The following is a 144,179-nucleotide window of genomic DNA, read 5'->3' on the forward strand; positions in this document are numbered from 1 at the left end:
GGACACTGTGTGCTACCCTCAAGGTCAGCAAGAAGTATTCATGGGGCCATGAAGGGAGTGTTCATTAGGGCAAACCATCACAGAGATATTCTTTCCCCCTTGGCTCCCTCTTCACTATTTGCAGAGTAGCCCACATCCTGCTTTGTCTAGATTATCTTGGAGCATAGATTCAATTGGTAAATGTAGGTTCCCCGAAGTCCTAGGGAGCACTTAGAAGTCTTCTTGTTGGATGGCAGAGAAGGAAGTAGCAAATTATATTATTAATTTCAAACTGCTTTTGCAATTGGAGTCCTGCCAGATCTTTCAGGGGGCAATCAATCAGACACACCTATTCTGTTCTCACAGAGTAGTGACCTGCCTATGAGTTAATTTACTTCCTTTTAATAGATTTATTGCAGCAATCGCAAGAGGCTACCTGAGAGCACGCCTCCTCATACCTTGGAGCATATAAATTTCAAAGTATCTTTATTGAGAATGATAGGGACCCAGCAAAATGGGCATCTTCATGTTCCTGGGGGCACTGCTATTTTGTTTCCAACTTCTATGTGCAGGTACCATTATTAATTATGATTTTGTATATTTTTTTCCAAAGTCTTATTTGAATGAGTTTTAATGTTTTAGACCCTGGTTCTAGGCGCTTCATTTCAGGAGGAATTTTGCTACAGCTGAAGGTAGCCAGTAAATGTATTTCATACACACCAGACTTTGACTAAGTGATGGTTTTTTTTTTTTTCAGAATTGGGTGAAAAACAGTTATTTTTTTTCCTTCTTGGAGAAATATAAGCAGTTGGAATCAGAGCAGGCTAATTGCAATGTCACTGGATTCATTAAATCATTGTCAAAAGATTATTTGGTCTTAAAAACAACATGATCATTATAAATTTACAGGACATGTAGGTTGAGGGATATAATGTTTCATCTTAGGCTTTTTGCATTTGTGGTTCAAATGGAAAGGATCCAGAATACTTGATTCAATGTAATCTCCATGATACAAGATGGGCAGGACAGATTCCTTTGCTGATTCAATGTTTCATAAAGACTTGTAACTTGAATTCTGCCTGCAGATATGTCTGTCTTAAAATGCTTCCTAATTAGAGTACACACATAGTTAAGTGGTTTCACAGTCCAGAAGGAAACTGAGAACCCACTCTTGTGTCTGCTGCACACTTTGCCAGATGGCCTAGAGCTAGCTTCTCACCCAAATCTGAGTGTCCATGAAATGGATAGCTACATTCTTGCAAAGCCAGAGGCAAGCCCGTGTAGTACTGTGTTCTGTGATTCTTTCCAAGATAATTTTCATAGGGCTGCTGAGTGAGCAAGTGCTTAGTCATGTTCTCATTAAATGTGCATATTTTTAAAAATTTTGTTTTTTGTAAGAGTCAAGTGTTTCCTAACTCTGTATGTTTATGAAAGTAAATTATCATTCTTAGTTATCTTCATCTAAAGAGAAAAGTTTGAACAAGACCATGGGGTTTATGTTTCACCTGGCAAATTAATTGTATTAAGATGCTAGAAGCAAACAAGCTTCCCCACCTCCCACTTAAGACCAAGTAATGATGAGTATGTAACTCATGTGCACAGATAGTGGGGTAGTTAAAAAGGCAGGTGTCCTGACTGAGGGCTTCTGAGAGCTTGGGGAGAGCATGGTTTTCATTTTTATCATCTCCTCATGTTTCTATCCTGCCACATGCAAATCTTCAGCAAAAGATCATTCTCTAATGATACCCATCACTCTAAGGATATCCAGCAAAGAGAATCTACTGCATGATTTTTTTTATCACAATTTTAGAGGCAAAATGACATTTTTGATAGATTACTGGCCTGGGCATTAAGATGTAGATTTGCATATTGTTTCAGCCACTTAATAACTTCAGGATCATTAAGAAGTCGTTCGATAGCTAACATAAGCAAATTAGAAAGGACTTTAAAAATATCTCTTAAAAAAAAAGTTGAGGGCAGCTGGATAGAGTACTAGCCCTGAAGTCAGGAGGACCTGAGTTCAAATTTGGCCTCAGACACTTAACACTTCCTAGCTGTGTGACCCTGGGCAAATCACTTAATCCCAATTGCCTCAGGAAAAAAAAAATCTTGTCCAACTCTCTTCATTTTCAAGATAAGGAACCAGAGACCTAAATAGTAGGTGACAGAGAAGAGAATCAAATCCAGACATTTTGACTCCGAATTAAATACTCTTCCAATGTGACACACTTTTCTGTGATTTGTTGGAAGATTATATTAGAGCTATAGATAATAGAGATGAACTAATCCAGCATCTCATTTATCTGTTCATATAGATTGTAAAATTATTGAAAATTCCATGCTGTAGCATGTTGTTTTGAATTGAATTTTATAGTAGAGGAAACTGAGGCCCAGAAAAGAGACTTGTTTAAGATTATAGTGATTTAATGGCAGAACTAGGACTAGAATACATATCTTCTGATTCTCCAGTCAGTGTCTTTTCTGCTGTCCCTTGATGATCTTAAAAATCCTTCCCCCCCTCACAATTTGGAGATTTCTGGGATGATCTACAGCCTTCCTTCATTATTTGTGCAACTCTCACTATCTTCTGAACTTCTGACTTTAGAAAAAAGCTGTATTTTTTTTTTAGTTCCTAATTTTAGAGCAGAATGTTTAACTTCAAAGGTTGTAAGTGACCCAAAGGTTACAACTCAGACTTCAAATAGGAAATACCATGTTCAAGTTCTGCTTCCAGCACTAACTAGTCAGAATGAGCTCAGACTCTTTGAACCTCAGTTTTTTCATTTGCAAAATGGGAATAAGAATAGTGTCTCTTTGATAGGGCTGTTGTGAGAATCAAATAAGAAAATATGCATATAGTACTTTGCAGACATTTTTGTTATCTTTTTTTCAATCATATCCAACTCTTTGTGATCCCATTTGAGAATTTCTTGGCAAATATACTGGAATGGTGTGCTATTTCCTTCTCCATCTCTTTTTACAGATAAGGAAACTGAGGTAAGTAGGATTAAGTGCTTTGCCCAAAGTAACAGTAAATGTCTGAAGCTGGATTTGAACTCATGAAAATGAGTCTTTCTGGTTCTAAATCCTTTGCTTTATCCACTGAACTTAGTTGCCCCTTGAAAGTGTTTTATAGCTATGAATCATTATTAATGATTATTCCAGTGAGAGACTCTTTAATTTGCCATTCTTGGATCTTCTTTTAGCCATTGTGGCTCTTCCTTTGACATTTCCTTAGGGTTTTCAAGATTTAGAAAGTAATTGTTCATTATCTCATTGGATCTTCACAACAATCCCATTTATTAAATAGTACGAGGTAGATTTTTAAAAAACACTTACTTTTCAGATAAGGATACTGAGTCTCAAGAGAGAGACTTGTCTGAAGTCACAAAGCTAATAAGTGAAAAGGCATGAATTCATACTCTGGTCTTCCCTTTCCAAAGTCAGTAAACTTTTCATGACTCCAGGTCCAGATAAAGTGTCAGGGAGGGCTCTAAACCCCACCAAGTTCTTGTATATTCTTTTGAGCCCTTACCTCTCAAAATTGTTTTCCAGTTACTTGGTGCTAAATCTTGTCTATCTGAGTCACTTCACTGGAGTACCCATAATCAGTCTTATTCTTCACTGACTCTCCCATTCTCTTTACTTTTTCCAATTTTTGATACCTTACAAAAAAGTTTTTAATTCCCTCTTGCCTTTGGAACTTACTTCTACTAGACTGTAGCTAGTAAAGCTGATCAACAAAAGGACTAAGGTACATTAATTGGATGGGTTAATACATTATTCTTTGAAGTTTTTACAGCTTTTTAAAATTTGGGGCCTGCTAGAAATAATACCTGAGCTCAAAGCTCTAATTCTAATGGTGGAAACTTCAGGCATTGCAGCCAGAAAAGATTTTGGGGAAAAAAGAAGAACTCTTCATTCCTTAAGTCAAATCCTAACACAGGTGGTTGCTGTATTTATATGAATTAGCCCTTAGTAGAAGAGGAAGGTGGAAATCCTCTCTGAGATGGAGAGAGAAGGGGGGGGGCGGCGGGGAAGAGGAGATAAAAGTGTCTTATGAGCAAGGAAAAGTTTTTAGGACAGGTCTCTTCCTTCCCAACCATTCACCTTCCCAACATCTGACACTTGAAAGGCTTTAGTGATACTCGTCTGGGAGCTGAGGAGAGGGTGTTCAACAGACAGAAGACAATAGCAGCTTCAAATTGCACATATTTAACCTATATTGGATTGCTTATCATCAATTTGTTTGTTGGCTGTATGTTGGAATCCTTACTAACTGCTAACTAATTAGAGTTGATCTAATCTTACAAGAAGATGTTTTGGCCAGAACCTGAAACTAGGTACTAAGTAGAACTAATCAATACAAGGCTTGTGTTCACACCTTTACTCATTGGAGTTCAATGAGTTCACACCTCCCTTGAAGCTCTTTGGGAGCATAAATAGAGCTTCAATGGGCCAGTCGAGGAGTTCTAGAGAGAGTGAAGAAGCTACAAGTCGAGATTTCACCGGAATGACATGAAGATTGGAGCTGGCTGGAGGCTGAAGAAAGCAGAGGCAGAGGCTGAAGGACCAGACCTTTGGATTTAAAGACATTTGGAGAGAGCTCTTGGAACCAAGCAGAGAGATAGGCCTCTAAGCTAACCGGGCTATATTGGGATAATAAAAGATCTGAACTTTTATCACCTGGCTGCGTTTTGAGAAGAAAAAGCTCACCACATTTTGGCCTGTATACTCTTTCCCCAGAGTTCTATGGAGGATAATTGCATATGATTCTGATTGTATTTGAAATTTAGAATGGGTTTTCTTGAATAGAGATTTCTCTGTAATTTCTCCTAAAGTCAAAGCTAAGATTTGGTCTTGGAGGGTTATGGCTGATTTTTAGGAAAGAGGGCACAGAGCCAGGAAGTAGTTAAATTGGGATTCAAATTTATGACTTAGGAAATCCAGTACCACAACCTTTCTACTGTACTATATTTCTTTCTGTAGATATTTAATCTGTAGTATCTTAAAAACTACTGTTTTTTTCAAATGTATCATTTTTACTAATGTTTTTCCAGCTTTTCTGAAGAAATTGTAAGTATGCTGGTTTAGGTGAAAGGCTACATGGCATAGTGGTTATTTGAGAATCATAAAGATCTATATATTTAATCCAGCATCAGATCTACAAGCTCCCTTTCCATTCTGAAACTAATTCTATGATTATCTGATTAATAGGCTTGAAATAAATGCAATTTTTCTTAACAGATAAATAATCAAAAAAGAGGCATAGTTTTTAAAAGAAAATTATAAATTAAAAGATGATCTAAAATAATATTAAGGGAAGTACACATTAATATTTGTATGAGTTTTTATCATTTACTTTGGAATTGGCAAAGATGACAAAATGATAACAGCCCATGAAAGACTGTGAGAAGACTGATGTGTTTGATGTAATATTGATGGAGGTGTGAAATAGTTCAACTCTTTAGGAATTCATCTTGGAAAATTACAAAAAAGGGAATAGATTGTCTATGTACCTTTTGACCCAGTGACCCCACATCATAGATTACAAGGAAACAAAGGACTACAAATGAAGGTTCAGTAGATTCCAAAATGTTCATAGTAAACCTCATTGTGGTGAAAAAGAGCTAGGAAAAAAGTAAGCACCCATTGATAGTCAGATGACTGAAAAACTATGTTATATGAAGATGATGGAATACTATTGTACAATAAAAAATTATGACTTTGGGGATTATATATTTAGAGTCAGATTTGAACTAGTCTTCCTTATCCCAGTCCAAAGTTTTTGCCATTAAACAATCAATAAACATGTATTAACTAGTTGCTATTTGCTAGGCACTGTGCACTAGGGAAACAAAATTACCGCCTCATTGTCTCTAACTGAAGTCCAACATTCAATGACTTATTAGTAGTTGCACAGTTAGTAAGTATCTGCAGCAAGATCTGAACCCATCTTCCTGACTTCAAATCCAGTTCTCTTCATTACTCAAATCAAAAGGGTAGTTGAGAAAAAAAACACAAAGGTAGCCAGGAACAAATAATGAAAAATATCTTTTTCCTTGTGGTAGAGGGGAAGAACTTATAATAGAGAACATTATAGCCAATGTCCCAGCCTTAAATACTGTCTGTTATACAATAACTTGATTGATTGTTCAATTCAGTTTTTGTATTAGATATTTTTGCTTAGATTTTTCTTTGTCAGACTGAAGGGTTAAATTTGGGGGGGGGTGATAAACTTTAATAGACAAAAGGTATTGATGAAAAGGAATAAAATAAAGAGAAGAATACTATTAAAAAAAACTAAAGGGGATTGAGTAGAAATGAACTTGATCCTTTTTATTTCCTCTGTTCTTTTTTCATTTTATACCATGATGTTCTTATAATAGATCCACATTTTTTACCCTCCATCCTTTTGTGTTCTTACAGAGTAGTTGTGCTGGGATGATGGAGGTGGGCTTTGAGAATAACATTTTAAATGATGAATTCTGGAGAACCCTGAGGATGTGGTTTTTTAGCTATCTTGTCACAAGAAGACCAGGAGGGTGTCTAGGAAGAATTTTAGGTATCTTCCTCTCCCAGAGCTCTAACTATAGATTTTACAAGTTTTTTTTTTTCCATTTCAGGAACTATGTCAGAAACTATTGACAGTCTTACAAATGGTAAGTCTTTTTTTAAATGTGTTTTCATTTACAACTGGTAATTGCAAAAGTGGATTTCTGCTTCATTAGACTTTGTAGATGTCTTTTTTTTTTTTTTTTTTTTTTTTTACAAAAGATAAAGCAGAGGGAATTATCCTCTCCAAAAAAAGGAATTCTTATCTCTCCTTCCCCAAACTTGAATGTCAATTTTTTATTTCTTAACTTGAATGTCAATTTTTTCTTTCTTAACTTAAATAGTCTGAGTGGAAGCCTATAACTTTAATCAGCATGGGATGGTTAGTGGATAGAACACTGGACTTGGACTCATGAAGATGTGTATTATCATCCAGACTCTGAAGGGTGCTGTGTAACCCTGGAAAATGTACCTAACCTCAACGAACCCTAACTACCTCATCTGCAAAATTGGGGGGTAAGGGCTGTACTCAGTGATTTCTAAGACCTCTTCTAGCTCTAAAATCTATGATCCTTGCTCCAAGGAAATCTGGGATTGGTGGATCACTTGAGCTCAGGAGTTCTGAACTGCAATGGGCCAGCACCAACTGAGTGTCTGCAACTAAATCTGACACTAGTAAAGGGAAAAGGGCTACTAGGGTGCTAAAGGAGAAATAATCACTGGTGGTATTGGACCTCTGAATGGTCACTGAATTTCTATCTTAAGCAGGGCAAGATCTAGTCTTCAAAATGAACAAAAAAGCAATTACTACAGCAAAAACTCCCATCCAATACCATCAAGGTTTCCATGCATATACACAGAATTGATTGCATGTGAAATTGAATTGGGGATCAGAAGAAACATTACATAGAATTTGTTTTTTTTTTTCCAAAGACCATATAATAAATTCAACTTATAATTTTCAAAATTGCATGATCTAAAATACTATTTCTATAATTAGGCATTTCAGGACATTTAGAACAGAACTTAACTGATCAACATTCACTAAGCTAATAACTTTTAGGAAAATCTTTAATTTTAGGTTCATAGGGGTTTATTGACTAATTAGAAGCTTGGAAAGAGAACTAATTTAACTTATTCTTTAATCTTGCTTCCAATAGAGTCTACAGTGTCTTCTAAGTTTTTCCAACCTCCATTCAACAAGTAATTCTGTTTGTGCTCTTCTCAGGAGATCCTTATACAATATAGTCCATTATTCTGACAGTATTTGAAATTTAGAATGGATCACTTTGTAGAGATATTCATCCTCTCAGATTCCTCAGTGGCTGAACCCATCTATTTTCAGAGGCACATTTGTTGGTGTGGCAAAGAGATAGCAAGCTTAGCCATGTTGTGGAGAGGATATTTAAATTTGATGAAAAGTCCCTAGAGAAGAATTAATTTATTCTTTCTCTCAGCCTCTTTCTCTGTTTTCTCTCTCTAACTTTGTCTCTTTTTCTGTCCCTGTCCTTCTCATTTTCCTTCTAGAAATTACTTTCCTAGGTACACTATTCACCTTCTGAAATGCACATCTATAGGTCTTTTTCCTAGCCAAATCAACATATCTAATGTTCCACTTGCTCAGAGGTAGACTTTCTTAGCAGCCTCAAGTTTTATCAGCTTTCACCTAAAGTGGTTTCTTTCTGTGGCCCAGAATTAGTCTGAATTTTTTCCATATAAAATTGATTCTCACAATTTTTTCCTAATTGATAAGGTATTAAGAAAAATAATTTTGAGGTATCATATTGGATTATTAGTTTTAGTTAGGAAGAAGACTCTATCTTCCTCCAAAATCTATTTAGTTTTAAAGATGAAAATCAACCTTTATCAACCTTTGACCCACTTTACCTATCCTTTCCATCAAAAGACTCAATCTTGAGTCTTCTGTAAAAAGGTCTGAACTTGAGATTTAAGAACACAGCTTTGAGTTTAGAATCACTGGGCAAGTCATCTCTATCTGTCCCATTTTTTTATCTTTAAAAATGAGGATACTAGTATCATTTCTTCTCAACTGAGGGTTGCCCACAAGGAAAATGCTTTATAATCTATAAGGACTCCTAAGAAAGTAAACTATTCTTATTCAATTAGACATGATTGTGGGAAGAACTCCTGAGTGGAGCATTAAAGTTAAAGATTGGCTGGTGCACACCATCACAAGAATTTCAGAGAATAATGCAGAAATAGGGATCTCATATGCACTAGTTCTAACTTATGAAGAGTCCTCTCTCTTAGGTCTAAAAAAAAATTAAATTCAATGAAACTAGTTGAAGCTGAATTGTTTTCCTTCCTAGTCAATGGAGGGAATGGGTGTCAAGATTGGATAGAGATTCTTTACCAAGGATACTAGAGTACTGTTTGTTATGATAGCTGGGATATAAGAGATGCTAGTGTTGTCTGCAGGCAGCTTAATTGTGGTTATGCAGTATCAGCCCCAGGAGGGACTGGAAACATTCTCCTTTATGTTAATTGTTCTGGGACAGAGTCCCATCTGTCCAATTGTTCCCATCCTGGGTTCTATGTTCATGAATGTGGCCACAGGGAAGATGCTGGCATTATTTGTTCTCACTCAGGTAGTATTGTTTTGTTGTTCGGTTATTTCAGTCATGTCCAACTGGACATGTTCATGACCGTATCTGGGGTTTTCTTGGCTGAGATACTGGAATAGTTTACCATTTCCTTCTCCAGCTCATTTTACAGATGAGGGAACTAAGGCAAACAGGGTGAAGTGACTTGTCAAGATCACACAACTAGTAAGTGTCTGAGGCCAGATTTGAATTTAGGAAGATGAGTCCTGAGTTCAGACCTGTATACCACCTAGCTGTCTCACTGAGCTGGTATCTCTCTCTAAATAATTTCTTCTCTTTTCATGGGTAGCATTTCTGAAGGAGATGATTCAGTGAAATTCTTAGGCTAGAATGAGCTTTATTTCACTTACAGCAGCCTTTATATATATATATATATATATATATATATATATATATATATATATATATATATATATATATATTTTTAAGCTGTTAAGTGTGATTTATTTTATTGGTTTCATGGTTTCCCCACTGAATATAATAGGGTTTTCCCCCCCTGGTTCTGCCTTCAGAAATGGTATTCATGAGCTTACAAATGATGAACTCAGAATATGATAAGAGCTTGAAGTCAGGCTTCAATTTAGGCTCAATAATTACTCCTCTTCCTGACAATGACAAGATGGATTTTCTATCATTTTGTTAATGGTAATACTCATTCACTTACTTTTAAAATGGTTTTAACTTTGGTACTTTTGATTTTTTAAATGACAGCTGTAAAACTAAAAAAAAAAAGTATGAAATAAGGACTAAATGGGATTTTATTGGTGGTGAGAATTTGCAGATATATCTCTGCTCTATCAAGGCAAATTAATTTATATATAATCCTGGGGAGTTGCCTCAGGCATGGATAGACTATAACTTGATCAAGGTCACACAGCTAATATGTGTCAGATGTGGGATCTAAACTCAGAAAACCAGGAGGGTACCTCATTCTCCATTGTTCTAAACTTAATTTTGATTTTTAGAAAATCAGGCATAGACAAGTGATTGTTTCTGTCAATATGAGGACAATTTAAGATCTATTTATTAAGATTTGAAATGTCATGTTATTTATGTTCCTATGACTGTATATTTAATGACCCTTTTACTATAGCCATTGTTAGCAAACTTTTATTGTCTCTCTTGTGTATTAACTCCACTTAGAGTAAGTTCGGTCCCTTAGAAAAGGGTTCACTAAGTATCTTTATTTGTTGAATAAACAAGGAGGGTACTGATTATTTTGCTCTGTGAACATTGGCTGAGCATGTTCTTGAAGAACAAAAAGACACTACTGTGTTATAGTCAAGGTAGTGTCTTCAACTGTGCTGATCAGACCAGGCATATGTTTCTAATAATATTTTAATGAAAACTCAGGCACTAAAAAAAAAATTCTCCTAAATTACTAATATCTATGCATATGTTTTGAAAATAAAAAGCTTTAAATTTTTTAAAAAAAGATTGCTACTAATATTTCAGTAGGCAGATCTTTCCTAATATAGGAAAGTCTCTAACATTTGTTTCTAGTTCTGAACACTACAAACTGAGAGACTGACCTTTGGATGAAAAACTAATAACACCTTCTAAATTCCACTTTTCACAAAGACCTTGAGGAATAGACTATGAAGAAATTAGGACAGTCATATAAGAGACTTCACAAGCACTTCATCTTTGTAGGCATGGCAGTCATTTCAGAATCCTATTTCCAACAATTTTTGTACTCATGTGGAAAATGGGATGAGAGCCCTGCTTATCAAAGCTACGTGTATAGGTGGATTCTAATATCAGCAATGGGATAAGGGAAAAGCTATTGGGATCTATTGATTCTTGTAAATAAAAAGATGTTACTTACAAAACTCAAGATTCCTCATGTTTTGTGAGACTGAAATACTCACAAATATCTATTGTTTCAATGCTCAAGAATCTGTCAGAGAAGGAAATTTGGACTATCTTGTAAAAATGACCCTTGCCAAGGAGGAAGTGTGAACCAAGAAATCTATGCAACTTTTCAACCTTCTAAATCTCATTTTCCCTACAAAGAATTGATTTCTTTTGGGTGAAACTATACTCAGGAATCATTCTAGAAGTGGTCAAATTAATGACCACTTTTTATTTCTCTTGGAAGAGAAATAGGATGGTTTAAATCATCTCTCTGTTAGAAAAGTTTTTCTAAACATTATCTGGAGGAGGAAAATTGTTCCCTTTTGTCTTATTTTTTTCCTCTTTCTCTCCTTCCTTCATTTATTCTTTTCTCTCTATTTCTTCCTTTTCTTTTTTCCTCTCCTTATTTCTTCCTTTTGCTTTACCTTTTTTATTCTTTATTTCCTCTTTTTTTTTTTTTCATTTCTTCTCATATTTCAAATAACTTTATTTTGTAGGCTTAGCTGATAGGTTTTTTAAAAAATGTTTGGGAATGTCCATACTTTAGGTGGGGAGACTAAAAAAGTATGACAACGAAGAAAGTGTCAGGGGGTATCTGATGGAGATGAACTTACTACAATTAAGGTGTCATGTGGGCAAAAGAAATTTTACAAGTGTTGACAATCAAATTTGTATCAAACTTTTCAAATATATTATATAAAATAAATCAGGAAATTTTAAGCTTGGCTTATTGCTAGTCTATTAATCCTCTCACCAGAAAAAAGTATATGGCATCAATGGATGTGACAAAAAAGTTGAATACTTGATGAGGATGGTATAGCACTTATTTCCTCAAACTCTAATATATTTTTCATTATGTAATCTGATGTTATTCTGCCTTAATTTCAAGTTTATTTGCATCTTGTACAATTCTCTCATCTTGAAAACAAACAGATCTAAAGAATATGACAACATGATGCTTTAATAAAAGACTACAGAAAGAAGTGCTTCTGATGCCAGTATTTCTGGGAGTTAGTAAGGAAATTAGCAGGCACTTTGAGAGAATACCCTTTAATCTGGAAATGAGATTAATTTGGAATTTTTGTCTTCTAGGAACAATAGACTTTCCAAATACTGAGTCACTTTTACACACAATAATATATGGAATAAGTAATGCTTCCTACCTTACCTTTCCCTTTTTGTGAATTTCTAATGAGTTTGGACAGAGAAAGGGTTGATACAGATATGTGAACATCTTTAAATTTTAATACAGATCAGATCATTTCAATTTATCCCATACTCATTTAATAAATGCATAATACCAAGGCATGAACTAGTTACCACTGATACACAAAAAATCAATACATTTCAACTGCCAAAAATTTCAGCTTTCTATAAAGAAGCATGATGTATACACACAAAATAATATAAAGTAAATGAAGGAATAGAGAATTAAGGGTAAGGGGTTGAAGGAAGATGTCAAACTATAGGTGGACTTCAGGTCAACATTGATAGAAGTCAGGCATTCTGAAAGACAGAGCAATGACAAGGGAGGATACTTTGGGTAGAAGATATAGCACTTAAGAATGCATGTGGGTATTTCAGATATAGTTCCGATATATAGTGAAATTCAAAGATCAGCTACTTGTATAAATTTATACTTTATAAATTATGTAAAGTCATCTCATATTAGAAATCTACAATGCAAAGATGGCTACTTCTGAATGTAAAATTTCTATAGTCCATGGCATTATATCCATTGTTTCATCATCAAACAAAATTGGAACTCTGGGGCTGACCATCTACTTTGAGGTGATCTATACTTGTTGACTCAAAAGTGAAAGTATTGACTCCTTTGGGGGATAGTAAGTAAGCAGAAAGAACGGATGACATTTTTTGGTGGTCAAATTTATGCTTTTAGAGGTGTGATTCAGTAATCCCCTCTTAATGTCCAGTTAACTCAATAAGCAATTTTGAGTTAAAATCATGCTCTTTAATTCAGATGCCCTGATTTGAGAGGTTGAGCTGTCAATAACTACTAAACAAATAATGCCCAAAAATCTTAGGGCAATTTTAAATCTTAATAGGTTAATACTAATACTTTAGGAACAACTTCATTTATTTTTGTGCTTTCATAAAATATACTATCATCAAGTAGCTGGCATCATAGATAGATTAATGGACTTGGAGTTAGGAAGACTGAACTGGAAATCCTTCTTCGAACATTTAAAGCTATGTATGATGCACATCAAATAAATTAAGTTTCTTGGGCTCCATTTTCTCATTTCAAAAATGGGGATAACATCACCAACATTAAAGGGTTAATATGAGGATCAAATGTGAAATTGTATGCAAAAGACCTTGAAAACTTTAATTCATTTCTTTTATATGTATATATATATATATATATATATATATAAAATGTGTGGGTACCAGGTTCCCATTATTCTATATATAATATTTCCAGTGTTACTTTTAAAATGAATCATACTGAAAAAAGATTCATGGTCTATATTTCTCAGAATATTTTGGTAGATATGGAAACTCCCAACATAAGGCTTCTTAAGTTGACCCAGTTGGATTTGGACTATTTTGTAAAAAAGGAACTTGGTATTTGTTTCTGAAAAATTATTCCTGTTCTGACATATTGAATAATGGGACACATTTTTCCCCCTCTAGGGAGAGAGATCATTCAAAAAATGAATGCCTTGATGCACTATTTGCAGGTGTGAAAATCCTCATAAAAATGTAGGAGATTCACATGGACCTCAAAATATTTAAATACAATGTGATTTACATGGTCTAATATACCCTATGTGTCATCAGTAACAGTTGAGATTTTGGGGTCCAGAAAGTGAGCATTAGGATACCTACAAATTACTGTTTGTTCCAGTGTCTCAATGTCAGCCATTATTCTTTGTTCTAGAATCTGACATACACATGACTAAATATGAACCATCTTACAAAGATGGCCCTAGAGAAGGAGACAGAATATGGAATAAGTAATTCCCATTCAATTTTTTTGCTTTCCAAATCCTCATTATTCCTAAAGGAAGCAAATACCATCTGAGTTGAAACCATACAGAGAAATCATTCTGGCTCAATACTAATTATCATCTTTCAGATGTTAAGTATATTTCCATAGAATCTTTTCCCATAATTTTATGAAGGCTAAGGAGATATACATATATGTATACATACATGTACATGTATAGATAGACATAGATATATATGTATGTACATATATCTTTTGGCTATTTTGCTAAATTGATATGGAGAGACTAAAACACAGGACCATGAAGAAATGATTCTTTTAATGTCTTTTGATGGAGATGATACTGCACCAAAGAGGGCAGAGTAGCACTTAAAAGAGTTGAAAATCAAAATCACAATCAGTTTCTCAAATAACTGATATGAAATAAATAAGGAAGTTTTAATGTTAGCTTATCAATAACTTATGGATCATTAGCCTTTGGACCATAAAGAACATATGGAATCCTTAGATCTCTCTTTTTTTAAAAAATATTTTATTTTATTTTATTTAATAATAACTTTATATTGACAGAATCCATGCCAGGGTAATTTTTTTACAACATTATCCCTTGCACTCATTTCTGTTCCGATTTTTCCCCTCCCTTCCTCCACCCCCTCCCCTAGATGGCAAGCAGTCCTATATATGTTAGATATGTTACAGTATATCCTAGATACAATATATGTTTGCAGAACTGAACAGTTCTCTTGTTGCACAGGGAGAATTGGTGGAATCCTTAGATCTCACAAAGAGAGGGAATACTTGCCAAGGTTGGGAGAGCTCTTACCTCCTAAGTCTCTGGTCCTCTTTTCATTATGCTATTCTGGCCTTAAGATATGACCTCAACCCAAACCCCTTTGATGTTTTTGGGAAGTACCTGAAGATTCTAAGATTTTGCTCCTGAGGAAGATGTAGAAAAAAGCAGGACCATGAATAAAAGATAGTATTCTTGTGATGGCAATGATGTTGGCTTTGAAGTGCTTTCTAGACAGGGTTATACTTAGAAGTGTTGAAAATCACAATCACACTCAACTTTTGAAATAACAGACAAAAATAAATCAGGAAGTCTCAAGCTTAGGTTTATCAATAGTCTGTTCATTCTCTAACTGGGAGAATACATGGCATCCCTAGATCTCACAAGGAGGTGGAATATTTGCTATGTGTGGGATAGGTCTTAACTTTTAAGTCTCTGGTCCACTTGTAATAGAGCTATTCTGACCTTAAGACGAGATTAGAATCGAACGCACAATTATCTGTGAACAAAGAATCCCCTCTTTAGTCTTGGCTTATTGCCTTTTAAAGTTAAATAATTTACCATCAGTGCTTTAGCTGACTTTTATGCCATTTTCATCTGCATTAAAGACATTCAATAAAAAAGAAGACATCATTAAAATAATTTCCAACCTAAGTAATCCAAGTTCCTTTGGAAATTTTGGAAAGTGCCTCAGCATACAAATCACTGAGGAAGACTACTAAAGTTGTTGCTTCTTTCTTTGCATCAGATTATAGTCTAGCCTTGTCCCTGGTGAATGGAAGAGATAGATGAAAAATTGAGTTGAAGTTTGTACTGAGGGTCCTGGGGTACAGTTTGTGGAGACAGCTGGGATTTGAATGATCCCATGGAGCAGCTGGGCTGCAGATTTGCTATCTCCTCCAGGAGATTCCTGATTTGGCCAGGGCATAGGCAAAATTGTCCTGGATGTGAGGTGTTCTGCATCTGAAATCCTACTTGTGGAATTGTCCCCATAGGGGCTGGCTCTCCCATAACACAGGGAGGATGCCAGTTTCACCTGCAGATATTGTCTCTCTCTGGGAAGTGCCTGCTTTTGCTTTTTTTGGATAATGTCAGAGAAACAATTTCTTCCTGGCTGAGATTCTTCTTATCCTGACCTTATTGAGAGTTTGCTTGTGCCTGGAAATGTCCACAAGTTTCTCAGAGTTGGATAGTACTAAGAATCAGAGACTACTGAATTTAGAGGGGGAATTTGATCTATTTTTTCAAGAGGAACACACTATTGTTCACTCCCTACATGATAATGGCATTTCAAATGTTCTTGAGGGAAACAGCATGTTGGGAAAGAGTCATAGTTTTTGAGTCAGAGAATCAGGTTAAAACTTTGACTCAATTTCTTTATTATTTCTATGAATTTTGTTGTTATTGTTAGTTGTTTTTCAGTCATGTTCCAACTTTTTCAGGACCCCAATGGGGGATTTTTTGGCAGAGAAACCGTAGTAGTCTGCAATTTCCTTCTCCAGATCATTTCATAATTGAGGAAACTAAGGCAAATAGAAATTAAGTGATTTGCCAAGAATTACACAGTTTATGTCTGAGGAGAGAGCTTAACTCCCATCTTCCCATTTCAAGACATAGCATTCTGTTCACTGCACCAATATCTGCTCCCCATGATCTTTGCAATCTACTTAGTTACACTCAGCCTCAGTTTTCTCATAGGTGAAGGGAAGATGCCTGATTATATATCTTTTAATATGACTTCAAGTTCAAAATTTATTATCCTATCATGTCACTCTTGTCTCTTTGTAAATCCTAGGGAATTTCAGAGGTATCAAAGATGGCAACTTTTCCACCAAATGTTATGATTGTTATCTTTTTTATATTTGCAATGGTTTCTATCTGCTGTCCACAATCCTTATTTCTTAAGTTTACAACATCAGGCTTTTTTCTCCCCTTCATTTTTCTTTCTTTCTCTTTTGCCATTATTTTTTCATCCTTTTCCCTTTTCTACCTCTAATTTTCCTTTTACTTCCATTCCTCTTCCCCAAAGCACATTACTGAAGCTTGCATGATTTCAGCTTTTTGAAGGAATATCTTTAATTCCCAATTATTTGGAACTTATCCAGTCCTCTCATTTTGAAAATAGACACAAAGAATATGACAATATGATGAGCGGTACTTAGTAAGGAAATGAGCAAACCCTTTTGAGGGGATCTCATTCAATGAAGAAATGAAATTGACTTCAAACTTTTTTTTTTTTTTAGAAACAACAGACTTTCTAACTACTGAGTCATCTTTTAGCACAATAAGATATGGAACAAATAATGCTTGCTATCCAAAAATTCCCTTTTTGTGAATCTATAATGAGTTTTAGGAAGAAAAAAGTTGATATAAATATGTGAACATTTTTAACATTATTACATTTTATTTCCCATACATTTATTAAGTGAATAAAATAAAATATTCAAGATATGTGGTAGTCACTGGAGCTGTGAATATAAAAATGGATCCATTCCTGTTGTCCCAAATTTGCAGTTTATTAGGAGGTTTCATGATGTATATATGTACATGAGTATAATAAAAGGTAAAGTATTCTCTTAATAGTAAAGAGGATGTATGATATTGAGGGAAGACTTTAAGATGGTGGTGATACCTAAGATAATCCCTGATTAAAGTCAGGCTGACATAGATGAAGATGGAATACATTCTGAACAGAAAGGATACCTGTTATGATTCTTACAAGGTGCTAAGTCGCTGGAATTGATAGAGACAATAATTATCTAATTTAGCATGGTACTTAACAGTTATCTAGTTCACTAATTAACTTAGTACTTATTCGAGTTCATGCCTTTCACACCTTTAAGAGAGCATATATAAACTAGAAGCCTCAACCAGGATACATTTTGGGACATTCACAAGTCAGGATTCAGTCAGGAGATTCACAAGTCAGAAACCCACAAGCCCACTCTCAGAGGCGGAGACAGATTCATTCCATTTTCCACCTTTCTGCTGGGCTGGAGGCTTTGGATTCAGAGGGAGCTAGAAGCAGAAGCTGGAAGAGACAAAGGACTAGTGGCAAGAGCTCTCAGAACCAAGGAGAGAGATAGGCCTCTAAGAAAGCTAATTGGTCTATTCTGAAGGATTTGGACTTTAACCCTGGCTGCATTTGAGGTGATTATTACTCTGAACTGAAAGGAAGCCTGCTTCCAGAAGCCCCCCAAGAAATCTGCTCCCAGAGAACATTATATTTTAGAGAAGAGCATTACAGATATCTCCTGAGAATGCATGTGAAGATATCAGATGTCAAGTTCAAAGATCAGCTAGTTATATATACTTCATAATTTCTTAGGTAAAATTATTTTATATTAAGATAATTTTAATAGCAAATCTACAAGCATAGAGATCATTACTTCTAAATGTAAAAATTCTAAAGCCTCCGGTCTCACATCTATTGTTTCATTATCAAACAAAATAGGACTTCTGTGGCTGATCATCTTCTCTGAGGAGATCTATATTTGTTGACTTAAAAGTGAGAGTATTGATGTCTTTTTTTGTGTATGTGATCCAAGTCAAGTCGTTTAATTTTCTGGGTCTCAGTTTTTCCATTTTTAAAATAGGGATAATAAGAATATCAACCCCAAAGGGTTGCTATGAGAATCAAATGTGATATTATATGTGAAATACTTTTAAAAATTTAAATCATTTTATTACTAAGTATAAGCCTATATATCTAAATCATTTAAATAAGATATTTACAATATGATTTTCAAAATTTGCTCTTACTGAAAAATATTGATGGCCCATATTTCTGAGAATATTTTGTTAAATAAGAGACTCCCAAAACAAGGTCTCTTAAGGTTGACCCACCTGGATCTGAATTTTTTTTAAAAAAAAGAAAACTGGCATTTCTTTCTGACAAAATTACTCTCACTTTAACATTTTGAAAAAAATGACCTTGATCACCTGTTGACTCAAAAGTGAAAGTGTAGACCTCTTTCATGCTGGGCATTTTGGGGGCATAGAGAAGCTAAAATAATGATTAGAGTTGGGATCAGTAATCCGTAAACACAACAGAATAGGGAGAAGGATGTTTCAGAAGCAACACATTTTTTTTTAATTTCCTGTGAGAAAATTTAGATATCCACATCAGAATGTAGGAGATTCACATGGACTTCAAAATGTTAAATATGATAGTATTTACATGGTCCAATATTCCTCATAAATCACCAACAAAAGATTAAGTTTTGGGGTTCAGAAAATTACCATTGTCAGAAAGTGACAAATTTTGGCTTGTTCTAATACCTCAGTGTCAGCCCCTGTTCTCTGTCTTAGAATCTGACATACACATGAGCATGAATTGTAAAATTCCTGCCCAAGTCAACTGCCCAAGTCAACTGAGTATGAACAAATAATTTCGGTTCAATTTTCCTACTTTGCAAATCCTCATTTTTCCTGGAAGCAGTAAATAACATCTGGTTTGAAATCATACAGAGGAATTATTCTGGATATCAAAAGCTCAATACTAACTTTTGTGGGAGAAACAGGTTCACCTTTCAGATGGGAAATACATTTTCACAGAAACTTTTCCCAAAATTTTATGGAGAACAAAATTTCTTATCAATATTATTTCTCTTGATTTTCTTCTCCATTTCTTTCTTTCATGCCTTCATACATCCTTTTCTTTTTCCTTATTTTGTTCTTTCCATTTCTCTTTCCTTTCTACTTTCCTTCTTTTTCTTTAATCTTTTCTTTTTTCTTTCATCTTCCTCTCACTATTCTAATAATATACACATATACACAAATACTTACACAATAATATATACTCATACAAATGCACAAACAAATATTTACATGTATTCATATACCCATATCTTTTAGTTATTTCCCTAAATGGATGTGAAAATAATGAAAAAGCAAACTTATGGAGAAATGACTCTTTTAGTATCTCTTTGAAGGAATTTATGGTGACTCTAAAGTGCTATATAGGCAGAGTAGCCTTTAGAAGAGTTTGTAAATCAAAATCACAGTCGGGTTCTCAAATATCAAAGATGAAATAAGTGAAGAAGTTTTAAATTTGGCTTATCATAGCCTGTGGACCTTCCAGCCATGGAGAATATATAACATCCCAAATCCTATAAAGAGATGGAATACTTGCTAAGGGTGAGATCATTCTTACCTCCTGAGTCCCTGGTGCCCTTTTCAGTGTACTATTCTGGCCTGAAGACATGACTAAAGCCGATTTCCCACCTCAGCCATTCCAGCTCCTTTGGAGATTTTGCAAAGTCCCTGAGCATCCAAAGACTTTGAACCTGAAGAAGACCACTGAAATGACAATACTTTTGGTTCTTTCTTTGCTTTGCTTTCTTTGCTTTTAGATTCTGGTCTGTCCTTGAGGCTAGTGAATGGAGAAACAGATGTCAGGGCAGAGTTGAAGTGCTCTACCAAGGATCCTAGGGCACCGTTTGTGATGACAACTGGGATTTGAGTGCTGCCAATGTTGTGTGCAGGCAGCTGGGCTGTGGCTATGCTGTGTCAGCTCCAGGAAATGCCCGATTTGGTCAGGGCACTGAAAGAATTGTCTTGGCTCATGTGTGGTGTTCTGGGTCTGAGCCCTACCTGTGGAACTGTTCCCATAAGGGCTGGCTCTCCCACAACTGTCAGCACAGTCAGGATGCCAGTGTCATCTGCTCAGGTATTAGAAAGCAGCTGCTCCTTCTTTCCTGGAGTGAATCTTGTCAGGGGAAGTTTAAACTTCCTCAACTCCTGGGTGAGATTCTTCTTGTCCTTAGCATGTTCAGTTTCTTCTTGCTCAGAAATGTCCACAAGTTTCATACAGTTAGGAAGTATTGGGAATCAGGGACTGCTGTACTTAAGTATTGAACTCAGTTTGTTTTTCCAAAAGCAACTCATTCTTCTTTTCACTAGTGATGCTAATAACTGAAGCAGTGTTTGTTGAGGAAAAGGAGAACCCTAGAGAACAAGGAATAATTTTAGAACCCAAGAATTGCTTTAAAATTTTGACTATCTCTCACTGACTTTTGCTACTTACTAGTCATTCTAGGTATCAGTCTCCTTTTAGATAAAGGGAAGAAGCCAGAAGTGGATAACTTTGAATATGTCTTCTAGCTTTACATTTCTTATTCTCTCATCTTGTTATTCATTCCACTCTGTATTTTCCAGAAAATTTAAAAGAAATCATAGATGACAGGTTTTTCTCTAAATATTATGAATTGAATTTTTCAAATGAGGGAATATTCTTTTAAATTAGGAATAGGTGAAATGCTGTGGACATAACAAAAATCTTTATCTGGTGGAGAAAATGTATATGTGTTCTGTAGGTAGCAGAGACTAGTCTTTCAGAAAACATCTTTTCAATTTAAGTTGAAGCAGTCAGTTATGGTCCTTTTCCCCAATGGCACAATTATCAAGGCCAGTAATGTTCTGATCACTCAGATAAACAGAAACAAACCATGGATTGCACTTGTTCTCAATGCTAAAGTCAAGGAAGGCGAGAGCTGGAATTATAATTCCCCACTTGAGTTTATTAAAGATGAACAACCTGAGCCTGAAAAATGTTAAGGGATTTGTCAAAGATCATGCAGTATAAAAGGCCTCTTAGGTCTTGGTTCTTGACTTCTCATTGATTCTTATTGAGTTTGACTTTGTGATAACTATTTAGGATTCAGCAGTGACACTGTTGATAGTTATGTGGCTAATACTGGTCAATTTTCTTTGCCCCCAAAGCATCACACATGGTTTGTTGACTTCCCTTCAAATGAATCATCTTTCTTTTATCAGCCTCCCTTTATCCACTTGAATTCTTCAAGGAGAGAGTGCACAACCATTAGCCAGGTGTGCTATAACAAGATTCCTTTGATCATAAACTGCCCTAGAATGCTGTTTGGGGTCCTTCTAAATCTCAAATTCTATGCCTGAGTGTGTGAACTTGTTCATCATTGTGATTTGTGCTATATTCGTGGCTATTTGCAGGGAATGTTAACGTCTTATTCCTATCTGTGACTTTTGTCTCTAAAACATGTCCATATCTGATTCGATACTCTTTCTCTTGAAGCTGCCAGTATGTCAAGAAAATCCTCTATGGGTAAGTCCATAGTTCTTTCTTATTCAATATCATGAGTTTCTATATGGGAAAATCCCAAGATAGGAAATGATGCTTTTCTTTTCTATGGTGATATGTGAGAGATGAGCAGATATATGTTAAGAACCTTTATTTTAGTTGTAGCCCCCCTATACTTCTTTCATCTGACTGATCCTTCCTGGGTTCTATGATGAATACCAGTTTTTGTCCTGGTTTGTCAAAGTTCTATTTGGCTCCAATTATTTCAAATTAGCAATGTTTTTTCTTTTGATTCTTATAGTTTTACAAATACTACCAAATAAAAGTTACATATAAATACTGATTATGTCTATGCTTTATTTTAAAATTTTCAAGCAATGGTAACTTGCTTTTTCTAGGATTATATAAATCAAGAATAATCTATCTCCCTGAAGTTTTAAATCCATGCCTTTATTTCTTTTCTCTATTGTTATCTTCTATTGAAGATCTCTTTTCAATTTCCCTTCAGATCTTTTTTTATCTTCCTCCTCTCCTTCCTCTTTCAGGCTTTCATTTTTAAACATTGCATTACTTCCATTGTTTCATTTTTGAAACTATGATCTTGACATAATTGAATAATCACTATGTTTTCTACTTGCTATTCACAATTCCTTCTCTCTTATGCTTGCAATATCAGATTCTTTTTTTATTTCTTTTATTTGCTTTGCTTTGCCTTGCCTTTACTTCTTTTTGTATCCTTTTCCTTCTTTTTCCTTTCCTTCCTGCCATCCCTTACCCTATTATTTCTTCCTCATATCCCCTTTCCATTTCTTTCTGTTGATCTCCTCCTTTCCTGTTTCTAAGGATATATTACTGAACCTTGAATGATTTTCTATTTGTTAAAGCAATGCCTCCAATTGCAGTTTATTTGCATCCTGTACAGTCTTCTCATTCTAAAATGTGATGCAGAACGTGACAATATGATGTTGTTCTAAATGATTACATAACAAAATGCTTCCCATGCCAGTATTTGTGGTAGCATATGCAGTCACTTTCAGAGAATACCCTCTAATCCTGAGATGAGACTGACCTGGAACTTTTCACTTTTAGCAACAACAGCCTTTCCTACTACTGGGTCATTTTTACGCACAACAGGTAATGTTTCCTTCTTATCGCTCCCTTTTTGCAAATCTCTAGAGAGTTTAGACTGAGAAAAGTTGATACATATATGTGAACATTATTACATAGCAATTCAATGTATTCCACATATTTTTAGGAAGTGCGCCAGGTATTCAAAGTAACTGCTAGACATTGCAGATAAAAGTAAAAACTATCTTGTCTCTCCAAACATGCAGTTTGCTAGGAGGCTGTATGATGTATGAAGACAAACATAAAACGTGGTGAGTGAAGACATAGAGGATTAAAAGTGAAGGGATATAGGAAGATTTTACAATAAAGATGGTATCTGAGTAAACTGTGATGGAAGTCAAGCATTCTAAAAGAGGGAGAAAAGATGAGGAGGGAGTGCATTGCAGGCAAGAGAGATAGACCTGGACAATACCCATGGGACTATTTGATAGGATCACATTTAAGGTTATATGTCCTTGAGCTTCATAACTTCTTATGTTATCTCATATAAGATATGGTATCTAATATATTTTTTTACCTTCTTCTTCTCCTTCCTCTTTTAGCTTTTCATTATTAAACATTGCATTATTCTACTTTTTTTTCAAGCTCTGATCGTGACATAATTGAAGAACCACTCCAGTTCCTCCCTGCTCTTCACAATTTCTTCTCACTTATGTTTGCAATGTCAGCTTGTTTTTGATTTCTTTAGTTTGCTTTGCTTTGTCTTGCTTTCCATTCCCTTCTTTTTCTATCCCTTCCCTTCTCTCTCCTTTCCTTCTCCTTCCTTCCCTTGTCATGCTACCTCTTCCGTTGCTTGTCATCCCCTCCCCTCTCCCATTATTTACTCCTTCTTTCCCCATTTTGTTGCTTTTCTTTGCTTTCTCCTCCAATAAGAACATATTACAGAATCTTGCATGATTTTAGATTTATTCAAGAAATGCCTTCACTTGCGATTTATTTCCAATCTTTCTAGTCCTCTTATTTTAAAAACAAACAGACCCAAAGAATGTCATGATGTTGTCTAAATAACTACATAATGAAGTACAACCCATGCCAGTATTTTTGGTAGCTGATAAGAAAACGTGCAGTTACTTTGACTGAATACCTTCTGATCCTGAGATGAGATTGACCTGGAACTTTTCACTTCTAGAAACAACACCCTTGCCTACTACTATGTCATTTCAACGCCTCACATATAGAACAGGTAATGTTTCCCATCATGTCACTCCCTTTTTTGTGAATCCCTAGAGAGCTTAGACAGAGAAGAGTTGATACAAGTATGTGGACATCATTACATAGCAATTCAATGTATTCCACATACTTTTAGGAAGTGCACCAGATGTTCAACGTACCTGCCAGACAGGGCAGATTCATATAGAAAAATGAAAACTTTCTTGTCTCCCTAAATATGCAGTTTCTAGGAGGCTGCATTTATGGGATTGTTCTTACCCTCCTGGTGCCCTTCTCATTGAACTATTTGGGCCTGAAGACATGACTGAAGCAGATTTCCCACGTCAGCCATCTGAACAGCTTTGGGAATTTTGGAAAATCCCTGAGCTTCCAAAGACTTTGCACCTGAAGAAGAATTCACTGAAATTGCTTCTTTCTTTGCATCAGATTCTGGTCTGTCTTTGAGGCTGGTGAATGGAGGAGACAGATGTCAGGGCAGAGTGGAAGTGCTCTACCGAGGATCCTGGGGCACCGTTTGTGATGACGACTGGGATTTGAATGACGCCAATGTCGTGTGCAGGCAGCTGGGCTGTGGCTCTGCTGTGTCAGCTCCGGGAAGTGCCCGATTTGGTCAGGGCCCTGGAAGCATTGTCCTGGATAATGTACGGTGTTCTGGAAACGAATACTACCTATGGAACTGTCCCCACAATGGGTGGCTCTCCCACAACTGTCAGCACAGTGAGGATGCCAGTGTCATCTGCTCAGGTACTGCCTCTCTGGGAAGCAACGGTTCCCTCTTTTCTGGCAAGCATCTTGTCAGGGGAACAATGTCTTGCTGGCTGAGACTCTCCTTGTCCTGAGCTAGTTCAGAGTTTCTTTTTGCCCAGAAATGTCCACACTTTTCACAGAGTTGGGGAGTACAGGGCATCAGGGACTGCTGGCACTAAGGAGAGAATTCGGTTTGTTCTTCCAAGAGCAATCCACTATTCTTTGCTCTAGTGATGCTGATAACATTTGGAAGTAGTATTTGTTAAGGAAAAGGAGAATTCTGGAGAAATATGAGTAATTTTAGTGCCAGAGAACTGCAGTAAAATTTTGCCTGTCTCTCATTGACTTTTGCCACTGACTTAATCATTCAGGGTATCAGTTTCCTTATAGGTAAAGGGAAGAGGACAGAAGTGGATAACTTTGAATATGTCTTCTAGCACTAAATTTATTATTCTCTTATCTTGTCATTCACCCCTCGGTGTATTTTCCAGAAAATTTAAAGGAAATCATACATGCCAGGTTTTTCTCTAAATATTGTGAATCCAATTTCTTTTTTCTCAAATGAGGGAATATTCTTTTAAATTAGGACTAGGTGAAATCCTAGGGACATGAAAAAAATCTTTATCTGGTGGAGAAAATGTCTATGTGCTCTGTAGGTAGCAGCGACTAGTCTTTCAGAAAACATCTTTTCAATTTCAGTTGAAGCAGTCAGTTATGGTCCTCTTCCTCAAGGGCACAATTATTAAGCCCAGTAATATGCTGATCACTCAAATAAACAGAAACAAACCATGGATTGCACTTTTCCTTGATGTCAGAGTCAAGGAAGGCTAGAGCAGGAATGATAATTCCCCATGAGTTTATTAAAGATGAACAACCTGAGCCTGAGAAATGTTAAGGGATTTGTCAAAGATCATGTAGCACAAAAGTGACAAAGATCTGAGACTCAAATACAGGTGTCTCATGCTTTTTTTTTTTTTTTAATTCAGGCCCCTTAGGTCCTGATTTTTTTTTTTTTTTGATTTTTCTCATTGATTCTTAATGAGTTTGTCCCTATGTTGGGTAGGTCATGCTGGTTAGGATACAGCAGTGACACCGGGGACAGTTATGTGGCTAACACTGGTCAATTTTCTTTGGCCGCAAAGGTATCACGCATGGTTTGTTGACCTCCCTTGAAATGAACCACCTTTCCTTTACCCTCTTAGACTTCAAGGAAAGAGTGCACAACCACTAGGCAGGTGTGCTGCAGTGAGATTCCTTTGATCATGAGCTGTCCTGGGTTGCTGCTAGGAGTCCTTTCCAATCCCAAATTCTGTGCCTGAGTGTGTGAATTTGTTCATCATTATGATTTGTGTTATGTACCTGACACATTGCAAGCAAAGTTAATGTCTTATTCCTATCTGTGGCTTTTGTCCCTGAAACATGTTCATATCTGACTCTATCTTCTTTCTCTTATAGCAGCCAGTACCTCAAGAACACCCACTATCGGTAAGTCTGTGGTTCTTCCTTATTCAATCCCATATGTTTTTATTTTGGAAAACCCTGCGATAGGAAATGGTACTTTTCTCCTTTGTAGTGATATGTGGAAGGTGAACAGACACTATGTTAAGAAACTTAATTTTAGTTCTGTCCCCAATATCCTTCTTTCATTTGTTTGACCCTTCCTGCGTTCTAAAGTGAGTACCAGTTTTTGTCCTGTTTTGTCAAAGTTCCATTTGGCTCCAATTATTTCAAATTAGCAATTTTTCTTTTGATTCTTTTAGTTTTACAAATACTACCAAATAAAAGTTTCATATAAATAATAATCGTGTCTATATTTTATCTTAAAATTTTCATGCAATACTTAACTTATCTTTCCTAATGAATTATATGAATCAAGATTAAGCTATCCCCTGCAGTTTTCAATCCAAACCTGTATTTCTTTTCTCCATTGTCTTCTTCTGTTATCCCATCACCTTTTTCTAATTTCCCTTCTGATCCTTTTTACCTTCCTCTACTCCCTCCACTTTTTGCCTTTCATTTTTAAACATTGCATTATTCTACTCTTTTATTTTGCAAGCTCTCATCGTTACATAATTGAAGAATCATTTCAGTTCCTACCTGCTCTTCACAATTTCTTCTCACTTATGTTTGCAATGTCAGCTTGTTTTTGATTTCTTTAGTTTGCTTTGCTTTGCCTTGCTTTCCATTCCCTTCTTTTTCTACCCCTTTCTTTCTCTCTCCTTTCCTTTTCCTTCCTTCCCTTGTCATGCTACCCTTTCCTTTGCTTGTCTTCCCTTGCCCTCTCCCATTATTTATTCCTCCTTTCCCCTTTATGCTGCTTTTCTTGGCTTTCTGCTCTAATAAGAACATATTACTGAATCATGCATGATTTTAGATTTGTTCAAGAAATGCCTTCACTTGGGATTTATTTCCAATCTTTCTAGTCCTCTGTTTCAAAACAAACAGACCCAAAGAATGTCTTGATGTTGTCTAAATAACTGCATAATGAAATACAACCCATGCCAGTATTTGTGGTAGCTAATAAGAAAATGTGCAGTTACGTTGAGAGAATACCTTCTGATCCTGAGATGAGATTGACCTGGAACTTTTCATTTCTAGAAACAACACCCTTTCCTACTACTTCGTCATTTCTACGCCCCACATATGGAACAGGTAATGTTTCCCATCATGTCACTCCCTTTTGGTGACTCTCTAGAGAGTTTAGACAGAGAAGAGTTGATACAAGTATGTGGAAATCATTACATAGCAATTCAATGTATTCCACATACTTTTAGGAGGTGCACCAAATGTTCAACGTACCTGCCAGACAGTGCACATTTATATAGAAAAATGAAAACTTTCTTGTCTCCTTAAATATGCAGTTTACTGGGAGGCTGCATTTATGGGATCGTTCTTACCCTCCTGGTGCCCTTCTCATTGAACTATTCTGGCCTGAAGACATGACTGAAGCAGATTTCCCACCTCAGCCATCTGAACAGCTTTGGGAATTTTGGAAAATCCCTGAGCTTCCAAAGACTTTGCACCTGAAGAAGAATTCACTGCAATTGCTTCTTTCTTTGCATCAGATTCTGGTCTGTCCTTGAGGCTGGTGAATGGAGGAGACAGATGTCAGGGCAGAGTGGAAGTTCTCTACCGAGGATCCTGGGGCACAGTTTGTGATGACGACTGGGATTTGAATGACGCCAATGTCGTGTGCAGGCAGCTGGGCTGCGGCTATGCTGTGTCAGCTCCGGGAAATGCCCGATTTGGTCAGGGCCCTGGAAGCATTGTCTTGGATAACCTGCGGTGTTCTGGAAACGAATACTACCTATGGAACTGTCCCCACAATGGGTGGCTCTCCCACAACTGTCAGCACAGTGAGGATGCCAGTGTCATCTGCTCAGGTACTGCCTCACTGGGAAGCAACAGCTCCCTCTTTTCTGGCAAGCATCTTGTCAGGGGAACAATTTCTTGCTGGCTGAGACTCTCCTTGTCCTGAGCTTATTCAGAGTTTCTTCTTGCCCAGAAATGTCCACACTTTTCAGAGTTGGGGAGTACAGGGCATCAGGGAATGCTGGCACTAAGGAGAGAACTCGGTTTGTTCTTCCAAGAGCAATCCACTATTCTTTGCTCTAGTGATGCTGAGAATATTTGGAAGTAGTGTTTGTTGTTTAGGAAAAGGAGAATTCTGGATTTTGCTTGTCTCTCATTTACTTTTGCCACTGACTTAATCATTCAGGGTATCAGTTTCCTTATAGGTAAAGGGAAGAAGACAGAAGTGGATCACTTTGAATATGTCTTCTAACACTAAACTTATTATTCTCTCATCTTGTCATTCATCCCTCTCTGTATTTACCAGAAAATTTAAAAGAAATCATAGATGACAGATTTTTCTCTAAATATTGTGATCCAATTTCTTTTTTCTCAAATGAGGGAATATTCTTTTAAATTAGGACTAGGTGAAATCCTATGGACATGACAAAAACCTTTATCTGGTGGAGAAAATGTGCATGTGCTCTGTAGGTAGCAGCGACTAGTCTTTTAGAAAACATCTTTTCAATTTCAGTTGAAGCAGTCAGTTATGGTCCTCTTCCTAAGGGCACAATTATCAAGCCCAGTAATGTGCTGATCACTTAGATAAACAGAAACAAACCTTGGATGGCACTTTTTCTTGATGTCAGAGTCAAGGACGGCTAGAGCAGGAATGATAATTCCCCACTTGAGTTTATTAAAGATGAACAACCTGAGCCTGAGAAATGTTGAGGGATTTGTCAAAGATCATGTAGCACAAAAGTGACAAAGATCTGAGACTCAAATCCAGGTGTCTCATGTCTTTTTTTTATTCAGGCCCCTTCGGTCCTGGTTCTTGATTTCTCATTGATTCTTATTGAGTTTGTCCCTATGTTGGGTAGGTCATACTGGTTAGGATACAGCAGTGACACCGGGGACAGTTATGTGGCTAACACTGGTCAATTTTCTTTGGGCCCAAAGGTATCACGCATGGTTTGTTGACATCCCTTGAAATGAACCACCTTTCCTTTACCCTCTTAGAATTCTTCAAGGAAAGAGTGCACAACCACTAGGCAGGTGTGCTGCAGTGAGATTCCTTTGATCATGAGCTGTCCTGGGTTGCTGCTAGGAGTCCTTTCCAATCCCAAAATCTGTGCCTGAGTGTGTGAATTTGTTCATCATTGTGATTTGTGTTATGTACCTGACACATTGCAAGCAAAGTTAACGTCTTGTTTCTATCTGTGACTTTTGTCCCTGAAACATGTTCATATCTGACTCTATCTTCTTTCTCTTGTAGCAGCCAGTACCTCAAGAACACCCACTATTGGTAAGTCTGTGATTGTTCCTTATTCATTTCCATACGTTTCTATTTGGGAAAACCCCGAGATAGGAAATGGTGCTTTTCTCCTTTGTAGTGATATGTGAAAGGTGAGCAGACACTATGTTAAGAAATTTAATTTTAGCTCTGTCCCCAATATCCTTCTTTCATCTGTTTGACCCTTCCTGCGTTCCAAAGTGAGTACCAGTTTTTGTCCTGTTTTGTCAAAGTTCCATTTGGCTCCAAATATTTCAAATTAGCAATTTTTCTTTTGATTCTTTTAGTTTTACAAATACTACCAAATAAAAGTTTCATATAAATAATGATCATGTCTATACTTTATTTTAAATTTTCAGGCAACACCTAACTTGTCTTTTCAAATGAATTATATGAATCAAGATTAAGCTATCTCCTGCAGTTTTCAATCCAAACCTGTATTTCTTTTCTCTATTGTCATCTTCTGTTATCCCATCACCTCTTTCCAGTTTCCCTTCTGATCCTTTTTACCTTCCTCTTCTCCCTCCTCTTTTAGCCTTTCATTTTTATACATTGCATTATTCTACTCTTTTATTTTGCAAGCTCTCATCGTTACATAATTGAAGAATCATTTCAGTTCCTACCTGCTCTTCACAATTTCTTCTCACTTATGTTTGCAATGTCAGCTTGTTTTTGATTTCTCTAGTTTGCTTGGCTTTGCCTTGCTTTCCATTCCCTTCTTTTTCTACCCCTTTCTTTCTCTCTCCTTTCCTTCTCCTTCCTTCCCTTGTCATGCTACCCCTTCCTTTGCTTGTCCTCCCTTGCCCTCTCCCATTATTTATTCCTCCTTTCCTCTTTATGTTGCTTTTCTTTGCTTTCTTCTCCTTTCCTATTCCTAAGAACATATTACTGAATCTTGTAAGATTTTAGATTTGTTCAAGAAATGCCTTCACTCGCAATTTATTTCCAACCCTTCTAGTCCTCTTGTTTCAAAACAAATAGACCCAGAGAAAGTCATGATGTTGTCTAAATAACTACATAATGAAGTACAACCCATGCCAGTATTTGTGGTAGCTAATAAGAAAATGTGCAGTTACTTTCCTGAGATGAGATTGACCTGGAACTTTTCATTTCTAGAAACAACTACTTCCTTTCCTACTACTTCGTCATTTCTACGACCCACATATGGAACAGGTAATGTTTCCCATCATGTCGCTCCCTTTTTGTGAATCTCTAGAGAGCTTAGACAGAGAAGAGTTGATACAAGTATGTGAACATCATTACAAAGCAATTCAATGTATTCCACATACCTTTAGGAGGTGCACCAGATGTTCAATGTACCTGCCTGAAAGTGCAGATTCACATAGAAAAATGAAAACTTTCTGGTCCCCCTAAATATGCAGTTTACTGGGAGGCTGCATTTATATGAAGACAAACATAAAACAAGGTCATTGAAGGCACAGAGGATTAAGGCTGAAGGGATGTGGGAAGATGTCACAACAGAGATGGTACCTGAGCAAACCATCATGGAAGTCAAACATTCTAAAAGACTGAGAGAATATGAAGAGGGTGTGCATTGTAGGCAAGAGAGATAGGTTTGGACTATTCCCACAGGGTTATCTGATAGACTCTCATTCAAGGAGCAGCTGCTTATATATCCTGAATCTTCATAACTTGTGATGTGACATTTTCTCATATTAGAAAATTTCCTGTAGCCAAATCTATGTCTGCAGAAATGATTCTTTTGAATGTCACATTTGTAAACCTCAGGGTCTCAAAACTATTGTTTTATCATCAAAAACAAAAAAGAATTAAGAGTCATTAGGCTGACCATCTGTCTTGAAAGAATCCTTCTTTGTTGTATCCAGAGAATATGCATGGATTTTTGAATGCAATAGTATTTCATGGTGTCTCAATGATACCAAGAAACCTTCTATTTCAACACCTTGAAGTTTTGGAGTCCAGAAAGTGACTACTGACCTATCTATTGATTACCCTTTTTTCAGTTCCTCAATGTTAGCCCTGTTCTGTGTCTCAGACCCTGTCATTAATATGTATGCGTTTTAACTATCATAATTATGACACTGCCTCTTCAAATTGTGTGTGGCACAAGGAGTCCCCAGAAAACTCACTTTGTAGATATTCCTCATTTTTAGAAAAAGGCAGTTGCCTTCTGCTCTGATACTGAACTTATTTTTGATGTGAGTGATAAATCAAGATGTTTTTAAGTGTGAGAAAGAGGCTGATTCAAAGCAACGTTCAGATAGTAAGTATTTATTTACTGAAACTTTCCCCATCATTTTCTAGAAGTCAAGGAAGGTTTTATTCTGTTTTTTCTTCCTTATCCTCATTATTCTCTCTTTACATAGTTCATTCTTTGCTTTCCTCTCTCCTTCCTTCTTTACCTTGCTCTATCCATTCCATTCCATTCTATGCTTCTTTTGTCTTTGTTTGTTTTTTTTTTTTTTTCTGAAGCAATTGTGGTTCAGCGATTTGCCCAGAGTCACATAGGTAGAAAGTGTTCCATTCTTCTTTTTCTTTCTTCCCTTCATTCTCCCTCCTCAAATAATCCTTTTGTAGTCTCAGCAGATAGGCTTTTTTTTCAACTTTCAGTCATGTCTGTGAATTGTTTTGAGGTGACCAAAAAGATCAGCCATAAAGAAAAATCAGTTCAGGATCTGAGATGGAAATAGTGTTGTGGTCACTTAATACAATGTGGACAGATTAGATCTCAAAAATATTAGAAAGAAGAATCAAGTCTAGCTCCCCCAATATCTTATATTAGGAAAAATAAGAAGATTTAAGAGTAGGTTCTTGGTCCTTTAACCAGAAAGAATATATTGCCTTCCCAGCTCCCACAAAGAGGTGGAATACTTGCTAAGAGTGGGATCATTCTTACCCTCGTGGTGCCCTTCTCATTGAACTATTCTGGCCTGAAGACATGACTGAAGCAGATTTCCCACCTCAGCCATCTGAACAGTTTTGGGAATTTGGGGAAATCCCTGAGCTTCCAAAGACTTTGCACCTGAAGAAGAATTCACTGCAATTGCTTCTTTCTTTGCATCAGATTCTGGCCTGTCCTTGAGGCTGGTGAATGGAGGAGACAGATGTCAGGGCCGAGTGGAAGTTCTCTACCGAGGATCCTGGGGCACCGTTTGTGATGACAGCTGGGATTTGAATGACGCCAATGTCGTGTGCAGGCAGCTGGGCTGTGGCTCTGCTATGTCAGCTCCGGGAAGTGCCCGATTTGGTCAGGGCAACGGAAGCATTGTCCTGGATGATGTGCGGTGTTCTGGAAACGAATACTACCTATGGAACTGTCCCCACAATGGGTGGCTCTCCCACAACTGTCAGCATAGTGAGGATGCCAGTGTCATCTGCTCAGGTACTGCCTGTCTGGGAAGCAACTGCTCCTTCTTTTCTGGGAAGCATCTTGTCAGGGGAACAATCTCTTGCTGGCTGAGACTCTCCTTGTCCTGAGCTTGTTCAGAGTTTCTTCTTGCCCAGAAATGTCCACACTTTTCACAGAGTTGGGGAGTACAGGGCATCAGGGACTACTGGCACTAAGGAGAGAACTCGGTTTGTTCTTCCAAGAGCAATCCACTATTCTTTGCTCTAGTGATACTGATAACATTTGGAAGTAATGTTTGTTGTTGAGGAAAAGGAGAATTTTGGATTTTGCTTGTCTCTCATTGACTTTTGCCACTTACTTAATCATTTGTTTCCTTATAGGTAAAGGGAAGAGGACAGAAGTGGATAACTTTGAATATGTCTTCTAGCACTAAATTTATTATTCTCTCATCTTGTCACTCATCCCTCTCTGTATTTACCAGAACATTTAAAAGAAATCATAGATGACAGGATTTTCTCTAAATATTGTGATCCAATTTCTTTTTTCTCAAATGAGGGAATATTCTTTTAAATTAGGACTAGGTGAAATCCTGTGGACATAACAAAAACCTTTATCTGGTGGAGAAAATGTGTATGTGCTCTGTAGGTAGCAGCGACTAGTCTTTCAGAAAACATCTTTTCAATTTCAGTTGAAGCAGTCAGGTATGGACCTCTTCCCCAAAGGCACAATTATCAAGCCCAGTAATGTGCTGATCACTCAGATAAACAGAAACAAACCATGGATGGCACTTTTTCTTGATGTCAGAGTCAAGGAAGGCTAGAGTAGGAATGATAATTCCCCACTTGAGTTTATTAAAGATGAACGACCTGAGCCTGAGAAATGTTGAGGGATTTGTCAAAGATCATGTAGCACAAAAGTGACAAAGATCTGAGACTCAAATACAGGTGTCTCATGTCTTTTTTTTATTCAGGCCCCTTTGGTCCTGGTTCTTGACTTCTCATTGAGTCTTACTGAGTTTGTCTCTATGTTGGGTAGGTCATGCTGGTTAGGATACAGCAGTGACACCGGGGACAGTTATGTGGCTAACACTGGTCAATTTTCTTTGGGCCCAAAGGTATCACGCATGGTTTGTTGACCTCCCTTGAAATGAACCACCTTTCCTTTACCCTCTTGGAATTCTTCAAGGAAAGAGTGCACAACCACTAGGCAGGTGTGCTGCAGTGAGATTCCTTTGATCATGAGCTGTCCTGGGTTGCTACTAGGAGTCCTTTCCAATCCCAAAATCTGTGCCTGAGTGTGTGAATTTGTTCATCATTGTGATTTGTGTTATGTACCTGACACATTGCAAGCAAAGTTAACGTCTTGTTTCTATCTGTGACTTTTGTCCCTGAAACATGTTCATATCTGACTCTATCTTCTTTCTCTTGTAGCAGCCAGTACTTCAAGAACACTCACTATTGGTAAGTCTGTGATTGTTCCTTATTCATTTCCATACGTTTCTATTTGGGAAAACCCCGAGATAGGAAATGGTGCTTTTCTCCTTTGTAGTGATATGTGAAAGGTGAGCAGACACTATGTTAAGAAATTTAATTTTAGCTCTGTCCCCAATATCCTTCTTTCATCTGTTTGACCCTTCTTGGAGTCTAAGGTGAGTACCAGTTTTTGTCCTGTTTTGTCAAAGTTCCATTTGGCTCCAAATATTTCAAAATAGCAATTTTTCTTTTGATTCTTTTAGTTTTACAAATACTACCAAATAAAAGTTTCATATAAATAATGATCATGTCTATACTTTATTTTAAATTTTCAGGCAACACCTAACTTGTCTTTTCTAATGAATTATATGAATCAAGATTAAGCTATCTCCTGCAGTTTTCAATCCAAACCTGTATTTCTTTTCTCTATTGTCATCTTCTGTTATCCCATCACCTCTTTCCAGTTTCCCTTCTGATCCTTTTTACCTTCCTCTTCTCCCTCCTCTTTTAGCCTTTCATTTTTATACATTGCATTATTCTACTCTTTTATTTTGCAAGCTCTCATCGTTACATAATTGAAGAATCATTTCAGTTCCTACCTGCTCTTCACAATTTCTTCTCACTTATGTTTGCAATGTCAGCTTGTTTTTGATTTCTCTAGTTTGCTTGGCTTTGCCTTGCTTTCCATTCCCTTCTTTTTCTACCCCTTTCTTTCTCTCTCTTTTCCTTCTCCTTCCTTCCCTTGTCATGCTACTCCTTCCTTTGCTTGTCCTCCCTTGCCCTCTCCCATTATTTATTCCTCCTTTCCCCTTTATGTTGCTTTTCTTTGCTTTCTCCTCCTTTCCTATTCCTAAGAACATATTACTGAATCTTGTATGATTTTAGATTTGTTCAAGAAATGCCTTCACTCGCAATTTATTTCCAACCCTTCTAGTCCTCTTGTTTCAAAACAAACAGACCCAGAGAATGTCATGATGTTGTCTAAATAACTACATAATGAAGTACAACCCATGCCAGTATTTGTGGTAGCTAATAAGAAAATGTGCAGTTACTTTGACTGAATACCTTCTGATCCTGAGATGAGATTGACCTGGAACTTTTCATTTCTAGAAACAACTACTTCCTTTCCTACTACTTCGTCATTTCTACGACCCACATATGGAACAGGTAATGTTTCCCATCATGTCACTCCCTTTTTGTGAATCTCTAGAGAGCTTAGACAGAGAAGAATTGATACAAGTATGTGAACATCATTACATAGCAATTCAATGTATTCCACATACTTTTAGGAGGTGCACCAGATGTTCAACGTACCTGCTAGACAGTGCAGATTTATATAGAAAAACGAAAACTTTCTGGTCCCCCTAAATATGTAGTTTACTGGGAGGCTGTATTTATATGAAGACAAACATAAAACAAGGTCATTGAAGGCACGGAGGATTAAGGCTGAAGGGATGTGGGAAGATGTCAACAGAGATGGTACCTGAGCAAACCATCATGGAAGTCAAACATTCTAAAAGACAGAGAATATGAAGAGGGTATGTATTGCAGGCAAGAGAGATAGGTCTGGACTATTCCCACAGGGTTATCTGATAGACTCTCATTCAAGGAGCAGCTGCTTATATATCCTGAATCTTCATAACTTGTGATGTGACATTTTCTCATATTAGAAAATTTCCTGTAGCCAAATCTATGTCTGCAAAAATGATTCTTTTGAATGTCACATTTGTAAACCTCAGGATCTCAAAACTATTGTTTTATCATCAAAAACAAAAAAGAATTAAGAGCCCTGAGGCTGACTTTCTGTCTTGAAAAAATCCTTCTTTGTTGTATCCAGAGAATATGCATGGATTTTTGAATGCAATAGTATTTCATGGTGTCTCAATGATACCAAGAAACCTTCTATTTCAACACCTTGAAGTTTTGGAGTCCAGAAAGTGACTACTGACCTATCTACTGTGTTACCCTTTTTTCAGTTCCTCAATGTTAGCCCTGTTCTGTGTCTCAGACCCTGTCATTAATATGTATGCGTTTTAACTATCATAATTATGACACTGCCTCTTCAAATTGTGTGTGGCACAAGGAGTCCCCAGAAAACTCACTTTGTAGATCTTCCTCATTTTTAGAAAAAGGTAGATGCCTTCTGCTCTGACATTGAACTTATTTTTGATGTGAATGATAAATCAAGATATTTTTAAGTGTGAGAAAGAGGCTATAACTTTCAGATGGTAAGTATTTATTTACTGAAACTTTTCCCATCATTTTCTAGAAGTCAAGGAAGGTTTTATTCTGTTTTTTCTTCCTTATCCTCATTATTCTCTCTTTACATAGTTCATTCTTTGCTTTCCTCTCTCCTTCCTTCTTTACCTTGCTCTATCCATTCCATTCCATTCTATGCTTCTTTTGTCTTTGTTTTTTTTTTTTTCTGAAGCAATTGTGGTTCAGCGATTTGCCCAGAGTCACATAGGTAGAAAGTGGTCCATTCTTCTTTTTCTTTCTTCCTTTCATTCTCCCTCCTCAAATAATCCTTTTGTAGTCTCAGCAGATAGGCTTTTTTTCAACTTTCAGTCATGTCTGTGAATTGTTTTGAGGTGACCAAAAAGATCAACCATAAAGAAAAATCAGTTCAGGATCTGAGATGGAAATAGTGTTGTGGTCACTTAATGCAATGTGGACAGATTAGATCTCAAAAATATTAGAAAGAAGAATCAAGTCTAGCTCCCCAGATGTCTTATATTAGGAAAAATAAGATTTAAGAGTAGGTTAGCCATAGGCTCTTGGTCCTTTAACCAGAAAGAATATATTGCATTCCCAGCTCCCACAAAGAGGTGGAATACTTGCTAAGAGTGGGATCATTCTTACCCTCCTGGTGCCCTTCTCATTGAACTATTCTGGCCTGAAGACATGACTGAAGCAGATTTCCCACCTCAGCCATCTGAACAGTTTTGGGAATTTGGGGAAATCCCTGAGCTTCCAAAGACTTTGCACCTGAAGAAGAATTCACTGCAATTGCTTCTTTCTTTGCATCAGATTCTGGCCTGTCCTTGAGGCTGGTGAATGGAGGAGACAGATGTCAGGGCCGAGTGGAAGTTCTCTACCGAGGATCCTGGGGCACCGTTTGTGATGACAGCTGGGATTTGAATGACGCCAATGTCGTGTGCAGGCAGCTGGGCTGTGGCTCTGCTATGTCAGCTCCGGGAAGTGCCCGATTTGGTCAGGGCAACGGAAGCATTGTCCTGGATGATGTGCGGTGTTCTGGAAACGAATACTACCTATGGAACTGTCCCCACAATGGGTGGCTCTCCCACAACTGTCAGCACAGTGAGGATGCCAGTGTCATCTGCTCAGGTACTGCCTCTCTGGGAAACAACTGCTCCTTCTTTTCTGGGAAGCATCTTGTCAGGGGAACAATCTCTTGCTGGCTGAGACTCTCCTTGTCCTGAGCTTGTTCAGAGTTTCTTCTTGCCCAGAAATGTCCACACTTTTCACAGAGTTGGGGAGTACAGGGCATCAGGGACTGCTGGCACTAAGGAGAGAACTCGGTTTGTTCTTCTAAGAGCAATCCATTATTCTTTGCTCTAGTGATACTGATAACATTTGGAAGTAATGTTTGTTATTGAGGAAAAGGATAATTTTGGATTTTGCTTGTCTCTCATTGACTTTTGCCATCATTCGTTTCCTTATAGGTAAAGGGAAGAGGACAGAAGTGGATAACTTTGAATATGTCTTCTAGCACTAAATTTATTATTCTCTCATCTTGTCACTCATCCCTCTCTGTATTTACCAGAAAATTTAAAAGAAATCATAGATGACAGGTTTTTCTCTAAATATTGTGATCCAATTTCTTTTTTCTCAAATGAGGGAATATTCTTTTAAATTAGGACTAGGTGAAATCCTGTGGACATAACAAAAATCTTTATCTGGTGGAGAAAATGTGTATGTGCTCTGTAGGTAGCAGCGACTAGTCTTTCAGAAAACATCTTTTCAATTTCAGTTGAAGCAGTCAGTTATGGTCCTCTTCCCCAAGGGCACAATTATCAAGCCCAGTAATGTGCTGATCACTCAGATAAACAGAAACAAACCATGGATGGCACTTTTTCTTGATGTCAGAGTCAAGGAAGGCTAGAGCAGGAATGATAATTCCCCACTTGAGTTTATTAAAAATGAACAACCTGAGCCTGAGAAATGTTGAGGGATTTGTCAAAGATCATGTAGCACAAAAGTGACAAAGATCTGAGACTCAAATACAGGTGTCTCATGTCTTTTTTTTATTCAGGCCCCTTTGGTCCTGGTTCTTGACTTCTCATTGAGTCTTACTGAGTTTGTCTCTATGTTGGGTAGGTCATGCTGGTTAGGATACAGCAGTGACACCGGGGACAGTTATGTGGCTAACACTGGTCAATTTTCTTTGGCCCCAAAGGTATCACGCATGGTTTTTTGACCTCCTTGAAAGGAATGACCTTTCCTTTACCCTCTTGGAATTCTTCAAGGAAAGAGTGCACAACCACTAGGCAGGTGTGCTGCAGTGAGATTCCTTTGATCATGAGCTGTCCTGGGTTGCTACTAGGAGTCCTTTCCAATCCCAAAATCTGTGCCTGAGTGTGTGAATTTGTTCATCATTGTGATTTGTGTTATGTACCTGACACATTGCAAGCAAAGTTAACGTCTTGTTTCTATCTGTGACTTTTGTCCCTGAAACATGTTCATATCTGACTCTATCTTCTTTCTCTTGTAGCAGCCAGTACTTCAAGAACACTCACTATTGGTAAGTCTGTGATTGTTCCTTATTCATTTCCATACGTTTCTATTTGGGAAAACCCTGAGATAGGAAATGGTGCTTTTCTCCTTTGTAGTGATATGTGAAAGGTGAGCAGACACTATGTTAAGAAATTTAATTTTAGCTCTGTCCCCAATATCCTTCTTTCATCTGTTTGACCCTTCTTGGAGTCTAAGGTGAGTACCAGTTTTTGTCCTGTTTTGTCAAAGTTCCATTTGGCTCCAAATATTTCAAAATAGCAATTTTTCTTTTGATTCTTTTAGTTTTACAAATACTACCAAATAAAAGTTTCATATAAATAATGATCATGTCTATACTTTATTTTAAATTTTCAGGCAACACCTAACTTGTCTTTTCTAATGAATTATATGAATCAAGATTAAGCTATCTCCTGCAGTTTTCAATCCAAACCTGTGTTTCTTTTCTCTATTGTCATCTTCTGTTATCCCATCACCTCTTTCCAGTTTCCCTTCTGATCCTTTTTACCTTCCTCTTCTCCCTCCTCTTTTAGCCTTTCATTTTTATACATTGCATTATTCTACTCTTTTATTTTGCAAGCTCTCATCGTTACATAATTGAAGAATCATTTCAGTTCCTACCTGCTCTTCACAATTTCTTCTCACTTATGTTTGCAATGTCAGCTTGTTTTTGATTTCTCTAGTTTGCTTGGCTTTGCCTTGCTTTCCATTCCCTTCTTTTTCTACCCCTTTCTTTCTCTCTCTTTTCCTTCTCCTTCCTTCCCTTGTCATGCTACTCCTTCCTTTGCTTGTCCTCCCTTGCCCTCTCCCATTATTTATTCCTCCTTTCCCCTTTATGTTGCTTTTCTTTGCTTTCTCCTCCTTTCCTATTCCTAAGAACATATTACTGAATCTTGTATGATTTTAGATTTGTTCAAGAAATGCCTTCACTCGCAATTTATTTCCAACCCTTCTAGTCCTCTTGTTTCAAAACAAACAGACCCAGAGAATGTCATGATGTTGTCTAAATAACTACATAATGAAGTACAACCCATGCCAGTATTTGTGGTAGCTAATAAGAAAATGTGCAGTTACTTTGACTGAATACCTTCTGATCCTGAGATGAGATTGACCTGGAACTTTTCATTTCTAGGAACAACTACTTCCTTTCCTACTACTTCGTCATTTCTACCACCCACATATGGAACAGGTAATGTTTCCCATCATGTCACTCCCTTTTTGTGAATCTCTAGAGAGCTTAGACAGAGAAGAATTGATACAAGTATGTGAACATCATTACATAGCAATTCAATGTATTCCACATACTTTTAGGAGGTGCACCAGATGTTCAACGTACCTGCTAGACAGTGCAGATTTATATAGAAAAACGAAAACTTTCTGGTCCCCCTAAATATGTAGTTTACTGGGAGGCTGTATTTATATGAAGACAAACATAAAACAAGGTCATTGAAGGCACGGAGGATTAAAGCTGAAGGGATGTGGGAAGATGTCAACAGAGATGGTACCTGAGCAAACCATCATGGAAGTCAAACATTCTAAAAGACAGAGAATATGAAGAGGGTATGTATTGCAGGCAAGAGAGATAGGTCTGGACTATTCCCACAGGGTTATCTGATAGACTCTCATTCAAGGAGCAGCTGCTTATATATCCTGAATCTTCCTAAATTGTGATGTGACATTTTCTCATATTAGAAAATTTCCTGTAGCCAAATCTATGTCTGCAGAAATGATTCTTTTGAATGTCACATTTGTAAACCTCGGGATCTCAAAACTATTGTTTTATCATCAAAAACAAAAAATAATTAAGAGCCCTGAGGCTGACCTTCTGTCTTGAAAAAATCCTTCTTTGTTGTATCCAGAGAATATGCATGGATTTTTTAATGCAATAGTATTTCATGGTGTCCAATGATACCAAGAAACCTTCTATTTCAACACCTTGAAGTTTTGGAGTCCAGAAAGTGACTACTGACCTATCTACTGTGTTACCCTTTTTTCAGTTCCTCAATGTTAGCCCTGTTCTGTGTATCAGAACCTGTCATTAATATGTATGCGTTTTAACTATCATAATTATGACACTGCCTCTTCAAATTGTGTGTGGCACAAGGAGTCCCCAGAAAACTCACTTTGTAGATATTCCTCATTTTTAGAAAAAGGCAGTTGCTTTCTGCTCTGATACTGAACTTATTTTTGATGTGAGTGATAAATCAAGATGTTTTTAAGTATGAGAAAGAGGCTGATTCAAAGCAACTTTCAGATAGTAAGTATTTATTTACTGAAACTTTCCCCATCATTTTCTAGAAGTCAAGGAAGGTTTTATTCTGTTTTTTCTTCCTTATCCTCATTATTCTCTCTTTACATAGTTCATTCTTTGCTTTCCTCTCTCCTTCCTTCTTTACCTTGCTCTATCCATTCCATTCCATTCTATGCTTCTTTTGTCTTTGTTTGTTTGTTTTTTTCTGAAGCAATTGTGGTTCAGCGATTTGCCCAGAGTCACATAGGTAGAAAGTGGTCCATTCTTCTTTTTCTTTCTTCCTTTCATTCTCCCTCCTCAAATAATCCTTTTGTAGTCTCAGCAGATAGGCTTTTTTTCAACTTTCAGTCATGTCTGTGAATTGTTTTGAGGTGACCAAAAAGATCAGCCATAAAGAAAAATCAGTTCAGGATCTGAGATGGAAATAGTGTTGTGGTCACTTAATGCAATGTGGACAGATTAGATCTCAAAAATATTAGAAAGAAGAATCAAGTCTAGCTCCCCAGATGTCTTATATTAGGAAAAATAAGATTTAAGAGTAGGTTAGCCATAGGCTCTTGGTCCTTTAACCAGAAAGAATATATTGCCTTCCCAGCTCCCACAAAGAGGTGGAATACTTGCTAAGAGTGGGATCATTCTTACCCTCCTGGTGCCCTTCTCATTGAACTATTCTGGCCTGAAGACATGACTGAAGCAGATTTCCCACCTCAGCCATCTGAACAGTTTTGGGAATTTGGGGAAATCCCTGAGCTTCCAAAGACTTTGCACCTGAAGAAGAATTCACTGCAATTGCTTCTTTCTTTGCATCAGATTCTGGCCTGTCCTTGAGGCTGGTGAATGGAGGAGACAGATGTCAGGGCCGAGTGGAAGTTCTCTACCGAGGATCCTGGGGCACCGTTTGTGATGACAGCTGGGATTTGAATGACGCCAATGTCGTGTGCAGGCAGCTGGGCTGTGGCTCTGCTATGTCAGCTCCGGGAAGTGCCCGATTTGGTCAGGGCAACGGAAGCATTGTCCTGGATGATGTGCGGTGTTCTGGAAACGAATACTACCTATGGAACTGTCCCCACAATGGGTGGCTCTCCCACAACTGTCAGCACAGTGAGGATGCCAGTGTCATCTGCTCAGGTACTGCCTGTGTGGGAAGCAACTGCTCCTTCTTTTCTGGGAAGCATCTTGTCAGGGGAACAATCTCTTGCTGGCTGAGACTCTCCTTGTCCTGAGCTTGTTCAGAGTTTCTTCTTGCCCAGAAATGTCCACACTTTTCACAGAGTTGGGGAGTACAGGGCATCAGGGACTGCTGGCACTAAGGAGAGAACTCGGTTTGTTCTTCCAAGAGCAATCCACTATTCTTTGCTCTAGTGGATAACATTTGGAAGTAATGTTTGTTGTTGAGGAAAAGGAGAATTTTGGATTTTGCTTGTCTCTCATTGACTTTTGCCACTTACTTAATCATTTGTTTCCTTATAGGTAAAGGGAATAGGACAGAAGTGGATAACTTTGAATATGTCTTCTAGCACTAAATTTATTATTCTCTCATCTTGTCATTCATCCCTCAGTGTATTTTCCAGAAAATTTAAAAGAAATCATAGATGCCAGGTTTTTCTCTAAATATTGTGATCCAATTTCTTTTTTCTCAAATGAGGGAATATTCTTTTAAATTAGGACTAGGTGAAATCCTGTGGACATAACAAAAATCTTTATCTGGTGGAGAAAATGTGCATGTGCTCTGTAGGTAGCAGCGACTAGTCTTTCAGAAAACATCTTTTCAATTTCAGTTGAAGCAGTCAGGTATGGACCTCTTCCCCAAAGGCACAATTATCAAGCCCAGTAATGTGCTGATCACTCAGATAAACAGAAACAAACCATGGATGGCACTTTTTCTTGATGTCAGAGTCAAGGAAGGCTAGAGCAGGAATGATAATTCCCCACTTGAGTTTATTAAAGATGAACGACCTGAGCCCGAGAAATGTTGAGGGATTTGTCAAAGATCATGTAGCACAAAAGTGACAAAGATCTGAGACTCAAATACAGGTGTCTCATGTCTTTTTTTTATTCAGGCCCCTTTGGTCCTGGTTCTTGACTTCTCATTGAGTCTTACTGAGTTTGTCTCTATGTTGGGTAGGTCATGCTGGTTAGGATACAGCAGTGACACCGGGGACAGTTATGTGGCTAACACTGGTCAATTTTCTTTGGCCCCAAAGGTATCATGCATGGTTTGTTGACCTCCCTTGAAATGAACCGCCTTTCCTTTACCCTCTTGGAATTCTTCAAGGAAAGAGTGCACAACCACTAGGCAGGTGTGCTGCAGTGAGATTCCTTTGATCATGAGCTGTCCTGGGTTGCTACTAGGAGTCCTTTCCAATCCCAAAATCTGTGCCTGAGTGTGTGAATTTGTTCATCATTGTGATTTGTGTTATGTACCTGACACATTGCAAGCAAAGTTAACGTCTTGTTTCTATCTGTGACTTTTGTCCCTGAAACATGTTCATATCTGACTCTATCTTCTTTCTCTTGTAGCAGCCAGTACCTCAAGAACACCCACTATTGGTAAGTCTGTGATTGTTCCTTATTCATTTCCATACGTTTCTATTTGGGAAAACCCTGAGATAGGAAATGGTGCTTTTCTCCTTTGTAGTGATATGTGAAAGGTGAGCAGACACTATGTTAAGAAATTTAATTTTAGCTCTGTCCCCAATATCCTTCTTTCATCTGTTTGACCCTTCCTGGGGTCTAAGGTGAGTACCAGTTTTTGTCCTGTTTTGTCAAAGTTCCATTTGGCTCCAAATATTTCAAATTAGCAATTTTTCTTTTGATTCTTTTAGTTTTACAAATACTACCAAATAAAAGTTTCATATAAATAATGATCATGTCTATACTTTATTTTAAAATTTCAGGCAATACCTAACTTGTCTTTTCTAATGAATTATATGAATCAAGATTAAGCTATCTCCTGCAGTTTTCAATCCAAACCTGTATTTCTTTTCTCTATTGTCATCTTCTGTTATCCCATCACCTCTTTCCAGTTTCCCTTCTGATCCTTTTTAATTTCCTCTTCTCCCTCCTCTTTTAGCCTTTCATTTTTATACATTGCATTATTCTACTCTTTTATTTTGCAAGCTCTCATCGTTACATAATTGAAGAATCATTTCAGTTCCTACCTGCTCTTCACAATTTCTTCTCACTTATGTTTGCAATGTCAGCTTGTTTTTGATTTCTCTAGTTTGCTTGGCTTTGCCTTGCTTTCCATTCCCTTCTTTTTCTACCCCTTTCTTTCTCTCTCCTTTCCTTCTCCTTCCTTCCCTTGTCATGCTACTCCTTCCTTTGCTTGTCCTCCCTTGCCCTCTCCCATTATTTATTCCTCCTTTCCCCTTTATGTTGCTTTTCTTTGCTTTCTCCTCCTTTCCTATTCCTAAGAACATATTACTGAATCTTGTATGATTTTAGATTTGTTCAAGAAATGCCTTCACTCGCAATTTATTTCCAACCCTTCTAGTCCTCTTGTTTCAAAACAAACAGACCCAGAGAATGTCATGATGTTGTCTAAATAACTACATAATGAAGTACAACCCATGCCAGTATTTGTGGTAGCTAATAAGAAAATGTGCAGTTACTTTGACTGAATACCTTCTGATCCTGAGATGAGATTGACCTGGAACTTTTCATTTCTAGGAACAACTACTTCCTTTCCTACTACTTCGTCATTTCTACGACCCACATATGGAACAGGTAATGTTTCCCATCATGTCACTCCCTTTTTGTGAATCTCTAGAGAGCTTAGACAGAGAAGAATTGATACAAGTATGTGAACATCATTACATAGCAATTCAATGTATTCCACATACTTTTAGGAGGTGCACCAGATGTTCAACGTACCTGCTAGACAGTGCAGATTTATATAGAAAAACGAAAACTTTCTGGTCCCCCTAAATATGTAGTTTACTGGGAGGCTGTATTTATATGAAGACAAACATAAAACAAGGTCATTGAAGGCACAGAGGATTAAGGCTGAAGGGATGTGGGAAGATGTCAACAGAGATGGTACCTGAGCAAACCATCATGGAAGTCAAACATTCTAAAAGACAGAGAATATGAAGAGGGTATGTATTGCAGGCAAGAGAGATAGGTCTGGACTATTCCCACAGGGTTATCTGATAGACTCTCATTCAAGGAGCAGCTGCTTATATATCCTGAATCTTCCTAAATTGTGATGTGACATTTTCTCATATTAGAAAATTTCCTGTAGCCAAATCTATGTCTGCAGAAATGATTCTTTTGAATGTCACATTTGTAAACCTCGGGATCTCAAAACTATTGTTTTATCATCAAAAACAAAAAATAATTAAGAGCCCTGAGGCTGACCTTCTGTCTTGAAAAAATCCTTCTTTGTTGTATCCAGAGAATATGCATGGATTTTTTAATGCAATAGTATTTCATGGTGTCCAATGATACCAAGAAACCTTCTATTTCAACACCTTGAAGTTTTGGAGTCCAGAAAGTGACTACTGACCTATCTACTGTGTTACCCTTTTTTCAGTTCCTCAATGTTAGCCCTGTTCTGTGTATCAGAACCTGTCATGAATATGTATGCGTTTTAACTATCATAATTATGACACTGCCTCTTCAAATTGTGTGTGGCACAAGGAGTCCCCAGAAAACTCACTTTGTAGATATTCCTCATTTTTAGAAAAAGGCAGTTGCTTTCTGCTCTGATACTGAACTTATTTTTGATGTGAGTGATAAATCAAGATGTTTTTAAGTATGAGAAAGAGGCTGATTCAAAGCAACTTTCAGATAGTAAGTATTTATTTACTGAAACTTTCCCCATCATTTTCTAGAAGTCAAGGAAGGTTTTATTCTGTTTTTTCTTCCTTATCCTCATTATTCTCTCTTTACATAGTTCATTCTTTGCTTTCCTCTCTCCTTCCTTCTTTACCTTGCTCTATCCATTCCATTCCATTCTATGCTTCTTTTGTCTTTGTTTGTTTGTTTTTTTCTGAAGCAATTGTGGTTCAGCGATTTGCCCAGAGTCACATAGGTAGAAAGTGGTCCATTCTTCTTTTTCTTTCTTCCTTTCATTCTCCCTCCTCAAATAATCCTTTTGTAGTCTCAGCAGATAGGCTTTTTTTCAACTTTCAGTCATGTCTGTGAATTGTTTTGAGGTGACCAAAAAGATCAGCCATAAAGAAAAATCAGTTCAGGATCTGAGATGGAAATAGTGTTGTGGTCACTTAATGCAATGTGGACAGATTAGATCTCAAAAATATTAGAAAGAAGAATCAAGTCTAGCTCCCCAGATGTCTTATATTAGGAAAAATAAGATTTAAGAGTAGGTTAGCCATAGGCTCTTGGTCCTTTAACCAGAAAGAATATATTGCCTTCCCAGCTCCCACAAAGAGGTGGAATACTTGCTAAGAGTGGGATCATTCTTACCCTCCTGGTGCCCTTCTCATTGAACTATTCTGGCCTGAAGACATGACTGAAGCAGATTTCCCACCTCAGCCATCTGAACAGTTTTGGGAATTTGGGGAAATCCCTGAGCTTCCAAAGACTTTGCACCTGAAGAAGAATTCACTGCAATTGCTTCTTTCTTTGCATCAGATTCTGGCCTGTCCTTGAGGCTGGTGAATGGAGGAGACAGATGTCAGGGCCGAGTGGAAGTTCTCTACCGAGGATCCTGGGGCACCGTTTGTGATGACAGCTGGGATTTGAATGACGCCAATGTCGTGTGCAGGCAGCTGGGCTGTGGCTCTGCTATGTCAGCTCCGGGAAGTGCCCGATTTGGTCAGGGCAACGGAAGCATTGTCCTGGATGATGTGCGGTGTTCTGGAAACGAATACTACCTATGGAACTGTCCCCACAATGGGTGGCTCTCCCACAACTGTCAGCACAGTGAGGATGCCAGTGTCATCTGCTCAGGTACTGCCTGTGTGGGAAGCAACTGCTCCTTCTTTTCTGGGAAGCATCTTGTCAGGGGAACAATCTCTTGCTGGCTGAGACTCTCCTTGTCCTGAGCTTGTTCAGAGTTTCTTCTTGCCCAGAAATGTCCACACTTTTCACAGAGTTGGGGAGTACAGGGCATCAGGGACTGCTGGCACTAAGGAGAGAACTCGGTTTGTTCTTCCAAGAGCAATCCACTATTCTTTGCTCTAGTGGATAACATTTGGAAGTAATGTTTGTTGTTGAGGAAAAGGAGAATTTTGGATTTTGCTTGTCTCTCATTGACTTTTGCCACTTACTTAATCATTTGTTTCCTTATAGGTAAAGGGAATAGGACAGAAGTGGATAACTTTGAATATGTCTTCTAGCACTAAATTTATTATTCTCTCATCTTGTCATTCATCCCTCAGTGTATTTTCCAGAAAATTTAAAAGAAATCATAGATGCCAGGTTTTTCTCTAAATATTGTGATCCAATTTCTTTTTTCTCAAATGAGGGAATATTCTTTTAAATTAGGACTAGGTGAAATCCTGTGGACATAACAAAAATCTTTATCTGGTGGAGAAAATGTGTATGTGCTCTGTAGGTAGCAGCGACTAGTCTTTCAGAAAACATCTTTTCAATTTCAGTTGAAGCAGTCAGGTATGGACCTCTTCCCCAAAGGCACAATTATCAAGCCCAGTAATGTGCTGATCACTCAGATAAACAGAAACAAACCATGGATGGCACTTTTTCTTGATGTCAGAGTCAAGGAAGGCTAGAGCAGGAATGATAATTCCCCACTTGAGTTTATTAAAGATGAACAACCTGAGCCTGAGAAATGTTGAGGGATTTGTCAAAGATCATGTAGCACAAAAGTGACAAAGATCTGAGACTCAAATACAGGTGTCTCATGTCTTTTTTTTATTCAGGCCCCTTTGGTCCTGGTTCTTGACTTCTCATTGAGTCTTACTGAGTTTGTCTCTATGTTGGGTAGGTCATGCTGGTTAGGATACAGCAGTGACACCGGGGACAGTTATGTGGCTAACACTGGTCAATTTTCTTTGGCCCCAAAGGTATCATGCATGGTTTGTTGACCTCCCTTGAAATGAACCGCCTTTCCTTTACCCTCTTGGAATTCTTCAAGGAAAGAGTGCACAACCACTAGGCAGGTGTGCTGCAGTGAGATTCCTTTGATCATGAGCTGTCCTGGGTTGCTACTAGGAGTCCTTTCCAATCCCAAAATCTGTGCCTGAGTGTGTGAATTTGTTCATCATTGTGATTTGTGTTATGTACCTGACACATTGCAAGCAAAGTTAACGTCTTGTTTCTATCTGTGACTTTTGTCCCTGAAACATGTTCATATCTGACTCTATCTTCTTTCTCTTGTAGCAGCCAGTACCTCAAGAACACCCACTATTGGTAAGTCTGTGATTGTTCCTTATTCATTTCCATACGTTTCTATTTGGGAAAACCCTGAGATAGGAAATGGTGCTTTTCTCCTTTGTAGTGATATGTGAAAGGTGAGCAGACACTATGTTAAGAAATTTAATTTTAGCTCTGTCCCCAATATCCTTCTTTCATCTGTTTGACCCTTCCTGGGGTCTAAGGTGAGTACCAGTTTTTGTCCTGTTTTGTCAAAGTTCCATTTGGCTCCAAATATTTCAAATTAGCAATTTTTCTTTTGATTCTTTTAGTTTTACAAATACTACCAAATAAAAGTTTCATATAAATAATGATCATGTCTATACTTTATTTTAAAATTTCAGGCAATACCTAACTTGTCTTTTCTAATGAATTATATGAATCAAGATTAAGCTATCTCCTGCAGTTTTCAATCCAAACCTGTATTTCTTTTCTCTATTGTCATCTTCTGTTATCCCATCACCTCTTTCCAGTTTCCCTTCTGATCCTTTTTAATTTCCTCTTCTCCCTCCTCTTTTAGCCTTTCATTTTTATACATTGCATTATTCTACTCTTTTATTTTGCAAGCTCTCATCGTTACATAATTGAAGAATCATTTCAGTTCCTACCTGCTCTTCACAATTTCTTCTCACTTATGTTTGCAATGTCAGCTTGTTTTTGATTTCTCTAGTTTGCTTGGCTTTGCCTTGCTTTCCATTCCCTTCTTTTTCTACCCCTTTCTTTTTCTCTCTTTTCCTTCTCCTTCCTTCCCTTGTCATGCTACCCCTTCCTTTGCTTGTCCTCCCTTGCCCTCTCCCATTATTTATTCCTCCTTTCCCCTTTATGTTGCTTTTCTTTGCTTTCTTCTCCTTTCCTATTCCTAAGAACATATTACTGAATCTTGTATGATTTTAGATTTGTTCAAGAAATGCCTTCACTCGCAATTTATTTCCAACCCTTCTAGTCCTCTTGTTTCAAAACAAACAGACCCAGAGAATGTCATGATGTTGTCTAAATAACTACATAATGAAGTACAACCCATGCCAGTATTTGTGGTAGCTAATAAGAAAATGTGCAATTACTTTGACTGAATACCTTCTGATCCTGAGATGAGATTGACCTGGAACTTTTCATTTCTAGAAACAACTACTTCCTTTCCTACTACTTCGTCATTTCTACGACCCACATATGGAACAGGTAATGTTTCCCATCATGTCACTCCCTTTTTGTGAATCTCTAAATAGCTTAGACAGAGAAGAGTTGATACAAGTATGTGAACATCATTACATAGCAATTCAGTAGTATTCCATATACCTTTAGGAGGTGCACCAGATGTTCAACGTACCTGCTAGAAAGTGCAGATTCATATAGAAAAAATGAAAACTTTCTGTTCCCCCTAAATATGCAGTTTACTGGGAGGATATATTTATATGAATACAAATATAAAACAAGGTCATTGAAAGCACAGAGGATTAAGGCTGAAGGGATGTGGGAAGATGTCACAACAGAGATGGTACCTGAGCAAACCATCATGGAAGTCAAACATTCTAAAAGACTGAGAGAATATGAAGAGGGTGTGCATTGCAGGCAAGAGAGATAGGTCTGGACTATTCCCACAGGGTTATCTGATAGAATCTCATTCAAGGAGCAGCTGCTTATATATCCTGAATCTTCATAATTTGTGATGTGAATTTTTCTCATATTAGAAAATTTCCTGTAGCCAAATCTATGTCTGCAGAAATGATTCTTTTGACTGTCACATTTGTAAACCTCAGGATCTCAAAACTATTGTTTTATCATCAAAAACAAAAAATAATTAAGAGTCCTTAGGCTGACCATCTGTCTTGAAATAATCCTTCTTTGTTGTATCCAGAGAATATGCATGGATTTTTGAATGCAATAGTATTTCATGGTGTCCCAGTGATACGAAGAAACCCTCTATTTCAACACCTTGAAGTTTTGGAGTCCAGAAAGTGACTACTGACCTATTATTGATTACTCTTTTTTCAGTTCCTCAATGTTAGTCACTGTTCTGTGTCTCTGTGTCTCAGAACCTGTCATTAATATAATTGAGTTTTAACTACCATAATTATGACATTGCCTGTATAAATTGTGCGTGGCACAAGGAATCCTCAGAAACTCTCTTACTTTCTAGATATTCCTCATTTTTACAAAAAGGTAGTTGCCTTCTACCACACAGAACTCAGGGCTTATTCTTAATGTGAGTGCCAAATCAAGATTTTTTAGGTTTGAGAAATAGGCTGGTTCAAAGCAACTATTTATTGAAACTTTTCCCATCATTTTCTAGAAGTTAAACAGTCTTTCCTTATGCATTTTCCTCTGATTTTCTTCTATTTTTTTCTTCCTTGCCCTCATTATTTTCCTCTTTACATAGTTCATTCTTTGCTTTCCTCTCTCCTTCCTTCTTTATCTTGCTCTATCCATTCCATTCCATTCTATTCTTCTTTTTTTTCTTTCTTTTCTTTCTTTTTCTTTCTTTTTTTTTTTTTTTTTTTTTTGCTGAAGCAATTGTGGTTAAGTGACTAGCCCAGGGTCACATAGCTAGGAAATGTTCCATTCTTCTTTTTCTTTCTTCCCTTCATTCTACCTCCTCAAATAATCCTTTTGTAGTCTCAGCAGATAGGTTTTTTTCAACTTTCAGTCATGTCTGTGAATTGTTTTGAGGTGACCAAAAAGATCAGCCATAAAGAAAAATCAGTTCAGGATCTGAGATGGAAATAGTGTTGTGGTCACTTAATGCAATGTGGACAGGTTAGATCTCAAAAATATTAGAAAGAAGAATCAAGTTTAGCTCCCCAGATGTCTTATATTAGGAAAAATAAGATTTAAGAGTTGGTTAGCCATAGGCTCTTGGTCCTTTAACCAGGAAGAATATATTGCATTCCCAGCTCCCACAAAGAGGTGGAATACTTGCTAAGAGTAGGATCGTTCTTACCCTCCTGGTGCCCTTCTCATTGAACTATTCTGGCCTGAAGACATGACTGAAGCAGATTTCCCACCTCAGCCATCTGAACAGCTTTGGGAATTTTGGAAAATTCCTGAGCTTCCAAAGACTTTGCACCTGAAGAAGAATTCACTGCAATTGCTTCTTTCTTTGCATCAGATTCTGGTCTGTCCTTGAGACTGGTGAATGGAGGAAACAGATGTCAGGGCAGAGTGGAAGTGCTCTACCGAGGATCCTGGGGCACCGTTTGTGATGACGACTGGGATTTGAATGACGCCAATGTCGTGTGCAGGCAGCTGGGCTGTGGCTATGCTGTGTCAGCTCCGGGAAGTGCCCGATTTGGTCAGGGCAACGGAAGCATTGTCCTGGATGATGTGCGGTGTTTTGGAAATGAATACTACCTATGGAACTGTCCCCACAGGGGGTGGCTCTCCCACAACTGTCAGCACAGTGAGGATGCCAGTGTCATCTGCTCAGGTACTGCCTCTCTGGGAAGCAACTGCTCCTGCAAGAATTACATTTCATTTATGCACTCCTTCATCCAACATATAGTTTCTGGGAAACTACTATGTGCTAAAGTTCATGATAGTGGATAGGGGAGAATACAACATATTCCTTTCCCTCATGAAGACTGCAATATAATAGGAGAGATAAAACATACACAAATAACTGTTATGCACAGTAGACTATCAAAGTAGTGTAGGAGGTATAAAATGTTATGGAAGTTGGGATGAAGAGTTGATTATTTTCAGAAAAATCTTTTTCCTGAGGGTAGACTGCATCTGGGAAATCATAATAAAGGAGGTGATTTTTGAATTTCAAAGATTCAAATTGGATAGGTAGATGTTGGAGGAAAAAATGTGTGCCAGAAGCAAAGAGAATAATCTATGTGTGATTTCTCTAAAGCGTCCCACATAATTTCTGGTACTTTATAAACACTATGTAAATATTTTATATGATATGATATCATCAGAATTATCATTATTAATTTTTATACCAAAATAGATATAAATGAGATCTTTAGAGATTGTAAGTAATGTTACTTTCATCTATAGATCAGAGATTTTTAGATCTAGAAGGATCAGCTGATGTAGGTATTTTAATCCATTTTTCATGTAATGAACTCTTTTAGTAATTTGGTGAAGCCTGTGGACCCCTTTTCAGGTTACTGTTCTTAAATGCCTAAAATGAAATATGTAGTATTACAAAAGAAACCAACTATATTGAGAGGTAGCCATATGTATGTGTTTATCTATCTATTCCCATGCACATTTGTGTGTGTTTTTGTATTTTATAGGACAAGTCACTTTTGTTCATTTTGCAGCTTAGCCAACTTTTGTTCCCGATCCTCCTGATCTTCCTTTCCTGTATTCCTTCTAACTTTCTTTTTGAAATTACTTCCAATTAACGGATCTTTTCCACTGTACCTTGGTGGGTCTTTGCATCTATTTCATAAGACACTTAGAATTGTCTATCTGCTGGAGAGAAGATTTTGTTAGAAGAAGACAAGTTTGGTCTTAGTTCATTTCTAAATCTCATCAACAAATAAGGAATATCCAATTACTTCACAATTGCTTTCAGGTTGTTTCCTGAATGTTCTGCAGCAAAACTAACCTACTTTTAAAAATCTGTATCAACAGGTCCTTATCCAACTCCTGTCTCCACACAGAGACCGCCTTTAACAGGTAAATGGATTTTTCTTGACTTTTCAAGTGAGGAATTCTGATACTTTTGCTGGCTTTCTGCTTTATATGCTTCTCATTTTTAGGTAATATGATATAGTGCCAGAAGCAATGAGAATAATGAATGCATGATTTCTCTAAAGCATCCAGTATAATGTCTGCTACATTGCAAATAATATAGAAATGTTTTATATGACATCATCAGAATTATCATTATGCATAAAATAGACATGTATGAGATCTTTAGAGATTGTAAATATTGTTAGCTAAGTCATTTGTAGAATCAGAGATTCTTAGATCTAGAAGGATCAGCTAGTTAAGGCATTTTAATACATTTTTTGGTGCATTAAACCCCTTCGGTAATCGGTGAAGCCTTTGCAACACTTTTCAGGTAATTATTTTTAAGTGCCTAAAACATAATACATAGTATTATAAAGGAAACCAATTATATTGAGATGCAGCTATAATTTTATATACATATATACAAATAAACATATACACATACATATATGTGTATATGTGTGCTTACAGGATAGATCACTGTTATTCATTTTGCAACTTAAACAACTACTTTTTGAATATCCGTTTTTGATACTGATACTCCCCATGCCCCTTCCCTGTGCTTTTCCTTTCTTTCTTTGTTTTTTTTTTATTATTATTTCCGATAACTGATCTTTCCCATTCTACCTTGGTGAGATATTGCATCTATTTCATAGACACTTTTAGTACAGCCTATCTTCTGGGTAGGGGATTCTTTCAGAAAAGATCAAATTTGGCTCTAATTAATTTTTAAATCTCTAGTATCAACAAATAAGGGATATCTGATTACTTCATAAATTCTTTGAGGTTGTTTCCTAAGTGTTCTGCAGCAAAACTAATCCACTTTTAAAAAAATCATACTCAACAGGTCATTATACAACTACTAGCTACACAGCAAACCTACCTGTGACAGGTAAGTGGAATATCCCTGTTTTTTCAAGTGAGGAATTCAGATACTTTTGCTGGCTTCACATTTCTCCTTTGTAAGTTATATGAGATAGTGCCAGAAATATATAATCTATATATTCTATATAAAGAATGATGGATGGATGCATGGTTTAGCTAAAATATTTAATATGGTGTCTGGTACATTGGAAACACTATTTAAATGTTTCATATCATATGATATCATCACAATTATAATTATTAATATGTGCCAAAAATAGATGTGCATGAGACCTTTAGAGGTTATAAGTAATGTTAGCTAACTCATCTGACTCTGTAGAATCAGAGATTCCTAGACCTAGAAGGATAAACTAGTCCAAGCATTTTAATCTATTTTTTGTGTCATGAACCCTTTTAATAGTTTGGTGAAGCCTGTGGACTTTTTCTCAAATTACTGTTTTTAAATGCCTAAAAATAATATGTATTATTACAAAGGTATATATATCGACAAGCAGATATATATATATATATACAAACAATACACACACACACACACACACACACACACACACGCACGCGTGCGCGCGTGCATGTGTATGTGTAAGACAACTTGTCACCATTAATGGACAAGACTTTTAAGTGGAGGTGGACAATATACTAAAAGTCCCTCCAAATTAGCAAGACTGGTCCTAGGATAACAATTTCAATCAAAAAAGCAAAATAATTAAGTTTCACACTTAAATATATAATTAAGTTAGCAGGGACTGAAAACTTAGCTGAAATATCTAAGCCTCTATCTAAGTTCCTCTCAGTTAATCAAGATTCGTAGTTCAAATGCAGCCACTAGTGTAAAATGCATGGTAGCAAAAGATAAAGACAATTTTTGTTATATGATCAAATAAAATCAGGCCTCTCCCATCTTTTAAATGAAAAACACTTCCATCAAGATCATCCAAATTCTTGCAACTTTCATGGGGCCATTTCTCCTGTAAATTTTACTTGAGAATTTCACAGTTTCGATGGCATCTTAATTTGTATGGTATTTTGCTCTCTATTCTAATATTACTTAAGCCAAGTATAGCAAATGTACATGATTTCCTGTCAACTATGCCCGCCAATGAAAACAGATGATCTGTGGCTCTGATTTAAGGTGTCCTCAGAGTATTGACAAAGTGATCAACCCAAGTAGAAATTTTCTCTAATCTAAATGGATATCTCTGACTCAGTTTTTCCTCTATAGTAAGATTTACTGTTTCTTTTTGAATCAACATGAGGCAAAAATTAGGCTGACTACTATATCCTATGCATTCTTTCTGACTTCAACAGAAAGCCAGGTTTTGAATGACAAGAGAAATCTATCTTCTAACTCAGGTCACTTAAGAAACTCTCAAATACATGACTGACAACCAACTTCTGAGTTTTTATTCCCTTGTTTTTAATAATGTCTTGCTTTGAATCTTTGTAATTTGCAACACCTTTATCTCATTCTGGAACTCTGGAAGTAATATATAGCTGGTTGTTATGATCTAAAATCATAAAAGAATTTTGGATTTATTTTCCCCATTTGTTAGATGAAAAATTCTGCAGTCTGAAGTAATTGCTTGAAAATTCTTCATGTGTCATGTTGCCACTGAGCTTATAAAGAGATCTCTATACCAGACAATCATTTTAACTGGCATCAGTCAACCAATCAATACACATTTAATAAGCACCTATATTTTTTTTTGCCAGAACTTGAGGCTACAAAGGCAAAAAATGAAAAAAAAATTCGCTACTTGCAGCAAGCTTACATTCTAATGGGGACCACAGCAAACATATATAGAAAGATACATAGACAACGATAGTTAGACAGTTATTTGAGAGGAAGAACACTAGAAGTTGAGAGAATCAGGAAAGACTTAATATAGATGAGTTTCTAAAAGGTTAAGACAAAGCTGAATAATTCTCTTTGCCACATAGTCCATTCCTGGGCCCATATTTGAAAACTTTTCAGCTAACCTTACTGGCACCTTGAATTCAAGTAACAAAATGTGAGAGTATGGAGTCCATACCCCAATATGACATTGAGGAAGAAGAATATTTGTAGAATAATAATAATAAACCAATAACAATAAATTTAATTTTTTATGTATTTTAAGATTTATAAAGTACTTTCATAATAAATATCTCATTTGATAGTGTAAGAATTTGCTTCAAAGCTAATAACAATAATAATAAATAATAACTAACATTTTGTGTAGCACTTTAAAGTTTGCAAATTGTTTTACAAATATAATCCCATTTTATCCTCATTACAAACTTGAGGTATAGATGCTATTTTTATTCCCATTTTATAGATAAAGAAAATGACGTCAAGGGAGGTTCACTGATTTTTTGAGGGAGACACAACTAGCAAATATCTGAGATCATATTGACTAAACCAAGTTTTGAACCTTGATCTTTTGACACTGTGTCCAATATTCTTTCCATTGTAGTATGATTCACTTTACATTTATATACACATAACAATTTATGGTTATGAAGTACTCATATGCACATATAAACACACACACACACAAATACACACATGTGCATATACACACAAACACATATACATATATAATCACATGTACAGACCATGTGTACACAATGCACATACATGTGTATATGCATGCATATACATGCATACTCATGCATAATCTTGAAATCATAATACCCTCAGAAGTCATCTTGCCCAACCTTTCTTGAAGCATGAATTTCCTCTGCAACATCTTTGAATGGTCATCCAATCTTTGCTTGAGCCCTCCTAGGATATGGAACTCTCTGCCTTTTAAAGCTGTTCATTGTTCTTAAGATAGCTTGAATTGTCAATAAATTTCCCCATTATTTTAATTTTTTGATCCTTATAGTATCTTTGAGTCAATAAGAATGTCTTTTCTATCACATTATAGGCTTTTATTCTTGTTATGTTCTTCAGAATTGTTGAGATTCTTTCTAAATCAGTAACTCTAACACTATTCACTATTTCCCAAAGCTGGTGTGATGATAATTTCCATGGTTTTCTTTTTGGTGGGGGGGTGGGTGGGGGGGTGGATAGGTGGAATAGGTGGGAAAAGGAATTAAGAAATAATTATTTTGGATTTGGCAATCTGTATTAGTAGACAAATTAGGGGACTTTGATAAGTGCCACAAGGCTTCAAAGTCCTTGAAATTCCTGAAATGGTAATATATTGTTTGTCAAGAGTTGACTTTTGGAAATTATGTTATTGAGAAGACTACTGCTGATCACAAAGAAAGAGAGGGAGATAGAGAGGGAAAGGAAGGGAAAGAGAAAGGGAGAGGGAAGAAAAGAAGGAGGGAGGAAGAATGGAAGAAAGAGAGAGGGGGAAGGAAGGGAAGGGAAGGGAGGAAGGAAGGAAGGGAGGAAGGAAGGAAGGAAGGAAGAAAGGAAGGAAGGAAGGAAGGAAAATAAGAAAATATATTATTTTTGCTTTGATCAATTCTTCTATTTATATTTCTCTTTCCCTGCACTTTAATCAGTGGAGACAGGGAACAGAAAAAGAAAAAAAAAAAAACTACTTCCCTGCATGCCTAGGATTTTCCTTCTCAAAGCATGAATGGTTCTGAAAAGTAGACCAATTTTACTATCCCTATATCAGAGACATGTCTTCTTGCACTGTGAATATAATTACTTAAAAGTAGTGACTTTTTAATTCTAAAAGGGAATTCTGGGAAGATAAGGTGATTTGGTGGTCACTTACTTTCAACAGTTCTTTATTTCCAAAGTGATATGATATTGTGGCCAAAATAATTCCAGTGACATTAAAGAATGCATGATTTCTCAAGTTGGCCCCAAATGGCATAAAAATAAGAAGTTTTAAAGGATTTTAAAAATTCATAATCTCATTTGATCCTTGCAACATTCCCATGAGACACGCGGGGTGAGATTTTAATCCTTATTTTATAGGTCAAGAAAATGTGACCTGAATTTTCATTTTGTTCCTATAGCAAACTTCTCTTGTGGAGAATTCCTTTCCCAGTCCTCGGGGACCATTTCCAGCCCAAATTATCCTGGGAACTATCCAAACAATGCCAACTGTGTATGGAATATTCAAGTCTCAAACAACTACATTGTGACCATAGTATTTGAAGATGTACAGTAAGTAAAGAGCTTCTTTACCAAATATAAGACAATCTAATCAAAATATTTAGTATAAAAATGGACAGAATCAGATCCAGAAGCACAGATTTTGTACTCTTGGGCATCTAGAAATAATTATGGGGCATGTCAATACATAAGGGGTGAAGATTCCTTCCCATCCCACTGTCAATCAGCAGCAAACCAGTAAGTGATGGTTTTACCCAAATAGCTATAGCATCCCTGCTACATGGTAGTGAATGAGCAATTCAACCTGCTAGTGACATGGAATGCAATTTTAAGTCATTCTATTACCCCTCTATCTCCTCTCCATGTTATTTTAAGGTAAAGTTGTAATTAGCATGAGGAAGCCATCATCCTTGAATTTGGCCCAGAAGTGTGAGCTGTAACCATTCTTATATACTACAGTCAGTGTTTCTTCACTGGATCCCCTTCTTTAAGGGGCTACTTTATCCTCTCTCCCTAACCTCAAAGATAAACTTCAGGAATAGGCAACTCTGGATTGTTTCCACCTGCAGTGGGAAGGATTGCCCTCTCTACCTTCTTCTTTCCTCTCTTATCTAAGATCACAATTAACAGGGTTAAATGTCCTCAAAGTAAATCTGTCTCAAGTGTGGACTTGATTTAGTCTAGCATGATTTTATGAGTTGTAATCTCAAGACTCAGTGAGCCATATGTCCATCAAGATTAAGGAGGGAATGGTTTTTTAGCTTTAAGTCAATTTGGTTCAAGGAAATGTGGGATGTTGTGCTAATTATCATTAGATTTTTTTTAAGGCAGGTGACTGGACTTCAATAAAGACAGTTCCCTATTTTGTGTGATTTTAGGCACCCAATTATCTCAAAAATCTTCTTCAGTACCCTGAATTATATTTCAATTTCCTAAGTTAAGAATTATTCTTTTGTAGTCTCCAGAATACAAATTCTTAGTTAAGGAAGATAGGCTATTAAATCATTAGAGCCTATTAATGAAAATTATGTTATGGAGAAATTGGAGAGTAGAATGGCAAAATAAAAAGAGACATATAATTTGGGATAGGGGGATGGGAAAGGGAGGCAAGAAGATGGGGCTCTGCTAGAGTAGGACAGATCTGAGTGGGCAATGGAGATCCAGAAAGAGCTCCTAAGCAACCATAAGATAGCATGGGGATACTAAAGAAAAGGAAAGGGAAAGCAGATGTAGGGACAGCAAGAGATCAGACTCTCCTATATCTAAGTCAGGAGAAAGGTAAAACAACCTTTGCCTTCGACTCTTTAGGCTGGAAGGAGGTTGTAACTACGATTATATTCAAGTCTACGATGGGCCTTATCAGACATCCCCACTAATTTCACGTATTTGTAATGGAGAAAGAGGTACCTTTACATCAACATCAAACTTCATGTCCATTCGATTCATCAGTGATATCAGTGTCACTCGAAGAGGATTCCGGGCTCACTACTATTCTACACAAAACATTAATGGCACAAGTAAGTTGCATCTTCAGCAAACTGATTGATGAGCTGAGGGACCAACTAAGATTTTTGTGTTGCTTCCGTCACTTTCTGATTGGAAGTTAGAAATCTCTGTCAGCCTCTCAGGTCACTAAGCTCTCAACCAATGAATTTGCTTAAGTGAAATAAAGGATAGGAAAGCTGAAATTAATGCCATTAGTCGAGTTGCACACTTTTCAAGGATACTAACTATGGGTTCCATGTTTCTTTTCCTAACTTTTAAGGTATTGGATGGAAAATTTTAATGAAGGTGTTAAAACAATTTTATGGTTGAAAAAGCTTTCTTCCAGTTCTCACTCCTTGATTAAAATTCACAAAATCCAAAGTTCTCATCTTTAAAGAGATGAAAGGAAGGTTCAGAAAGGAAAAAAAAACAGCTTGAAGAGTGTTATACAGCTGGTTATATATATCTGGTTATACAGATATCTGATCACTAAATTACTAGAAAGGAAAATTCTGAAAGGAAAAAAAAACCGCTTGAAGTGTTATACAGCTAGTTAATCTGATCACTAGATCACTGAGAGTAGATCTGAGCTAACTTACTGTCAGTCCAGAATTGTTTCCAACTCAATGGGAATAAACATTCAGTATCTTGATGTTTCCATGATCTCACTAGAGTGGATGTTTCTTTTATTATTTCAAATTTCATTCTATCCATGCTATATTATTCAGTACAAATAAAAATTATCTATGTCCTTCCATAAATCTCAAAAACTCTCCCCTCTTTATCCTCACGTACTTAAGGTCTGCCCTCTGACTCTTAATATTTCACAGATATTATTAGTACAGGTTTTGGAATAGATATCAGTTATCCCTTCCTTGGGTCAACTTGGCCAAAGAATTCCTTCTCTAGAGGCCAATAAGTTGGTGATGATTCTAGATAAACTTAGGTTGGCTGGTCCTCAAAAATCCTTATTATACTCTGGCTTCACAATAGGATTCTAGTGGAAGATGAAAAAAAAACAGGAAAAAAATTACCAGGTACAATGTTATCCCCTGGAAGTAAATGATGCTTCTTTGAAAGGAGCATTCACTCTTGTAGATAGCCAAGAACCTAATTTTTAACATAGGAGTCACTGTGGTTTATGCCATCCAACATTCTGATTGCAATGATTACTAAGGGAGTGTTTATAGACAGCACGGCTATTCTCCATGATGTCAAAATTAATTTTGAGTTCTCATTCAAATATGTATGCCTTAATAACCCATTACAAACTTTGGTATGGCACTCTTTTCTTTTTTTTTAATTTTTATTTAATAATTACTTTATATTGACAGAATCCATGCCAGGGTAATTTTTTTTTACAACATTATCCTTTGCACTCGTTTCTGTTCCGATTTTTCCCCTCCCTCCCTTCACCCCCTCCCCTAGATGGCAAGCAGTTTTATATATGTTAGATATGTTGCAGTATGTCCTAGATACAATATATGTTTGCAGAACCGAACAGTTCTCTTGTTGCACAGGGAGAATTGGATTCAGAAGGTATAAATAACCCGGGAAGAAAAACAAAAATGCAGATAGTTCACATTCATTTCCCAGTGTTCTTTCTTTGGGTGTAGCTGCTTCTGTCCGTCATTTATCAATTGAAACTCAGTTAGGTTTCTTTGTCAAAGAAATCCATTTCCATCAAAATATGTCCTCATACAATATCGTTGTCGAAGTGTATAATGATCTCCTGGTTCTGCTCATTTCACTCAGCATCAGTTCATGTAAGTCTCATCAGTCCTCTCTGTATTCATCCTGCTGGTCATTTCTTACAGAACAATAATATTCCATAACATTCATAGACCACAATTTACCCAGCCATTCTCCAATTGATGGGCATCCATTCATTTTCCAGTTTCTAGCCACTACAAACAGGGCTGCTACAAACATTTTGGCACATACAGGTCCCTTTCCCTTCTTTAGTATTTCTTTGGGATATAAGCCCAATAGAAACACTGCTGGATCAAAGGGTATGCACAATTTGATAACTTTTTGGGCATAATTCCAGATTGCTCTCCAGAATGGTTGGATTCGTTCACAACTCCACCAACAATGCATTAGTGTCCCAGTTTTCCCGCATCCCCTCCAACATTCATCATTATTTTTTCCTGTCATCTTAGCCAATCTGACAGGTGTGTAGTGGTATCTCAGAGTTGTCTTAATTTGCATTTCTCTGATCAATAATGATTTGGAACACTCTTTCATATGAGTGGTAATAGTTTCAATTTCATCCTCTGAAAATTGTCTGTTCATATCCTTTGACCATTTATCAATTGGAGAATGGCTTGATTTCTCATAAATTTGAGTCAGTTCTCTATATATTTTGGAAATGAGGCCTTTATCAGAACCTTTAACTGTGAAGATGGTTTCCCAGTTTGTTGCTTCCCTTCTAATCTTGTTTGCATTAGTTTTATTTGTACAAAGGCTTTTTAATTTGATGTAATCAAAATTTTCTATTCTGTGATCAGTAATGGTCTCTAGTTCATCTTTGGTCACAAATTTCTTTCTCCTCCACAAGTCTGAGAGATAAACTATCCTATGTTCCTCTAATTTATTTATAATCTTGTTCTTTATGCCTAGGTCATGGACCCATTTTGATCTTATCTTGGTATATGGTGTTAAGTGTGGGTCCATGCCTAATTTCTGGGTATGGCACTATTTTCAATTTAAAAAAATTGATATGACAGGTTCATCACTACTGAACCAACAAGATTACATTTTAAATTCCCAAGAATAATATAATAGTAAGTTTTCAGGATACAGAGGGAACTATACTTTTCTTTGAATGGTAGATTATTTTGTTTCACTGATATTTCCTTATGAAAATAGGTTTATTAATGTCTCATGAATTTAATTGATCAGAACATGAAAAATATCTTCAGTAATATGGCTGTGGAGTTTTGTGATCATGGGATCATATATTTGAATGGCCTTCCTAATAGGAGTTATATAAATGTACACCAAGGGATGGTGCTATAGTGCAGGGTTGTGCTTATATTGCTGAACCTTATTCTTTTTCTCTCTTAGAAACTGATTTTTGTTCATTATAGTTTTGCAGCAATAAATTTTCACAATGTTGAAGGTATACCCATGTGTTTCAGGTTCTTAATACTGCATGCAATTAAATCTCCAAAACAGATATTATTGACTATCTTACTGTTTGCATCATTCCTTTGAGAGAATAACTATTACCTGTTTTTATACACCCAACTACACTAACAGGAATTTTATCTTTTGTTCTCCAACAGCTCTAGTATGCTTACAAGATCAAATGATAGCTACCATCAAGAAAACCTATCTCCAGATGCTGGGTTATAATTCATTGCATTTTCACTTGAATAATTCATTCTGTTTGCCTAGGGAAAACTCAAGTGATTTTATATTTGATATACCATATAATGGCTGTGGGACAACATCAATGGTGAGTCTTCAGTTAATCTTTTCATATACTGTTAAACAAACATTGCTTCTTATCAGAGAAAATAATTATTTTTAAAATTGTGAACTTTGATGGTTCACCATTCATACTAATTCCAAGGTAGGGTTCTTGTTGATTTGCTCAAATTAATATAGCAATTAAAGTTTGTATATATGTTATTTCATTTAATTCTCATAATGTCCTTGGGAGTCAAGTGTTATTATTATCCCCATTTTACAAATGTGAAAACTAAATTTGAGAGAAATGACTTGTCTAGAGTCACAAAACTAGCAAATGTCTGAGGCAGGTATTCCTGACTCTGAGTTCAGTGCTCTAACCACTATGCCAGTTAACATGTGAACATCTAAGCTTATAAAATGCTTCCATATACTTCTCGTTATTTAATTTGTACAACATCCCCCTGAAGTATGTTCTACAAATGGAATCATTTCCATTTACAGATGAAGAATTGGTGGCTCAAATAGATACAGTGACATGGTTATACAAAACTAGTAGATGAATTAGATCATTCTGGTTCCAAGTCCTGGGCTTTATAACCTATTTACTTTTTAGAAGGGGAAACTGAAGATCCAAGAAGTTAAGTAGCTTGCTTAAAGGATGGCAAGGGCAATGGAGCTGGGTTTCAAAGTCAGGCCTTTTGATTCCCAAAGTGGTATTCTCTGCCATGAAGTACTTAGAATGGTAGGAACATGCATCCTTGAACCACTGACTCAAATATAGGTGAGATTTATTTTGGAAAAAAAAATCAAGTTTAAAAATATAATTTGTCCTATTTATGGATACAGAGCATAAGACTTAGAATTATTTTTCTGGACAATCAATCAATCAACTTATCAACAAGTATATATTTAGAGCAGATTACGTGCCAGGTATTGTGCTAATCCTTGGGGAGACAAGGGCAAAAGTGAAAAAGCCTCAGCCCACTAGAAGCTCACTTTTAAACAGTCTATGGCTCTAGGAGACTGATATAGGAGAGATATAAGACTGATATAGGAGAGATATAAGACTGATATAGGAGAGAAGAATTGTTGACTTTTTAGGAATAAAATCCCTCACAAAGTACTTGAAAACAAGTTGTAAAATATTACCCAGGAGCAAAGATTGTCTTATTGAAAAAAAAAAAAAACAGTTAATCAATGTCTAAATGCCAGCAGCACTGCACCTCTGAACTTCAAGGGAACTAGAGAAACATTTAATAAAATCTCACTTTTAACAAAGAAAATAAGTAGACCTAAGAGGGTAAGTGATCTGTTTAAAACCACATAGAGAGTTAATGGAAGACTGGAAGCTAAAAGGCAAGACTCCTGACAACCAGTGTGGTTTTCTAAATTGCATTAAAGGCTTACCATAGCAGCAAAGTGGGGTTCCATGGAGGCTGCATTTAAGACATAAAGCAAGAAAAAACCTTGAAAGTCAATCTCTGTAATCCATTTCTGTAAAATAAGATGACTTCTTATGGATCACTACCTTGTTGTGGAGAAGAGCTACTTGAGTAGCACAATGACACTGTGAATTATATCATTCAGGATTACCCAAAATGGATAGGTCAGGGTGGAACATTCTGACAAAAGAGGACCTACTAGAGAGAAATGGCAAGCCATTCCAATATCTCTACTACGAAAATTCTATGGACAGAATTAAAATGCTAAATAAAAGATGTGACATCAGAAAATGAGCCCCTCATATCAGAAGCTGTCCAACTTGTGAGATAGTGGAAGACAGAAGAGTCTGGCTATGCTATGGTTTCTGGGGTCAGAAAGAGCCAACAACAACAAAAACAAGATGATAGAATAGAATGGCTTCTAGGGACCCTTCTAGGTTTTAAATCTATAACCCGGTGAAGATTTCAGGTATTGAGTCTCATCTGTTATCTTTATATTCTACCAGGAAGATAAAACAGATTCTTTTACCTATCTGTTCAGGTATGTTTCCCAAAGGAGCAAAGAGCAAAGAGATACACACGCACAGATAGTAATACATTTGTGTTAAATCTCTATAGATTAGTTTGGCGGAAGTGTTAAGGACAAAGTCTTGCTAATCAAGTTTGACCAGCTTGTTAGCATCAGGCAGCCTTGGTGTGATTTGGACTGAGTTTCATAAATATTTCAATATTCATTTGAATCAAACCCATTTGGGCAGCATTGCACAGATGATGTAGAAACACTACATTAGAAGAGCACTAGATGTAGAAACAAGCAGCCTCAATACAAGATACAGCTGTTTCACTAGCTAGCTTTGAGACTTTTAACAAATCATTTCTCTGCATCTTACTTTCTTCATCTGGAAAATAGAGGCAAACACGTTTTCACTCCCCATTTCATAGGACAGTTGTGAAGAGTTTGTAAATTTCTTGTAACATATATATGTGTCACAATGACTATTATTTTTGATATAATTACTATTGTGTTAACATCTTTCTGATTACATCCCTGTTTTCTCTCACAGATAAACAGTGATACTATCATCTATAGCAATGTCCTTCTATCAAATCAACCTATTCAACCAAATAGTGTCATCACAAGGCATAAAGGTCTACAATTCTATGTTAGCTGCAAAATGTTCAGAGACACCTGGGTGGAAACTATGTTTATTAGTAATGGGACTGCCCAAATCAAACAAATCCAGTATGGCAGTTTCCATGTGAATATGTCTTTTTACGAAACTTCTTCTTTCTTCAAACCTGTGAATGTTACACCATATATTATACAACTCAACCAAAAGTTGTACCTTCAAGCAGAAATTCACTCCTCTGTTTCCAGTCTGGCATTGTTTTTGGACTCCTGCATAGCATCTCCAAGTAAAAACGATTTCACTACCTTGACTTATGATTTAATCAGAAATGGGTAAGGATTTTTTTCTGTTGTTGCCTAAATTTAACTTTCCTTCATTAAACTAAAAACACTCAAGGGATATATTTTTTGGATAATTAGTACTGATAAACCATGAAGTCCTTATAATAACAAGAGAAAAAAAATAGTATTATCTTATTTTGATCAGTTGACTTTTTAAAAAAAAATTTCAAAATTCATTTGCATCTAATAGTTCATATTCTCCTCATAACAATCTCATTTAGTAGGTTTAGTACTCTTGATTCCATTTAATAAAGGAAGAAATTTAGGTTCAGAGAGATTTAATGACTGTCTAAAGTCACAGAAAGTGAACAACTAAGTTCATATCCAGAAATTATGACTCCCAAATAGGCCTTGTTGTTAAAGAAGTTTTTCAAATATATTATTCCAATTTTCTGCTTAATAAATACAATTGAAAATAATTAAATATTTCTTGGATTATCGAGATCTTGTGACCCAAGCTCATCTTTATGAACATCAAATTTGTACTTATTAATGAGATATATTAGACTGATGTATATAAGTCCAGGTTAGCCTAATAGAGGTGAATTTTATTCCTATTAAATCACTGAAGTTAGAGGTAGTATGGGGTAATAGAATGAAGAATAGCCAAAAAGTAGCAAGTGATCTTGCTAGCCATATGATCATGGCACACAAATGAACTTCTCTGGGTTTCAGTTTTTTCCTCTGTAAATGAAGGAAATGAACCACATGATTTCTAAAGCCTTTGTCAATCTAAACACATGGATAATTTATCTCTGTTTCTTCTCCTTAGCAATTCTGTTACTCATTAACCTTTTCCTTAGGAGAATGGGGTTGTAGGTATCTAATTTTCAGGTTTATCTTGCATTCATCCTCTTCAAATATATTTGGTACTATTAGTCATTTCTTGCCCTTTATCTCTAATGATATAATTCCCTGTATCTAGAAATATGCTCTTTTTCATCTTTGGCTACTGAAATCCACCCATCTTTTAAGATCTAACTCCAATCTCACTTTTTCATGAAAATTTCTTCTTTCCTCTCATCTCATAGTTTTTAATGTTCCTCTTATATGCTTACTATATTCTACTTTATATCATGTCCATGAGTTTACATTTTCTTTTGCCCTGTCTCCTCCCATTTACTTATGAGAGAAAGCAAAATGTAGTGTGAGGAATTTTGGATTTGGAGACAAGAGACCTTCCTTCAGATCACAGTTCTGATCTTTACTAGTTCTGTAATCATAGACAAGTTATCCATTATCAGTTTCCATTTCCTTGCTTGAAAATTGGAGATTACCTCATGAGGTTGTTGTGAGAAAAGCATATTATGAGTTATTATTATTATTTGACTGTAAGGTCCCAGAGAGAAAATAACATTATTCTCTTAATTCTAAGGACAGGGCCTTTTACATAGTATATACTTAATAAATGTTGAACACATGAAAACATATTCTGAATTTTAACAACTGGATTATCCATAATCTTTCAGATATGTTTATAAATGTGTAATATAATATACATATTATATGTAGTATGCTATATAATGTATATATTATATGTGCATGTGTGTTGCAACTATACATGTCTAATATCCACCTATAATGACTTGAGAAAAGGCATCATGGCATAGTAGACATAACACTGGCTTTGGAATCAGACTTTTGGAATTGGATTTTTTCATTTGTCAGTTGAACAAGTCATTTCCTAAGACTCCATTTGGATTCTCATCTATCAGTGGATAGAATTAGACAAGACCTCTAAGACTCATGTCAATGGAAGACTCCTAAGTTCTGTTTCCTAATTGATTTACTGCTTCTTAAAGTCACTGTTGACATTTTTGCTTTGCCAGAAATTTCTTTGACAAAGACAGCAGGCCATGTCTAACATGAACTTTAGACAAATCCATTCTCTTCTAAGGTCACCAAAAGATCCCCATATTTCTGAGTAGGTGATAAGAACTGGGTCACTGTGTTCTAGGGACAATAGGGCAACATTTTATTCTGGTGTTTTAACCTATTGGTGAAAGCAATCAGTTTATTTATTTATTTATTTTTGCTTTTAGGTGTAAGAAGGACAAAACCTTTGAATTATATAACTCACCCTACAACTCACCACATCAAGTTCGTTTTGGATTCAGGGCCTTTGCCTTTCTGGATAAATACCCATCTGTTTACCTGAAGTGTAAATTTCTGGTGTGTCAGGCCTTTGATTATTCTTCACGATGCTACAGAGGATGTGTAACAAGATCCAAAAGAGACACAAGTCTCTATCAGGAGAAAGTGGATGTTGTTATGGGGCCATTCAAACTGAATGCTGGTAAATTCAAAACTTGGTGAACTCAGAAGTCTCTAGGAGCTAAGTGATTAGGCTAGTTCAATGAGAAAATTGTTTAATGACTAGAAAGGCAATTCTAATATGACTAGATTTAATTCTTTTTTTTTTTTGAGCCAATTGCTTTGGGTAAAAACATTATGCATTCCCCTTGAAAAAAAATGTACTTGGTGCCACAAAACTTCTTAGAACACAAGTCAGAGTGATCCTAGGTCTAAAGTAAATGTAGAAACCTGGGGAAAGAAATGAGAATTCAGCAAACATTTATTGTCAGGACACAAAGTTGAGGTCATACATTAGGCTAACAGGTATATATGGCAATAATCAAAAGAAATTTGACATATTGTCTTAGGATATGGATCTGAATTCACATACCATGTATCAGAGATGTGCTGATAAATGTTTAACAACCAGTTCTCTAGAAGAAAAAAATTAAATTGGACACATTTTCAAGTTTCAGATGACTTCATATTAAGTTTAAATATTAGCAAAGCAATAAATCAAGTTCCAATTTGTAGCATTTGCCAATCCAAGGTCATAAAGAACACTTAAACATTAGCTCTTGTGAATCAGTTGAGCTAATTCAACCGTGCCACTGAAACATAATAATAACTTCAGGAAGATTGCCTGATGTGAATGGTATCAAGCTTGAGTTTTCCTTAGCTAAAAATGGGCCTATATGTTAACCCCCCTTTTTTATCCAAGTGCTAGTGTATTTGCTAGAATTCAACAAAAGTTGTACAGTTGAAATTCAGAAGTCTGACTTTAGGTCTTGGATTTATCAGTGCTGGCTAAATCCCTGATATCAAATAACTAGGACAAAAATATGACCATGTTTTCTCTTATCTTCTTAGATTGAGACAGATGTCAATGGCCGGACTGAGTGAATCCCAGAAGGACTCTAACTCCCTTACTCTCTCTGCTGTTGTCTTCCTTGTGGTTGTGGTGTATGTTGCTTTTATATTGAAGAGAAAGAAATATTCTTTTCTGAAGAGATCTCTTTTACATAAGATGTGAAAAACAAAGTCCATCTACTTCCCTCTGTGGCACAATTCATTGGAAGCCTTGCAGTCCAAGAAAAGTTATATTCAAGAAATTAGTATGAAAAAATATGCCCTATGGATTAAGTTGTGATTTGGTTTATATTGGCATAATTGAGCTGGAGGTTGGAATGGGGCAGGGTAGTAGTGAATTCTCCCTGTTGTTCAGTAGGCTAGATTTGCTTGAAACATTAAGCAGTTTTTTTCTAAAATTTGAAATTTGAAATTCTAAAATTTGAAAAAATCCAATTACAAGAGAAATTTCTCTAGATAGGATTCCTAACATTTGGTCTGTATTTGGAGAAAAATATTAAAAATGTAAAATTAGTGTAAACCCCTTAATGAAAATCATAGCCTTATTTTGAAAGACCATGTTCTGAATAAAATATCTTTGTTAAAGCAAATATTGGTGTTGTCAGTATTTTCTGAAAGGACATTTAAACATTGAACTATCAGTTGTTGGAAGAGATTGTTTCATGTAATTTTCTGGATTGTTTTTCTGGAGGTCTTGGAGCAACCTTCTTTTCAGTAGATTAATCACCACAAGAATAGCCAGGTGTTAAAGTCTAAAAGTCTTTTTGTCTCCTGGTACTCAGCTAGCTTTCTCGTGGCCTTCAGAGGGGACTTGGTTTCAGTGGAGAAATTCAGGAGGACAGGCCACCATTGGTATGAGATGAAGTGAGTCTGAGTCCAAGGGTTTATGCTTCAGCCCCTAGTCACCACAAAGGTGGATGATGGAATGAATCTCTCTCTACCTCCCTTGGCTGAGTTTGTCTCAGTTTATATGCTCTACACTGAGTATAAATCAATCATTATATCACTAGGAAACCATTATTTGTTGTAAGATTAAATCAATTCATTAAATCTGAATTTAAAGAACTATTAATCACCATGCTAAGCTAGATAACCATTGTATCATCAATTACACTGACTTAGTACCTTGTAGGAATTCTGGTTTCAGAGTTCTAGCCCATAACAGTTTTAAATTACCATGGTAGGATTAATGGGAAAAAAAAGATTTGTGATCTAGTGAATAAGAAGTCAGAAATCTTGGTTTAAATGCCTGGTCTACTTTGTCACACAACTTTCTTCTTTAGAAATCTTTCATATCTATAAAATGTGGGGAGCTGGGCGACACTAGTATTTGTCAAAGTCAAGTCAAATAAAATTGACATTTACTAAATGTCTCCTATGTGACCATGATAAATGCTAAGGATACAAAGAAAGCAAAATAGAAAAAAGACCAATCAGTTCCTGTTCTCCAAAATTTTCAAGGTGCTTACAATCTAATGGAAACAAGTTGCAAAGAATCTTGCACAAGCTATATATACAGAATAAATTGAAGATCATCCTAGAAGTTAGGCACAAATGTTAAAAAGGATTGAGAGATGATGGAATTGTAATTAGGACTTGAAGGAAGCCCAAGACAATTCTATCAAACATTTAAAGAACAATTAACTCCAATGCTATATAAACTATTTGAAAAAATAGGGATTGAAGGAGTCCTATCAAATTCTTTTTATGACACAGACAAGGTACATACTTAAACCAGGTAGGACAAAAACAGAGAAAGAAAGTTATAGACCAATCTCCCTAATGAACATTGATGCAAAAATCTTAAATAAAATATTAGCAAAAAGATTAAAGAAAATCATCCCCAAGATAATATACCATGACCAAGTAGGATTTACACCAAAAATGCAAGACTAGTTCAATATTAGGAAAACTATTAACATATTTGACTATATCACTAAGCAAATTAATAAAAACCATATGATCATCTCAATAGATGCAGAAAAAGCATTTGATAAAATCCAACAACCATTCCTATTAAAAACACTAGAGAGTATAGGAATAAATGGACTTTTCCGTAAAATAGTCAGTAGCATCTACTTAAAATCATCAGTAAGCATCATTTGTAATGGTGATAAACTGGAACCATTCCGAGTAAAATCAAGAGCAAAACCATTTGGTATTGGCTAAGAAATAGATTAGTTGATCAGTGGAATAGGTTAGGTTCACAGGACAAAATAGTCAATAACTATAGCAATCTAGTGTTTGACAAACCCAAAGACCCCAGCTTTTGGGATAAGAAGTCACTGTTTGACAAAAACTGCTGGGGAAATTGGAAATTTGTATGGCAGACACTAGGCATTGGTATATAGGTAAATAGGTATAACATAATAAGATCAAAATGGGTTCATGATTGAGGCATAAAGAATGAGATTATAAATAAATTAGAAGGACATAGGAAAGTTTACCTCTCAGACTTATGGAGAAAGAAGGAATTTGTGACCAAAGAATTACTAGAGATCATTATTGATCACAAAATAGAAAATTTTGATTATATCAGGTTAAAAAACTTTTGTACAAACAAAACTAATGCAGACATGATTAAAAGGGAAGCAATAAACTGGGAAAACATTTTTTCCAATTAAAAATTCTGATAAAGGCCTCATTTCCAAAATATATAGAAAACTGTCTCTAATTAATAAGAAATCAAGCCATTCTCCAATTCACAAATGGCCAAAGGATATGAACAGACCATTTTCAAATGATGAAATTTAAACTACTTCTAGTCATATGAAAAGGTATTCCAAATCATTATTGATTTGGAGAAATGAAAATTAAGACAATTCTGAGATACCACTACATACCTGTTAGATTGGCTAAGATGACAGGAAAAGATAATGATGGATGTTGGAGGGGATGTGGGAAAACTGGGACAGTGATGCATTGTTGGTGGAGTTGTAAACAGATCCAACCATTCTGGAGAGCAATTTGGAACTATGCTCAAAAAGTTATCAAACTGTCCATACCCTTGATCCAGAAGTGTTACTATGGGCTTATATCCCAAAGAGATATTAAAGAAGGGAAAGGGACCTGTATGTGCAAAAATGCTTATGGTAGCCCTGTTTGTAGTGGCTAGAAGCTGGAAAATTAATGGATGTCCATAAATTGGTGAATGGCTGAGTAAACTATGGTATATGAATGTTATGGAATATTATTGTTCTTTAAGAAATGACCAGTAGGATGAATACAGAGAGGCTTGGAGAGACTTACATGAACTGATGCTAAGTGAAATGAGCAGAACCAGGAGATCATTATACACTTCAACAACAATACTATATGAGGATCACTTCTGATGGAAGTGGCTATCTTTGGCAATGAGAGAATCCAAATCAGTTCCAACTGATCAATGATGAATAGAAACAGCTACACCCAGCATTAAGAACACTGGGAAATGAATGTGGAACACAATATAAAATTTGCACTCTTTCTGTTGTTCTTTGCATGTATTTTTGTTTTTCTTCCCAGGTTATTTTTACCTTCTTTCTAAATCCAATTTTTCTTGTGCAACAAGATAACTGTATAAATATGTGTATATATGTTGTATTTCACATATACTTTAACATGTTTAACATGTATGGGACTGCCTGCCATCTAGGGGAGGGGGTGGAGGGAAGGAAGGGAAAAGTTGGAACAGAAGTGTTTGCAAGGGTCAATGTTGAAAAATTATCCATGCATATGTTTTGTCAATAAAAAGCTAAAATAACAATAAATCAATAAATCATCTCAATTGAAAGGACAAAACAAAACAAAACAAAAACAAAAGTAACTTTTGCAAAGGAATATATACTTCAAAGGCATAGGAAGAATAAACATTCAAACATTCCTTTCTTCTTAACATTTGGAGGGCAAAACTTCTCTTTATATCATTTCAGTCCTTGGAAAGGGATGGGGAATTAGCTTCTCAGTTTAACCAAATTGCCATGTAGCATGTTTCCACTAAATTCCAAGTTCTAAAAACTCCTTGGGCTTGCATCTTGGCACTTTGGTTTCTCAAAAATTCCCTGAATCGAGGAGTAACACATATCTCTAATACTATTGGACAGTTACTGTATTGGTAATGTTTTTATTACTCCTGAACATCCTGTTCTTCACCCATTTCAAACAGTATTCAGCTTAAGCTGAATCAGTAGTCTCTGCTAGATGTTGTTTCTTCTTTCTGTTGCTTAGAAAAGACCCACTAATACTAATATGTTCAAAACAGGACTTTTAGTCTCAAATAGTCATAGTTGACCAAAAATATCTTTTACCCATTCCCATCCAATCGGCTCTTAGAATTAGTAAATGCTAAGATGATATCTACTGTGCAGCTAGGTGGCACAGTGAATAGATTGCTGGGCTTAACGTTAAGAAGACTCATCTTCCTGAGTTCAAAACTGGCCTCAGACTCTTACTAGCTACATGATACTACACAAGTCATTTAACTCTGTTTGCCTCAATTTCCTTACTTATAATATAGCTAGAGAATTGTTGGAATCTTTACAAAGTGTTAACTCATTAGAGTTGATAGAGACAATAATCATCTAATATAGCATGGTTCAGTATAATTGATCTGATCGTATGGTTTGCCTCCTGCACTTCCCCCACTGAGACCAAGGCTGGGCTGAAAGACTCTCCAGAAAGCTGCCCAGCCCCAGGCAAGGAGACAAGACTCAGAAGGAGCACTCCGGGAGATTGAGAGTCAAAAACCCTCTCTCAGAGCAAGAGAGATTCATTCCATTTTCCACCTCTGTGCTGCCTGGATACTGAAGGACAAACCTTTGGATTTGGAGACATTCGGAGGGAGCTCTTGGAACCAAGCAGAGAGATAGGCCTCTAAGAAAGCTTCCTGGGCCCAAGGAAGGAGAAAATAAACATTTGCATTTTATCAGCTGGCTGCGTTTGGAGTGATTATTACTTTTAACTGAAACTAAGGCTGCCTCCAGAAAACCTCCCTAAGAAACCTACTCCCAGAGAGAACCATTATATATTAAAGAAGAGAACATCACATTTTGGCATCCAAATGTGGGGCAAAATCCTGATTCCAGTGGAAAAGTTCCGATCCTGAATCCAGTGAAAAAGTCTCCTCAACCCAGAAATTAGGGTGAGTACAACAAAGAAATTTTGTTAAAAGAGTTAAAAGTAGACTTTCATCTAAGATGGGACAGATGTTTAGAAAACAGCCTTCTGTTTCTGTTCAAGGAAAATGTTTAGAGAGCATTGTCAAAGTTATGGAAAGCCAAGGTTTGATTATAATTTTGGAGCAGACCACTGAACTTTTAGAAACTGTTAAATACATATGTCCTTGGTTCTCTACAGAAAAAGAATTGGATTCAGACGAGTGGAAATTAATAGGAGAGAAACTGGGTGAATACTACATTTCTAATCCAAACTCAATGGAGTGGACATTAGTAGGAGAGGATTTTTGTCAATTCTGCAATAAAAATACAATTTTCAAAGACATATTTAATACATATAATTTAATACAATTGGCTTTAGGAAATTATTTAAGTGTTAGAATAAAGAAAAAGAAGAAACATAGGAGGGGGAGGTGCCAACTATATTAGGTGAAAAGAAAGAAGAATCAGATAAGAATGGAGTTAAATACAATTTGGAGTGTGATACTTCACAGCAGGAGAAATTAGATCATTCCTCATCTCATGACCCTCCTCCCTCAATTAACTCTTCATGGGTGGAGGAAGAAGGGGGAGAGAGAGAGGCAATAACACAATTAGCATCTCCTGTGAAGCAGAATATGACAAGATTAGAAGAGGCATTAATTAAGGCAAAAAATGAAGGAGAAGATATATCTGATTTTATAAATACATATCCTGTGATTGAAAAGCTTGACTCTTCAGGTCCAAAAGAGAGAAAATACACTCCTTTTAACTGGGAAAAAATTAAAGATTTGAAAAAGGGATGTACTCTTTATGGGGCTACATCCTCTTATGTTAAGCTGTTACTAGATAATTTATCTTATGAAATCTTAACCCCAAATGATTGGAAATCCATAACTAGGACATGCTTAGAACCTGGACAAAATTTGTTGTGGCTTTTGGAGTTTCATGAATTATGTAGGATTCAAGCCCAACGCAATAGGCAAACAGGAGCTATTGGACAAATCACTTTTGACCAATAGCTGGTAAAGGTCAGTATGGAGAGAATTCAGAACAGATTTATTATCCCATGCCAGTGTATGAGCAAATTTCTAAGGCTACAATAAAAGCTTGGAGTTCTCTCCCTGGACAGAAAGATGGAAGTAAAGCTTTTACAAAAATAGAGCAAGGTCCCAATGAACCTTTTGCTGATTTTGTGGGACATTTGCAAACAGCTATAATAAGAACCATTGGAGATAATGCTAACACAGAAATAATAACCAGACATCTGGCTAAGGAAAATGCCAATGAGGTTTGCAAAAGAATTATATGGGGACTAGACAAAGATGCTCCTTTAGAGGAGATCATAAGACACTGTGCCACAGTGGGCACAAATGCTTATTATACTCAAACTATGATGAACATGGAAAGACAGGGTCCCTCTTGACAAGGGACTTCTAGAAAAACCCATAGATGTTTTCAGTGTGAAACATTGGACATTTGAGAGCTCATTGTAGATATGGAGATAGAATGAGAAGACAGGGTGAGAGAATAAAACCCCAAACCCCATGTCCAAAATGTAACTGAGGCTTTCACTGGCCTCTGAATGTAGATTGACCCAAGGAAATGAGAGGTGGGGCCCAGCTTCAGGGCCCCAAGTGGGGCAAGATAGCAGCTGAGGTTACACCCCAGAGAGTCTTTAGAAATTCAGGACTCTGATGTCATCAACCAACAGAAAAGCAATCAGGATTATAGTTGGGCTGCATATACTTCCAAACATTTTGAACACTTTTGTGCACAGTATAAGATTTTATACACCACATGTATGTATGTATGTAAAGGGCATACCCTTTAATTCTCAAGGTCAAGCAATCGTAGAGAGAGAGATTAAGACACTCCTCCAAAAACAAAAGAAAGGGGGAGCCATGGGTAACCCTAGAGAACTTCTAAATTTAATTTTTTAAATTTTTGATAAAGATGCACTGGCTCCAGCCGACAGGTTTTATAACCCACCAGAAGAGCAGTGTCCAGTGCGAGCAGCTCCACTACCTTTAGATAATCTCCAGGTGATGTGGAGAGATCCAGAAACTGGTGAATGGAAGGTACCAGACAGGTTAACTGCTGGGGGAAGAGGGTTTGCTTGTATTTCTACAGATGGAGAAGGAATCAGATGGGTGCCAACGAGCCATATTCACCTTGTCCATCAGAGAGAAACAGAAAAAGAGAAAAATCTAGAAACAAAGGAGAAGGTTTAAGAAATATCTGACACAGAAAGAGCATGGCTGACAATGAGACTGTTAAAAGAACTTTTAAAATCTTCAGGAATCATTGGATTCCCTAACACAAGATGAGACTGTGGGACTTCAAAGCTTACAGGAATTATTGGATTCCTGGCACATGAACTAATGGACAATGGATTCCTTTTGGACTATTTCTAGGACTTATGGACATGTGTAAATTCTTATGTTGATTCATGTTATTTGTTACATTACTACTAGCCTGTGTTATATTGCTATGTGCTTATGTAATTATGTGTAATGCCTCCCATATTGATGGCTTTATGTATATCTTGTTTCATACCTGTTTCAAGTGAGCCCCGTTAGAAACCCACTAATCTGATTTGATTTTCTATTTCCTTTGGTTTTTTCATCACCCTTCCTGATATGTCAGGGAAGGCGTGATCACCTTCTTTTTGGGGTTCTCACCTTCTTGAGAAGTCAGGGAGGCCATGACTACCTATGTTCTAAATCAAAAGAAAAGGGAAGATGTTGGAATCCTTAAAAAGTGTTAACTCATTAGAGTTGATAGAGTTGATAATTTAGCATAGTTCAGTGTGATTGATCTGATCCTACGAGGAGATGTTATGGGCCAGAACTTGAAACAAGGTACTAAGTAGAACTGATAGAAACAATGCTTGTGTTCATACCTTTAGAGAGCTCATATAAGCAAGAAGCTCTTAGGGACAAAGAGCACTCTAGGAGGAAACCCATAATCCCACTCTCAGAGCCCACAATCCCACTCTCAGAGAAGGAGCATAAATAGAGCTTCAGTGAGCCAGTCAAGTCACTTCAGGAGAAGCCCTCTCTGGGAGGCACAACCAGATTCATTCATCTCACCATGGTTGTTGGCCTCCTGCACTTCCCCCACTGAGACCAAGGCTGAGCTGAAAGACTCTCCAGAAAGCTGCCCAGCCCCAGGCAAGGGGACAAGACTCGGAAGGAGCACTCTGGGAGATTGAGAGCCAGAAGCCCTCTCTCAGAGGCAAGAGAGATTCATTCCATTTTCCACCTCTGTGCTGGTTGGAGGCTGAAGGATAAACCTTTGGATTTGGAGACATTCGGAGGGAGCTCTTGGAACCAAGCAGAGAGATAGGCCTCTAAGAAAGCTACCTGGGCCCAAGGAAGGAGAAAATAAACATTTGCATTTTATCAGCTGGCTGCGTTTGGAGTGATTATTACTTTTAACTGAAACTAAGGCTGCCTCCAGAAAACCTCCCCAAGAAACCTGCTCCCAGAGAGAACCATTATATATTAAAGAAGAGAACATCACATTTCAAAATGTGGTGTTCTTCTTTTATATTTAGTGTCTTTGACAAGAAAAACCTCAAATAGGGTCATGAAGAATTCCTAGAAATTTCAAATCCTTTAAATTTTCTGGGCTTCAGTTTCATAGATGATAGATTTAGATCTGGAAAGAATTTTAGAGGAGAAGGATTCTGGGAAATTGGCAGATTAGGTCAGAGAATTCCAAGATCTCTAGGTTTTTCCCCATAAACAAAACAAAACTGTGTCTCAGGGCAAACATAGAGCTGTTAAAAACAAATAGGGGTTGGGGTAGAGTAGTGGTCTTCCTGGAATAATCAGAGAAGATCCAAAGAAAAAGTTTTGACCTGTGTGAAATGTAAACACCTCTAGGCTGATTTCACTGAAACAAGCAGAGAGTTCTGGGTTTAGTTGGGTTGGAAGGTAGTCTCTACCCCAGCCAAAGGAACTTTTTCTTTCTGCACAATATGGGGAGTTGGCTGTCTGGATTAAGGATGTCTGAACTGGAGAATATTGAGGGAACAATATGCTATTGTTGATGAGGAACATTAGACCCAGCTTTGTTATAGAGACCAGGTCCTGGGTAAACCCTAGGGGAGAGGGAACTAGCACACAATGGGGTGAATGTAAAAGCAGTGAGGAGGGAATGCTGCTGGCTTTGAGTACTTACAGGAGGGCAGAATCCTCCTCCAAGGAGAAAGAATCCAACTATAGAAAATAACTATGGGAATAGAAAAGTTCATCTTCAGAGGAGGATAATATAGTTTTAAAAAAGCCAAGGAATTTATAGAAGAACTTTAAAAAAGACTGTAAAAAAAAATTTGAGGGAAAATTTTTTTTAAAGAGCAATAAAAGAAAAATTAGAAGAGAATGAAAAGAAAGTCAATTGACAAGAAAAGAACATCCAGAGTCTGAAGGAAGAAAATGACTCTTTGAAAATTAGAATTAGGAGAGGGGAAGCCAACAAAGTCATGAGATCAAGAAATAACAAAATAAGATATAAAGACTGAAAAAATAGAAGAGAATGTTAAGATCTCATTTAAAAAGCAATGGATCTGGAGAACAGATCAAAAAGAGAAAACATAAGAAGAACTGGGCAATAATCAAAAGAGAATCTTGATATAATAAGAAACAATTGAAGAAAATTGTCTTGAATTGTTAGAGCAAGGCGAAGGGAAGTAGAAATAGAAAATGTTTAGTAATTGGCACCTAAAAAAGATCCTACAAGGATAACTTAAAGGAACAGCTTTGCTAAATTTCAAAACCCCCAGACTAAAGAGAAAATCTTACAAGCAATAAGGACAACAACAACAACAAAATAATTCAAATACTCTGGAGCCACACTTAAAATTACATAAGATCTATCAGTGACTCCAATAAAAGACCATAGGTCTTGGAATACTGTTTATCAAAGTGCAAAAGAAGTAGAGTTTCAACTGAAAAATATCATATCCTATAAAATTAATCATGATCCTAATTGAAAAAAATGGATATTCAATGAATTGTTAGACTTTCAGGATTTTGTTGCCCCACCCCCCCAAAAAAAACCTTGAACTTAATAGAAAACTTGATATATAAAAAATATAAGATAAATATCAAAGAATAATTTCAAGGAACTTAATAAGGACAAATTGATTATGTTTTATATGTGGAAATGTAAACTATATGTCTAAGATTGTCATTAGTAATTGGGGAGTTCAAAAGAAAGATTGAGGTAAAGCTGAGTGTGATGTAACTCTAAAAAGCAAAACCATGTAGGAAAAAGTAAAAATAGTAATTATATTATATGTTATGTTATCTATTATAAGAACTGACACAGGAATTAAATAGGGGAGGCTGTCTAATTCTGAAATCTGACTCACGTTGAGAACAAGTTAAAGAGGAAATAATGCCTTTTATATCTTGGAGGTATAAATTCTAAATTTATAAAGAAATATAAAGGAAGAAAATAAGGTGGAGAACAGAAGTATGTAGGTTAATGGGAATGGGATAAGGTTGTAGATTAATCAGAACAGGATGAAGAGGAAGTGAAAAGGTAGGGGAATAGGATAGGGAAGAGTGAGGGGAAGTTAAGTAATAGCAAAACAAGCTAGCAAATAGAAGTAAAGTAGAATCGTCAGTAGGGACAGGAACCAAGAGACATATACAAATGCAATAATAATGATTGGGAGTAGGATTTATTAGAAAAAAAGCAGGGGTAGTAATCATTGATCTCTGACAGAATTAAGGTTAAAATAGATTCAATCAAAAGAGAAAATAGGGCAACTATATTATATGTCAGCCATATTGATACTGTTTTTGACTATTCAAAACAACTAGATATTAGGTTGTAATATTGCTATGACATAGGAAATGAAGAACTAGTGGATTTGAAAAATATGGAAAGACTTGGACTCCTTCGGAGAAACAGAGGAGAGATAAAGTACATACAACCTTACATAGATGTATATTTGTGTGTGGTTACAGATATCCATGTGTATTTTTTGTATTTGTGTATGTATCTATCTACATATCTATATGTATATAGATATGTAGATAGATACATATACATATCTATATACATATAGATATGTAGATAGATACATACATATACATATATCTGTGCTTAATTGTAGACTGCTTGGAAAAGGTGGAAAGGGAGGAAAGTGGGAAAAAAGAATAAAGTAAAACATGCAAAACAGATTAAAAAAGAAAACCTATAAAGAAGCAAAGAGGGACAGTTCTGAATACAATGTATTCCATTATTATATCTCTTTCTTGACATGGAAATTTTTTACATATTTTGAATCCTCTCGTGTTCTGCTGTGCACATGACAATTTTTTTCTTTTTTTTGTTTTTTCTTATTTTGTTTTTGTATTCCTTTTTATTCCTATTTTATATTTGTTTTAAATAAATAAGTACATTAAAAAAAGAATTTTAGAGGTCACTTTGTCCAGCATTCTCAATTTACATATGAGGAAACTGAGATCTATTGAGGTTAGGGGACTTGCCCAAGTAGTAAATGGCAGAGATGGTATTTGAATGTAAGTTCCTTGACTTTGACTCCAATCCAATATTCTTTCCATAATATCTTGTGACTTTTCATTTTTAAAACAGGGGAATTAGACTATATGACCTCTAAAATTTCTTCTAGTTCTAGTTCTATGGTCCTGTGATCTTTTTAATCAGTCCTTTTCACTAAAAAAAATCATGTTTTAATATCTACTTCATATCTACAACAACTCTAAGAGGTTGGTCAAAGAAGAATTAACATCCACATAAAATAATTGTATACACATACACATTTTATGTGTATATATATATATATATACACACACACACACACACACACACACATATATATACATATGTATATATATATATACACATACACATACATATATATACAAACATGTATATATACATATACATATAAATTGATATATGTGTATATATGTATATTTCTATATGTATATATGTGTGTGTGTATGTATACATAAAACATATTTGGTATCCATCTCTAGGGTGGGGGGCAGAAAAAATAATTTTACATGGTAACTTTATTATAGATTTAAAAGCAATAGCAAGCTGTACATATTAGATTTATGGTTTCACATATAATCATTTTATTTGTTGTGCTATGTTGTAGAAGCACTTGTTTTGTTTCATTAATTAAGAATAAAATCCAGTTACAAAAAAAGAATTAACATCCTGCTTAATAGAGAACACTGATGCTCAGAGTTCGAATTACTTTTTCATGGTCACACAGGCCTCCAATATAATTACAAAAGCCACCTGGCTAGTTTTCCCTTTCCCAACAAGCCTGAGAGGTTAGTGTCTTCAATCAAGACACTGAGTGGGCACAAATGAAAACTGGAGAGAGAGACCTGAATGAGCTTCCTTGAACAGGGTGGTGACTGAGAATGGGCTGTAACAAAAATGTTTTTGTTTCCAGAGAAGAGAGGGAGGAAATAGTCAAATTTTTGGCTTCTTTAGCTCATTGTAGTTGTTACTCTTCAGCCTATTGTGAAACCACAGTGTGAAAAGTCAAACGTTACTCTGTCTCCCCTTTCATTCATTCTCTCTCCTGACTCTTAAAGTACTTGGAATCCCCAGGAGTCCAATCACCAGGACTTCCTGAAATCCAGTGGCTGCCTTCACAGAAGCTTGAACTTCCTGAAAGCACTTGCCATAAAGGAATAATAACCAAGCCTGAGACCCCATTTCTAAAAGGCTGCAAATTCCTGCTCTGAACAGCACTTAACCATACCATGCTTTCTGAGATTGGATATGCATCAATCACTCTAAGCAGAATAATTAATCTCCAAAACATAGAACACATAAAAACTATTCCATGGGCATGCTAATTACTGCTTAATTGTTACTGCTTTCCCCTATCAGCAAAACCTTTTCCTTTCTGCTTTAAAACAAAATAAACAAAAACTCACTTGATTCAACTGTTCCTCCTAGCATCATTGTCTCTCTCCTCTCTTTTGCAGGTAGAACTGGCGTATCCACTCCCTCTGAGCAACTTGGTGACACAGTGGATAAAGTAGTGGTCTTGGGGTCAAGATTCAAATCCTGATTTCAAATCAGGTCTCAGATAGTTACTAGCTAGGTGACCTTGGGCAAGTTATTTAAACCTGTTTCCTTCAATTTCTTCATCTATAAAATGAACTGGATTAGCAAATAACCACTCCAGTATCTTTGCCAAGAAAACTTCAATTGAGGTCACAAAGAGACAGGCATGACTGAAGACTACTGAATAACAACAACCACTTACTCTTCTTGTCTTCTCTTTCAGAATGCAGTATGGTTTTCAACCTCATCATTCAACTTTTTTCAAAGTCATCAATGATCCCTTAATTGCCAAATCAATTGGTCTTCTCTTGATGCTCATTTTGATCTTTCTGCAATCCCTTTAACAGCATCAATAACTCTCTTCAGCTGGATATCTCCTTTCTAGATTTTCACAGCAACACTCTCCAGGTTTTCCCACCTGTCTGACCACTCTTCCTCCAGGCTTGACTGGATCTTCATCAAGGTCACCCGGTCTTTGACATCTTGATCACACAATTTTCCTTGATCTTTTTTCTTTTGGTTTTTGTGACACTGTTCTCCTCTCTCAGGTGCTGGATGACTATGAGGAAGTAATTCAAGCAAGTTCCATGAAGATCAGTTGTTCTTAACATTTATTAAGTGGACTAGTAATTCTACCTACCTCTTAGAGTTGTTGTGAGAATCAAATGAGATAATGGATGTCCAAGTAGCTTATTGTTTTAGTGTATAATGAAATTAAAAAGATCATCTAATATATATCAAAATATCAAAAAGATCAAAATATCAATATTAATATCTTAAATAAGATATTAGCAAAAAGACTGTAGAAAATCATCCCCATGATAATACATCATGATCAAGTAGGATTTATACCAGGAATGCAGGGCTGGTTCAATATTAGGAAAACTATCAGTATAATTGGCCATATTAATAATCAAATTAACAAAAACCATATGATCATCTCAATAGATGCAGAAAAAGCATTTGATAAAATCCAACAACCATTCCTATTAAAAACTCTTGAGAGTATAGAAATAAATGGACTTTTCCTTAAAATAATCAGTAGCATCTATTTAAAACTAGCAGTAAGCATTATATGTAACGGGGACAAACTGCAACCATTCCTAATAAGATCAGGAGTAAAACAAGGTTGCCCACTATCACCGTTACTATTTAATATTGTATTAGAAATGCTAGCTTTGGCAATAAGAGTTGAGAAAGAGATTAAAGGAATAAGAATAGGCAATGAGGAAACCAAATTATCACTCTTTGCTGATGAGATGATGGTATACTTAGAAAACCCCAGAGATTCTACCAAAAAGTTATTAGAAACAATCTACACCTTCAGCAAAGTTACAGGATATAAAATAAACCCACATAAGTCATCAGCATTCTTATATATCACTAACAAAACCCAATAGTTAGAGTTACAAAAAGAAACTCCATTTAAAGTAACTACTGATTGTATAAAATATTTAGGAATCTATCTGCCAAGGGAAAATCAGAAACTTTATGAGCAAAACTACAAAACACTTTCCACACAAATTAAGTCTGATCTAACCAACTGGAAAAATATTAAATGCTCTTGGATTGGGCGAGCAAATATAATAAAGATGACAATACTACCTAAATTAATCTACTTATTTAGCGCTATACCAATCAGACTCCCAAAAAACTACTTTGATGAATTAGAAAAAATAACAACAAAGTTCATATGGAAAAACAAAAGGTCAAGAATTTCAAGGGAATTAATGAAAAAAAAAATCAAATGAAGGTGGCCTAGCTGTACCAGATCTAAAATTATATTATAAAGCAGCAGTTACTAAAACCATCTGGTATTGGCTAAGAAATAGACTAGTTGATCAATGGAATAGGTTAGGTTCAAAGGACAAAACAGCCAATAACTTTAATAATATAGTGTTTGACAAACCCAAAGACACCAGTTTCTGGGAAAAGAATGCATTATTTGACAAAAATTGCTGGGAAAATTGGAAATCAGTATGGCAAAAACTAGGCATTGACCCACACTTAACACCGTACACCAAGATAAGGTCAAAATGGGTTCATGATCTAGGCATAAAGAATGAGATGATAAATAAATTGGAAGAGCATAGGATAGTTTACCTCTCAGACCTGTGGAAGAGGGAGGAATTTATGACCAAAGAAGAACTAGAGATCATTATTGACCACAACATAGAAAATTTTGATTATATCAAATTGAAAAGTTTTTGTACAAACAAAACAAATGCAAACAAGATTAGAAGGGAAACAATAAACTGGGAAAACATTTTTACAATCAAAGGTTCTGATAAAGGCCTCATTCCCAAAATATATAGAGAATTGACTCTAATCTATAAGAAATCAAACCATTCTCCAATTGATAAATGGTCAAAGGATATAAACAGACAATTCTCAGATGAAGAAATTGAAACTATTTATAGACATATGAAAATATGCTCCAAATCATTATTAATGAGAGAAATGCAAATTAAGACAACTCTGAGATACCATTACACACCTGTCAGATTGGCTAGAATGACAGGGAAAGATAATGGGGAACGTTGGAGGGGGTGTGGGAAAACAGGGACACTGATACATTGTTGGTGGAATTGTGAACACATCCAGCCATTCTGGAGAGCAATTTGGAACTATGCTCAAAAAGTTATCAAACTGTGCATACCTTTTGATCCATCAGTGTTTCTACTGGGCTTATACCCCAAAGAGATACTAAAGAAAGGAAAGGGACCTGTATGTGCCAAAATGTTTGTGGCAGCCCTGTTTGTAGTGGCTAGAAGTTGGAAAATGAAAGGATGTCCATCAATGGGAGAATGGTTGAGTAAATTGTGGTATATGAATGTTATGGAATATTATTGTTCTGTAAGGAATGACCAGCAGGATGAATACAGAGAGGACTGGTGAGACTTACATGAACTGATGCTGAGTGAAATGAGCAGAACCAGGAGATCATTATATATCTCAACAACAATACTGTTTGAGGATGTATTCTGATGGAAGCGGATCTCTTCGATAAAGAGAGCCTTAATTGATCAAAGATGGACAGAAGCAGCTACACCCAGAGAAAGAACACTGGGAAATGAATATAAACTGCTTGCATTTTTGTTTTTCTTCCTGGGTTATTTATACCTTCTGAATTCAATTCTCCCTGTGCAACAAGAAAACTGTTCGGTTCTGCACACATATATTGTATCTAGGATATACTGCAACCCATTTAACATGTAAAGGACTCTTGCCATCTGGGGGAAGGGGTGGAGGGAGGGAGGGGAAAAATCGGAACGAAAGTGAATGCAAGGGATAATGCTGTAAAAAATTACCCTGGCATGCGTTCTATCAATAAAAAGTTATTAAAAAATTAAAAAAAAAAAGATCACGAGACCACAGAAGAGAGTAGGAGATTTTAGAAGTCATGTAGTCCTTTTTCTCTTATTCTAAAGATGAAAGACTACAAATTACAGTGGAAAGCACTGGATTTGGAGGCAACAGATCTATTGTTTAATAAATCTTTGTTGACTTATTCTTTTGAAATCTAGTCATTTAAAACTTTGTTCAATCCTAATGTACTAAAGAATTCTTAATTTGGAAGCAAGAAACCAGATACTGAAATTCCACTCCCTTTCTTACTATTGGTATATTCATTCATCTTAACTTCAGTCTCTTCATCAGTGGAATAATGGGGTTAGATTAAGGGGCTGCTAAATTTCCTTATGGATCTAAATTCTATCATGTTTGAATTTTGAGACATCTGTCCTAAGATGGCCTTCTTCTTTGAATTCCCAGACATTTTATTGTATATACTACTTACTTTTTTAGTATACTGCATTAGTTAATGTACTACTTCTAATGTTCTACAATATTATGAATATTTTGATTTTTAAAAATAATGTTATTTCAAGTTATTTTGTATACCATGCTGTTCTAGAGTATCTCAGAGATTATCTAACTCAATCCATGCCCAACCCAAAAGTTCCTCTAAAATTTTTCCAACCAGGGAATGTCTTTGCTTAAAAGACCTCCATGTAGGGGAAACCAACTAGTTTTGTCTGGTGGCTCATTCTACTCTATATTTCCATATAAAAACCAAAATGTAACTGCCTGAAACTTCACTGCTGCTCTCCATTTTGTCCTTTTTGGGAGAAGTTGAGTGAGTATATTTGTGTATCCACATGACAATTCTTAAAGGGAGCTATCATGCCCTTCTCATGTCTTCTCTTTCTTCCACTTCCTTTATCTGATCCTTGTGTGGCATGGCTTTGAGGGCTTAAAAAATTTAGTTTAAAAATTCTGCTTGTGTTCTTCTGAACACTTCAGATTGTGAATATCTTTCTTAAATTTAAGTGCAATATATCGGATATATCTTGACCAGCGTAGCATACAACAAATCTTTTACCTCTTTCTAGACACTGCCCAGAGGTAACTAAACTAGGGGGAGAAGCTGATAGAGTCAGGAAGACCTGAATTCAAAATCTGTTTCAGATATTTATTAGCTTTTTGACCTTGGACAAATCTCTTTTAATGCCTCTCTACCTATTTTTCTTTTTGTTCCCTTCTAAAATATGGATGTTAATAGTAACTAACTTATAGGATTATTGGATGAAACAAAAGAGATATCTGTACAATATTTAGTACATAGTAGGAGTTTAATATCTCTCCCTCTCTCCATTTTCTCCTCCCTCCCTCCCTCCATTTTCTTCCCCCTCCCTCCTTCCCTTTTCTCCCACCCTCTTCCCTCTTCTCCTTTCCCCCCTCTCCCTCCCTCCCTCCCTCCATTTTCTCCCTCCCCCATTCCCCCCTCCATTTTCTCCCTTCCCTCTCCCCCCTCCATTTTCTCCCTTCCTCCCTTCCTCCTTCCCTGTTAAGGACCATGCCTAAGTGAAGGGACAGATCAATTCTCCGAGAGCCTCCACAGTTGTGGATCATAACATCTGAAGGAGTTACAAAGCTGCCTTTACTGAGCTGCTTGTAGACTGGGAATGAAATAAATTGGAGGCAGAGGGAGAAGTCAGAGGACAGCAACTGCATCTCAATCTCCTTGTATCATCATCATCAACATCATCCACTCACATGAAGAGACAGGTCTGGGTTAGACCTCCAACAGCCACTGGCAGGTGGCTTCCCTTCTGCTTCCCTTCTTTCCCTTGCTTGCCTTGCTTCTCACATCCTTCTGATCCTGACCAAATCTCTTCATCTTTATGAACCTCAGTTTCCCCAACTGTAAAATGGAGAAAAATATAAGACCCATTTCATGATTTTGTCAGTGAAGTACTTTATAAATAGCAAATATCATATAAATATGAATTATTATTCTTATCCTTCTCCCCACTCTTGAATTCTATTTATTCTTTTCCAGCTTTCTTATCTGCACTGAAGTCTGAGGCCCTTTAGGATGAACTCTCTCTGAGCCCCAATCAAAAACTGACTTTGTGGCAGAGAAAAATGAAAACTAAAAAGTTTTCAAGGTATCTTACATATGCTATTTCTTCTGATCTTCACATTTATCTTTTGAAGCAAGTATTATTATACAAATGAGGAAACTGAAGGTAATTAAAAGGTGAATTGGCTTGCTCAATATCACTCAGTTAATAAGTGCCTAAAGCAGGATTTGAATTTATGACTTTCTGATTCTAACACTATTTAAAGTCAGTCCAGTAAAATAAATTTGTTGCATTGCGTTTTTCTGAAAATATATGTCTCATTCTATACCCATCAAGAAGTAGAAAGCAAAATTTACCTTCAGTTTTCTGGAGTCCTGATCCTTGTATCATCAAAGTTATCTGGAGTCACGATTGGCCATGGTATCATTGTAGTTCTCATGCCATTTAAAATTGTTCTTCTTTGCAATGTTGTGCTAATTTCATACATTGTTTTCCTTGTTCTTCTCACTTTACTATGTATCACATGAGTTTATTTAAGTATCCAAGGCTTCTCTGAAATTTTACTTTATGGTTGTTCTATCTCTTTTTTTTTTTTTTTTGAGACTGAGTCTTTTTCTCCTGCCCACACTGGAAGTGAAGTGTCCCCTGTCAGGCTAACCTCCCTGGTGAGAGGTATAGAAATTTTGACTTGCTTCATTTCTGACCTGGGTCTTCTTTAGGCATCTTGGTCCACCCCTCCCCCACCCAATCATTAGGACTTATCATATAGGTATTGGACTTAATGCATATACTTCAACTCTGGCTCTACCATTTCTCAGAACTCCTGAGTTCCAGTTATCTACCAGCCTAAACCTCTGTAGTGGCAGAAATTAAAACCATGTGCTATCACATCCAATCTTCCACCGTTTCTTATTGTATAATAATATCCCTTTACATTATTATGTCATAATTTGTTTATCCATTCTGCAAATGATTTGTACCTACTTTGTTTCCAATTCTTTGATATGAAAGAACTGCTTCTAGAAAGAATTGCATATATTTGTAGCATACACTTAGTAATAGAGTATGCACAATTTAGTATCTTTTTGTTTTTTACCATAGTTTCAGAATGTTTTCTACAATAGACCAATTCAATTGTATTATAACTTGCCTATTTTCCTACAATACCTCCAAAAATTGTCAATTTCTATTCTTGTCATCTTGACCAATAAAATGATTGAAAGATAGAAACTTATAATTATTAAATATTCTTTTTTTATTATTAGTGAATTGGAGCTTTTTCTATAAGATTGTTAATAGGTTGTATTCTTCTTTTGAGAATAATCCTTGATCATTTATCTAATAAGAAATGACTCATTTTCTCATATATTAGCATCATTTCCCTATTTCTTTCATATAAGCCCTTTATCAGAAAAATGTGATGAAAAAATTCTCTCCAAATGTTTTCCTGCATATTCAAAATGCACTAATCTCCTAATTCTTTTTTCTTTTTCTTTTCTTTTCTTTTCTTTTTTTTTTTTTTTTTGGCTGAGACAGTTGGGATTAAGTGATTTTCCCAGGGTCACATAGCTAGGAAGTATTAAGTGTCTCGAGACTAGATTTGAACTCAGGTCCTCCTCCTAACTTCAGGGCTGGTATTCTATCTACTGCATCACCTAGCTGCTCCCTGGTCTCCTAATTCTAACTGCATTAACTGTATAATCAAAATGTATATAATTAGGGGTAGCTAAGTCATTTAACCTCAATTGCTTCAGCAAAAAAAAAATATAATTAAAATTATATGTCTCCTCTCAGAATCTCTACTTGTTTTGTTAAGAACCTTTCCCTTATCCATAGCTGTGAAAAGTAGCTCCTTCCTTGATCCTCTCATTTATTTATTATATGATCTTTTGTAATTGGCTGCACATCCATCTGGGATTCATCATTGACATGTGGTGTGAGATGTTGGTTTAAACCCAATTTCAGCAATATTTTTCCAGCTTTCTCAGCAGTTCTGGTTGAAAAGTGAAGTCTTACGCAAGTAGTTGGGAGTCCTTGAATTTATTGAATATCTGCAGACATATGAAAAAGATTAAGAATAGATTCTCATCTCAAGCTTTCTCATTACTGCTTCTTATTTGGGGAGGGATAATATTGTTTTCCTTTCTCCCTCCTTCTCTCTTTCTTTCCTTCCCTTCTTTTCCCCTGCTCTTTTTTCCTTCTTTCTTCCTTCTCTTCTTTCCTTTCTTACTCCATTACTTTCTCCCTCCATTTTCCCTTCCTTCCTCTCTTTTTTTTCTTTCCTATCCTTCATTGTCTTAAAGAGGATCTCAGAGAAAACGTATTCTCTCTTTGAGGACTTAAAAGCTCAGAAACATGCTTGCTGTTTTAGTTTTGTGCAAACATCTTATGTATGTGTCTCCTCCTATGTTTGCCTACAAGGTATACTATCTATCATAAGAAGGTATTTTAGTTAAGTTCCTAATCCAAAGTAGTTCTCCAATTTAGTTAGTGCTCATTCAGATTTATATGAATTTGAATACTTGTATATCAATTAATAGTTTTCTGATGCATTAATGCATTTTTATTCTCTATCATTAATATATTTATCTTCTTGTTCTCAGAGGAAGACATGTAAAAGTATGAGCTGCCAAGATACATTATTGCCAAACCTTAAAGATCTAAGTTCATCAGGAAACATAGATGTAACAAAAGCCCATGTCCATGAGAGAACACTTCCTCATAGAGCTCTAGAAAGCCTCATGTGAAAATCCTTTACCAAGTAAAGAGCTATGCAAACAAGTATTATCAGCCTGACTTCTCACTTTTCAGAAGTTTACCTCTCTTTTTCCCTGACCACAAAAGGAGGAAAAGAGAAGGAAACGGTACATTATATCATAATGTAGGTGAAACAACTCACTAATGATAGGTTAAGGGAGATAGAAGAGATTGGTATAACTGCCTTCAAATACTTTGGCAACTAAAAGAACTCCAAGGCATCATATGAAGAATTTATACTTCCTTTTCCCCAGTGATAAAGAAAAGAGCATATTTCAGATATCTATATAGCTCTCAGCATGCATTCTCCAAAGGTAACTCCTCAGTCTGGACTGACAAGATTTCAATTTAGAATGGAGAGGTCAATGAGCTTCATCTGGATCTTCCTACTGAGTGCAGGTATGTTCTTCAAATTGTTTCTGTTCTTTTAATCTCCTGGATGAAAATTAGAAGACTAGTTTTTCCAAAAGTGTTCCAAAGAAGCAAATTTAGGGTTAATGTAGATAAGAACAGTTAAAGCTGTCCAAAAGGGGAATGGGCTTGATTTGGTAGGTAATAGAATTCACTTTAAAGGCAGTACTTAAGTAGAGGCAAGACAATCACTTGTTGGCAATATAGTAGTTTATTTTTGTTCAGGAAGGATTGGATCTACAGTCTATTCCATCTCTGAAATTCTGTGCTGCTGTGATCAGTTCCAAAAAACATGTCTTTCTATCCATAGTGCCAAAAATAAATTGAACATGGCAGGCCAACTATAGAACTCTAACAAATATTAAACATTTGGGGAGATCTTCAGATACTCTACCTCAGTGTCAAATTAAAATAGAAATGGATCCATGAAGGCCACAGATTGAGTGAGAAAACCTTAAATTAACTTAATTTAGGGTTGTGTTGTATCCATTAGTTTTTTATTTTGTTTCCCATTTGTGTCTTGGTCTGGTTTAGCTGCACTCAAGATTTTTGCTGGCCATGGGGCTTGTGGGATGTGGGTTTTACACTTCTACTCCACAAATACTTGGAAAGAGCTAAGAGAAGAGTGATAGACCTTGATTTTCAAATTGGTGAAAGATGGGAAATTTTATCTCATGTGCAACAAATATTTGGTGTCAATGGTCAGAGGGTTGTTAATTGTTTTTCCAGTCATTTAAGACTTGTTTACAATAAAAAGTCACATTTCTAAGGTATTTTAAGACTTATAAAACATTTCCCACACAGCAGCTTCTTGTGAGGTAGGTGGTACAAGTATTATTTTCATTATTTTTTATATGAAGATACTTAGGCTTAGAAAGATTAAATGCCTTGGTCAAGTTCACACAGCTAGTAAATATCAGAAACCAGGATTTGAATACAGATCCACTGACTCCAAATCCAAGCTCTTGTTACTACATACACTAAGTTGTCTTTTGAGCTTTTAGATAAACATTAAAGGCTATGTTCATATGATGCTCAAATCCCTGATTGAATATCCACCAATCATTTAGACTTGCTATAGAGCTCCTGTTCTTAGAGAAAGTTATTATGTATCTCAAGAACTCAAAAGTTATATTCTGTATTCTGTGATCCTATTTGTATCACTAGAAAAGTTGATCAGAAAGAGATAGAGAAAACCAGCAGTAGCAAGTGGTAAACAGATTGAATAGCAGCCCTGGAGTTAAGAATACCTAATTTCAAATTCAGCTTATGTGTGATCTTGAACAAGTCACTCCACCCTGACTGTCTTTTTTCTTCCTCCACCCTCTCCTTCCCCCCTCTTCCCCCCCCCCAAAAAAAAAGAAAGAGAACCAGAGTGTGCCCAAAAGACAGAGACAACATGAGAGAGAACAGGTAAAAATGCTCTTCTAATAGCAGAATCCAGCTAAATCTGTTCAAATCATCACTGGGTCATCCCCACATTACAAGTTTTAGGTGGAGGATTCTGATGCTGATTGCATTGGTCTCTCATCATTTTGTATTGAACCTTGCATTCCTCAAATATACCATAGGCTTTGTTGCTGGTGATCAGAAATCCCGTGTATTTCTACAGGCTTCCACTTGAGAACTTTCCACAAAGTCATCTTCTTTTGAGGCAAGAAAATGGCGCAGTCAAGAGAATTCCAGCTTTGAAGTCAGGAGGACCTGAGGTCAAATTCAGCCTCAGATTTTCACTAGGTGTGTGACTCTAAACATTTGCCTCAGTTTTCTCATCTGTAAAATGAGCAGGAGAAGGAAATGGCAAACCGCTCCAGTATCTCTACCAAGAAAACTCCAAATGGGGTCATGACTGAAACGACTCAATATCTTATTTGAGCCTCATGACTTACTGTGAGGTTGGCAGAATAGGTGCTATTATTCTTATTGTGTATATAAAAAGAGTAAGGAAAAGGGACCACACTACAAATGTGGCTACTGAACCATATCATCTGAGGATGCTGGCAGTCTTTGTTCTAGTTATTTATCTAATACTATAATTTCTGCTCTAGTCCTTGCCTGAAAGGTCACTGAAGCCCAACACTAATTAAAAACATGAAGTCACAATCAATGTAATCACTGAGAACTTGAAATTAGAGATTAAGGGGAATCTGAGAGTCTTGCTAGAGGCATAAATACATTTGACATTTCCTTGGACTTGCTATTTGGAACATTTTTTTTTCTTTTGGCGAAAAGGATAACCAATATATATTCAGTAAGGGAAGAACTAAAACATGACTTCTGTTTATTTTGTAGCCACTAAAGCTAAAAGGAAGTTGACTCCTGAGCTCTACCACAAAGAACTTAATATCAAATTGCCCTTCGTTATCATTCAGATTAATTCAAAGTGCTTTGTATTTTATCACTCAGTGGACTTACCTTTGTGAAGATGCATGAGATAATATACACAAAAGCAGATTGCTAAACCTAAACTATTATTATCTGTATTGACCCATGACAAGGTAAATCTGGTGGTGATATCAAAGATCAGTGGATTATTAGTAAAAGACCAACATGAAGTTTCTTAAAGGAGAAATAGATCAATTTCTACCATGCCTGTTTAATAAGGGAAAGGAGTTTGTTTTGCTCATGAAATTGAATGATGATGAATCATGATGAATGATGAAGTTTCTTGGAAAAGTATATTCAAATAAAGTATTTTTATATATCATTTTACTTGGTTCATAGAACAGACCTGTTTAATTTTTATTTTGCTCCTATTTTCTTTTCCAACGTCAATAGTAATGTATTAGAAAGGACATGTCTAAATGTCTATTTTTATAAGTAAGAAGAAAGTCAGAAAACTGTTCTAGATAGGTTCAAGGCATCAGATCCATTCTGATATGGATGTTTTATATCAAGAGTAATGAATTTTGTTTTGAGAATCACATAGAGAGAATGAGCTGAGTGCAGTGACAGGAGCTATAATCCCTGCATGTGGGGAGTCTGAGGCTACCAAATCTCATCAGTTTTGGAGGTCTGAAGCTCAGCAGGCTATTGCTAATTAGGTGTCTGCATTGGCCACCATTAATATAGTGACCACCTAGAATCTGGGGGTCATTAAAACTAAATGGTGGCAAATTGGCCTGGTTTAGAACAAAGCTTATATATTGATCAGCAGTGGGACGACTGCAAGTGGTTTTTTTACTTCAAACCTGGAGATAATAAGAGTCAGTCTAAAAGAAATACCAGGGGTTAAACCAGTGAGTATCTAGAGGAGAGCAATCAGCATAGTGAGGGACCTCAAAATCATTTTATCTGAGCATAGTTTAAAGGAGATAAAGAAAATTTCTTTTGAGGGAGTGGAGTTGATCATTGTCTCCAAATATTTAAATACTATTACACAAAAAAAGGATTAGATTTTTTTCTTCTCAGTCCTAGAAGACAGAACTCAGAGTAATGGGAAGAAATTGCCCCTTTTATTTCAATGAAAAGAAAAATTTACTGACTCTTAAAGAACTATCCAAAAGTAAAATGGGTAATTGGTTTCCCTATCACAAGCAATATTGGATAACTACTTCTTGAAAACATCATTGAGGGGACTCTTGCTTAGATGTGGGTTGATTTGATGGTCTCCAAAGTTCTTTCTAACTGGGTGTTCTGTGATCTCAATATGATAGAACAGAAAACGCCTGATCAAATTATCAGACAGCACAATACAAAGAGCATAAGTTAGGATAAATGCTAAAGTTAATAAATAACTGACTCCTGAGCAATGCTAACATATTTAAATGATTTTTGTCCTTTTTCCCTGAAAACGAAAACTAGAAAATATTTTTTCCTTCAGATGTGGTTATTTAGTTGTGGTTCAGTCTCATCTGACTCTTTGTGATCCCCTTCAGGGTTTTCTTGGCAAGGATGTTGAAGTGGTTTGCCATTTCTTTCTCCAGCTCATTTTACAGATGAGGAAACTGAGGCAAATGGTTAAGTGACCTGCCCAGAGTCATACCACTAGTAGGTGTCTGCAGTCAGATTTGACCTTGTATCTCATGAGCTGGGCCCAGTAATCTATCCACTGGCTGCCTATGTGTCCTTCCCTCCTCTCCCCCCCGCCTCCCGAAACTGGCTTCCCAAATACAAAGGTGTTATTTCTTTCCATATAGATATATAGTTTTGAAAAGACTTGAATTTCTAAAACATATAAACCAAGTCTTTTCACTTTACTAAATTTACATTTGTTTCCATCAACAGGCACTGTATGGATTGCCTCCTCAGGGAAAACAACAATTGGTGAGCATCATCTCAGCTCTCTTAGGCAAAATATTTGCATTATAGATTTCATTTTCATATCATGTACAAGTCCTTTAACAAGAGAACAGTGTATAGTTGAAATTATGTTTCCAGAGGAAATGTGTGTGTCTTTTTTGCTAGGCTGCTAAGAATTGAAAGCTAATATGAGATACTCATACTCACTGTTGACCCATTGTCAACATTCTGTCTGATGTTGAATGTAAATTTGTATTTTTCTTGGAACTCTATCAGATAGATAAACAGATAGAATGTGCATTCTATGAAATAGTTCCTCTTCTATCTCATGTTCTACTTTTTTGGAAGATGTCACCACTGGTCTCAGGTATGGATTGTCCCTCATATAGGTTAATTTTAAAAATTCTGCTGAAAAGGTACAAAGTACAGTATGTTCCCTTCAACTCTTTGGACTTTAACTGTGTCTAGAGGAAGGCCATGTCTTTAAAAGTACTGCTGAGAAAAATCTCAGAGAAAAGTGACATTCATAATAATCTCTAAGAATATGAAAAGAAAACACAAATGAGAACAAATGGGTTAAACAAAACAGGTTAATTTAATTGAGGGTTTTGGGTCAAACATAAGGAAACCTTAGCTGATGAATGACTACTAATAGAAGTAAATAAAACTTGCTGTGATTGAAGGAAGCTAGAGAATCCAGGGGCAGGGATGGGGAGGGAAGCATGAAAGACAGCTAGAGAAAAAGTTCAGAGCCAGGATATAGAATGTCACATTCAAGGAAAAGTAGAGTACAATGTCACTGAATCATGAAATTTGTGGAGGAGACTAGGATGTGAGAAGACCAGAAGAATAGGAAAGGGATAGAATATGAAGGGCTTTAAAAAGAGGAGACCCAACCATGAACACAAATGAAGGCTTCCTTCTCTTTCTGGTTATCTCTTCCAATATTCAATGGAAAAGCAATCATTAGAATAATAAGGGTCTCTGGGCAAGAATTTATATATTTTTTTTAAATTAGAACTGTCTGAATTGTACTCATTGTTTAAATATTATTCTTAGCTATAATATCTATGACCCAGAAATTAATGATAACATTTCTTCACTAAAATTTTCCTTGGATGACTTATTATGCCATGGAAATATTTTTCAGAAGGGCAGTAAGTTAGTCAAGAAATGGTTATTAAACATTTACTTTGTGTCAGTCACTGTACTAAGCACTTTGGTTAAAGAAAGAAAAAAAATGCAGTGTCCGGCTTCAAGAAACATGGTGGGGCCCTCCTCACTGTAGGTCTTCCAGTCAAGGCTGGAAGACTCCTTGTTGGATATCTTGTAGAGATGAATCTTTTTCCAGTATGTATAGACTAAATTAAATGGTCGCCAAGATGAACTAATCAACAAATTATGTGCCAGGTGCTGTGTTTTCTTTCAACTATGAAATTTGAAGTTTTTGGTAAGGCCGTTCCAAAGTATGAACACATACTTTGAAAGAACATATAAACTTGGAAGAGATCAGAGGATAACCCAGTGACATATTGAATCTTGGACATCCAAGGAGCACCATAACTAGGTACAGAGAAGTTCATCGCCAAAAAGCTTGCCATTAGGTGCTTAATTTTTCCCAAGCACAATAACTCATGCCATGTAGCCTAAGGACTGTGTGTGATTGCCCTGATGGAGAGAATGCTTATATTGGTGAAATGAAAAATCTTAGAAGAATGGAAGTAAGTTTCATTTTGCTTGGGACCAGACTTGTGTCTTTCACTGGTCCATTTGCTAAAGCAGATCTGGCCCCTCTTTTGCTACTTAACATCTTAGAAGTTGTGTGAGATGATGAGAGATTAATTTGTTCAGTCACACAAGCGAGGATGTGTCACAAATAAGAGTTAAACCCAGATTTCTTTACTTTAAGGTTGGCTCTTTATCCAGTATCCCATGCTGTTTAGTGCTTTATAGTGCCCTGGCACAAAGTAGGTGCTGAATAAATGCTAGCTGACTGACTTTCATGAAATAGAAGACTAACATAGTATACTTTGTTATACTTACTTCATGAAATAGAAAACTAACATAGTATACTTTGTTATACTTACAAAGTACAAAAATACTTTGTAAAATGTTTTTCCCATGGCAGAGGACTTTCATTTTTGTTCTCATCAGAGCCCCACAACAACCTTATGTAATAGTCAGGAAAAATATTATTAATTCCATTGCTGGATCTTGGTTTTCTCATCTGTCAAATGGAAATAATATTCTTTACTTCATTGGGTTATGGCAAGTTAATGAAGTAATGTTATGTGAAAACTCTCTAAACAACATAATGTAATATAATAATAAATAATAATAATGTCTAGAGATGTTACTTGTTTAAGGTAGCACAGTAAATTAGCAACAGGTCAAATATCTATATATAGACATTCAGGAACATATGTACTCTTGTCTTCCCTATTAGAACATATATTGTCAATGCCTAATATAGTCTGTGTAATATAGTAGCTACTTAATAAATATTTATTTATTGATAATAGATTAAGAGAAGACTTTAGGGCCACCAACTCCAATCCTATATTACAAGTGAACTGAGGCACTTTTTGTTAAGTGATTGGCCTAGGGTCAGATAATTGGCAAATGTCTGATACAAGTTTTGAATTTAGCTCTTCCTGACTCTTAAATCCAGTATTCTATCCACCAAGCCACTTTGCATTATTTCCACACCTATCAATAATTCCCAGGCATAAAAGCTTGAGATGGGATGCAAAAATCTCTAAGGATAAAATGAGGCAGTTTAAAGACAATTATGATCACAGAAAACTCATAAGAAGTCAAAGGATAAAACTAGTCAATGGAGACTGATATATCCCCTCAAGAAGCTATTTTGATTCTTTCTTTTACTCCTTAAGCTAAATCATTCAGTGAAACTTCCTTAGTGAGGCAGTGTATTATAGACCTAAGAACCACGAGACCTGGGTTGTAGCCCCAGTTCTGTAACTGACATAGTTTTTGAAAGCTGGGAACATTGTTTTCCCACCTGTCAAATATGAATAATAGTCTTTACTTCATTACGATCATAGTGGGGAGCTGATCAAATAATTTATGTGAAAATATTTGGAAACTAATAGAAATGCTAAACCTATAAAAATTTACCATATTTTTATTAATAGAAATTATTTATTATTGTTAGTGTATATGGAGAAAGACAATGTGCTGTAATGAATAGAGAGTTAGTTTTAGAATCAGGAAGATAGTATTTCTTCTGACATATTTTAAATTTATGTTAAGGTCATAAAAACTCAGTGTCCCCAAGCAACTTTCTAGGACTCTAAATTGTGGATTATATTAAGAAAATGCCTCACAGCGATGAAATCAGAAATCTTGGGCTGAAATGTCCTCTTTCTCTCTCCCCTATATATGTGATATGTGTATTTGGTCTGTATTTGTGTTTATGTGGATAAATATATGTATAGACATATACATATATGGTATGTATATATGTGTATATGTGCATTATGTGGTATGTGTATCTGTAATATGTCTGTGTGCATGTATGTGGTATGTGTGTGCATATATGGTATGTGTAAATAATTAACAATGATTAACCAATGCTATTCATTGGAAATAAAAGTGGGGAAGTTGTAGCTTCCAAGAACCTATTTTCTAATCCTAACTTTTCCACTTACTAATTTGTATGACTTTGGATCTTTTTGGAATTTTATCTAATCTCTTTAACTCCCAGTTTCAATGGGATCAATGAGGAGTTTGGATTGGCTGACTTCTTGGATATTTTCCAGCTTTAAATAATGTATTCCAGCAACATATACTGTCATGCCAGGTAGAAATGATTTGAGGATCATTCACTATATTGTGTCTTTATATTAATGTTTTTGCAGTAATTGAATAATGAGAACCAATCTACAAATTGACTTGAAAATCAAAGTCCCTTTGAATTAAACTACCTTTCATGAAAGCAGGGCTGTATCTGAATGGCGCTTCCCCCACCATACTCAGCACCTAGCATCTTCACACTTATAAAACCATATTCATTTTTGGTGTGAAACCACTTACTAGTGCCAAGGATTTGGGTGACACAGAACTTTTTTAGATTATTAGAAGATCCTTTTCTAGGTTATTAGAAGATGAGGCTTCTGGGGAGGCAGAACAGAGTCCCACTGTTTCCAAGATTGGGGCAGTTTCCAAGTTTCGTTTGCTCTAGACTTGCTTTCTGGGACAAGGCAACAGGACTCGGGTTAGAAGTTAGTTTGGGGCACTGTTATTCCTAGGTTATTGGCTACAAATGCTGGATTACCTATCACAGTATTCTGGTAGATAAGAAAATGTCTTTTTAAGGAGCATGACATTAGATAATGTGTATTTTTTTTTTTACCTTCACATTCAGTTTAAGCTGTTCCACTGAATATGTTGAAGTATTTGATGGAAACCCAACTTCCCAGTCTTTTGGGAAAGCATGCAATGGACTCTACCTCACATACTAGTCATCCTCAAACATCATGACCGTTGTGTTCTCTAGAAATGCAAGCCACTCCCCTACTTGGTTTGATGGCTATTATGTACTGAGTTGGAAGGTAAGTATAAGAGAGCTTCAGGTGATACCTGATACCTGTGCATTAAAAACACATTAATTTCTGGGTTGAATCATTCAAAAATACAGCGTAACCAATGAATGTTCTGGATTAAATTAGGCTCTTGGATGAACCTGAAAAGAAGGGGAAGAAAAGTCTACTTCTATAGAATGATCAACATTCAAAAATAAACTATTTAGCCCAATATTAATGATTTTTAAATATCCAGATGTTTGGTGTGCTATATAGCTTTGCTGGGTGTCTTTCCCCCACTAGTTTCATACTCCATGATGTTTGTATATCCTCCTCTATTTCATTAAAGAGAAATATCTGATCATGTATAAAGCCCTTTGGAATCCATGAATAATATATATATATGTATGTATACACACACACACACACACACACACACACACACACACACACACACATTTCAGATGATGTGGCTAAAAGTTACTTCTAAATCCTATATCTGTCTTTTGTTCCAGGTAACACATATTTATTAATTTAACAAAAAATTATCAATTGATAAATTAGTATAATTAGGGAACTTGGTATACATATACAAAGATGATTAATAATACAATTTGTTGATGATATAAGGAAAAACTCACCAACAATTAGGCATTGAATGTATTTCCTTGTTTAGTAATGAGTTTCCATCAGTAACAGTCCTGGAGTAGACACTGGGTAGCAACATGCTGGGGATGTATATTACCACATATTGCTATTGAAGTATGCATTAGATTATATCACCTTTAAGTGCCTTAAAATGCTGGATTCTGAAAAATTCTGAAAAAAATATGTAAATGTGTGAGTGTATGTGTGTGTGTGTGTGTGTGTGTGTGTGTGTGTGTGTTTGTGTGTGTGTGAGAGAGAGAGAGAGAGAGAGAGAGAGAGAGAGAGAGAAAGAGAGAGAGAGAGAGAGAGAGAGAGAGAGAGAGAGAGAGAGAGAGAGAGAGAGAGAGAGAGAGAGAGAGAGAGAAGGAAACACAATAACTTCTATTTATAAGGAGAAAAAAAACCCAAGAGTCACGGAAGATTACTGAAGAGGTAGCACTTATGCTGGCATTTAAATTTTGATAAGCTTTAGATGTCCATAGAGGAGAAGGGAATTTCAGACAAGATGAATGGTTGGTTGTACCAGTCAGTGTCTGGGTAGTACTGAGAGCAGAATAACTCCATGATTCTTTATAGATTCTCTCAAGGATTAAGTTTGATGACATCTATATTGGTCAAATAGTATAGGATGATTAAGGGAGAAAAAAGAAAGTTAGATTTGGAGAGGATTGTTGTGGGAGCCACCTGTTAGTGGCTGCTGGAGATCTAATTCTGACCAGCATGTGAGAGCATGATAACGATACAAAGAGATAAGAGGCAATTGCATTCTCTGACCTCTCTCCTCTTCCCTTTTGCCTCAGATTTATTTCATTCCCAATTCACAAGCAACATCTGAGTCTGTAAAGGCTGATTTGCAATTCCTTCAAGTGTGTTATAATTCACAGCTGTGGGGACTTTGGAGAACTAACCCACCCCTCAATGGCACAGTTCCCTTTAACCCTTTACAGGATTTCTGGGTTTCACACTTAGGTGTAGTCCCTAACAGAGGATGTGGATTTAAATTCCATTGGAACAGTCTCACTTATAGCTCCAAATCTCCAATTCTATATCTCTAGTAATCACATAAGAGGACTTATTATTTTCAATCACTTCTAAACTAATTGATGAGTTACTTCTAAACTAATGATGAGTTGTAGGATAGTCTTATCTAACGTTCAACCATAAAATAGGGACAATAGGTGGACAATAGATCATCTGAAAAATCTGAAGGTGTGAGTTGTTCTACCTTTCAATATGTATTCACAGAAGAAACCAAATATTTCAGGATATAAAAAAGCACTGGGTGCAGGAATAAGAGAATGATGGTGCTCCTCGAACCCTATTAGTCTTACTGAGTTCAGTTTCATGTGGCACATCTTAGGAAAGACTTTGATAAACTGAAGAACATCCAGAGGAGGACAGTCAAGATAGTCAAAGGCTTTGAGCTTATGCCATATAAAGATTGACAATCAAAATAACTGGTAATGTTTAGCTTAGAAAAGAGAAGGTCAAAGGAGGACAACAGCTTCAATTTTCAAGTACTTGAAGAATTATCACATGGAATAGGACTTAGTTTTTTTCCTGTTTGGCCCCAGAAGTTAACCTGAAAACAAAGCATGGAAGTCACAAAAAAGGAAATTTAAGCTTGATAAAAACAATTTCCTAATGATGAGAGCTACTTTAAAAATGAAGCAGATAGGGTCAAATGCTCCTGCATTTCCTTCTACCTCTGAAAATTCGGTGAAGTGAATGAGTTGAATAATTGACATTTCATATAGACATAACCATTATTCTGGGAGCAGCCATTCTCTTTGTGCCAGTAGTCTCTTGGATGACCAGATCTCACTCTTCTCTGTGTACCTGTGAGGGAAGAAAAGAGCAGAGAGATCTTCTCAAGTCTCTCTCCTCATTTTCTCTACTCTAACAAAGAACCTGTGATCCTACAAATTACCACATGTCACACCAATAACTGAAGACTTCCATTCAACTAGTAGGAAAATCCAAGACAACAAACATTGATTAAACATTGTGCATATATGTTAGATTTTGTGTTTTACTCTAGGAGGCACAAAGATGTAAGATGATACAAAACTCCTGTCTTCAGGGGACTTAATGATCTAGGGAATTTTTTCCAGGTTTAAAAATTGAATTGAACAAATTCCAAGTTTATTGTGATATAATCAACAGACTCACACAATCCATCTTAGATGTAGTCAGAGAAGATACGTTTTAAAAAGTTGCAATGCTCTCTTACCCAATTTTCCTTGGCATCTGAATCAAAATGTCTCATATCTCTGTGAATTGAGGCACTGAAGGCAGCCTACTCATATTAAATTTTTTTGTTGATGAACTGCTTATTCTGCTTACTTTCTTTATAGTTCTGCCTCCCAGGTAGAAATGGAAATTTATAATGTAAGTTCTAAAAAATATTAATTTTTGTTAGCCCATCTTTGTTAGTTCATTTATGTCATAAGATTTGTGTACTACTGGGACAGCATGTTTTAGATTTACTTTCCCATATGTTTCCTCAGTACTTTTCAAACCCACCTTAAATGGAATCAACTTCTATTATTCTAGCCTCAGCTTTTGCAAAATTAGTGAAATCCTCTATCTTTGCATCTGGTTTTCAATCTCCCACCTTAATCATAGATCTTTCCCATTTTATACTATTATCTGTTAAGAAGTTATTAACTGTAAATAAATTAAGATATTAATTTCCATTATTATTGTCCATAGGCCTCTGAAATGACAGAGGCCTTCAAGTTTCAAATTAATTAGTTTTTTAACAATGGAATTATGGCCAATGTAGTTGATACTTGTGGATCTTTACCTTTTAATGATCCTCATCTCATCCCACTCACCTTACTTATGTAATCCTTTCACTCTAGTGCAGGAGGACAGAGGGCAAAGTTAAACTCCTTGAGGGTAGAGATTTGTTTTTATTTTCATATACATAGTTTCTAGAATGTTGGGGGTGCCAAATCAAAGTTTGTAGATTTAAACTTCCCAGATCTTCATTGAACATCTTGGATTTGAAGCTGGGAGAATCCAGTCTACAAACAGGACATAGAACTAGAAAGGAGATGGCCCTGAGAGAGGGAGACTAATCATCTGAAAAGGATGGGATCAATCATGGCACTCCCCTAGGAATTAGAATAGAAAAAAATGGAAAAAGTTTGAAATTTGTGAATACATATAACTGCTTTTCAACAAGGAAAGCAAAATGAAGAGTAAGAAATGTAGCAAAAGGAAAGAAATGGGACTCAGGGAGAGAAATTATACCAATGATAGGTATTCTGAAGTCTAGATATATATGATATACCTGGATATATATGATATCTGAGTACATTAAGGGGAAGTGATCATTATCTATGTAAGTTATTCCTTACTCCAATGGTATTGCAATCTGAAGCCTTAAAATCTTTTGTAAAACTTAATAACATTTTTCATGAATAAGAATGATCTAAATTAATACTGACTTTTCCTGTTCTAATCTTCCAGCTTCTACTTCTTTTTTTTTCAGCTTCTACTTCAATCACAGTCCCAAGTAAGTAATGCATCTTTTTTCTAATTAAAATCATGTCTCAATAGAAGAATTGTTTCTGGATTTCTGATGATGTTTGTGGATGAATAAAGGGTTGCAGAAGGGGACAATAATAATGTCAATAATATCAGCTGTTTAATTTTTTTAGTTGCTATGTACTGGGTTCAGTTCCTGCCTCCTTCCCCCATTCCCAAGTTTAGCACTAGCACCTTGTGCTATTAAATTAGGGTAAATAGGAAGCAGTATGGTGTTATTCTTGGGATAACTGACTCCAGTCCTGGCACTGTGCACTATGACACCACCTAGTGGTCCCTACACTTATCTGTGTAGCAGAGTGCTCAATTTGGAATCAATAAGTCCTGACTTTAGGTCTTGCTTCTGACACATACAAGCTGTGGCAAGTTGAACTTTCTAAGTGACTTTCCTCATGTATAAAATGGGAATAGTTAGATCTACAGTACCTCCTTCATAGGAAGTACTTACCTTCCTTCCGTGAAAATTAAATGAGAAAATGAATGTAAGTTATTTTGAAAAATCTCAAAACACTTTGTAAATATTGGTTATTGATATTAACTTCTCTGGGATTAAGTCCCTCATCAATAAATCGGGAATAAGAATATTTATTTTTACAAGTTTATTTGGACAAAACTCTGTGATTTTATTTGTATAGGGAGATCCTAACACAGAAATTTTTTAACCAATGCAGTTTGGTACTGTTCTTCAACTTAAGAGTCTTAGAGTATGTGTCTAGGGGTATTGGGAGGCTAAATGATTTACCTACATTTATGACCACCACACAGGCTTTTAATTCTCAAGGACAGTTCTCTATTCACTATACCAGAATGATTCTCTACTAAATAGATATGGAAATGCTTTGGTAAGTATAAGTGATATTATACATATACACACATGTGTATGTGTCTATGTATGTAGATATATTCACACACATGTTGTGGTTGTTCGGTTTCTGACCCCATTTGAGGTTTGGTTTTTTGGGCAGAGATATTGAAGTGGTTTGCCATTTCCTTCTCCAACTCATTTTTTACAGAAAAATAACTGAGACAAGATTACCTAATTCGCCTAAGGTCACACAATTAGTAAGTTTGAGGTAATATCTGAACTCAGAAAAATGAGTTTTCTTGACTCCAGGACAGCACTCTACTGTATCACCTAGATGACCCCTCTATGTGTTTAATATGCTTAATATGTTTAATATGTATAGGTGTACTTTTTCATGATTATATGAACATAAAGTAGAATTATTACTGTATTATACAGTATTATAATATAGTACATATGTAGTATTGTATAGTATAGTATAGACATTATTATCATAGAGACTGCACATTGTGATGGAGACAAGGGATCTGAATTCAAGTCCTTAGGCTTGCCATTTACTTAGATCTTAGACCTTAGTTAATCTACTCTTCACTTTCTTTTTTACAACAAATGAGAAAGTTGAACTAGTTGGTATGAAATGTTCTTTAGCTTTATCATTCAGATTAAGTGGTGAAATTCTGGCTTTCCTTAAAGTAGACTCTGTAGATATTACTCAAGAGGTCAATGTTAGAGATAAACTATTCATCCAAAGATGTTAATAAACAATATCTTATCAATTCAGCCAAGCAACAAATGACACTCAGAATATTACTCTGGTCAAAATTGTGTAAGGAAAAAAGGAAAGGATAAGAGAGTGGTGACAATTTTAGGAGTCAAACTCCAAAGTAATGCCTAGATCAGACATTCTTACAACTACAAACTTTCATTTCCACTTAATTTTTTAAAAATTGATAACTCTTTTGTTACATATGAATAAAACAAGATCCTGGAAGATAACTTCTCTGACATCTCATATAACTTCTCTCATGTCTCATAGGTTGTGATGGAATTCAGGACTTAATTCTAAGTTGCTTAACTCTGAATTTAATCAGGTTACTAATTAGTCCTTTTCCTCCCTTTATAGCTGTTCTATCTTGTGGAGGTCTATTTGTCCAGCCCAAAGGAACATTTTCAAGCCCATCATATCTGGAAAATTATCCACACAGTGTGTAATGTGTTTGGGAAATTGAAGTACCAAAAACATACCAGATAAGCCTTACCCTGAAAACATTTGGGTAAGTTGATATTAAGAAAACTCTCAGTCCATCTTTAACCAGGGAGGATCTTAATTTGTTTTTTGAGTGTTGTGTTTTTATTTTTTTTTATCAGATTTGGAAAACTGAGTTTTGCATTTCATTTTGCTAGATTATTTATGTGGAAGCTTCAATTCCTTTATAGTGCTGCTATAGGAGGAATAAAGCTAAAATTGGCCAACTGGGAAAAATCTGATTTTAATTGCTTTCTAACATATGGAATTATAACCCTCAGCAAAACTGTGAAGCCAGAAGAATTGTTCTTAGCATCCTTAAATTCTCTTTATGTACCCTTTTCTGCTTTCACTGATTAATAGTATTAGAGAAACCTTAGTAGTCATTAAGTCTAATTTCAATTGAGAGGCAGCAAGGGACAACCTTATTCAAATGTGCCTTGTTTCTTACATATAACATATGTAACACTCTAGTAAGAGACTTATGGCACACAGGTAGGTATAACATACATATACTTACTTGATGTATGCATTAAAACACAAATAACTTTGTGAAATCCAAGGGAGAAGGTTATTACCAATTGAAGAAATTAGAGTGGATACATTCTTGGGCAAGTCTATTTCCTCTAGATTTTTTAAATGAAAAAAAAATTACATTAAATAACCTTTTAGCCCTAAATCTATGGTACCATGATTTTTATTGTTCAAAAATGATTTGTCTAACATCATACAATCAGCTAGTGGAGAGATGGAATTACAAAGCAGATTTGATGACTCCCAGCCTGCTGTTGTCTTTTGTACTAATCTCTCAGGATGTTGTAGCAAAATAATAATAATAACAGTAATAATCATGATAATTGTACCACTTGCATTTACAAGTCAGATCATCAGAAGCTCTAGTTGATATCATAGAAAACAGATGCAATTAGCTGTAGGAAGATTTGTTACATAATAGAAACTACCCTCACCTCTACCTACCCCCATACCTACCAAATCTTTTGAACTCTAAAAAAGTAAGAATTTCTATTTACATTAGCCTTGCTTATGATTTATCTGCATTTCAGAATCACAAAAGAAATGTTTAGCCCATTTATCAGTGGGTGTCTTAGACTGAGATGAAGAAGGTCTAAAGGCACAAAAGCAAATAAGAGATTGTGATTCATCCCTCCGAGAAGAGTAGAAGCCAGTTTTTAAGATGGAGTTGCTCATGTCAAAAAAGGGAAGATAAAAAGGGTCCCAGTGATCTCCTGTAATAAATATAATAGTGAATCTGCATAATGAAATGTGAATGTTCTAATGACAATGTATAGTGTTCTGACAGGGCAATGTTAGTCCCCAAGGACTAGAGGGATATCTAATGGTGTAATTTTAGGCAGGAATTATGCTTAGGTAGGGTGCTCCATTAATCTACTATCTCTAGTTTCCCCCTCTAATTATCCCAGTTGGTAGTGAATTTCCCCCTTGGATTTCAAGTAATTCTTTGGTTTTTAACCCTTGAATGCTTATATTAAATAAGTATGTACACATTATAGCTACTTGTGTTGTTATAATCATTTTAGTGATTAAAAAGAGTGTAAAGAAATGGATTTTATAAAAATATATTGATTTTAATATATTGGTTATATCTCTAAGGCAAGGGCTAATCTGATAGTTGCTGAACACTTCTGAAGAAAGTTGGTGGAACTCTCAGGGAAGGTTTCAAGCTGGAGCCCTTGTCTTTGTAAAAATTTTTATAGCTGTGGTTTTTGAACATTATGATTCTGAGGAATTTTGAAATCCTAGATAAGGTAGAGAAGAAGAAACCTAAAGTTGGGAGTTTTGAGCTCAAGGAAAATGGAATTTCCCCATTCATTTCTGCTTTACTGAATGATTTTGAGGGAATCTGAGCATGAGTTTGAGGAAAGTAATAGGGTTTTCACTCTAGCATAAAATTACAATGATCTCATTCTCTAGTACTAACCTGTGGGAGAAGAAGGCTCCATTGCTTTGCCTGTACCCTATTTTGAAGTCATTTGATTATTTCTTTTCAAAGTAAATTTTTATTAATGTTTTGTTTTCACACCACCCATATTGTCCACTATGTTTCTCCCACTCCTTCTAGAAAGTCATCCCTTCTAATAAAAAAGAAAAAAAAATCAACAAAACAAAACAAAACAAATTTTTTTTTTTAATCTTACAATATATTCGGTGTCCCATATGCATGTTACCCCACCTATGCAAAGAATCGGGAGAATTAATCTTCCTTTTTAAAACCTAGTCAATAATCCAAAATATTAGTTCTTTAAAGAATATGATACCAGAATAAGTATTTAGATTGGTTTTTAAAGGCAAATAATTTTTATGACCTTGACACCAAAGAATAAAAATCTTTTTCTTGGACAGAAGTTCTCAAAGTGTATTCTCATGGAAATACCTCAGACCTTTCAGGGGAACTATTAGGGCAAAACTACTTTCATAGTAATACCAAGATATTTCAATTATTAATATTGAAAATATGAAGAAATATAACCCATTAAACAAAAAACTTTTTAGGATCCTCAATAGTTTTTGATAGTATAACGGAATCCTCAGACCAAAAAAAGGTTAACTATTGCTCTAAGGAGCAGAAGAAAATCTTCCACTTTTCTATTATAGTGATCAGGGTTATGATGGGGGGCTCTGTAGTATAATGGAAAGTCCACTGAATTTGGCATTTTCAATTCAAGTCTTCAGTTTGAATCCTGGCTTTATCACTTATTAACAATGTGGCTTGATTTCTCTGTAACTTAGGTTGTTCATCTACAAAATGGAAATGAGAATATCTATCTTTGACTATCTTGCAGAGTTTCTATTGAGGGCTATATGACAAATTATGTGAAAGATTTTTAATGCAAAATTATATTTATAAATATCAGACATTATTATGAAGACATGACAAATTCAAAAGTATTTAGCATCTTTGAAACACTAGGTATTTTTATATTTACCTGATATATTTACCACTACCACCATCCTGCTCTTAACTTTAGCTTTAGCCTTATTGCAGCACAAAGCTCCTGAATTCATCATCCTTAACTTCCCCCAATAGTAGGGATTATAGGCATGCACCACTATACTCAATAATGCTATTCCTCTTGAACAAGTTGGTCACTAATATATGAATATTTCAAATGCCTGAATGATGATGACATAACCTATATTTTAATCTCAACTTCACAGAAATGAACACTCCCTTAGCTGTTCTTTGAGTCATGTTGACATCTTTGATGGATCCCAGAGCTCATCTGATCTCCTGGGGCGTTTCTGTGATGCTTCCAATGAGACATTTTTGTTTTCTTCCAACAAGATGAAAGTACACTTTTCTAGTGACTCATTTGTCATCAAATCTGTATTCCAGGCTTCTTTTTTTGCTCTTCCACAGCATAATAATGACACAGGCAAGGGAGAAAAAGATGTTTCTATCTCCCCACCCCTACTCTTTCCTTATCCCACCAATCTCAGTTTGCCTAAGTGCTGGGGGAGAAAAACAACAACAAACTGAAACAAAACCATCTCATTTACAATTCATATTCATATCTAGGCTAATTATCTTTGTTTAGCAAAATGTTCACTAATCAAGGCTCAGTCCAAATTCTTGACATTACATGTCTTTCCTTTTTCTTGGCTTAAGAAAAAAATTAAGTGGCCAACTTCAGAGAAGCAATACTTAGATGGAATAATGGCAAAAGAGTTCATTTTTACACAACATTTAAAATTACTGAGTTCTTTACATATATTGTCTCATTTGATCCTCAGTAATTTTGAGATAGATAGCATAAGTGTTATTCTCTTTTTAGAGATGATTTAATTGAGACTAAAGTGGTAAAATATTTTGATCAGAATTATATAACTAGCAAATGGTAGTGATATCATTGAAACTCAGATCTTCTGACACAATATTCAGAATTCTTTCCATAATGTCACACTTCCTCAGCATAACTCCTGTAGTTTAAGTCGCCATATTCATGTTACATAGTCAGCATGGCTCAATAGACAGATTGTTAGACTTAAGAGTCAGGAAGACCTGGATTCAAATCTTGATTCTGACACTTAATAGTTTTTCTCTAAATAAGTTTTCTAATCTTTGTGTACTTTGCAAATGATAGCAACTCCCTAGAATTCACTTATTGAAATATATGTGGGGTTTAGATTTGAAACAGGGTAAAGAACTCCTACATCTGGAATTATGGATGCCACTGAAATCACAGATGTGTCATGCATTTGTAATATAAATTTATTTGTGGCCCTTGTTAATTCATTCATAAACCTAGATGAGGAATTTCAGGAAAATCTCTGTAGAAGTAAGACTGATTAGGATAATATAGCTATATATATATATATGTAGCACTAACACTTTACTACTGATAGTCCTACTGTTTCCTCTATAATATACCCAGCAAAATCATAGCAATCATTTATTCCCAATTCCTCCTCCTTACAATGGATCTCAGACCTAAGTGACTATCATTGGCTTTAAGTCAAGATACAGATGAGAAATTATTTGGTGTTGTTTAGCATCTCAAACAAGACTAGAAGAGTGCAATCCAATTTTTTGTTATATTTCTTGATCCAAAGAAGCAATTCCTTGCCGCTGTAAAATCCTTTTTCAATTTGGCATCATTCAGATCTAGAAGTAAAGTTAGCATTTCTCATCAGAGACAGAATATTCAATCTTGCCTGGATAAGAAAATTTGCCCATCACTCAGGTCTAGTGCTCCTGATTCTAAGCATTGATAAGCAACTATCAAGCAACCTCTATGTTTGGTTTGATCATAACTGATGGTGGATTTGATTTTCTAATATTTTAGGTTTACTGTGATGATAACTCCACAAATCTTAGTTAACAGCTTTAGAATGTTCCCAATAGCCAGAGAGCCTTAGTTGTGGTTTTCTCTTAATTTTTTCCCACCTATTGAGAAGGCAAGCAATATGATAATCATCATACATATAAAGGCATGCTGCTGTTCCATATTAACCATGTTGCACAGAATAAAAAAAGCAAGAAAAATAAAGGAAGTGAAAAAAGTATGATCAGTCTATACTCAGACGAAATCTGTTCTCTCTGGAGCGGATAGCATTTTTCATTTCATTCTTTGGAATTGTCTAAGGTAGAGAAAGTGAATTTTGGCCTTGTGATTACAGCTGTCTAAACTTTAAGTGGATATCAAAAGAAGAATGACAGAGAGAAAAAAAGGAAGATATATCAGGGATAAAAATCACTAGGAAAAAAAAGTTAGTCAACAAGACCTCAGAGCACAGGTGGTGCTTTCATAACAGCTACTTAGTGGCCATAAGGCAAATTTGGAAACTGAACAGCTGGGTAAGAAGCTTTGTTTTGCATTTCATCTACATAGTTCTTTCTCTGGATGCAAATGGCATTTTCCATCCCAAATCCATTGGAATTATCTTGGATCTCTGTATTGCTTTAAAGGGCTAATATGTCATAGTTGATCATCACACATAGCAAGCCACAAGCATGCCCTCTACCCTATCCACCTGTGGTCCTGACTGGTATGCCATTTCACATGCACTCTCCAGGTGTGTTCCTTATTAGATCCTTAGATATTTCTTCTTGCATATATTTGGGACACACATATTTAACAGCAATAAGAGACCTTATGATCAATGAATCTAACCACCACATTTCACAAATGAGGAAACTAAAGCAAAAAGAGATGAAATAACTTGTTTATTTAACTTAGTCAAATCTCTGAATCAGGATTTGAACTCAGACTTCCATGAATCCAAGTCCAATACTTTATTTACTTCTCCATGTGTAAAACTTAGGGTTCATCTATTAGAACCCCCTCATTTGACAGATAAGAAAATGGAGACTTAGAGAGTTTACATAGCTTGTCTAAGGGCATACAAGAAGTAATTGGAAGAGCCAGGGTTCAAATTTTGTCCGTTTGACTCCAAATTCAGATCTCTTTCTATTGTGTTATTTTCTCTCACAATAATCTCATATGATCTCAATTAATCCTCACAAAAATCCTATGTCAGATGCATGTTACTGTTACATGGAGAGTACCAACTATGGAAGAAGGTATTATATAAAAAATTAAAATCATACTGAAAGCAAAAATTGAATTTTCTTTTTTTGCTTTGACTGCAGTTCTACCAAGTCATAAAATATTTGTATTGACTGGTACTCTCCAGTCAAAGCTATTTTCTCTATTCGCTACAGATAGGGGAAAGGAGAACCTCAAAATGTATAACTTTAAATAGGCATACAGAAAAACATTTATGCAAACCAGCTTTTCACATCAGGCCACTGATTTTCCATTGTTTTGATAAAGAATCAGATGAAGGCTTTTGGCTACTAACAATTCACACATAATAACCAACCTATGTCAGGACTCCATTCTCACAGGTACACAGAAGACACAAAACCCCCTTCTAGTTCAGCAGCAGCTTTATCAAACAGAATAAAATACACAGGATCATGACATTGAGGATGAAACATCATATCACTGGACATTGTTAGGTTACATTTCCTTGGGGCTTTAAAACAACTTTTTCACAAGGTTTAAAGATGTAAGCTTAGAGAACAACTTTTAGTGTACCGAGTGTGGGTACAATAAAATAATCAGCAAAGGATTGATACTAATAGTCTGTACCTACTTTTGATACCTTTCTTCCAAAAAGGTGAAACTGTTTTTCCATCCTTGCATTTAAAGCGTTCCTGCCATAGAGGCTTTGTTTAATTGTATAGACTTTAACTGTAGTGACCTTGGATGTTTCAAGGTGCAACTTAACAGTATCTTGCACATAGCAGGCAATTAATAGATGTTTATTGATTAATTGATTGAGATATCATAATGAGGGTTCTGTTTATTGGCCACTGAAAGGATCAGCCCCTTGAACAGCAGTTAGTTCTTCAGCTGCTGAAAAAAAATATTATCTATGTGTAGCTGCCATTTTTCATTTGTAGCTGAAAGACTGCAGTCTGAAAATAATGTAATGCCATTGCACTGAAAATTAATTATCATCTTGGAAAATATAAATAACTAAGGCTTAAAAGTATACAGAGATTTCTGGAAGAAAATGTTTCAATGAGTTGTAATTGTATAGCAATAAGGGTAATTTTTAATGAATGCATCATAGAAATTTTCTCATGTTGTCTTATCTTGTACATTCATAAACCTTATACAAGTGATATTGTGGCTAGTTCTGCTTTCTTCTTTAACATGAAAAATGTTATGAATGAAATGAAAAATGAAAAATGGAAGGCAAACCAATATGTATCACCTCTCAACCTAGATGTTTACTTTCCTGAATATTTTTCTTTAAAATAATTATATATTATTATTTATTTATATATATATACACAAACATATATACATACACACACACACACACACACACACACACACACAGGAAAATTGAGTGAAGAAAATCAGGTTTTTCTTGCTATTAGATTTTCAAGGCAACTTGTGGCAAAATCCAGACTTTGAAAAGCCAGAAGCTGGTCTTTAAGACTCAGGTAGACTATTCCCAGTCTTGAAGGGTAGAAGCAATAGGAAAAAAGAGGAGATAGAAGGGGAAAGAGATAAATGGAAATAAAGTAGAAGTTTTCTTTGTTACAGCCCAGTTCAAGACAACAAAAAGCTGTCATTGTTGTGATAGTCATCAGAAAGGCTGGAGTGGACTGAAATTTGAGGTTCAAAATTAAAATCTTGAATTTGCCAATGAGTTGTTATAACTTCATACTTTTAGCTCTTTTGATAAAATATACTTTTTAAATCCTTGCTCTATTTTTGTCTTTGATTTGATAAGGAAAAAGATGACACCATCATCTACTCCAATGTGATTTCCACGAGCCAATCTAGCAGAGTCATTTCCAGGCTAGAGAACTTCCACTTACATCTCTCCTGCACAATGAATAAGAATATCATGGTAGAACTCAAATACTTGGCAGCTGACTCCATTGATATCTCCAGACATCAATATAGCCACTATGGGCTGAAGGTCTCATTTTATGCATCTCCATTGTTTGAATCCAGTGATTGAATCCCCATACTATGTAGAACTCAACAAGGATGTTTTCTTTCAACTTATGCTGAGTCACTTTGACCCAAATCCGGTGCTTTCAGTAGATACTTGTGTGGCCTCTCCCTTTGCTGATGATTTTAAAACTGTGACCTATAATTTAATCCGACATAGGTAAGAGCTTTGTATAGTGTCTAATTTTTTAAAATTGTTAATTTCTTATTAATTATAATAAAGAAAAGTTGAGGATTAATCAAATGGAATTGTATTTGTTTTCTGTCTCCATACACTAAAACCATTTTGAAAAAGAAAATAAATTTAGTCAACTTGATGCTTTAAAAATTTTTCTAATTAGTAATAGCAGTAATGACAGCAATTAACATTTAGGTCATATGTCCACTTTTATGAAGTATTTTTTCGCAACAAAACTGTGACATGAGTAGAACAAATATTTTCCCCATTTTACAAAGAATGAAACTGAGGCTTTGAGAAATGAGGTAATGTGCATAAGGTCATATAGGTAGCGAGTGGTCAAATAAAGACTAGGATGTGAGTTTTCTTAATCTGTCAGAGCTTTTTATGATTACTTAATAAATTCAATTCAATTGAAACAAAAAATCAGTTATCTGAATTCAAACTTTATTAGAAAAAAAGAGAAAATGAACCAATATAACTACTTCATACAATTGATTTAATAAAAAATTTTAAAATAAAATTTATTAAGACTAACTTTCTTTTTTTAATATTTTATTTTATTTTATAATAACTTTATATTGACAGAATCCATGCCAGGGTAATTTTTTTACAACATTATCCCTTGCACTCACTTCTGTTCCGATTTTTCCCCTCCCTCCCTCCACCCCTTCCCCTAGATGGCAAGCAGTCCTATATATGTTAAATATGTTGCAGTATATCCTAGATACAATATATGCATGCAGAACCGAGCAGTTCTCTTGTTGCACAGGGAGAATTGGATTCAGAAGGTAAAAACAACTCGGAAAGAAAAACAAAAATGCAAATAGTTCACATTTGTTTCCCAGTGTTCTTTCTTTGGGTGTAGCTGCTTCTGTCCTTCATTTATCAATTGAAACTGAGTAAGACTAACTTTCATCAGAATTAATATTTATCTAGCAGCAATGGAAAATTTTTGAAGGGTTTTGATCAGTATAGTAAATGGCATAAAATAATGAGGACTTAAAACAAAAAAGTGGTGGCTCTGTAAATTAAGAGAAAGGAATGAGTGAGAAAAGTATTTAACAAAAAATGATTTGCTAGGACATAGAGATTGATTGGATCCAAAGAAATCCAAGGAAAAACATTATCTTCCTCTTCACTGATATTTTATTAAGTACCTGCTATGTTCCTTCCATATATGGTTGAGGAAGCTACAAACAAATAGAAGAGATGATCTCTGATCTTTAGGAAAATATGATCTTCATGTAAAGGAGATGATGGACATATAATAAAAATTGAGGTCAATTAGAAATAGTCATGGGAGTCCTCTACAGAGATATAATATTTGAAAGCATGAGAATAGAGGAGTTAGAAGGAGAGGCAAACAAATAACTGTGAGTTTCAAATATGGATTATTAGAAACTTGATAGCACTTTTATAGATTGGTACAAGGAGTTGGAGTGGAATGTTTCCCAACTTTTATTTGCATTCATGATCCTTCAAGTTTTCTCTTTATTTAAGATTTATGTCTCGTTACAAATGCAGATTTCCTCCTCCTAAATATCAAGTCACAGTGTGCTCCAGACTGTTTCATCTCAGATTTCCCTTTATTTTAAAACAAAAGATGTCTCATCTCCCTTTAATTTTATTTTTCAGATGTGTGACAGACCACTTATATTGCTTTCTCTTCTTCAAACCCAAATGTTGTCAAGTTTAAATTCAATGCCTTCAAGTTTCCTAAGGAACATGATGCCGTTTATCTGAAATGCCAAATGGTGATATGCAGAGTATGATGCCTCCTCTCAATGCTTACAAGGTGCACACTCAGATGTAAGCGAGAAACAACACCCTGAGTGGGACAATTTGGATGTTGCTGTGGGTCCCATTCGTCTACGGAGGACCACATCTCTGGGGGAAAAGATTGGTAACTGGAACTCATCTGTCACTGTGTAAACTCTTCATACTCACACCCTTCCTAGCTTTCTAGTCTTCTTGCACATTCATCCCTTCCATGAAATCTATGATCCAGAAGCAGTTTCCCACTTGAACCTCCATCGTCTGAATCCCTGCCCTTTCATTGGTTATCTCCATGGATAAAAGCACACTGATCTCTTGGACTTTCTGGCTTTCAACAAACTTCAATTGAAGCCTTATCTTCTACAAGAAAAATGTCACAAAGAATTTATGACATTCCCACTATTGATTTAATGTCATTATTGCTACCAAAAAGATAATTCATATATCTAAAGTGGGTTGTTTCATCGCCAAGTCATTGAAGATCTCTAGCTAAAACTGGTAAAATTGGGTTTATCATGCCTATTCCCACCACTTCAGAAAAATCCCACTCCCTCCAAAGTCTCCAGCTTCTCTTTACTTTCTACTCTCTATCTCTTTGATAAACAATTTACCATAGAATGCATACCCTTTCCTGTCCCACATTCTTTAGTTTTGGTAACATAATCAAATCAACTCTATCACATTTCCTGGGTTAGATTTTTCCAATCTAGCCTCTTATTATTGTATCATTCCTTAACAAAGTATCCCTTTTTGGCCATCACTTCCCTATAAATGTTGTCTTTCTCTATTGGAATATAAGTTCTTTGGGTGTAGGGACTGTCTTTTTTATTTTATTTGTACCCCCAAAGCTTAGTAAATTGTTTGGCATATGACTTTTTATTTATTTATTCCTTCTTACAATATTTTAACTTGTTTCTTCACATCTACTTTGAGACATAGACACAATAAGCATTATTCCAATTTTACCAATAAGAAAAGTGACATCTAGAAACTTCAGTGACTTGTCTTCAAGTAGGCAAGTCACTAGTTCTAACCCTAGAGCTCAAAATTTTGGAATTTGTTACTCAAATCCAGGTTTTCCAAATACAAATCCACTGTTCTTTCCATTTTCATACTTGGCTTTATTGATTTTTTGAAACAACAACAAAGCAGCAATGGAAGGAATAGTTTAAAGAGCTTCCCTGTCCTTTCATTGGTTGAAAAAGCTCCCCTACTCATTACCCTGAGCATATATATCTAGGCCTTGATTTAAAAAAAAAAAAAAAAAAAAAAAAAAAAAAAAAAAACAGTAGACAGAAAACAGCTAATGCCAACTAATTTTCTGATTTCCCATCATGGTATCAACTGCTTCTAAAATAAATGACATTTCTCTCTTGTTTTGCAGCCATGATCAGTGGATCCCCTCATGAAAATGGAAGAAGATACAGTTTCCTTCTTGGGACCAAAGTGTTTCTAGGAATGAAAATGTGTTGCTTCTGAAAAAGTCATTAAAAAAAGAGATGGGGTCAAAATTCAATTGAACTTGAGAACAAGGACTTCCCCTCATGAAGTTGGAATTTGTTTCTGAACAAAGTTAATTTAAAGCAGTTTCCAGAATTTGCACAATCATATAAAAAACAATTAGTTTAAAATAGGTAATGGTATCTTTATGGTATTTTTTGTGTCTTGAATGGTGACAATAAATTAATGTACTACATATAACTATTGAGTAGTCTGGTATTGACTTTGGATTGGATTTTTCACCTTTGGAAAATTGATAATCTTTCTTTTATTGTCTGTGGGCTTTTTGTTCCCCAGGTATTTCTTTATCCTGTCTTCTCTTTCACTTTACTATCATCCCTTTTTATTTCCTCTTCTAGTTGCGTTATCCCAGACTACCTTCCTTGACACAACTTCAGTCCCTTATTGGGTACATCTAATGCTGATTTCTTAATGGCTTTTCCAGCAAGAATTTAGTACAGTGGAAAGAATGTTATACCTGGACCTGAGTTTAAATCCTGCTCTGTCCTTTTTACTAATAACAGTACAGTATTAAGTCTTTTAACCTCATTTGGTTTTACTTTGATCATCAGTGATGAAATGCTAGGACTAGATGAATCCTTAAAGTCCTTTTCAAAGTCTAGATTAAAAATCTTATAATCCCATAAACTGTAAATCCCCAAAGTGACAACCATCTAAATGGTTAAGTCTCAGTGATGATCAATGAGACAAATGGTGGATGACTAATTTGCCTAAATGAATGAATACTTAATGTGTTCTGCAACCTTAGAATATTATGTTGGAAGAGAATTTAGAAATGATCTGTTTTGAAAAAAAATTTTTTTCAAAGAGACAATAAATCTGAAGTTCAAGAATGGGGTAACCCAAAGTCAGACTTTCAATATGGCTTTTTGTTTTCATTACATTTCTAAGTGACTGCCCCATGATGGTCTATTAATTCAAACAAAACAATGACAGTTTGAGAAATTTGCATTCATGAGAATGCACTTTTTTTTGGATTGGCAAAGTAGATTATGATAAAATCAAAATAATTCTTTTCTAATGGATGATAAAATACTAGGAAAGGGGTACAAGCCATTGTTAAAGCTGAGGTATGCATGCTACCAAGGAAAGAAGACCAAATTAGAAGATTCCAGAGCTTGGAATCATATCCTGGTTCTGACACTCACTGACCTGTGGGATCTTGGACAAATTACTTCATTGTCTCAATTTCTTTAGCTGATTCCAGATGTTCTTCTGCACTTCCTAACTTGCTTAATAATTACTGGTAATAATTATCAGAAAAGCTAAGTTTGGGGACAAGAATTTTTTTAAAGTAATATATGAAAACACAAAGGATTAAAAGTTCTTGGAGTAGAAATGTCTACGGTTTATTAGACTGGCCAAGTGAGGAACTTGCAGGACAGATTTACACTTTGCTAGGATCAAAGAGCTCTTGGCAGAAGCAGATGTGAATCCATGGCTTCATAAGAACTGGAAAGAGTGGGCTATAGTTTAGGTTGTATCACATAATATGTTCATAGTCTTAGACAACTTATTTCAATATTTGGACCTCACTTTATACATCTGTAAAATGAAAAGTTTGGATTAGATTATTTTAAGGTATTTTCCAGTCCTGTCATGTCTGAAATCAAGTTATTTAAAATACAACAGCTATGGAGGAGGTTGAGGTCAGTAAGTGAGAGAGGGCCAATGCAGTCAGAATTCTGTATCCTCTCTATTATCCAACCTCTCATTGATGTTCTGCCAGCCGATTGCTCTAGGTTTGAGCACCCTACAGCCATAGAATGTGAGAACTGGAAGGCATAGAATGTGAGAACTGGAAGGCAGAGATCATTTAGTGCAATGTAAGCACCATGCCTTAAATCAAAACCAATTGGATTCTCCTTGAGCAAGCTCCATTTGGTCATTGTTTGGGTCCTATTGACTCAGATGCAATGTAAATAGCAATCTTCTCTGCTTAGGCCAGAAACCCAGAGGATTTTCCCCTCCCAGAGTTATTTATTTAGATTTGGGTTTTGTTTTTCTACCAGGTGAAAGAGGAAATTCTTTGTCTGAATTGCTACCTAGCCTTAATCACTGAATGGGTGCAGCCTTACTCAAAACTGAGACCTATTGAAGACCTTAATTTAAAAAGGTCAAAATCTCCCACTGCATCCAGGCCATCTCCAGTCATCCTGATCTATGTCTGGTCACTGTGAAGCAGGGTGGGGTCTCTTTAAGAAACTGTATTTCCTAGTGATCTGTGATTCCTCCAGATTCCCAGCCCCTCCTGGCTGAGGCATAACCTCTCCCAGACAAATTTTCTTTCCTGGATGCTAGAGCCTTTGATTCACATCCTGGTCAAAAAGCATCCCTTTGAATTCCAAGAGGAGATCTGGGCTTGTCCCAGCCCCCACTGGATCTGATCTGCTCCGGTTGTCCCAGACTTCATTCTGACTTGCTTGGGCCGCCCAGCTCAGGCTTCCCACCCCCTACTAAGATAGCCAATATAATAAACTTCCATCAACTAAAGTCTTTGCAGATGGACCTTGGAACTCCTTTTACTGCCAGGACCTTCTGTCCACTGAGAACTGCATTCTCAGTGCAAAACTCCATTTTCCATAGATCTGTCACTATAAAAGTCAATCTCTTGGTAAACTGATTTCTATCTAACAATGAACTTTCGTTTTGCAACTAATATTTGGGAATGAGTGAATTCTTTCACTCCTAAAACCTGCGGCTGATTTAAAGGAGGTTCTTAATAACTCTCCTATAGCCACTTACCTCTAGATCACCAGTAATCTAGACCATTCTAAACCTCATCGTATTTATGGTTCCCTGACTGGACACTCAGAACCAATTTGGGTCTTGAGCTGTTGGTGCTGTATTCTTCCAGGAAGAATACCTGCGTTCAATGAAAAAAGGCCTTCTTTTGCCTCACTCTATCTCTAAAGGCAGTGGGCACCCAGACTGGGTCTGGGCTGTGGGCAGTATTCTCCAGGAGAGAATATTTGCTTTTTTTGGCAAAAGGGCCTCTTTTTGTCACACTCTATTTTTTGAAATAGCAGGACCAGGAAATCCAGAACTCTGGACAAGGTAAAATACTTTTTTCCTTTCCCTATTCTGTAGTGGACACCCAAGCCACCTGGGTCAGACTTGAATTGTTGTTAGAGCTCTATTCTCATGCACAATTCTTTATGAATTGCTGTGGACTGACAAAAGGCCTCCTTTTGTCTCACTCTCTGTCTCTAGAGATAAGAGAGAGGCTGCAAGGATTCGGAAAACTAAAAGCTTTTATCTGTCCACAATCTTGAAACACCTTTCCCTCTAAAATCCTTCTTTGGGCAGAGATACTTGGCTTGAGGAAACTCCCTCCCCCAGCCCCTCCATAGACAAAGGACCTTCCTTTGCATCTCAAGTTCTCACCAGAAAGCGCTGCCCTCAGGTAGGAGACATGAGAGGAAGTGTTTCTTTAACACACACACACACACACACACACACACACACACACACACACACCCCAGACCAAGGAGACACAGGGCCGTTCTGGGGACCCCACCCCTCTTGGGGGTCCCAGGCCAGCACTCTCTTTGATCTTTTGTTCTGGGGAGATGACCGGAAAAACTTAAGAGAAGCCATGCTTGAGCCCTTCTCCCACTCCACTGGAGTCTTTTTAATGATGAGGCTGTAGCCATGAGGAGAAAGGTCCCTGAATTGGGGTGAGCTTGGAGACGTCTCTACCCATGGCTGCTACTCCCTGGACTGGGAGGGGGGGATGAAGGGGTCTCCTTCAGGTCTTGCTCTTCCAGCAAGATTTGGGGGTTTAGACGAGCTCCCTCCGCCCTCAAATTCCAGCGTGGAATCGCCAGAGGAGCCCTCGCCATTCGGGATGCACCGGGTAAACCCTCCCCTACCCTTGCTGGGCACCTCTGATCTTTCCTCCCCCCTCCCCCATAGAGTGGGGAATCACAGAGGAACTTAAGGCTTTTTTCAGTCCTCTCCCATATGGCTTGGCAATCTGTCATTTAAATGTTCCTATCCTGTCCCCTTCTTGGGGACTCCAACTTATCTTCTCAAATCTCCAGAAAAGTTTTCCACCAACTGTTAAATCAGAAGTTTACCAGCAATCTGGACAAGCGGGCCACGCCCCTCCCAACCCGCCCCTGGCCCTCACAGGGGCCGCAGCTTCCAGCCCCCTCGAGAAGCGTGCTCGTCCCATACATTTTAAATGGGACTCGGTGTCCCTGGTCGTCCCGCCTTAGGGCAGGGCCTCCTGTCACAGCCTTTTAATTGAAGAAGCCTCAAAGACATGCTGTTGCATTCTCATGCTCATGTCTACAAAGACGGGATTCCGAACTGCTCATGGTGGGGTCCCCAGCTAGGGCAGACCTGCTGACTTGGGCTGGAGTCTGAGCACTTACCCGCCCTTTGGACGTCTCGGGATAGGACAGAGCAGTCTGAGACCACTAATGCAGTTCGAAGAGCTTTATTGCTTGGTTACATCATCTCATCTCTCCCTCCTCCCTCTCCTTCTACCTCCTGTACTTATACCCCTCTCATGCCCCCTGCCAACGGACCCCAGCAACAAGGATGTGTTTAACTTGTGTATCCAGGAGCCCGACTCCTGGGACGGTGGGGGCCATCTCGGTATGGGGCGTGCTCAGTGCCTGTCCTGGTGGGTCCACAGGGTGACCCCGGACCTTTAGCCAGCCAGGCTTATACCCGAGACCTCAACATCCATTCCAAAGAGTGAGCTGACCGAGATCCAACCAGCCAAAGACCACAAGGGTCAGGTTTGCCCAAGACTTGTCTTTGCACAGACTTATTGCCTATGCAAATGGAGCATTGTGTGCAAGGTACACGATCAAGGGTCTCAAGATTGATGCAGACTCTTGTTATTCTGTTCCTTGACACTCTTGTTGCTAAATTCCCTAGCACTCTTGGATTTTTTTCTCTAATCTCAGAGCACTTACTTAAACTTTCCTTAGCTCCTTGTGGGGAGATGAATAGTCTAAAAGCAGGCCATGTACTCTCCTCTCTCTTTCTCTCTCTCTATCTGTCTCTCTCTATCTGTCTCTCTCTGTCTCTGTCTTTGTCTCACCCTCTCTCTCTCTCACACAGTCTCTCCTATCCCTCTCACACAGTTTCTCTTCCCCCCCCCCCCTCTCTCTCTCTTTCTCTCTTTCTTTCTCTCTCTCCTACCCAACTTTACAGGTGGGAACTTTTTGATCCTAACTCCTAATTTTCTCAGTCCCAAGAACTTTCGCTCTTAGCACACTCTCTACTATTTTTCTAGATTGGCATTCTATTGTTATGCCACAGTTTTCTTTAACTGTCCTGACTCGGTTTCCCTGTACTAGTTTCCCTTGTCTCAGTTTCCTTAACTGTTCTGTCTCAATCCCCTAAGTTGTAAACCCCATTCTGGGCCCTTAAGACTGAGGACTATTTGCTCTAAGGTTATAAATTGTTAGCAAGATAAACAAGAGAGTAGACCTCCTGATTCTTTTCTGTCCTCAAGAATTTACAATATCCCTCTAAAATATTCCAAGATACCTCACTGATATCTTTATCTCTGTGTATTCAGACATCCTGTCTCTGGGTTTTTAGGATTTATGGCTTCCTCCATCCTGACAGAAGTTTTCCCGTGCTTCTTACCCCTTCCTTTGTTTAGAGAAAAGGTATTTAAAAAGTTGGGGTTCCTCCATTCATTGCTGGAGGCTAGAGACTGGAGGCTGGCGGCTGGTGGCTGGTGGTTGTATGCTGGATGCTGGATTCTTTGAGATAACAGTCTCCTCCAGCCCTGGGACCAACATGGATTCCTTGGTCCCAGTATATCTTTATCTCTGTCTGACTGGATAATTTGAGATGAGAGTCCTGTCCAGTCAGTTAATAAAATATTAAAAACTCTCTAATCTCTCTCCTGCCTTAACTCCTTAACTGCTTTCAATTTGGTGAATCTCTTTAAAGGAAAGAGGCCTTTCCTGTTGCCTTTTCTCTAGCTTGAAGAATTCTCTTGTGGGGATTCCTCTGATATTTCTCTCTAGACTTGTTCTTTATTCTATAGCTGGTCCCTGACAGATTCTCCCTTGCTTTGTTTTGCCACAGTTCTGCCTCAGTTTCTCTGGCATTACAGCTCAAGGAGCATTTGCTGCTCTCCTTCTTGAAAGAAGGATGAGGGGCTATAGAATCTGGACACTGTCTAGGGTCAGGCACAGAGCTATTGAATGGAGGACACTAAAGCTTTTTTTCCTAGAAGTCAAGGATTTCAGTCTTTCTAGTGACTGCTGATTTCCCATTTGGTGACCATTCACAAGGTTGTTTTTTTTTCCCAGTAAGCCACCATACCACCCTTCTATAGCTGAGGGGGAGGTGGAGAGGGGGGGAGAATAGCTCGAATTCTACTGGGGGCATACAGGTGGAGCTGTCTGGATCATCCAGATTTGTCTCCCCCAAGGACACTTGGACAAATTTCTGCAGGTTGACGAAGAGTCCTCTCAGGAGAGCTTTTGTCACATCTTTCTGTCTCTTTAAGGATGCCCAGAGAAGACGAGAGCTATAGAATTAGGAAAGCTTAGGAACCCTAAAGACTCACCTTTAGGATGTCTCAATGAATGTTAAAGATACACTGACTTTTGAGTCACCCTGTATATATGAATACATATATTCAATAATCATTTCCCCGTCCTTTCTGACATCCTTGTAGTTTCTGACACTCTTGTCCATCTTTCTTAAGAAACCATATTTCCTATTAATCTGTGATTCCTTTCAGATTCCCAGTCCCTCCTGGCTGAGGCATATCCTCCCCAGACAAATTGTCTTTCCTAGATGCTAGAACCTTTGATTCACAAATCCTGGTCAAAAAGCATCCCTTTGAATTCCAATAGGAGATCTGAGCTTGTCCCAGCCCCCACTGGATCTGAGCCAACTTAGGTTCTCCCAGCCCCTGCTGATTCTGATCTGCTCCAGTTGTTCCAGCCCCCATAATGACTTGCTTGGGCTGCCCAGCCCCCACTGGTTCTGATCTGCTCAGGCTTCCCAACTCCCACCCAAAACACCCAATATAATAAACTTCCATCAACTAAAGTCTTTGCAGATGGGCTTTGGCAGCTCCCTTTGCTGCCAGGACTTTCTGTCCACTGAGAACTGCATCCTCAGTGCAAAACTCCATTTTCCCATAGATCTGCCATTATAGAAGTCAGCCTCTGGCTAAACTGATTTCTAGCTAACAATAAACTTTAATTTTGCAATTAATATTTGGGAATGAGTGAATTCTTTCACTCCTAAAACCTGCAGTGGATCTAGACCACTCCAAACCCCATCTACTGGGCCTTGATGTCTCTGGAGGGGAAAGTAAGGTAGGTGACCTTGCACAGAATTCCCCTCATTTAAATCCACTTCCCTTGCATGTCATGGCATCCCCTCCCTGATATCAGGGTCCTGTTAAAGAACTAAGAACAAACAACAATCCTGCTTTGTAGGGAAGCATACTAATTCCTTCTTCCCTCCTCCAAGAGTAAGGGAAGTGGATTGCTTAAAACCATGCAATTCATCAGTAGCAGGGAAAGGAATAAAACTTTGATCTTTTGAATCTTAGGTCAGTATTCTATTATGACATTTGAAATTGTGTAATACAGAGAGGAAAAAGGGATGCTGAATTTGGAGTCAGAAGACCTGGGTTCAAATCTCAGTTTACCTCCCTACTTGTGACATGGCCTTGGACAAGATACTTCAACTGTCTAAGGCAAATTTTCTTCATTTTTACCAGTTATCTTCACCGACCTTCCTACTTCTAATTCCTACTATTTTAAGCTATTTTTATTAAACAAAGTGGCTTTCACCATTTGGGGAAGTAACATACCAAATGCCTGGAGCGTTGTGAAGGGAAGAGCTGCACTGATTGCTAAGGTAGAATTTAACATTTCAAAGCTGTTTGAAAGCAAAAAAAATTCTCCTGCTGAATATGTTGTGATGATCCTGAAGTTCTGAATGAAGAAACTAAGATTCGCCAGAAATGTGTGGAAGTGAGGAAAGAAACCAGCGACCAGCAGAAATAACAAACACCCTCAGCAGTGTTAAACTGGGAAATAGATTTAAGAATGAGAAGATTCTTCGAAAGGATATTGAAGAGAATTTTTCCACTGACCCTCTTTGTTCAAGAGTAATGTCTTCATGCTGGGAGTGAGATGAATTCTTGTGGATTTATAATTTTGACTTAAGAAAAGCATATCACCAGGGAAATCTGTAGGTAGCATACGTGTTCGATTTGTGTGTCCTGCTATCTTGCGTTCTGTTTTTGTTCTTAAGTCAAAAGTTTGCCTGTCATTTGGACCGCTGTCATTTGCTTTTCTTATAATGGTCCTTTTGGGTTCATCTGCCTTGAAAGTTACCTCCATTTTTATTTCTGTCTTATTTGTTTTTGGGTTTTCTTCATAATAATCTCTTTTTTGACTTAGTTTGAAATCTGGAATTACAGCTGGTAGAAATGAGTTTGTTTCCTCTTCTTTGGAATGTGTTCCCTCTTGCAATCTTCTGCCCAACTTCATCCTTTCTATGTGCTTATTGATAGTTTTCCTCTCTCTAGTTGGCACCTTAAGGTCTTCTCGTGAAATAATTATTTTAGCAGTCCAGATTTTTTCCATACTTTTCTTCCCTGTATTTAAAAGGGGGTGTTCCTTTTTGTATTCCAGTGCTTTTTGGTAATCTAGTGATTTTTGCCTGAGATTCCTAAGTGTCTTCTCTTCCTCCTTCTGTTTCTGAGCCAAAAGTCTTCTCGTGGCTATTGTATGCACACCACCTAAACGCTGTTAAAGTGAAGTATATTACTTAAGACTACCACTTTTTTTCACACAGAACAACCATAGAAACAGTGGGCAGGGAATTACATGCTAGTAATAAGGAAAAGACATTAGATAATAAAGAAATAGCTAGTTTTCTCTCCTCTTAACTTCATCACTAAATGTGTCCTATTGTTCCTCACTAGACCACAGATCTTCAAGAATACACTCCAAGAATGTTGAAGTTGATTGGATTCAGAATTTATTTTTTTAATAAATCTTTTGGTCACAAAAAAAGTGGTTGACAAATTTCGCCAGCATAGAAACAAATTCAAACCTCAGCTTTGCTACCTACTTCCTATGTGGACTTTGGTTAAGTGACACAACCTTTTCAACCCTCAGTTTTTTTACCTACAGAATAAATAATTAGATTATTAGCAAAGCTTTCTTTCATTCATAGATACTATGGTTCTATTTTGAAGTAATTATTCTACCTGTTGGATTTTTCACTACTGTTTCCTCGATTTGTCTGGAGTGAGCCTCCTTCTGGAGGAAATCCTGCTGGACTTACCATGATTTCTTTTTCCAAAGGAGAATGTTTTCCAAGAGCAATACGTGGGTCACTTCCATAGTATTTCATCCATATGCTAGAAGAATCGAAAGACAAAGTATATTAGAACTAAGAGAATGTTTTCAATACTTTTCACTCAGAGGATTTTTTCTGTTAAAGGGGACTCTTTAAGCATTAACTAGACAAATGGAAAAATAAACACATTTGATTGATGGGACTTTAGGGAAATCTGCTAATGAGCTTTATACTTACTGACTTTATAGTGTGAAAGAGAACCATTTAAATTTTCATAGTTTTTCTCTAGAATGAATGGAACAAAGGTGCTCATTATAGTTACCTTGATATTGCATCTTGATTCAAGTCATCAGTGCATAATAGTGGATCTTTTTCTTGAATGCAATCATTTGGATTATATAAATTTTGATTAGCCACTGGATTTAAAGTCTGCATGCTTGTCTTCCCCTTGGAAACCTATCCTTCTCAAAACCTCTTTTCTACAGTCCTCCTGCTCTCCAAATTTCCATTCTTCAATTATCTGTTGTCCATTCCCCAGGATAGAAACGTTGGTTCTTAAAGTTATGACTTTGGGTTTATTTATAAGGTAGACTAATGGGAACTTACATGAAGGTCATAAAGGGGAAAAGTACATTTCTTGCATCATCAATAGCTTAGATTGAGACTATTGTGAGGTCCAATGCCAGGACAACACATGATCTTCTGGGGGTGAAATTAGTATTACCAGAAGCTCTCCTCTCCTCTCCACGTCTTTTTTCTTTCTACTGGTCATTTTTTGTGAAATACTTTTTGAGCTAAATTAAAAGGCACCATTACAGATTATGGGGGAAAGGATTATTTTCTCCCAGAGATGAACAATTACTTAAAAGGCAACAGAGAAAATGCTAACCTTGGAGTCAGAAGACTAAGTGTTTGATCTCTGACTCACTTGTGTGACCCTAGACAAATGGATCAAATATTATGTACCTCAGTTTTGTAATCTAAAAATTAAGAATAATGATAGTGCCCTATTTTCTTCACAAGATTGTTATGAAGAAAGAACTTTACAAACCTGAAAGTATCATAGAAATATGCTATTAATTGGTCCCAGTAACCATAAACAACTATAGGATTTATAAGCATATTTTATCCAAAGAAGTTACCTTTCATTCCCCAAAATATAATTTTTGGCTTAAGTTAAGAATTCTGTTATTCCAAAGTCTTGATATCTCACAGAAAAGAGCACTAATTGAAGAAACTGATCAAAGCTTCCATTTATTCTTCTGGAACTACAAGTATGAGCTTCTCATTTTCTGATGAGATTAAAGTTCAGAGAACCTAAATTAATTTTTCTTGGTCTAATAGTTAATTAATATAAAAGCAGTGACTGAAAACCAAGTTTCCTGACTCTCAATTAAGAGCTCTTTCCAATGTCTCTCATGGACTCTAAAGTCTACAGATTTTTCCACTTCTTCATCTTCCATTATTCATTTTAACTCCTTTTACTCCCGATTTCTGAACACATTACTTAACTGAAACTAATTCCCCAATGTTCTCAAATACAGAGTCTTCCAAAAATTTTAAAATGTTAAAGATACACTGACTTTTGAGTCACCCTGTATATATGAATACATATATTCAATAATCATTTCCCCGTCCTTTCTGACATCCTTGTAGTTTCTGACACTCTTGTCCATCTTTCTTTATGGACATATTCTCTTTTCCATTTTTTTCCTGATTTTTTTTTTCCTTTTAATTATCCTCTTGTCTGACTACTTCTCAATCACTTTGAGAAATTCAAGTTCCTCTCCCAACATATAGACACACTACAAGGATTTTTCTTGGGCTCTCCTTTCTTCTCTTTTGATTTCTTCCATTCTTTTCTCTTTTCTTTTTTTTTTTTCTATTCCCTTCCTACATTAATGCTCTTAATTATCTTACTCCATTGTGTTCTTGACCTGGACTGTTTCTACTTAGGAAAGAGAAAAATGCCATTCCACCACACTCTCCCATTGGTCTCCTGTGCTAGCTTGTCTGCCTGGAAATAAAAGAGGAAAAAAAGTCATACTATCATTCCTTCTTCATAGGTCATCTGCAAAGGAAGTATAGAAACATTCTTCCACTGTGCTCCTTCTATAGATAATCTGCTATTCTGTCACACATTACCCATCACCAGCCCACACCCATATGAGTACTTCACCATTCCAGCTATACACTATTGCCTAATGTTCTGAGATAACTCCACCCTGAAGATAAACTAAGGATGTGCTAATAACATACCTAAATGCATTCCTCAAAGATGAACAACCTTCTCTTCCATTATTCCATCTCTATTACAGCATATTGTTCTTAACTTTCAGCATATTATTCAATCCCCATTCTATGATCCCCACTAGAATCAAATGGATTTAAAATTGAATTCTACTGAACAGTTAATTTCAGTTTTACAGTTTCTGTAAAAATTTCAGTTTTACAGAAACTGTTTGCAAAACTAACAAATGAAGGTACTCTTCCAATCCATTCTTATGGTACAAATATGATCTATTTCACTTTATATCCAGAGATTAGCAAAGATAACTCCAAGAATAAAATGAAGCAAACTATCTCTAAAGTGTTTTGGAGCTATGACAAAAATGTTATTAAACTTTACATATCTTTTAATCCAATTATACCACTACTAAATCTATATTTAGAAAAGATAAAATAAAGAGGTAAAAGACCCCTTTATACAAAAAATATTTGAGCAAGTCTTTTTTGTAGTAGCCCCAAACTGAAAACTAAAGGGAAATCTATCTATTGGGAAATAACTAAACAAATTATGTTATTTGAATGTAAAGGAATATAAGATAAGAAATGACAAAATATTGAGTTTCAGCAAAAGCCAAGAAGATCTTTATGAACTAATACAAAGTGAAATGAAGGATTAGTAGGACAATTTATGCAGTGATGATAACATTATAAAGCAACGCATCTTTGAAAGATTATAGAACTCTGATTGATGCAAAGATAAATCAGTGATCCATAGGACTAAAGATTAAATATACCACTTCATGTGTAGGGAGGCCTCCTGAATGAGACATACATTTTTAACATTATTAATATAAGGAATTATTGCTAGAGTATGAATATTAGCTATAAGAATATTTTAAAATATGTTTAATGGGAGAGGCAGTAAAGGAGGAAGATAAAGCTTGCAAAAATAAAGAAAAGAAATTTGAATCACTGACTACTTTTTACAATTTCTAAAGAAAAATTATTACATTTTGGAATATTTATTTAGGAAATGAGTTAGCAGTCTTATTGGAGAGTATTGTGACTGGCTAGATTGGTTTTAGAAATAAGGCCTTTTCTTTTTCATTACTTCTCCTGGCTTGTTTGAAAGAGAAACCATTTTTCTATTGAGAAGAAAGGCTAAAAAAAGAGAAAGAGAAAGCCATAATAAGTAAGGCCCAAAGAGGAGGCTAGAAGAATTAGGTTGTCCCATAAAAACTTAGTGGAAAGTTAAAAAAAAAAAAAAGACAGCCCTGTTAACCAGCACAGCATAATACCACAGCACCGTTTAACCACTATTTTGCAAATAAAGGTTGCATGACAACTTGTGGAGCATGTTATAGAAGAAATTCATAGTAAAAAGTGGCTTGCTCTAGATAGTCTTTGGATTTCTTTTTTTTTTTTTTTAACATAATATGATTCTGAAGACAAATTTTCTTTAATTCTTTAAGCATTTATTTTGCATCTTTATGTTTTCCTATAACTGGTTCTTTTTTTTTTTTTTTTTTTTTGGTGTCCTTGTCATCTCAGTCTCCCTTTTCTAAACTTTTTCTGGTCAACATCTTTCCTAAAATGAAACATTCAAAATTGAATGTAATAGTCCCAAGATGGCTTGGTGCAATATATTCACATGTGCATATGATTTTACAGCTCAAAGTATCCTTTGGAGATCCTCCAGTCCAAATCCTTTATTTTGTCAATAAGGAAACTGATAAGGATTTTGGCTTTTTTAAGGCTACCCAGTTAGTAAGTAGTAAAATTGGAACTTGAATATATGTTGTGTGACATCCAGGGCTCTTTCAATGGTACCATTCCTGTATCATAACTTCTAAGTCAGCCACATAATTGCACTAATCTGTATCAATCTCTAATATATATTGATCAACAATATATATTGACTTCTCAATCTACTAAGACCACTCAAATTTTTTAATATGATTTAATGTCTAAACATGGTAACATCATTGTAAAAAGAAAAAATAATTAGTGATTTGAAAACTTCATTCATCCATGCCACCTTATATAAAACCAATAAAGTATGCTTGTCTTGTAATATTGTCTTTAAAGTCTTTTATCTTTTATCTTAATTCAGTGTATTCCTTTGTTGTCTACATCCCATTAGTACTTTGTCTTATTTCAGGTGCACTCTGTTTTGTTTAAATTGTTTTTGCAGTTTTTTTCTTCTTCTTCCTTTCAACTTGTGTTCCATGAATAGTATCCTTCTTCGAACAATTTATGTTTTTACCTTTCTTTAATTCCAACTGTTTTATCCAAAAGTGGAAGGAAGTCCTCCATAGAGTCCAAATCAAAGAGGGATTCCTGATAGGTGATAAAATTGACTAGATACTTCTATTTGTGGATAATATTGTCCTATTTTATCAGGTCCCCTCAGCTTGTAAATTCTTTTTTTAGGAGATTCCTAATAGCTCTAAAGAGTTCAGCTAGGAAGAGAAAGGATGAGAAAAGACAGGGAGAGAAAAAAACCTTAATGAATTAAAATTTATTTTTCAGACCGATATGCAGTTAGATGGATAGCCCATGAAGGAAAGAAGCTCAAAGAAGGAAAGGGGTTTGAACAGGTCCATATAAGAAGTGACAATAGTTGATTCATAAGCAGAAATAGGCTCCCCTAATTCCAATGTCTTAATTTATAAGTAATAAGTAAATTGAATTTAAGGGATGCAGAATTTCCCAGTCATCAGCCTTATTATTTCTTCCAGGTCATTGAATACCATTGGCAAGACAAAAGTAATGATAACTGACAGTGGCCCAGGATGCAGGGGATAACCTTGACGTTTTCAATGTCTGACCAAACTCTTAAGTACCACACAGTGCCTACTTTAGCTGCCTTCATGGCTGTTGGAACAAATTTTTATCATTTGCCATTGTTCCAGAAGTCTTCACATGCTTGGGACAGCAACCCTTAATTTCCTAATTATATTGGGGCCAGTCAGTTATCCTCAATCTGGTTGCCCTATCTGTTGTGACATGGGGTATACATTCTACAGCTTCTTGGAACCACAGATGAGAGTTGGTTAAATGTAGACATCAAAGATAGATAAGCAACCCTGAAAAAGGCTCAGCAAGCCCTTATATCAAAGGTACTAACTTCCTTGAACTAGATAAATTCCCATGGATTAAATACCTGAGAAAAAGATAGGTCAAGTGGGATTGGAGTTGCTCAAGAATTAAATTCTGAAGACAGATAAACAGTGTTAATGAGTAGGGAAAATGGGATTTGTCTGGTGAAAGCACTGAAGAGCAAATCAACCTTCAGCATATAATGGCTGCAAAAGAATCTAACATTATGCTAGCCAAGTCTTGAATTTCAAGGAATGGAATACATACATACATATATGTGTGTGTGTGTATTTGTAATACAATAATATTTTATATGATGTATTAATATAGAATAATATGTAATATATCATATAATCATATTTTATATATGATAATATATAGGACAATTCACAATATGATGTGAGATATATTCTACATAATATATAATATGATCTATAATAGATGAGATTATTGCTCTAACAGTTACTTTATCTATAACATATAAATCACTTACAATACACTTGAAAGAAGAATACATGTCCTTGCCTCCCCAGTGCTTCCTTGCTTCAATGTGGAATGAATAAATGAAGTGACTTTAGTATCTGTGTGCTGGTAATTTTAACCATTGGCTCCCTGAAAACATTCAGAACACCTTTAAGTTTAATTTCTATTATGAACATTTCTTCATCACTTTCTTTAAGTCTAGGCAATCAACAAAACAACAAAATAAGATCTACTCTATAGCATCTGCTGATTTTTCCAATGCGGTTCAGTTCATAAAGTGCTAGACTTGGATTTAGAAAAACCTGAGTTCATATCCAGCCTCAGATACTCTCACTAACTGAACAAACTCTGAGAACGGCACTTTACCTCTCACTGGATGAGTTTCTGCATCTGTAAAATAGACATAAAAGTTCAATCTGTCTTTCAAGGTTGTTTGGAGGAATAAATGAGATAATATTTATAAAGTACTCTTCAAATTTTAAAGATCTTCCCATTCCTTATCTCAAAAGAAAGGCAAATGATGAACTCTTTTATAACTAACTCCCTCAGATTCCTTCCTCCCTCCTTTCTTCCATTTCTTCCTCCCTTTCTCCATATAGGGTATTAAATACCCTTACCTACAGATGCTCTTAAAAGCACTTCCTCACCTCTTTTGCCCCTCTGGACCTGCCCAAAGTATCTTAGGTCTGTTGGTTAGATTACTTTCTTAAGGACCAGATCTTAAACCAAAAGCAATATGATTTTCATTGGCCACCATTAGGTCCCAGGCCAAGCCCCATTTGGTCATTGTTTGGATCCTGATTAATTCAGATTGTAAATAATCATCTCTGCTTTGGTCAGAAACCCTAAGGATCTTCCCCTCTCAGGTTCATTTATTTATTTATTTAGGCTTTTTTGGACTGGGTGAAAGAGTTGGTTCTATAGCTCAATTGCTACCTAGCCTTAATTGCTGAATGAGTGCAGTCTTACTTTGACTGTTGAAGACCTTCGCTTAAAAAGCCCAAGGTCTCCCACTGCATCTAGGATCATCTCCAGTAGTCCTGATCTATGTCTGATCACTGGAACCAGATGCTCTGGAGGGGAAGTGAGGCAGGAGACCTTGGACAGCTCCTTCTCACTTAAATCCAATTTACTTGCATGTCATGACATCTCCTGATGTCAGGGTTCTCTTGGAGAATGAAGGATAAACAATTACAACTTCTGGTAGTGACAGAGAAACAATAGACATGAAAACGCCATCATTGGAAAAGTTACCATCAGAGATGCAGAACATTGGTGTAGGACTCAGTTTTAAAAAATTGTTCTAAGATTCATCATTGTGGGATCAAGTAGGACACAAGAGAAGAATAACTGTCAAAAACAAATACAAACAAACATACATATGATGTGATCTGTGGTATGGGGTTTGTCATTTAATGATGGCAGGCACCAAAATGGGGTTCAGTCTTGTGAAGAATTCATAATGGTCATTCTCTTTGGCAAAAATTAGATTTATTTAAGATAATAGGTTACAGACAAAATGAAGGGATACAATAAAAACTGGGAATGGTAAATATGAAATAGAGTGGGAGAGCATATGAAAGACAAGTTCCTCAGGGGAACTCACAATTACTACATAGAAAGGGAGTAACCCATAAGGTTGGGGAATGCCCTTGTCTGGCAGCCACCCTAAAAGCTAGTTAGCTATAAGGAGAAGTAGTGTTGAGAAGCATAGTGTAATTAGATTGGGAATACCATGTGGCATGGGGGAAGGAGAAGGGGAAAGACACCATAATTGTAACACCAATTGAAGCAAGCTAAATTACTAAAAGAATTTAGCAAAGAATCAGGAAGAAGAAGACAAATTTATAGAAAAAGTTAGAGAGATCAGAGCTTCATGTTACTTATTTGCTATTTTATGACTTATACATAGGTTTGAGGGATGGTCTATTCACTATTATCTCAGGAATTTGGTTATCACCGATCAATAGATTTTAAATATATTATTATGTTCTTAAGACCAAGTGACTTTAGAATTACTGATGGATTGTTAGAACAATAGCACAAGGTCAGGAGACCTTAGGATTACTGCTATATTTCCCTTAGAAGCTGTATCCATCACATATGTATAGCATATCTCCAAACATAATTTATGAGGTTCAAATATGTGGATATGTTGCAATATCTGAACAGATTTTATTGATATAACTATGATACAATTATGATTTTATTAATATGTTCCACTTTATTAATAGCTTCCACTTCATTCTCACAGATTTCTGGATAAAAGATATGAGAAACACTCTGACTCTCCTTCCTCCTCTTTTGTGAATGTGTTTTACTAGAGAACCACAATTTTTTTAAGGACAAAATTGATCTTGTCCTCATTTCCTTCTTTTGTTCTTTTGCCTAATAGATCACTCTCCATTTTTCTCCTCCAGGTAAGTAATCAGAACAAACTGCTTAGGGACTCTTTTCCCATTTTTCTTCATAATATTCAAGTTATGGAGTGGATTCTGACGCCATATTACCAACTGAGTTGAACAGAATGGCTTAGTTCTGAAAACCTTAATCAGAGGGAGAATAGGGATTAAGTTTATTTGAGTTATGAGAAAAAGAATAAAAAAAAAAAAAGAAAAATTTTCACTCGCAAAATTGATGATCTCATAGCATTGAAATGTTATTTTCAAAAAAGTCCCATTTCTATTTACATCTTCAGTTAACAAGTAGCTATTATCAAGTGAAAGCTTTAGAAATTGTGTGTCAATGAATGTAGAAGTAAATTTTTTCCCCAGGACATTCAAAATTAGCATACTTCTACTTGTTTTGATTATCTACTCTCTGTTTTCCTTTTCATTTATAAAAATGATCAGAAAACACAAAATAGACAATTTCAATTACACAAAATTAAAAATTCTTTTGAACAAACCAAATCAATAATCAGAATAAGAATAGAAAATGTTAAGTGGGAAAGTGTTTATATGAAATATTAGTTATAAAAGTTTGGTATCCAAAATATATAATTTACAAATAAATAAGACAAAAAAAAATCAGTCATTCCCCAATAGATTAGAACATTGTTTTCTTTTTTCATTTTAAACAAATTGCTTTCAAAAATGACTTGCAAACTATCAATGATTTCCTGAAAGCATGCTCCAAATTACTAATGGGTTTAAGAAATTAACAACAATAATAATAATCAATGAGGAAAGCTAACATTTCTATCGTGCTTACTTTGTATAAGAACTGATCTATACACTTTATACTTATTATCTCATTTGATCGTCACACCAACTCTGGGAGATAGTGGCTATTATTATCTCCATTTTACAGGTTAAGTGACTTGTTCAGAGTCATATCTTAAGTTCCTGATACCAGATTTGAATTCAAGTCTTCCTGACTCAAGATTCACATATTGCAGGCATTTATGATTTTAAAAATTATAATAAACAGTGTTGGAAAGAATGAAGGAAAATAATCAACCAGTAAACATTTATTAAACATCTACTACTTGCCAGGTACTGTGTGCTAAGTACTAGTGATACAAAAAAGAAGCAAAATATAGTTCCTATTCTCAAGGAATTTACAGTCTAATGGAGGAACCAACAAACAAATAGATACAAATAAACTACATACAAGATAAATAGGAAATAATTTAAAAGAGGAAAATTGTAGAAGATGAGGTTTTATTTGAGGCTTAAGGGAAGCCAGGGAAATGAGTAGTCAGAATAGAAGGAGATAAAGAGATGGATTGTCTTGTGTGTGGCAGTCAGGAGACCAGTGTCATTGGACTGATGAGTACTTGGTGAGGAGTAAGGTGAAAGGAGAATGAAAAGGTAGGGGGAGACTAGTTTATGAAGGGTTTTGAATACCAAACAGAGAATTCTGTACTTGATCCTAGAGGCATTAGAGTTCATAAATCGGAGTTTAAGGAGTAGGGGATGGTATGGTCGTCTTACAATTTAAGAAAATCATGCTAGTGGCTGAATGGAAGATAGGTTAAAGTGGGGAGAGATGAGCCAGGCAGACCCACCAGCAGGGTATTGCAGTGATTCAGGTGTGAGAGGAAGAGGACCTACACAAGACTGGTGGCAGTATCAAGGGAGAGAAGAAAATGTATTTGAGAGATGTTACAAAGGTGAAAATTGACAGGTCTTGGCAATAGCTTAAGGATGGTATGGGTGATAGATGTTAAGCAATCTAGGAGATCTCCTAGATGTTTTTCTGCAAACAAATAGGAGGTAGATAGTGAGTTACATTTTGGACATATTGAATTTAACATGATGTCTGAAAGGTGAGTCAGAGATGTGAGATTGGAGGTCAGTGGATTTCTCTTTCTGACTTTTTTTGTTGAGCATCTCTTTACCTTGCTTACATACATTCCCTTCTCTTCTCTTACCTGACCATCATTCTAATTCAGACCCTTGTCATCTCTAGCCTGATTATTTACAATAGTTTCCTCATTGTTGGCCTTCTTCAAATTCATTTTTTGGAAAATTCTTCCTCCACATAGCTGTCAAAGTGATACACGTAGCATACAAGTCTGAACACATATGTCCCCTGCTTTAAAACCTCTAGAGACTCCTTGTTGCTTCTCTGATCAAATTTCTCCTCTTAGACATTTAAACATGATAACTTTCACTTTACCTACATTTCCAGCATTATTTATAATATATATATATATATTATGTCTCCTGTCTTCATCTTTGCATAGACAATATCACATATATATATATATTTAATTTATAACTAGCTTTCTAAGATACTTCTATGTGTACATAATATTTTCCTTGACTGTTCTTTTTTATCTTTGTATCTCCCTTGTCCAGAACATATTAAGTCAATGCTTACTATTACACAATTGTTTCTGATTTGGGGATGGTGATTAGGTCTTAAATGACATGTGGGCAAAATCTGTTTGGAGATCCTGGAGCATAGGAATGATTCAAGATTATTAATTAGTTCTTTAAAAATCCAAAGCTTTCACATCTTTTTGGCATGGGAATGATGAATATAAGATAAATGGTGAATCCATTGCCACTCTTCTTAAGTCATAGAGGATTTGGGAGAGAACAATTTTCAAATATTATAAGAAAATTATCCCAACAAAGATTAATGTTTATGTGCCATGAAAATTCAGTGTTGGGGAAGTAATTGTAATCATTTTTTCATAGCAAGAGCTATCATCTCAATTGTAACTTTTTTCTTTTCTTTCATTGCCAGAATGAACAAGAAAAAGAAAAGGAGAGAAATGTTCAAACTTCTTACAAACTCTTAGACTATAAAACTCCATTTTGATGATTCTCCTTTAATTACTAGAGGATTAAATTCTAGACAACTATTTTTAGTTTTCATATTTCAATTCATTGAAAGACTTATCATTGACTAGTAAACCTAGAAATACATGCATGAAACATTTATATGCAGTTAATCTAAGTGACAGTCTATCTATTCTTTCAAACTAGATAATAGCCACTTATATACAGGCCACAATATTATAGATGAGAATATTAATATTAGTATGGAAAAAACTCAAATACACAGTCTATGAAGACTGTGGCTTTTTTGCTTTTTAGTACTTTCATTTTTAATAATTTATTCTAGTAGGGGCTTTTTGTTGTCTTTATTAGCTATTACTTAACTCATTATTTTTCTTCTAACATATATATTGTAGCTCTTTTTTGATTTGTTTGATATTGCAAATCGAAAACAATAAAGATTGTTTTCATGAATGGTCTGTTGTTCCTTTCTTGAGCTTTATAAATATATAATATTTTTAAAAGTTAAAAACACAAAAAAACAGTATTTCATTCCTTTATGATAGTTGTACTTTGTCATTGATGTTTGAGAGTGGGAATACTGGAAATAAGATCTAAAGAGCTGAGACCAGGATGAAATTAATTATTAATGAAATAATATTATTTAATTACATTAATGAAAGATTTTGACTTAGGCCACTAAGTCTTTAAGCTTAAATAAACTATTTTTTACATGAATGTGCTTTTCAAGCTTAAGATATCAACTAATAACCAATCAAAAGTTGGAATCCTAGTGTTAATTCAACTTGAAACAAGGTGATAAATCAAGGGAGATGTTACAAGATTTGAGTTAAAATCTGGCCTCAGATACTAGCTATGTAACCCTAAGCAAGTCACTTCTTAACTCCTATTTGCTTCAGTTTCTCAACTATAAAAGGAGAATGCATTGTCAAAGAAAATGGCACACCACTCCAGTATCCTTAAGAAAATCTCAGGAATGAATCCATGGGGTGACAGAGAGTTCTGACTAACTGATAGATAGAGAGTTCTGACTAACTGATACCTGAAGAAAGGAACAATAATAGGGATGTGATTACATGTATAATGAGGATTTGTAATGGTTGGAATTGCTTAAACAAAAATCTGAGGAATGATAACTATTTAGTTGCCTCTAAACAGCTCTTCTCAAAACAGAACAAAACACGACAATGGTACGTTGATACCATTAGTACCAAATGGTACATAATAAATAGTGCTTTCTCAGAATTCCTACAAATTCCCTTTTACAGAATGATACATTTGTTGTGGAGCTAATCTCCTTCTGTCATTCATTGGCTCGGAGTAGTGAAAAGCTAGGTGCTTTCTACTTATGCAATAATCTGCTGGCATTAGTTTTATCAAACTAGGAATAAAATCCTACTGTCTTTTAATCAAGCACTAATGTGCTTGCATTGCTTCTAATCTTCCTGAGAACCTCCCCAAAATTCAAGTCACTTACTGAAGGTTCAGGCTAACTCCTTTGTCACAGTGGCCTTGGGCTTCCAATCACGTTATTAGGAGTTCAGGGCTGAGTAAAGATTCCTCTTGTTTCTCTTTGGTGTCCTTGATCATTTTTTATTGTTTTTTTTAAAAAGATCTTTTCTGGGGAGTATATGCTAAGGCTAGGTTCCTCCATGATCTTTCATGTTGTTGTCTTAATTGCAAGACTCCAAAGTCATCTTATTGCTATTTTATTCACTTTTATTTTATATTTTATGATTGAATTTACTGGCATAGGAAATTCCTCATGAGGAAATTATCTGTTTTGCAACTTAATCTTAGACAATGTTATGGGACACCAAAAAGTTTAGTAATTTATCCAAAGTCACACAGCCAGTATGTATCAATAGCAAGGTATGAACCGAGGATAATTGAATCCCAGACTAATTCTTGATACCTTACTCAGTGCTTCATCTCAAATCTATAACACTGATTATTCCCAGGTGATTTCTCATCCAAGTACAACCTAGGCTTAATCTCCAATATTAAATGTAATCAAATACATGCAGAAAGTTTATGGCTATAGATATTGGATGCTATTAGCTTTAAAATTAAAACTTCTCAATCAAAATTTCATTCTGTTTTCTCCTCATAGAATAGATCTTAAGTTGTAGCAGGAAGATTGAAAGTGAAAAAAAGATTCTAACATAGACCCAGTGATGGAATGATAGGTCCATTTTCTGAAGACAAGAGTAGCTAAATTTAAAGACTCACCACTAGCCTGGATGCAGGAAGACTTTTATTTTTTTAATTGCAAATGGCTGTTCTTTATTAAACTGTAAATAAGATGTGATCTATTTGTGGACAAAAATTTCCAGGGATCTTAGGGATTCTTAATTTTTACCAATAATGAAACTGATAGAAAGGACATATAACTCGCTAGAGACAGCTTGTTGGTGGCACAAACACAAGAAACTAGTTATCTTTCTTCTGTAATGTACTTTAAGCTAAACAATTCTATGGAATAAGTATTGCAGAAAATTCTTCCAAATTTTGTCATTTCACATCATTGTAATACAAAAGTTATTGCTGATTGAAGTAAAAAATGAAATGCTTAAAAAGAAGGTGAAAGATACTACATTTTTTGATAATTTTGTCTCATATGGATTCAAAAAAAATGTTTTTTTTGCTGAGGCAATTGGGATTAAGTGACTTGTCCATGGTCACACAGCTAGGAAATGCTAAGTGTCTGAGGTCAGATTTGAATTCATATTCTCCTGACTTCAGGGCTGATATTCTATCCACTGCACCACCTAGCTGCTCCTGGATTCAAATTTTTTTATAACTAAAGTCAGGTATATGCTCACACATGAAGAAATCACAAAGATTGTATCAATTTTTATATGCTACTTTTTCCAACTACAAATGTGTTTTCAAACTAAAGCCTAAAACTAAATTCTAAAACAAATATGTATCTTAATGCAACCTGACTCCTGTTGATAGAGTCAAAAAGTATGTACAGTTTATTGACTTTGGAGGCATAAGTACTAATGACTACATGTCGTTTTGAAAAATAAACAAAAAATCTTTCCCACTATATACAAATAGATATATTGATAGATATAGAGCTTGGAAATCCCTTCAAAAGTTATCTAATTCAGTGCCTCTCAGTTTATAGTCAAGGAAACTGAGATGACTTTACAGAAAAACATAGAGACGGTATGGTGCAGTGGAAAGAGGGGGAAGACTTGGAATTGGACATTCTCAGTTCACATCTTATGTCTGCCACTTATAAACAACCTGACCATAGGAAAGTCATTGATTTCCATGTTCCTCAGTTCTTAATTTCTGAAATGAAGTAATTGGACTACCTGATCACTAAGGTCATATCTAGCTTTAAATCTATATTCCTATGAATCTAGCCCCTCTAACTCCAAGGTAAGCACTTGACACAAAACCATTGAACTTCAAGATGGATACGTCCAATTGGGTCTAGTATGACAATCTATTTGTAGACACTTTGTCTTCCCCATTAGAATGTAAGCTTCTTGGAAGGCAAAAGAGATTTTTTTTTTTTTGTTTCGCCAGCACTTAACAAAGTATCTGGCAAGAAGCAGGAGCTTGACAAACGCTTGATTGACTGATGAGCTGAAAGATCACAGTTAATAGAATAAGACTTTGAATTTCTGTGGCTTGTTTCTTTGGAAATGTTCATGTTCCTACACAAATATCTCCAGTCTTTACAATATCCATTTGATCTAGGTACGTTTAAATATCTCATGTGATGATCAATCTTCATATTTTTATCACTTTGGATTATGGTAATGGAAAGAAGAATAAGAAAAAAGGGGTGGGGTGCAACAGAGGTAAGTAAAATGTAATTGGTTATTGGCCCCACATTGGCAGAGCAATCCATTTAAAATCTCTCTTCTGGAATAGAATAAAAATAACCAATTATATTTCCATGTCAGTGGTTGATGAAGTCAAATCCTGAAATAATATGGTTAAGGCTCTGGTGAGTTCTTTCTCTTAACATTCCCTTCCTTGTCCTTGGGTCACCAGTTGGACTTCAGCCATTGAATTGCTTTAGTATAAATCCCTTATTTATATAAACATAAATTCTCTAGTGAAAACATTTAGTATAAATGCTTTATTTATATAAACATAAATTCTCTAGTGAGCACAAGTACTGCCAGTACTCAGAAATCTATTATGTTTTGGAGAAAGGCATGTCCCAATGGGTTTGCACTTGTATAAAAGAAGAGAAAAAACATTTAATAAATGCTTGTTATATACCAGACACAGCTACTGCAGCTGTTGTCAATCACTTTCAGGCACTAGATCCAGTAATCTAATTAAAGGACTGGTTTGTACTCATAAATTTGTCAAATTATTGAGGTGGAAAAATTAGTTGAAACACTGAATTCAGCCAAGCTTAAAGTCAACTTTTGAGATGCTTTAAGCTCTACCAAATAGCTGTCTGAACTGGATCTTTAAAAAATTTAGACCATTTAGGGAGCCATCTATAGGTGTCAGTCACAGCATGGAGAAAATTGAAGTAAGAAGCAGATAACATTTAAGAACTGATCATAATACTCCTAGAAAGAATAGATGAGGAAAAAAATGTTTGTTAGAGCTAGAAAAGTCCTTACAAAGTATCTAGAATCCATTCTATCATTTTACATATGATGAAACTGAGACCCAGACAAGTGAAATAATTTGTTTGCCTTGTCACATTGCCAATGAGGAAGAAAACTGGACCAAGTCTCCTGACTTTGTCTGGTATTTTTTTCTATTTCCTTTTCTCATAATAATATCATAAGATTAACAAAGATAATACATCAGCCCTGACTGATTTAATTGAGTTTAGGGGAAGGGGCAAGGACATATTCACAGAATGAATTACAAATATTGCTCCCTGACAACAATCATCTCTAGAATATTTGTAGGACTCTACAACATCTGAATGAAAAGTAAAAAAATGTCAGCAATCAACAGATGTTTTGCCTGTGTGGTTTTAAACATCTTGATATTAGTCTAAAGAAGAGTGTCTAGTCTTCTGTGTCTAATCAGCCTCTCTTACCTCATCTCATCCATGACTGCTCCAGATTCTGCTACCCAGACTTAAGTATGTGGACTTGACTCATTTCCCTAAACATATATGTTTCAAGAATCATTTAACCACAGGCATAAAGTTGCTCCCTGAGAACAAGTAAAAAATAAACAAATAAAGATAGTAGCTAAGTGTTTTCCATCTTATTGAGTTAACCATGAGCAAACTGGCTTTAAACAAATTGGAAATGTCAAATGATAATAACACCTTTCATCTGTAAGGAACTTTACTTCTTAAAAAGCTCTTTTAATTACTTCATAAGACCTGTTTGAGGCAGGAGTAATAATGGCACCCTGCATAGAGTATCATATTTGGCATCAAGGTACCGCCATTCAAATCCTGCCTCAGCTTTATATTAGATTAGAAGTCCCTTAAACTCTCTTAATCTGTTTTCTCATCTGTACAATAAGTTCTTGATAATATTTCTCTTATCTGTAGAGTGAGGATCAAAGGAGATCATGAATATAAATCCTTTGGTAAGCCCTAAAGAGCTAGGTAAACTGAATTATTATTTTGGTAATCAAATATAATTCCCATTTTTCAGATAAGAACACAGAGTCATAACTAGAAAGTGGCTAGCCCAACAATTGAATAATATGATTTTGCTTAATCAACAATAGCAATGCTGTCCAGATATAACATATCAGTGCAAATGTTTGTGTGTATTTAGGGTGGAGTTGTTAAAAATATGTTATTGTATTCAATAACATAACAATCAGCACAGTTGGATAACAGTGCAATAGTGGAGAAAGAAGCCTAAGTCTGGTTTCTGGATTTTTATTTATCCAAAGAATCATCTGAGACATCTCCAGCTGGTCCTGCTGGGAGTCTACATAATTTGATCCCAGTTATGTCCACACCTATAAGAAAAAAGAGCAAATGAAACTCCCAATATCACATGATGTGCTTACTATGTATGATCTATGTCAATTGTTGTAAAGAAAAAAATAACACACCCTTA

General features: G+C 36.0%; 2 protein-coding genes across 2 annotated transcripts; one reads left to right on the forward strand and one right to left on the reverse strand.

Moving 5' to 3' along the window:
* Positions 1 to 6,610: 6,610 nt before the first annotated feature.
* Positions 6,611 to 70,048, forward strand: DMBT1 (deleted in malignant brain tumors 1). The gene is given in 30 exon segments (XM_051973817.1): positions 6,611 to 6,641; positions 20,134 to 20,163; positions 20,166 to 20,450; positions 24,474 to 24,878; positions 26,337 to 26,366; positions 27,480 to 27,533; positions 27,947 to 28,264; positions 29,668 to 29,697; positions 30,802 to 30,858; positions 32,732 to 33,049; positions 34,447 to 34,476; positions 35,599 to 35,655; positions 37,519 to 37,836; positions 39,224 to 39,253; positions 40,376 to 40,432; positions 42,305 to 42,622; positions 44,015 to 44,044; positions 45,167 to 45,223; positions 47,096 to 47,413; positions 48,806 to 48,835; positions 49,958 to 50,014; positions 51,942 to 52,259; positions 53,423 to 53,467; positions 54,372 to 54,416; positions 58,376 to 58,526; positions 59,784 to 59,992; positions 63,251 to 63,423; positions 65,887 to 66,284; positions 68,336 to 68,589; positions 69,459 to 70,048. Coding segments are annotated over 30 exon segments (4,458 nt in total). The 3' UTR covers positions 69,464 to 70,048.
* Positions 70,049 to 125,514: 55,466 nt separating this feature from the next.
* Positions 125,515 to 127,641, reverse strand: C2H10orf120 (chromosome 2 C10orf120 homolog). The gene is made up of 3 exons (XM_051981596.1): positions 127,398 to 127,641; positions 127,061 to 127,136; positions 125,515 to 126,516 (listed from the first exon to the last, which is right to left on the reverse strand). The coding sequence occupies exons 1-3, from the start codon at positions 127,508 to 127,510 to the stop codon at positions 125,806 to 125,808; spliced, it is 900 nt and encodes a 299-aa protein (XP_051837556.1). The 5' UTR covers positions 127,511 to 127,641; the 3' UTR covers positions 125,515 to 125,805.
* Between the last annotated feature and the right edge of the window lie 16,538 nt (positions 127,642 to 144,179).

This window comes from Antechinus flavipes, chromosome 2 (assembly GCF_016432865.1).
Source record: "Antechinus flavipes isolate AdamAnt ecotype Samford, QLD, Australia chromosome 2, AdamAnt_v2, whole genome shotgun sequence".
Lineage (NCBI taxonomy): Eukaryota > Metazoa > Chordata > Mammalia > Dasyuromorphia > Dasyuridae > Antechinus > Antechinus flavipes.

Coding starts and splice junctions, on each gene's coding strand:
- C2H10orf120 (XM_051981596.1), bottom strand. CDS start 127,510: ATGCAGACTTTAAATCCAGTGGCTAATCAAAATTTATATAATCCAAAT. Junction 127,137..127,397: donor AATCAAGATGCAATATCAAG/GTAACTATAATG, acceptor CGATTCTTCTAG/CATATGGATGAAATACTATG. Junction 126,517..127,060: donor CTTTGGAAAAAGAAATCATG/GTAAGTCCAGCA, acceptor TCACTTTAACAG/CGTTTAGGTGGTGTGCATAC.